A 144,179-nucleotide genomic window follows, 5' to 3' on the forward strand; every position below is an offset into this window, starting at 1 on the left:
GCTTTTATTTCCCATACCACCGGGAAGAATTACAATATTCCACAATTTATTTCCTCCAATAGTAGATATGTTGTCTATTTACTAGTGTCCGTGCCACAAACAATATGTGGGCAGAACAACCTGTAGATTAAAGGGACAGGCTCAGACAGCATATTTATGACATCAAGAGAGGCTATAAGGAGCACTTTTTGTCAAGGCACTATAGGCACTTTCATAATAGGGACCCCTCTTCCCTGAAATTTGTGGGAATAGATATGATTAAACATCACTGGAGAGGAGTAAATAGACGCAGAGCAGTTTCACCGTTAGAAACTAAGTGGATCTATGAGATTAAATCATGCAAACCACGCAGGTTAAACATAGACCTGGTTATCAATGGTTTCATAGATAATAGTTAACTATGTTTCATTATAATATATGTCCACAACCCTATTATTTACATAACAATTAAATACCCTGGTGATTCATTTTTCATGACACAGTGACATGGTATTATATGTCCTGGGTGGACTCATGCTTTAGGTTTGGAGGTATGATCAGCCATAAATATGCTATAATGAGTTACACTTAAACGCTTACAATTTTTCTTTCATATAATCTATTATTGTGTTTAATTTTTTTTTTTAGAGATATTTTATACGTATCCTTTAGAAGCTGATTTTATTTTCTGTATATGCTACAGGTGTATGATTATCTATTGTGACATGACTACGCTTATTAATTCCTTGAGAGGGTTTTTTCGCTTTTTTGGAATAACCAAAAATATTTTTCCAAAAGATATGTATATTTTAATTTTATTTTCTTAAGCTTAGGTGGTATTTTTTATATAAGTATATATTATACTATTTTTATAGATTTTTACCAATTTCTGATAGTTATGGATTATGTTAATATGCTTAACTGACTATTCAAGTTATTTATTATTTATATATATTTTTATTTTTCTAAATTAGTAATCTTTTCATATATATTTAATATATTCTTAGCGGATATTTAATCATACCACCTCTCTCTTTGGTTATCTATATGTATGTCAGGTCGCAATGAATAGTCTTTAATCGGTAAAGTTTCATTCAATTTTGTTTATAATTTGACCCCCACTCTATTAATGTGTTATATTCTAAGTGCACATTTGGTCAGCAGGAGCCTTTTTTACCGTTGAATTAATTCCTCAAGTCCAGTTGCAGGACATAAGCTGATTCACGATCAGCTGTGGGTCAGTCCTGGGCTGCAGGATAGTCCACGCATGCGGCTTTACTCATTTGTGTCTGCTATGCTTCGACAAAATGGCGTCCACGTACTATATAAATAGACTGCTATGCTAAGTCCAACGATAGGCACACCCGTTTTAACAACGTGCTATTGCACAAAACGCATTGAGGAGCCCTAAAGTCGTGACGTCACACCGCCAGAGCCGTATAGAGGTCCGGCGGCCATCTTGGACAGTGGCTGACACAGCCACATTGAGTGATGATTTTGCCAGTGCACTGGAATAATTTATGTTTTAAAGATTTACCATTGATATATTTATTTTTCTGGAGATATTGGATATTAAGCTACAATAAATTAAAATTTTAAAAGTACTACACAAATTTTTTCATGGCTTGGCTTTGAGCAAATTGCTCTTGGAGACCCCCAGAGGAACCAGAGCTGCACAAGGAGACAGGTGTCCATACAAAGGATCCTTACTCCTGGCTGGCTAGCTGATCCACAAAGGGGACCTCACGGATTTGGATGGTTTAATGCTCATATTCCATTTGCTTCTGGTGAGTGCGCATTTTATAAATAGATGCACAGAGTCACATCACAAGGATTAATACTATCTATGAAGTTGGAATTCACTGCTAGAGATTGCTGACCTTCCAGAGTCAAGCCTGCACATTATCTCACGCCTATTAAGACTGCATATTCGTATTGATTTTGGGTGCAATATAGTAGCACCGTGTATACTTGATTTTTAGTAACTATTTGTTTTTAAGTATTGCTCATCTCTTAGCGCTGCACTTGTTTATTTATATGATTTTGAATGTGATTGCTTAATTCTGAACACAGCTACATCCCCAACTATAAGAGGGTGTGCACACTTATGCAACCACATTATTTTAGTTTTTTTATGTTTACTCCCCCCCCCCCCCAAAAAAAAAAAAGAAAAAAAAAAAAAAAAAGGATTTCAGTTTGTTTTTCAATTGAGTGGCACAGTTTATAAGTCACATTAAAAGGTGGAAAAAGTTCTGAAATTATCTGTGTCTCGTTTTTTTTACATTACAGAAACCAGACAATTTAACATGGGTGTGTAGACTTTTTATATCCACTGGACATTTAATTTGTCCTAAGCCTCTTGTATTGAACTGTATTGTCTCCTGTTATATTGTAAAGTGCTGAGCAAACTGTTGCCATTATATAAATCCTGTATAAGAAATACCATAGGTACTGTAGAAGAATTTATATTTATTGCACCCATTTATGATTTGGAACCTATTTATAACATTTAAAAAGGGACAGCACACCATTTTTATGGCTAGGTATTTGGGACTGGGATTCCCATATAACAGGCACCTGCCAAGCCATACAATTTACCTTGACCTTGAGGCTGTCAGGACTCAGGTATGTTGTCTTCTACATAATCTGTTAACGCTCAAACACAGCAATGAAAATAACATGATAGAACTGAAGATGGGAATGCAGAGGCATAAAATGTGTTCTAATAATGCCCCTTCCTCCAACAAGAGTACACAATTAGGAGTTCTAATTCCAGACATCAGGGAAGGGGAACTGAACACCAGTTTGGGCTCAGAATTTGCAGAAGACACTACAGACATGCAACCATTATTTATACTTGTGCATAATACATCAATCTTTATTTTTATGGATAACAAGGCATTCATATAAACTCACAGTATAACAGAGCTATGTTCATACAAAGACACAGATTTAAAGCAGTGTAAGGCAAGGGGAAAAAAACAAACAAAACAAAAATACAGAACAGTTCAAAGATGGTCCCTCGATTGTGCAGCATAAATGAAGCAGTCCATTCTGTCCCAATGCACGTTGAAGGATCTTAAATTGACCTTACAGTGCTATTAAATAGAACCCTTGGTCAAATGCTTCTTTGAAATTTGACCATTTTATTGTACAAAAGCTGACCACAGTAACCACTATATTGAAAACAAAATTGACCGCATTTTGTAAAGGTGACCAAGTTGTGTTGAGTTACTTATGACTGTGTACTACTTCAGAAAAAGGTAGATTGTAACCATCAGGTTTTTTCCATGGCTCCTTATGTGTCTGTTCTGTCTCCTAGCTAGAAACAAAATGTGGGAAAGTGGTTGTAAACCTCAGGCATGAAATATGAACAAAGCATATCTCTCTATAGTGTGTACTTGTCTCAATTAAGAGCACTAAATGTCATTTGTCTGCTGCCTTGTTCCTCTGCTATCAGCATGAATTACTTCTGACAAGTTTTCCTGACACCAAGAAAAAAAAAAAAGGTGACTGGGAGGGATCTCCAGCTGATTGACAGCCTCAACTTTGTTCCTGTGTGCTCTGTGAAGGGGTGTGTCCCTTCCCTCCAATCAGCTCTCAGATCTCTCCTCACTGAGCTCCTCACACCTTTATTCTGAATTCTCAGACAAGCTTTATAAATTCCACACTTTGAGCGGCAGTAGAGAAGAGAAAACTACAAACAGGTACAACTTCTGTAGGAGGATTTGTTTAATCTCTATGTATCCTCTGAGGCCAGTCACGTTACTGGGTATATGTAAGGGTTTACAACCAATTTAAGAGAAATGTCACTTTTGATCACCTTTTGAGAATACTAGCTGCTTAGTACATCTCAGGTTTCAACACTTGTTACTGGCCTGGAACAAGGATGCTGCAAGTGAAGCCACTACACCAGATCTGCATACTTGTTCTAGGTCAGTGACCAAAAGTATTAATACTGCTGGATCTGCCTGACAGGCAGGCAACTTTACAGTTGAAGGGGGTCAGTAGAAGTTTCCTTTAAACAATTCTGGATTTTTCCCCTTCTCTACAGAAATGAAATTGAAGCTCAGCAGTGTAGGAACGGTAAAAACATGAACAATACTACAGACAGCAGCAGTGAAGTACTTGCCTTGACATAGCAAATAAATGTGTCAGAGGCAGAATATGACAGTTAAGGATCCCAATACCATTTAGAAATGACCAGGGCAGTGGTAACAGGACAGATATCAGCATTATGTATAATACCTGCAAAATGTTTAAGTTAGGTTACTAGCTTCTTCCAAAATGCCCAGTCTGCAATAAATATTGTTTTTTACCAGCTTTATTAGCACCTTAGTGTAACAGGTTCCCAATAAACTGACGGGACACATTTACATAATGGCTGCTTCCGCTTTACATTAGGAAGTTGTATCTGATGAGCAGCAACAAAGTTCACAAAATCAAAGCCATGTGCGGCTGCTTTGCTTCACCATGACATTTTATGCCAGGGGAGGGATAAGGGATCAGATCTGTAATCAGTGAAGGGATCAGAAAAACTCCTTCGGATGTAATATTGATAGACTTTAGCAGAGGAGTAATATTATATGAACAGTATTCCCAGAGAGGTCTTTTCATTTACCCAGTGAAAAAAAATGAAAGAGAAACAGTGCCTGCTGAGAGCAGATTCCCTTGCTACCTCTTCCAAAATTATTTGTGGTGCATTTTACTTTTTGATAGGACTACAATTAGAAGAAAGCTATACGATGTGCTTCCATAGTTTACAATGAATTTCAAGTGCACCTGTCTCTGATGCAATGGGGTAGATTTACTAAAACTCGAGCACTCTGAATCTAGGGCAGCTGTGCATGGCAGCCAATCAGCTTCTAACTTCAGTTTGTTCAATTAAAGGATAAGTTCACCGTTTGACCAAAAATAATGCACATTTTTATTGCAGGTGAAAAAAATGTGCATTTATTATTTTTGGTTGCAGGAGCCTGGAAAACATTGCACCAGTGATCAGCAGATGTATAGGCAAAGCAGATATTCTGACAGAAAGATTCAATGAACTACCATGGCACTCCATAGCACCATGGTTGTTCATTGGGAACTACAAGGTGACAGCCGCTAAGGCTGCCGGGACTTGTAGTACATTAAGTCACAGAACACTGTGAATGAATGACACGGCAATGTGAGTGGAGCCCCGCACAGCTTCTCTCTTTTTAAAAAGTGACAGCTAGTATGGAGACCTTCTCCCCGTACTTCTGCAACAGGGAGGGGGGCAGTGGCTGCAGCATTGGGAATATGTTACATGATCCATCCTAAAAACAGATGGAACGTGTAACATGTTCCCAAAGGTGAACTTATCCTTTAAGCTTTGACGTTAAAAAAAACAATAAAATAAAAAAATAAAAAAAGGAAGCTGATTGGTTTCTATGGACAGCTGCACCAGATTTTGCCCTCCCCAGTTTTAGTAAATCCACCCAAAAGGGTCTATCTTATGCCATACTGATATGTCCTGTGTAACAGGTATACTGCTAAGGCATACAAAAGTATTCTGTTCAACTGACATACTAACCTGGGAAAAATCAGCTCATGTACTGACTTTTCGGACTCTCGTGTTAGGAAGCTGACCCTGCAACAATATCCGCTCACCAATATGTTTGGTATGGTAACAGCTCATACTCACAAACCCATATCTCAGAAGCTCTGAGAGCTACTGTGTCTGCCATATAAACAGCTATAGGAGTTCACTGTCAATGGCAACCTGCTCAGAATTGCCTAGGAGGTTGCACTTTTATCATTTTCACATGTCCTGCGCTAAGGTCTGGTTCACACCAATGCGATTTTTTTGTGCTTTTTGCAGAAACGTACTACAGTATATTTACCATGGTTTCCTATGGAACACGTTCACATCTATGCTGTTTTGACCTGCTGTGTTTTTGGAAAGAGTCAGGGACTTTTTTAAATGCAAAAAAGCAGAGTTCAATGGAGATGCTGCTGAAACGCATGTAGGGCACTTTTGCCGCGTTTTGATTGTGCCCAGCAACAGAAACATTTCCCCTTTAACAAAAAAAAAATAATAAAAAACTGGACAAAGAAAAACAAAAACACAAAAAAGATAAAAAAAACCCAAACAAACGCATTAATACACAAAACGCATTGCAAAAAGCACTACAAAATGGACAAAATGCACACTGCATTGGTGTGAACCAGGCCTAAGAACAAATCATGAGTACTAACACTCTTGTGCAACATGGAGATGCAAGGCCCTGTTTGCACCTGTGTTTTAGTTGCTGTACAGTATAAAAAACAAAAAATGGAAAAAAAAAGAAAAAACACCTGCGTACTGCATCTTTGATGCACTTTCATCAAATCATGCATTCTATGGAGTTCCATTTTAGTGCGCCTAAAATGAAATGCACAGATGTGAACCAGTGTTGTTGTTGTTGTTGTTGTGGACATTTTCATACTGCAACCCGAGGCTCCATGCTTCAGGCTTCCAAGTACAATGCCGGAGCAACTGTGTACTCACATTTATTTTTAACCACTTGGCCTCCTGAGGATTTAACCCCCCCCCCCCCCTTAATGACCAGGCCTCTTTTTGCTATACAGCGCTGCACTATTTAAACTGGTAATTGCACGGTCATGCAATGCTGCACCCAAACAAAATTTATGTCCTTTTTTTTCACACAAATAGAGCTTTCTTTTGGTGATATTTGATCACTTGTGCGCTTTTTATTTTTCATGCTATAAACAAAAAAAAGACCAAAAAATTTGAAAAAAAACAAAAAAAGTTTTTTTTTTTTTACTTTTGGCTATACAAAAAATATAGTAAACTCAGTAATAAATTTAGGCCAAAATGTATTCTACTACATGTTTTTGGTAAAAAAAATCCCAATAAGTGTATATTGATTGCTTTGTGTGACAGTTATAGCGTCTACAAACTATGGTATAGATACCGCAATTTACGCCATTTTTTGCTATACAGCGCTGCACTAGTTTAACTGACAATTGCGCGATCATGCAATAATGTACATAAATTATGTCCTTTTTTCACACAAATAGAGCTTTCTTTTGGTGGTATTTGATCACCTGTGAGTTTTTTATTTTTCACGCTATAAACAAAAAAAGACCGAAAATTTTGAAAAAAAAAAAAGTTATTTTTGCATTTCTGTCATAAAAAATATCCAAAAAAACCCTCAAATTTTGTTATAAATTTAGGCCAAAATGTATTCTGGTACGTTTTTTTTTGTCAAATAAAATTCCAATAAGTGTATATTGGTTGTTTTGTGTGAAAGTTATAGCGTCTACAAACTATGGTATATACAGTATATTGGAATTTACACAGCTTTTACTTTGACTGCCTATCACATTTCTTGAGGTGCTAAAATACCAGGATAGAACACCCCCAAATGACCCCTTTTGGGAAAGTAGACACCCTAAGCTATCTGCTGAGAGGCATATTGAGTCCATGGAAGATTTTTTTTTTCACAAGTCCTTGGAAAATGACAAAAAATTTTTTCTTTTTTCGTTTTTTTTTTTTACACCACAAAGCTGTCACTTACATGATATATTGCTAACATAAGCCATGGGTATATGTGGAATTACACTCAAATACATTCTGCTACTTCTACCGAGTATGGGGACACCACATGTGTGAGACTTTTTGGGAGCCTAGCCACATACAGAAGCCTGAAATCCAATGACCACTTTGAAAGCCTGAAGGTGCGCAACATCCTCATTTCACTTTCTCGCTACCTATCACAGTTTCGGAGGCCATGAGATGCCAGGATAGCACCAAACCCCCCCCCCCCCCCATAACCCCCTTTTTGGAAAGTAAACACCGCAAGGAATTTAAAAAGAGGCATGGTGAGTATTTTGCAGATCTCATTTAATCTCAAAAGGTTTTGAAATATAAAAAAAGAAAAATGTTTTGTTTTCGCTCCATTTTCCAAGAACTTGTGGCAACAAACAAGATCTGCAAAATACTCACCATGCTTCTTATCAAATTTCCTTGGGGTTTCTACTTTCCAAAAAGGGGTCATTTGGGGGGTTAGGTGCTGTCCTGGCATTTCAGGGCCTCCAAACTGTGATAGGTAGTCAGGAAGTTGTAAGCCTGAAGGTGTACTTGGCTAGACTGCCAAAAAGCCTCTCACATGTGGTATCCCCATACCCAGGAGAAGTAGCAGACTGTATTTTGGGGAGTAATTCCACATATACTCATGGCATGTGTGAGCAATAAATCATTTAAGTGACAATTTTGTGTTAAAAAAAAAATATTTTTTTTTTGTCATTTTCCAAAAACTTGTGGCAAAAAAATAAATTCTTCTGTTGACTCGACATGCCTCTCAGCAAATAGTTTGGGGTAAATAATTAATGCAATAAATAATTTGCGCTAGTGAATATATCCATTAAAAATATATATATATATGAATAATAAAAAAAAATTATTAAAAAGAAAAAGTTCAAATAATAAGTCCAAAATTTTAAATACCAATACCACAAAAAAAAGCGCTCCGTGAGGACGGCGATGACGAAACGCGTAGGGTGGAGCTTGATTGATGTGACGTCATTACGTTTGTCTACGAGCTACTGCGCATGTGCTGAGTAGCTAGGTTCGTTTTATGTGATTGCTGCTATGCTGTTGATGCTGGTGTCGGCTGGGACACCTCCTGAGTAAGTGCAATGAGTACCTAATAAAGGAAATTGGTTTTTATAATACTGCACTATGAAGTTCCTTTGTTTCTCTCGAGTGCCTGGCATCTTCTTCCTTGGATACGATTGAAGGTGGTTTTTCTTTTGGAGAAGTGGATTTCCGGGATAAATTGAAAAGTTTCTTTCATTTTGATATTGGTCTATGTGGATCGATGTTCTGCAGAATTTCGTTTCCTGAAGATATACCTATGGATGACTTGCCATCATATTATTAAGGTTTTTGGTGGTGTTTTGTCACATTTAGACACTTTTTTTGCACATTTTTTTGCACTTTTTTTGTGGTATTGGTATTTAAAATTTTGGACTTATTATTTGAACTTTTTCTTTTTAATAATAATTTTTTATTATATATATATATATATATATATATATATATATTTTATGGATATATTCACTAGCGCAAATTATTTATTGCATTAATTGTTACACTTTATTTATTTATGGTGATTTTTTGCAGCTGGTACACTATAAGTGATTTATATATAATTTTTTTGCCATAGGCGCTATTATATATTTTCTTTATAAATAGTTTGGGGTGTCTACTTTCCACAAAAGGGTCATTTTGGGGGGTGGGGGAATTTTATGTCCAGCATTAGACGTTTATGCCACACATCATTCACTCTTCTAACCACCTGAAGACCAAGCCTTTTCGGACACTTTTTTCACATGAAAAAAAAAAACTCAGTATTTTTTGCTAGGAAATTACTTTGAACCCCCAAAGATTATATATTTTTTTTAACCGCTTGCCGCCCTGCCACTGTGTATATACGTGTGCAGGGCGGCAGTGGAGCGCAAAACCACGTTTTAAAACGGGTTCCGCGCTCCCGACACTTTCGCCGGCAGGGGGCTCGCGCGCACGCTCCCGCCGACCCGCAGGTGACACGATTTGATCCAGGAGGGATCAATCATTAGATTTCAGCCAGTGATTTCTGGCTGAAATCACATGATCGGTCCCTGTCCTATCCTGTCCTGTGTTGACAAATACACAGGGCAGGATATGATGTCATTCTTCTCTGCCTGGACACATTCCGTTCCAGACAGAGAAGAAGACATCCAAAAAGTGAGTACACAAGCACTACACTACAGTTAGAACACTCTAGGACACATTTAACCCCCTGATCGCCCCCCCCCCCCGCCAGTACACCAGTAATCCCGTTTAACCCCTTGATCGCCCCCCCCCCCCTCCAGTTAACCCCTTCACTGCCCTGTCACCAGTGTCACTAATCAGTGAACCAATTTTTACTGATCACTGTATCAGTGTCGCTGGCGACTTCCGATAGAGTTAGCGCCCCTCCCAGATAGCGCCAGTTTGCCCGCCAGTACACCAGTAATCCCGTTTAACCCCTTGATCCCCCCCCCCCAGTTAACCCCTTCACTGCCCTGTCACCAGTGTCACTGATCAGTGAACCAATTTTTACCGATCACTGTATCAGTGTCGCTGGCGACGTCTGTTAGTGTTAGCACCCCTCCCAGATAGCGCCAGATTGCCCGCTAATACACCAATAATCCTGTCTAACCCCTTGATCGCCCCCCCCCCGAGTTGACCCCTTCACTGCCCTGTCACCAGTGTCATTGATCAGTGAACAGATTTTTACTGATCACTGTATCAGTGTTGTTGGCGACTTCCGATAGTGTTAGCGCCCCTCCCAGATAGCGCGTTTGCCCGCTAGTGCACCAGAAATCCCATTTAACCCCTTGATCGCCCCCCTCCCCCCCCCCCCGTTAACCCCTTCACTGCCCTGTCACCAGTGTCATTGATTACAGTGAACAGATTTTTACTGATCACTGTATTAGTGTCACTGGTGACTTCCGATAGTGTTAGCGCCCCTCCTAGATAGTGCCAGTTTGCCCGCTAATGCACGGGATTTTTTTTTACCAAAAACATGTAGCAGAATACATTTTGGCTTAAATTTATGACTAACTTTGAGTTTACGATATATTTTTTATAGCTGAAAGTAGAAAATATTGTTTTTTTTTTAATTTTTCGTGGTTTTTTTGTTTATAGCGCAAAAAATAAAAAGCGCACAGGTGATCAAATACCACCAAAAGAAAGCTCTATTTGTGTGAAAAAAGGACGTAAATTTCGTTTGGGTACAGCATTGCATGACCGCGCAATTATCATTTGAATTAGTGCAGCGCCAAACAGCAAAAAAAGGCCGGGTCATTAAGGGGGGTAAATCCTCTGGGGCTCAAGTGGTTAAAGCAGACATCCTAGTGAATAAAATGGTGGGTGCTGCAATTTTTCAAATGCATATTTTTGGAAAAAATACACTTTTTTTACTTTTAATGCACAAAAACACAATATATTGGCCAATTATTTGGTAAAATATAAAAGATGATGGTATGCCGAGTAAATAGATACCAAACATGACATGCTTTAAAAAAACTGCACATGCCCCGTGCAATGGCGACAAACTGCATACATTTTTAATATCCATAGGCAACGCTTTAAAAGCCTTTACAAGATATAATTTTTGATTTACAGAGGAGGTCTAGTGCTAGAGTTACTGCCCATGACCTGATGTTCACGGAGATACCTCACATGCATACCGGCACAGGGTCAACACTTGCACACGCAGGTGCGCGGGGGGGAGTTTTTTTTTTTTTTTCACACTGTCCCTTTCATTTTTTTGCTCTTTTTTGATCACTTTTAATGCTCTCACAGGGAATGCAAATATACCCTATAACTTCAATGGGCATTGTCATATATTATTTTTAGAGAAATCTGGGTTCTATCAGACTCTAGATATCTCCTCTGCCCTTACATTATCTAATCTCACCAAGATCGGTGTATTCAGATGCTTTCCCAATTTACAAATGGCGCTGTTTATATTCTGTATAACTGAAGTGATGAAATGCTCGTAGCTTCCAATTTCTTAGACTATAGAGATGATTGGCACCACTCTGGTCTCCAATCAGCTCTACGATCAGCTGGCAGAAACACCGGCTGCATTCTCAGGTTCCCCCGATGGCACGGGGCTGCCCAACAAAGCCGTGGAAGGCAGCGAGGGAGGGGAGACATCTTCTCCCGCTGCTTGTAAAAGCAACCCTGCAGCTTATTAGCCTCTAGGATTGCTTTTACATGAAAGCCAATCGCCGGCTGAAAAAAAAAAAAAAAACACGACACTAGGATGATGCCTGAAGCTGCAGGCATCATCCTGGTATAACCACTCAAAGTCCAGTGATATACCAGTATGTCACTGGTCCTTGTTGGGTGTATATGCTATGTTTTTTTTTGTATGCAGTCTGTGGGCTGAATGGAAAAAAAAAAAAAAAAAAAAAAAAGGACAACCTCTGCCAGAAAAAGTGTGGATACAAAAGGACCGTAAAGATCTCTTCCTGGAATTTCAGGAAGGATCCACTTTGTCCAGTTGCTTTGTAAAATTACAAAAGCGTTATATAGAGCAAACTGAAATATATAGAGCAAACTGAAATAGACACCTTTTTGTACGACCTTCCAGGGAAACTACAGTATGTACGGATTCATCATTTGGTCGTTGAAGTCCACCCCTCCCATGTTAAGGTTATAGCCGTGGACATGGGGGGGGGGGGGGGGGGCGGTTCTCAACAACGCCAGATGCTGTGTTAATTTGGACTGTCGCGTCTTCGTGAATGAAAAACAGGACAAAAACATCCCGTTTGTCCTTCCACTTCACTGCGAGCAATTCATCATTCCTCAAGGAGGCTTTCTCCCCCCTAAGTCTGGTATTTACAAGCCCCTGGGGGAATCCCCGACGATTAGGTCGCACCGTGCCACATGAGCCAATTCCAAGATTGTACAAATGTCTAAATAGTGGCACGCTTGTATACAAATTGTCCATGTATAAATGGTACCACTTACGGAACAAACAACACTAAATTCCAAACTATCTTGCCACTGCTCTCCATGTAGTCTGGGCAGTCAGGTGGCTCTACTTCACCGTCTCTTCCTTCATAAACCCTAAATTTGTACATATAGCCTGTGGCCCTCTCACAGAGCTTATACAATTTGACACCATATCTGGCACGCTTGCTGGGATCTACTGTTTGAATGGTAGGCGGCCAGTAAAGTGAATGAGGGACTCATCCATGCAGATGTTTTGCTGGGGAGTAGAGACATCTGCAAATTTCTCAGTGAGGTGGTTTATGAGGGGCTGAATTTTGTAGAGCCTGTCAGATTCAGGGTCACCCTGAGGATGACAGATTGTGTTATCCCTGAAATGCATGAAGCGCATTATCGTCTCATATCTATGCCTGGTCATGGCAGCAGAGAACACAGGCATATGATGAATCGGGGCTATGGACCAATACGACCGCAACTCAATTCTTTTTTGTAATGCCCATGTTAAGGGTTAGGCCCAAAAAAGTTTTAAAAATTTGGAACCGTTATTGGTTTCCATGCGAATGGTCTGGCAAGGTTTGAATTTGGGTTTGCAGCGATATATTGTTGAGCATATAAATTGCTTTGGCTCGCAATCAAATTGTACAAATCTTCTGTGAAAAACAGCTCCATAAAATCAAGGGGAGTATTTAAATTTGCTCTTTCCACCTGAAGTCTGGGTTGGACAGTGAATGGGGGAAGTACGGGTGCTGCGGAATCTGTGAGCTGCCAATCAGGATTTGCAAGCACGTCCGAAGGACACTAGGGGCTCTACGGGCCTGTGTGCGAATTCTTGGTGGCTGCGGGACACTACTTGAGCGCCACCGCACCAACTTGTACTGCACTTATGGGATTCGCCACACCACCAAGTGATACTGCAGTGCTGGTATGTGAAAGACCAGGATGTACTAGGCTGCTGGTGCTCGCCAGTTCACCAAAAGGTAATGCGGCACTAGTACTGGCAATCTGCTGCATAGGAGACAAGTCATGCGATCCTAGCACTTCAGCTTCGTGGGAAGTGTGCCGTTTTTACTTACGTGTGATGTCTTTCTTCTCAATCTGGAACCAAATGGCTCCAGAGAGAGAAGAACCAACTAGATCCTGTGCCTGTATTTACAAATACAGGCACAGCTCTGCATCTCCATTCACTGTAGATTGGCAGAGTCCCGGCCAAAATCACTGGCTGAGACCTGCTGACATACACCTCCTACAACGAATGACAGCAGGGGGACGCACTCATGCATGCTCTAAACCCGCTTTGCCTGCAGCTACCGCCTGTCCGCAGTACATTGCGGGCGAGCGGGAAGTGGTTAAAACAATAGGGGACAATTCCCTAGCTACTTACAGCATAATAAAGTAAATCGGTGATCTACTAATCTTGTCCAGAAAACACTAACAAAAAAGTAACCAAAACTCAGTGATTACAGAGGATCTCCGACGGGGATGAGAACTGTTTTGTTTACTAACAGTTCTCCTCCTTTTCAGCACAGGCACACTGCTTTGGATGGCTGTGCACAGCACAGCCATCCAAACCAGTGTGCTTATAGTGAAGCATACAGACACTGCCCCCTAGTGAAACACACCCAGCACACAGTTAACCCTTTGATCGCCCCTCATGTTAACCCCTTCCTGCCCAGTGCCTATAGTACAGTGTCAGTGTTTTTTTGTTTTTTTTTTAGCACTGATCACTGTATTGGTGTCACTGGGGATGTCAGTGACACCAAGTCAGTTCACCCCAGTGTCAGAATGTCCGCTGCAGCCGCCGCCTTTACTAGTGGAAAAAAAAAAAGATCCCAGTATATATACCATTTGTAAACGCTATAACTTTCACAAAAACCAATTATTTTACACATACTGGGATTTTTTTTTTTTTTAGCAAAGACATGTAGCAGAATACATGTTGAGAAAAAGGAGAGACGCGCCTCTAAGTGCAATAAGTCTTAATTCAAGTCTAAATTAAAAGACTTATTGAATTAAAAGACTTATTGCACTTAGAGGCGCTTCTCTTCTTTTTCTCATCTACAGAAGTTGCTACAGCTTATTTGGAAGCCTTGCCCTCAGTGCCACGTGGAATCCTACACTCTTCATACAGTAGCCACTAATACCACGATCACCCCATACTACAATTTCCCAGGACTTTGCAGTGTTTGCGCTGTTACAACCCTTCCTCATTTTTTCTGAAGCAGAATACATGTTGGCCTAAGTTTATGAGGAAATTTGATTTTTTAAATTTTTTTTACTGGACATGTGTAATAGAAAGTCAAACATTTTGCTCAAAATTGTCAGGTTTTTTTTTCATAGCGTAAAAAATAAAAACCTCACAGGCGCTCAAATACCACTGAAAGAAAGCTTAATTTGTGGGGAAAAAAAAGAAGTAAATTTAATTTTGGTGCAGTGTTGCATGACCGCGCAATTGTCAGTCAAAGTAACGCAGCACCGTAACACAAAAAATAGCCTGGTCAGGAAGGGGGGTAAATCCTCAAGAGGGCAAGTGGTTAACCTTGGATACATGTTTTCAGTTGTTAGTGGGCTGTACTTAGTCACGCAAACATCTGAATGTAACCAATCAAGTTCCAGGTAGCTATTTTATCAGTTTTTTCTTACAGGTTAAAAGTAAATATACATGGAGTCACTATAGGCACATATCTTTTCTTTTGCTCTCATCTTTGTAGCAACCATTGTAAACAATGCATAGCATACAATACTGAAGAGATGTTCAAGACAGTTAAAGCTGAATGCCAGGCCCCCCCCCCCCAAAAAAAATCAACTTTGCAGTAGGTAGAAAATCCTTAATACTTACTGTTCGTATACATACCCTATATAATCAAAAGTTTGTGGACACCTGACCATCACACCTACAATAGACGAGTTTCTTAAATATGCCATTCCAAAACCATGAGCATTGATACACAACTGAACAACACTTTGGGGCTAAAACAGGTTCCACTGGAAAGCGTGTCTGTGGGAATTTGGCCCACTTAGTAAAAAGAGCATTTGTGAGGTCTAGTACTGATGTTGAACAAAAAGGTCTGACACGCAATAGTCATCTGAGTATATCCCAAAGATTTTCAATAGGGTTGAGATCAAGACTCTGAAGGCACCACAGGTTCCTCCACACCAAGCTCATCAAACCATAATTTTGGACGTGACTTTTGGGCACAGTTATGTCCTAAAACTGAACACAAGGTTGAACGCACACAGTTGTTTAATATTTCTTCGTATGCTGTAACATTAACAAGAACCTTCATTGAAAACACCTGCACTCAATTACTGTAGGAGGGGGTGTCGCATCATTTTTGCCATATAGTATGTGAGATTATCAGGTGTTTAAAAACATTTGATTGTATAGTGTATTTGAATTCTGAGTTTATATCACCGTAATTTCTCATGTACTACAGCATGCAAACTGGGAAAGAGAAAGTTAGCACTAATAGTCCACCAGGACTCTCTTGCTTTGCACAATTCTGTCCATGTAAAGTAGCCCATATAAATGAGAGGATTGTTGCTTGGTCTGGCTGTTTTCTGCTGAACTGAGCAATGACCTCAGGTATACAGTTGCATCAGACATGCAGGTTGGAAAACCTGTCCTGGGTGATCAGTTATCTTCTCATCTGAGATATACTGTGCAGGCAGACCTTGCCAGTACCATTTAGGATCTCCTCCTCCTGCATTTACATGTATAAAAAAGCAATGTCACCCATGTACAGTGTTCAGCATAAATGAGTACACCCCTTTTGAAAAGTAAGATTTTAAATCAATCTCTCAATGAACACAAGAACCAGTTCCAAAATTTTGACAAAACTGAGTTTTATAGAACATTTGTTTAGCTCATGACATAAAAGGAAGGTAGGAATATAACTTTGATTACAAAATATTCAGTTTTACTTAAATTAGTTGATGCAAAAATTAATACACCCCACAACAAAATCTACTCCATCTAGTATTTTGTATGACCTCCATGATTTGTAAGGACAGCACCAAGTCTTCTAGGCATGGAATGAACAAGTTGGTGACAAACTGCAACATCCATCTTTTTCCATTCTTCAAGGACAACCTCTTTTAGAGCCTGGATGCTGGATGGAGAGTGATGCTCAACTTGTCTCTTCAGAACTCCCCATAGGTGTTTGGGTTCAGATCAGGAGACATACTTTGCCAATAAATCACTTTCACCCTGTTCTTCAGAATAGCCTTAGATGTGTGTTTTGGATCATTGCCATGTTTGAAAAGTGCATGACGACCAAGGGCATGGAGTAATGGTAGCATCTTCTCTTTCAATATAGAGCAGTACGTCTGTGAATTCATGATACCATCAATAAAATGCAGCTCCCTGACACCAACAGCACTCATGCAGCCCCACAGGAGGACATTGCCACCACCATGTTTCACTGTAGGCACCATGCATTTTGCTTTATACTCTTCACTTTTGCTATGCCAGTTTTGAAGCCAGCAGCTCCAAAAACATTTATCTTGGTCTCGTCACTCCAGAGTACAGAGTCTTTTTCCAGCATGGGCCCTGGCAAATTCTAGGCGGGATTTTTTGTGCATGGGCTTTAGAAGAGGCTTCCTTCGTGGACGACACCCATGCATGCCATTCCTCTGCAGTGCATGACGTATTGTGTCATGGGAAACCATCAACCCAGTTAGGCTTTCTACTTCTTCAGCCAACTGCAGTGAACTTGCATGGTGATTTTCTTCAAACCTTCTCTTCAGAAGACGCTCCTGTAGCGGTGTTAACTTCTGTGGACGGCCTGGACGTCTCTGTGTGATGGTAGCAATAAGATCTTTGTATCACTTTTGCTACAGTATTCTGACTGATAAGTATAGATTTGCTGATCTTCTTGTAGCCTTCACCTTTCTTATGTAAAAAAATGATTTTCCTTCTCAGGCCTTGTGACATTTCTCTTCCATGTGGTGCCATTGCTGACCGCATGAAATGGGAAAGGGTTTTCTTTGTTAAGTAATGCCCTTTTATAATCAACGGTCTGATGGACACCTGTTTAATGAATAATTAGACTCACCTGTAGTTGAATTCTTATTAGGATATTGTCTAAAATTTAGCTTTGCTCCTAAGACTTTCATTGGGGTGTATTCATTTTTGCAACATGGTCTTGAATAAATTTGTTAGGAAAAATACTTTGTGTGTGAAAATTAACAAATCTTGTTTGTAATCAATGGATCGCATTTGTGGGAGTATTTTGTAGTATGGTGTCCAATAGAAAATGTTGATTCGGAAAGGAAAGGTTTTCTGACAAATCTGTTGGGGTGCACTCATTTATGCTAAGCACTGTAAAACATATGCAGTACTTGGGAGAATTCTTGGGCCTTCACACAGGCAGACTGATCAAGTCCACCTGTCAGTTTTTTAGGCGGACCCTCCATTCTCCTCTATGGAGTGGTGGGTGTACATGAACATGTGTGTGTTTACACCTCCCTACATCCAATCCAACCTGATCCATTAAAAACAGATGCATAGGTATCAGTTCCCCTTCCATCTAGCAGATAGGATGGCAGTCAAATGTAAATGGAAAAGCCGTTCATTTACATCAGACAGCTCATAAAGGTGAGCGACAGGATAAAAGATTTACACTGTAAGGATAGGCTGCCAGGGTCCTCAGATATTCGTGATTGATCAGTGCTTTTGCGAACTGGCATGAACAGCTGTGGCTTCGGACTATATGTTGGAGTGTACACACAGCTGTCAATCCTAGGAAAAGCAAATCAGTAAAATCTCGTTGATTGAATTTGGACCATAGCTAAAAATCAGTGCGAATGTAACCTTACAAAGCAGAGTGAACAGATCAGTGTCCTGCTTCTCCTTCACTGTCCAATCAGAGTGGGCAGATTAGTGTGCTGTTTCTGATTGTCCAATCCTACGCTAGGGGCACAAAGTGACCTAAGTTATCCCTTACTTCAGAGAGTCAGATAATCAAGCTAGGTCTGCTTTCTGGCTGAGCTATGTAAATCTTAAAACTGGATGGACACAAAATATAAAATGCTTTAACCACTTGCCCTCCAGAGGATTTACCCCCCCTTCCTGACCAGGCCATTTTTTGTGATATTGCGCTGCATCACTAACTGGACAATTGCGCAGTCATGCAAAGCTGTACATAAATGACATTTATGTTCTTTTCCCCACAAATAGAGCTTTCTTTCGGTGGTATTTGATCACCTCTGAGTTTTTTATTTTTTACACTATAAACAAAAAGACTGACAATTTTGAGAAAAAAAAAAATGATTTATATTTTACTTTTTGCTATAAAACATATCCAAGGAAATTTTTAAAAAAAAAAATCAAATTGCGTCATAAATTTTAGGCCAAAATGTACTCTGCTACGTGCATTTGCTTAAAAAAAAAATCCCAATATGTGTAAATTAATTGGTTTACGTGAAAGTTAGTGTCTACAAATGGCGGTCTATATACTGGAATTTTTATTTTATACTAGTAATGACGGCGATCAGCGACTTATAGCAGGGCTGCGGCGGGCATTCTGACACCGGGTGGGAACTGACTGCCACTGACATTAGTGACACTAATACAGTGACCAGTGCTAATAAAAAGCACTGACACTGCACTAATGACACTGGGCATGAAGGGGTTAACATCTGCAGCGATCAAAAGGTTAACGGTGTGCTGAGTGTGTTTTATTATGTGTGCGGTTTTACTAGGGAGGCATGCTGCTTTGTATTTCTCTTACAAAACAGCATGTCCAGGCTGACAGGGGAGAGATCTGTGTTGTTTACACACAGGTGTCTCTCCGTCAGCTTTACACAGCGATTGCTGAGTGACAGCTGGGAATCGCCAGCCAAGACCTGGTGATTGACATCCCTAGCAGCCAATAGCGGCATGGATAGGATGGCGCACACGTGGCCCCTACCTGGAAATGCAAATCACGTATATATACACACGTGATTTTGCACAGCCCTGCCGCCCTGTAGCAGTACTTCTATAATAGGGTGGCAGGCAAGTGGTGGAAAGTCACCTCCCATATACGTGAATCAACTGTATGCGTAGATTTCAGCTTTATTCTGCGTGGCCGGCATTTCAATATTATTGAAACATAGCTGCCAACAGTCCTGGGTGAATTCATTTGATCCTCTCCTCCGTGTGTTTTTCCCCCTAAGTCATCCTCCAGCACCTATTACTGTACCAGGAAGATGAAAACTATTGGCAAATCAGGTGGATAACATCACCTACTTATAGGCTATATGCATATTCTTCTACAACTCACACTTGGTCCCAGAAATGTGCACATTCTTGTTTGTCTCATCTTTGTCACCAATAACATAGCTGAAGATTTCGAATGTCTGTGCTGCAGGAAAACCGAAGGAAACCAATACATACCCATAGCAACCAATCATGCTTGTTTTCATTTTCCAATCTGCAGTAAACTTTATCTTTTCCTAACATGTGGCAATCATGAACATACTTAGTTGCAGTCTATGGTTAGTTCCTCCCTTGTGCCCTTTGATGTTCAAATTTAATACTAATATGGCAGCTTCCATAAAGAAAAAAAAAAAAGAAAAAAAAAAAAAAAACAAAGCTGCAAGTTTCAGCTCAATGAAAACCAGAGCAGGTGCACCTTATGTTTACAACCTCAAAAGGCTCTGTTTGATTATAACACACTAATCCAACTTTGGCAATTGCAAAGCATTAGGAAGAAAAGCTGGAGCACTGCTCAGTCACTTGTATCCGAGATAGTTCCGGGAAATAATGAAGCAATTAAAAAGGCAAGATGGGTGTTTGTTTTTGTTATGGCAAGTAAACTCTCTGGGTAAAGGTTTGTCAGTATGCGTGGAATGAATAAGGGCTCCACTTGTCCTGTAAACAGAAAACTAAGCATTCCTGTCAGGTGAGGGGACCTCAAAGTGCAGAGACTTGTATGGCAGGACACATGCCTTCCAGAACATCCCCACACTGACTCACCTAGTCTAGACACCTCGTAGAGGGTGGTAAACATACATGAATGTGGCTTTTTGCACTAGTCCTAAGGCAGTGGTGCCACCGAGCTTGTGGAACCCCTTGCAGTTCATGGTGGAGGAATGAAATGGCGTTCCATAGCAGTTTCCAGCTGAAACAGTTATTTGTCTATCAGTCCGCCTTCCTTCAGCTTGAAGTAGAAGAATTTTTCCAGGGTATTGGCACACTTGCAGTACTCACTGTCGGGTGGGTTGTATTCTCGGCAGTTGGTGATAATCCTCTGCAGGTCAGCAATGAAGATCTTCTTGGTCACGTAATATCTGTTCTTCAGACGTTCTGTCATGGTTTTCAGATCTTAAGTGAAAAAAGTGAACATCAGCACAGTATTTTAATTTAGTAGAAGATATAAACTTTGTTTACAATAAACAGCAGAAGTCTTTATGGTGCCCACCAAGCACACATAATTGATCTGTATAATTATGAGGCCCAAGATGATCATTTTAAATGTGCAGTACTATGACAGCTACAGTGGCTAAATCATATTTAGTTTCCAATGGTTTTTATTAAGTAATTTTTACAACAAGTAGTACAAGCAAACAGTGTATCAACATATAGTGTAAAAACCACTCCTTCTCATTCAGTTATCTAAATCCCAATGACTCAGTGTAACACCTTCCACCCCAGAAAGGCAAGTACAAACAGTGATAATGAACCACATAAATATTACTTAAAAAAAACAAAAAACAAAAAAAAATAAAATAAAATGATGCATGCAAAAACCCAAATTGTGATCTGAAAATAAATCTTCTAAATAAATCCAAAAAATATTTTTCTTATGTAGTGAACTGTCCAAAGATATGCGTAGTCATACACAGTTCTTCCTTGTTCCCATATTCCCTCAAAATAAAGAAATAAACATAGTGCATTATCCTTATAACTTAATATGCCTACAAAACACCTCAGTGTACCCATTTGGGAAAAAATATACAAATAACTCAAAACACTATGTGCTACCAGCACTAAGTGACTGCAAATGTGAAAATCTATCACAGCAAGAAAAAGTGAAAGTGAATGCACAAACAAAACAAAAACCCAAACACAAGATCTCCTGTCAATCGATGTACCTTACCAAACTGACAAAAGAAATCAAGTACAAAACATGCTGCAAATCCTCCCTTCAATTATAACAAAATGGATGATGTGATCTCATACACTCAAATAATAGTGAAAAAGGTGTCTTCTGTGATCCAAAACCTGCCATCCAGTACACCTTACCAGAGGACAGGTAAACAGGGCTTATAATAGACCACCAGCTATCCCCGATCCTGTCTTCATATGCTCCGCACAATAATGATGGTACCACAAAAGAAAAAAATAAAGCAATAGTGCAAGACCTCCAAAGAACTTAAAGGCATTTTAATAGAACTGCTTATATTTAAAATTGCAGAGTTAGCACAGCTAAAAACATCCAGCAGCAAAAGTATAAAGCGCACTATCTCCCAGATGGATAAACCACTTCCAAGATGGCAGATTCAGAACTTCCAGCTACATCGTCTGACATCACTTCCTGACATTTTTCGTCATTCCGACGAAACGTGTACGGGTACACTGAGGTGTTTTGTAGGCATATTAAAATTATAAGGATAATGCATTATGTTTATTTCTTTATTTTGAGGTAATATGGGAACAAGGAAGAACTGTGTATGACTACGCATATCTTTGGACAGTTCACTACATAAGAAAAAGTTTTTTGGACACTAGATGATTTTTAGTGACCTTTTGGATTTATTTAGAAGATTCATTTTCAGATCACAATTTGGGTTTCTGCACACATAAATTTTACTTTTTTTTTTTTCGTTTTTATTAATATTTATGTGGCTCATTATCACTGAGTGTACCATCATACATACAAACATAAGACACTAAGAACAGCAAGGTGTACCATGAACAAACTGTTTAAGGCAAAACGCTTAGTGCAACCATAACTAGAGCAGGTGTCTTTCGCCTCATCAATATATAAAAAAACAATACATAACAGAGGAAAGGAAAAGAGAAAGCAAAGAAAAGAGTGGAAAATAGGGTCGAGATGGAAGATATTAAGGCACAGAGATGTATTGAATCCAGGGGTTCCATACGCTATCAAATTTCTTCGAAGTATTGTGCAGGATACAGGTGAGCTTGTCATTAACCATAAACCAATTTAGTTTCTTTTTAACATAATCAAGTGAAATAGCCAATTTCTTCCAATGTCTAGCTATGGTGATTCTCACTGCCAGAAACATGTAAGAGATCAGCTTATGGAATTTCTTGGGAACATTATCAGTAAATTTATGAAAGAACGCTGTTGTCTCCGGGGATCTGCGCATATTTACTCCCGTCACTGAATGTACCAAGTTAAACAAGCAAATCCAAAATCTAATTGCAAGTGGACACTGCCACCAGATGTGATACATAGACCCCACCTGGCCACAGCGCCTAAACAACACAGAAGCAGATGGATGAATACTCGTAATCCAAGTAGGAACCAAATACCATCTCAACAAAGTTTTATAATTTACTTCAATTAGGGTAGTATTAATAGAAACTTTTGATTTGCAAAAGCAATATCTTGCCAATCCGATAAGTCCTAATTGACAGCTAAATCACTTTCCCAGTGCTCCATATAAGGAAGTTTATAACGCGGATCAGTGAGGAGTGCATATATTACCGAAATGTGGCCTTTTGGAGAATCCCTGTTCTGGCAAGAAAGTTCAAAGGCAGTAAGCAAAGGCGATTCAACAAATAAAGCAAGCTGCTTTGAGTGGAGAAATGAGACAATCAGGTTATATCTGAAAATTTCAGGAGACGGGCATATGCAATGTGTCCTTAAAATGTATGCAAGAACCATTAACAGTCTCCAATCCGCAACAAGCCTTTATTGATCCACCATTGAAAAGGGGCTGGCTTTAAACTAAGCATATATTCAGGGTTACAAAAAAAAACGGACCTACAGGCGTATATGGAGATGCCAATGATTTACGATGGCGTACCCTGTCCCAAACTGCACAGGCTGCGGCCCTGTCACCAGGCCATGACTCCCAGGCTTCTTTCCTGCTAGACAGGGAAATGACCGACAATCACCAGCTAAATTAGCAGTCATGATTCAGTTCCTGACGGTTCTGCGGACTCTCCTGCTTATCCATCTGTGTCCCCGCACTACTCAGGGACTCCGTTCTTATTGCTCGTTTTGCTGATTTACTTCAGAGAGAACTGGAAAAAGCTACCATTAAACTGGCCTCTGATCTAAAGCAGGATTTCAGGGAGATCAGAAATTGCCTGGAAAACATTGAATCTAAAGTCCATGATACAGTTCACAGAGTGTCTTAGAATTCTAACAGGATTGCTGACCTACAAGACCGCCTGGACGAAGCTTATTCGAAAATAGATGATCTTGAGAACCGCACCCGCCGGTACAATTTCCGGATTAGAGACCTACCGGAAACAGTATAAGGGAATGGGCAACTGAGGCAATATCTTTGACCAACAGCAGTGCCAGATGCCGACGAAAGCCACACGGAAACAGGTCATATCCATAGAGCTCTGGTCCCCTTAAAACCAGATGGGGGCCCCCTCGGGATGTTATCGTTAAACCGAATTTTTTCAGAATTAAGGAGGCGGTGATGCGATACGCCAGGGAATATCCAGATTTTAAAATCGATGGGTACGAGATTCAAGTCAAGTCTTTGCAGATATTTTTCAAGCTACTATACAAAAAAGGAGGGCGTTCAAACCGTTGCTTTCACCTTTAATTCAACGGGACATTTGTTATCAATGAAATTATCTGTTTCGCTTACAATGGCAAATCCTACACCTTTTCTACATTCTCTGAAGGAGAAAAACTTTTGTTGAGCTTGGGCTTCATTTCCCTTAGCCCCTCCCCAAGGAACCAATCCAAAGCTGATGGCCCTCCTCCCCCGCTGCAGAGGGTAAACTCGGGCACCCCGGACGTAGTCTCCTATCCGCGTGTTCTATCCCAGATTGACAGTCTGGGATAGAACACGCCATCGGAAATCATTAGCCTCCTCGCATACTCCTTTAGCCCCTGTTTTTTGTAACCCTGAATTTGTACCTGGTCTAGTTCTGGCCCCATTCCAGTGGTGGATCAACAAGGGGTACTGCAGATAGGAGACTACCTCCGGGGTGCCCGAGTTTACCCTCTGCAGCACTTTAAAGAGAAACTGCCGATGCCTCCCACTGAAATCTTTAGATATAATCAAATCGCCTCTTTTATCCACTCAAATTATTTTACTAGATGGACCAATAATTCTTACCAATTTCGAAGTCTCCTGTCTGAATACAAATCTCTCTAAAGGCTGTATTTCTATGGAGTATGCCCTATATTTAACCTTATCTACATGGTGACGGGGGTGAATGTTCGTAGGGCCCCAGAGATGGCTCTCTTCCATAAATTTCCACTTACTATAACAAAAAAAAAAAAAAACCCTTAAAATACTTACTTATATGCGGTTAGCAGCGAGAATCACTACTGCTAAATATTGGAAGAGATCAATTATTCTGCTTGACATTGGCGTAAGGCCAATGTGGTGCCAATATTTAAAAAGGGGTCAGAATCTTTACCAAGTAATTATAGACCTGTCAGTTTAACTTCTATAGTTGGGAAGATACTGGAGAGTTTAATAAAAGACCACAGAGGAGTACCCCAAGGTTCAGTGTTGGGACCCTTACTTTTTAATATATTTATAAACAATATAGGGTCTGGGATTAAAAATCCCATTTCAGTGTTTGCAGATGACATCAAGCTGTGCAGTGGAATAACGTCCTTACAGGATGTCTTCAACTTACAAGCCGACCTCAATGCTCTGTTTAATTAGGCAACTATGTGGCAAATGAGGTTTAATATTGATAAATGTAAGGTTATGCACTTGGGGGCTAAGAATATGCATGCATCATACCTACTAGGGAGGGTACAAATCGGGGGAATCAATGGTGAAGGATCTGGGAGTTCTGGTAGATCACAAGCTTAATAATGGCATGCAACGCCAAGCTGCGGTTTCTAAAGTGAGCAAAATCCTCTCTTGTATTAAAAGAGGTATAGACTGCAGAGAGAGAGAGATATATTACCCTGCTACAAATCATGAGTAAGGCCTCATCTGCAATATGCAGTTCAGTTTTGGGCACCAATTCATAAAAAGAACATTGGGGAACTGGAGAAAGTACAGAGAAGGGCAACCAAACTGATAAGAGGCATGGAGGAGATCAGCTATGAAGAAAAATTAGAGGAACTGAATTTATTCTCTCTTGAGAAGAGGAAATTAAGGGCGGATATGATCAACATGAATAAATACATTAGTGGTTCATATAGTGAACTCGGTGTAGAGCTATTCACTCTGAAGTCATCACAGAGGACAAGGGGGCACTCTTTATGTCTGGAGGAAAAGAAATGTAATCTCCAATCATGGAAAGGTTTCTTCACAGTGAGAGCTGTGAAAATATTGAATAGACTCCCTCAAGAGTTGGTTCTGGCCAGCTCAGTGGATTGCTTTAATAAAGGCCTGGATTCTCTCTTGGATACACAGAATATAACTGGATACTAACATTTATAGGTAAAGTTGATCCAGGGAATATCAGATTGCCTCTCGGGGGATCAGGAAGGAATTTTTTCCTCTGCAGGAGCAAATTGGTTCATGCTTTGGTTTTTTTGCCTTCCTCTGGATCAACTGTGGGTATAGGATTATACCTTTTTTTTTTAATGATTGAACTGAACAGACTTTTTTCTTTTTTCAGCCAGACTAACTATAACTATGTTAAGCACAAATTAAATTGGATCATGATTAATGACAGACTCACCTGTGTTCTACACAATAATACTAACAAATTTGATAAAACGTGGGACCCGGGGATTCAATACATTTCCATGCCTTGATACTTCCCGATTTGACCCTCTTTTTCGTCTCTCGTTCCTCTTACTTTTTACTGTCTTTTTTGTCGGTTTTCTGGTGCTAGCTGAATTTATTTTTTATTCGTTCTACAATATTAGTCATGTTTTCTACAATGCTTGTTCTGTGCATGTGTTTCCTACTACTGCTTCCCCTGTACATGTTGGATTTATTGCTGGGAACTTTCTGTTTGATCTACCCAGTTGTTATTGCACAGATTTTCTGGTTTCCTATGGTATGTCTGTTTGTTCAACCAATTGTTCTTTGGTAATGTTTGACACCTTCTTTTATAACATGACATTTGTCTTTTGCACTATTTGTAACTCAAAATATTTCAATAAAAACTATTGGAAAATAAAAATTATGATTTAAATAGTCTTTTCACTAGTGATTTAAATCAAATCCACCCTGCTCGAGGACCACAGATAAGTGTTTTCCGCCCCAGCACCTAGGGGAAGTAGAGAAGAGGGGCGGTGATGCCACAATCTTCACCTTTTGCACATTGAAAAAATACAAGGTGTTCTGTGAATGGTGGCAGTGCCGAAAAAGTGACCCCCTGTGTTATATATGTCATGTGACAGATAACTCTGGCAATTGCTGTAGTAGCGGCGACTATTATAGTCATTGTCAGCTTCCCCAGCAGGGAGTTAAGTATGAGTTATGAATACTTACACAGGTGCAAGCGGGGTCAATACAATAATGCAATTAAGCTCATAACTGGAGACCAGCTTTACCTGTCCATTATCTTCCAGGCACTAAAATATCAGTTCTGGGTGAATTGGCCCGCTAAGTTGCAAGATATTGCTACAAGATTGCCTTCTATGATTTTTGTGCATTGAATCCTGCCAGTTTCAAACTAATACTCTGAGCTAACTGACTTTAGTATTCTTCAGGCCAGGAGATGCCAAAGAGTAATTTTAGTTTTGTAGCCAAGTTTACTGAGCCAAAGCCAGACAGACAGGGACCAAAAGCAAGGGGAGGGAATTAAAAAGTCACACCTACAGCACAGCGAGAGGTCCCATATTTCACTAGGCTCAATAGTTAAGCAAGAACTGCTTGCACACAACAGGGGAGAAGGAAGTACAGGATCTGTCATATTACGACTCAGACAACATTTAAGTGAGTATTTACAGACGTGTCCTAGATAAAAACAGTCAATGTTACAGACAAGGATGGAGGGACCTTACCAATTGGGAATCGAATAACTTCATAGTAATCTGGGGCTTCTGACTTTTTCACTGGTTCCATGAACGGCCAAGCGCTTGGGTGTGCCTGATTAAAAAAAAAAAAAAAAAAAATGCATCACACCAATAAGTTTAGCCTAATTCCACACAATCAATTTTTGCTGCATCTCAGTCAAAAATAGCCTTTTGTGTAACACATATATGCTTTGCAAATGGGTACAATAGGCTTTTTGTATTCACAGTAAAATTATTTTCTCAGAGTCCCCAGAAATTTTTAAAGCAGTAGCAAACCTCATAAAAAAATAATTTAAAAAAGCCACAAGGTGGCCCCCGCACAGGCTCATGTCATGATGTGCTAGTATGCACCTCATACTAGCACATTATGACAGACTTGCCTAAAAAAAAATAGAAAAATAAAAAAATATCCATCCAGTGGCACACAGTAACCAGGGAGTCCATCTTCACCCGGTCTTCCTTCCAGGTTCGCAAGCTCCAGTCGTTTGTATGGCTGAGCAGCGATGACATGCTGAAAATTGGTTCTTGAACGTGCTCCATCATTTGACCTGAACTGTATCCAGGATTAGACCCAGCTACTCTACAGTGTTCCTGTCACAGGATAAATTTTAGAGACTCTGGTCTTAGATTTGAACTCTCTCCAACCCAGGAGTGATCTTTTTCTGCTATTGCATCAGAGTCTCAGGCTTTAAGATAATCTCCTTTATGAGGCAGTTTTCTATGCTTTTTAGATACATGCTTCGTTTGTATGTTTTTATTATTTTTTACTCTTTACAATAAACCTTGGATGATGCACTAGGTGTGTGCGCCACCGGTTTTCTCTTTACACATCTGATTGCACCTACTGTTCCCTCGCTGGGACACTGTTCAGCTATCCCACAATGGGGATGCCACAAAAGCACAGGAGGGGAAATACTGGGGTCAATGCTCTGGTGACTAGCCAAGGTGCAGACTAGAGGCTAAAGGGCGCAGGGACGCTAACTGGTAGTGCAGGGGCCCCACAGCACAAAGTAAACATTGTGCACAAGCATTGTGTGAGACCTTCATACAACAATAAAAACATATACATTTTAATATTAATTAAAAAAAAAATAAAAAATCTGGAACTCAAAATGTCCTTTATACACTCACTATATCACATGACCACTTCCTGCCCATCTGCCAGCAATGTATTGCAGACAGTGTAGGCACAGAGATGTACCTGTACGTCGCTACCCACTTCTGGGTTTAGGGCGTGTGAATGCATGCCCCCTGGCTAGCACCCGCTGTGATTGTATACAGCAAGAGCCTGTCAGCAAATGGGGATGCCACAAAAGCACAGGAGGGGGGGAATACCGGGGTCAATGCCCTGGTGACTAGCCAAGGTGCAGACTAGAGGCTAAAGGGCGCAGGGACGCTAACTGGTAGTGCAGGGGCCCCACAGCACAAAGTAAACATTGTGCACAAGCATTGTGTGAGACCTTCATACAACAATAAAAACATATACATTTTAATATTAGTTAAAAAATAAATAAAAAAATCTGGAACTCAAAATGTCCTTTATACACTCACTATATCACATGACCACTTCCTGCCCATCTGCCAACAATGTATTGCAGACGGTGTAGGCACAGAGATGTACCTGTACGTCGCTACCCACTTCTGGGTTTAGGGCGTGTGAATGCATGCCCCCTGGCTAGCACCCACTGTGATTGTATACAGCAAGAGCCTGTCAGCAAATCCTGGCCAGTGATTCACGGCTGGGACCTGCTGATCAGGGATGAGAAACTAAAAAATCCATTAGTAAAAGCACCACACTTTACACACACTACACATAGTTAGGGACACATATAATTCCCAGATCACCCTGGATGTAAACCCCTTCCCAGCCAGTGTCATTAGTACAGTGAGTGTATATTATGATCACAGATAACTGTATAAACCAGTTTATGGCCGCCGCATAGCAGATTTACTGCTACAGCACAGCCTTCCTGTGCAGAATCACGTATATAAATGGGATTCTGCACTTCCTGGTGTAGTGGGCGCGTGTGCACCCCCAGCGCGTCGCTTCTGCTGTGATTTGTCACAGCAGAGGCCTATCAACAGGTGCTGGCCAATGGATCAGCGCCGACACCCTTTGATTGCCAAGAAGACTAACAGGACATATACTATACTGTCAAAAGTAATGGGACACCCCTCCAAATAACTGGATTCAGGTGTTCCAATAACCTCAATGGCCACAGGTGTATAAAATTAAGCACCTTTCATTTGTGAAAGAATGGGTTGCTCTCAGCTCAGTGAATTCAAGCGTGGTAGCGTGATAAGTTGCCACCTGTGCAATACGTCCATCCATGACATTTCCTTGCTACTAAATATCCACGGTCAACTGGTAGTGGTAATATAACAAAGTGGAAGCAACTGGGAACAACAGCAACTCAGCCACAAAATGGTAGGCCACATAAAATGACAGAGTGGGGTCAGCGCATGCTGAAGCAAACAGTGTGCAGAAGTTGCCAACTGTCTGCAGAGTCAATAGCTAAAAGACCTTCAAACTTCATGTGGCCTTCAGATTAGCACAACAGTGTGTAGATAGCTTCACGGAATGCATTTCCATGGCTGAGCATCTGCACCCAAGCCTTACATCACCAAATGCAGTGCAAAGAGTCGGATGCAGTGGTGTAAAGCATAACGCCACTGGACTCTAGAGCAGTGGAGACGTGTTTTTTGGAGTGACGAATTACGCTTCTGTCTGGCAATCCGATGGGCGTACCTGGGTCTGATGGTTGCCAGGAGAACGGTACTTGCCTGACTGCATTGTGCCAAGTGTAAAGATTGGTGGAGGGGGGATTATGGTGTGGGGTTGTTTTTCAGGGTTGGGCATGGCCCCTTAGTTCCAGTGAAGAGAACTCTTGAGGTGTCAGCATACCAAGACATTTTGGACAAATTTCATGCTCCCAACTTGTGTGGGGAACTGTGTCAAATGCTTTTGAAAAATGCAAGTATACCACATCCATCGCCACCCCTCTGTCCAAGATTTTGCTCACCTTCTCATAAAAAGAAATCAGATTCGTTTGACAACTTCTGTCTTTCATAAATCCATGCTGTTTGTTGCTTAAAATATTTTTTTCTAACAAGAACTCATACTTATTTAGGGTGGCGTGGAACTGGTTAATGTCACTGGTGATGTCAGTCAGTTCCCCCAGTGGCAGATTGCCCACCGTACTATCACAGTCCCATTATAAATCGCTGATTACCGCCATTGGTAGTATAAAAATAAATAAATATACACTTATTGGAATTTTATTTATCAAATACATGCAGCAGAATACATTTTGGCTAAAATGTATGAAGAAATTAAATTTTTTTTCTATTTTTTTTTACTGGATATGTAAAGTCTTCACAGGACTGAAATTGAGCCCTGCAGTCACTTTTGCAGCAGATGTTTCCTTATGCCAGGTCACAATCCTGCGCAATGTCTTTTTGTCTCTGTCAGTTGACTATGTAGACCGCTCTTATGCTTATCAGACGATGTTTTCCTGGAAACTGTATATGCGGTCATAATATTTGATACAGCACCTCGTCACATGGCAAATAAATTGGCAACTTCAGTCACAGAGGCACCAGCTTAGCGAACACCAACAATTTGCCTTCTTTGAAGCTCAGTAAGCTCTGGTATGAATGTATTACTAGCAGCACACGCAGTGAATGACGAAAGTGAGGCTTCCTACCAGTTAGCTAGGGGTCTCATCACACAGTAGAAGCAAAAGAATGTTACATCACTTCCACTTTCAACACGAAACCATGTTGTCACTTTCACATCTGCAAATCATGTAGTGTTTCCATTTTTTGTCTAACCCCTGTATTTCATCTTTATAGCAGGTAAAATAAGTATTGAGCACGTCACCATTTTTCCCAGTAAATATTTCCTCAAAGGTACTATTGACATAAAATTTTCACGTCGGTACCAACCCATGCAATCCATACATACAAAGAAACCAAAACAAATAAGTTCAGAAATTACGTTGTGTGCAATAAAATGGAATGATACAGGGAAAGTATTAAACACAGAAAGGGAGGCGCAAAAAAGGCATGGAAAGCCAAGACACCAGCTGAAATCTATCAGTAATTAGAAAGCAATCCTGCCCCTTGTCACTGAAAATTAATATCAGCTGGTTCAGTCTCAACTGATGGCCTATAAAAAAAGGTGTCTCATTACCAAGGTGTCACACAAGAAACATCTCATGATGGGTAAAAGCAAAGAGCTCTCTCAAGACATGTATTGTTGCAAAACATACTGATGGAATTGGTTACAGCAATTTCTAAACTTCTGACTGTTCCAGTGAGCGCTGCTTGGGGCCATAATCCAAAAGTACAAAACATAATTTCACCATAAACCAGTCATGACCAGGTGCTCCTCACAAGATTTTTGACAGAGTGATGAGAATTATCAGAAGAGTTGGCCAAATCCAAGGACCACTTGTGGAAATTTTTCAAAAGAAAACAAGTAATGCACTCAACCGTCATGGCCTGTATGTACGCACGCTCACCACGCAAGACTCCATTGCTGAAGAAAAAGCATGTTGAAGCTCGTTTAAAGTTTGCTGCACAACATTTAGACAAGCCTGTGAAATACTGAAAGAATATAGTCTGGTCAGATGAGAGGAAAATTGAACGCTTTGGATGCCATAATGCACACCATGTTTGGAGGACAAATGGTATGGTTTTTTTGGGGTGATGTGCAGTGCCAACAGTGAAGTTTGGAGGTGGGAACATCATGGTGTGTGGCTGTTTCATCATACGGTACTGGCAAACTTCATGTTATTGAAGGAAGAATAAATGGAAAAATGTACCAAGACATTCTTGATAAAAATCTGCTACCATCTACCGGGATGAAGATGAAATGAGGGTGGACATTTCAGCAAGACAATGATCTCAAAACACAAAGCCAAGGAAACTCACTTGGTTTCAAACAAAGAAAATAAAGCTGCTAGAATGGCCCAGCCAATCACCTGACTTGAACTAAAGTTCAGAGTTCAGAGAAAAGGCCTATGGAACCTTCAAGATTTGAAGACTGCGAAAGAATGGGAAAAATTACACCTGAGCAATGCATGTGACTAGTTTCTCTATACAGGAGGCGTTCTGAAGCTGTCATTACCAACAAAGGATTTTGTACTAAGTATTAAAAAATTTCAGTTAGCGTGTTCAATACTTTTTCCCTGTGTCATTCCATTTTATTACACATAACTTGAACTGATTTCTTTTAGTTTCTTTGTATATACACCATGTTCCAAATTATTATGCAAATGATATTTTTCTCATTTACCTAAATAATTGATGTAAATAACAATTCTCATGTTATCAACTATTAAGAGTACAAATCACATTTTATTGAACAAACCTCCTAATGATAACAGTGTTTTTTTTTAAACATAAAACACTTCCAATGCACTGTTCCAAATTATTATGCACAGTAAATTTCAAAACACTTTATAGGTTGTAAAGAACTGAAAATTGTCTTTTGTTGTGTTTGTAGCATATTTACTGAAATCAAAAGCGATTTCAATCAAACTTTTAACAACATTTTAAATTTTTAAACATTTTAACAGGTCATGTTACATTTTAACATAGGACCCCTTATTTGATAGCAGCTTCACAAGTCTTGCATCCATTGAACTTGTGAGTTTTTGGACAGCTTCTGCTTGAATTTGTTTGCAAGATGTCAGAATAGCCTCCCAGAGCTGCCGTTTGGATGTAAACTGCCTCCCACCCTCATAGATCTTTTGCTTGAGGATGCTCCAAAGGTTCTCAATAGGATTGAGGTCAGGGGAGGATGGAGGTCACACCATGACTTTCCCTCCTTTTATCACCATAGCAGCCATTGATGCAGAGGTATTATTTGCAGCATGAGATGGTGCATTGTCATGCATGAAGATGATTTTATCACGGAAAGCATAGTTCTTCCTTCTGTACCAGGGAAGAAAGTGGTCAGTCATAAAGTCCTCATACTTTGCAGAGGTCATCTTTACACCGTCAGGGCCCCTAAAGGGGCTGACCAGCTCTGTTCCCATGATTCCGGCACAAAACATCACCGCCTTGCTGACATCGCAGCCTTGTTGGAACAGGGCGGCTGTCCACCAACCATCCACTACTCTATCCATCTGGACCATCCAGGGTTGCACGGCACTCATCAGTGAACAGGACTGTTTGAAAATTAGACTTCATGTATTTTTCTACCCAATGAAGCAGTTTCTGCTTGTGAGCATTGGTTATTGGTGGCCGAATAGAAGGTTTATGCACAGTTGCAAGACTCTGGAGTCCCACGGACATCAAGGTGTAGAGTCCTCCAGAGGCACCAGCAGCTTCAAATATCTGTTTGCTGCCATGTAATGGTATTTTAGCAGCTGCTCTCTTGATCCAATGCATGGATCTGGCAGAAATCTTCCTCAATGTGCCTTTATCTGCACGAACCCATCTGTGCTCTGAATAAGCCACAAATCTCTTAATAGTGCAATGATCATGCTTAAGTTTTCGTGAAATATCTAATGTTTTCATACCTCGTCCAAGGCTTTAAACTATTTCACTCTTTTCGGCAGCAGAGAGATCCTTTTTCTTCCCCATATTGCTTGAAAATGGTGCTCTGCTTAATAATGTGGAACACCCTCATTTAGTAGTTTTTCCTTAAATTGGGCTCACCGGCCAATCTAATTATCACAGGGGTCCGAGATTGTTTTCAGTGATCAAAAGAGCCCTGACACACAATGCCATCCATGACTTAAACTGAAAAACAAAATATTTCATCTTTGTGACGCTTAAATATAATTTGCATAATAATTTGGAACACTGTGTATGGATTGCATGGGTTGTTACCAACATGTGGTGAAAATGTCATGTCAATAGTAACTTTATATTTAAATATTTTGTATATTTAGCCGTTTGCTTGGAGTTTCACTTTAAGATTATGGGGAAGCATGCTGCATCTATACCCAATTTCAGGGCAGGGCATAGCAAGAATGTAGAGTGCCACAACATATTTGGGCATATTGCTTTGTTACGATGATGTTGGTCTCAGTCAATTATTGTACAATCAACACTGCTGTACGATGTCTAAGTCTTTTGTTTTGGTTTCTATGATTGTCACTGCCACATTTTTCAATAAACCTTTAATTCTTTATTTAGAAAAAAAAAAAAAAAGGAATCAGAAAGTGGAGAGGATGCATTTTCTTTTCTTTTATATTTTTCTTCTTTGTTTGACTGTTACAATCATGGAAAGCCCATAAGCCTTAAAGATTTTTCTTTCAAAAGAAAAGGTAGCTTTCACATGGTAGATTTAGGTGTAGAATACATTTTACTGGAGCTTTCATTTGAATTACACATAAAGCACTGTTACCTTAATCTGTGCCAACAGGTTCTTCAGGATATTGTATAACTGGTCTGGATCCTTAATTTCCTTCCTGTAAAGATAATATCGATCATAATTTGAGTATAACAAAGCATTAAAATAGTATTTGCTGGTGCAAGATTTCAAAAACTGTTTCTATGCCAGTTTTGTGAAGGTGCCAAGGATTGAATCTCTCATCAGTCTTTAACTTTTGGGATTCTGAATGACTGAGCAATCTCTGCACCTAAATGCCAATTCTGCTCATTGCCCACATTCATTAAAGGATAAGTTCACCTTTGGAACATGTAACATGTTGCAGTTCTTGCCTCCTCTCTCCCTCAATTCCCCCTTCCCTGTTACAGCAGGTGAGGGATCTTCTCCCTGCACCCACTGTCACAATTTGAAAACAGCACAGCCGGGCAGGGCTCTGCCCACATTGCCATGTCATTCATTCACAGTTTCCTGTTAATGAATGCCAAAAAGTACAGCTTATAGTTCTAAATGAACTGCAGGGGCGCTGGTGTGCCATTATGAGGACTGAACAATATTAAATGAATGGTTTTAAATTTAATAATACTAGGTAAAAGAGCTGGGATATCAGTTATGTGCCTCCTTTTTACACTGGAAAAAAAAAATCCTGCAATGACACAAATAAAGTTGGACCTCAAACCAGCAGATAAAAAAGAGGCTATTCTAAAAGAACAGTGGCAGATCAATGCCTGTCCTAAAAGTTCAGGACAGGCAAACCAGCCTTGCAATTAGTACTTTGGAGATTCTGTCCATTCTTTAACCACCTCCCGCCCGCCATATAGTACAATAACGGGCGCAAGGCGGTTCTCTCGTTCTGGGAGGACGTCCTATAACGTCCTCCCATTCTAACCGTGCATGCGCAGCTCCAGGAGTGCGCAGTGCGGTGATCAGCGGTGCGCTGTGTCCCTCGGAAATAGCGGATTACTGTTTAACAAAAAGAGCCAAAGATTTCCGCTCGGTCATGCGATCAGCTGTGTCCAATCACAGCTGATCACATGTAAATACGGAAATGCCGGTTATCGGCATTTCTCTCCTCACGACCTGTCACGCTGACAGCTCGAGAGGAGAGCCGGTAATCGGCATTCCGCAGAGGGGACATGTACACTTATCATCAGGGCACTGATGATCAGTGTGCCCTGATGATCTGTGTAGCCCCAGCAGTGCCACCTGTCAGTGCCCATCAGTGCCAGCTGTCAGTGTTCATCCATGCCACCTGCCAGTGCCCATCAGTGCACATCAATGCCACATATCAGTGCCCATCTGAACTGCCTTTCAGTGCCATATATGAGTGCTGTCTTTCAGTGCCCATCAGTGCAGCATATCATTGCCCATCACTGCAGCCTCATTAGCACACATCAGTGAAGGAGAAAAATCACTTATTTACAAAATTTTACAACAAAAACTAAGAAAAATTTTCAAAATGTTCAGTGGTTTTTGGTTTAAGAAAAAATAAAAAACCCAGAGGTGATTAAATACCACCAAAATAAAGCTCTGTCACAAAAAAAATGATACAAACTTAATATGGGTACAGTGTTGCATGACCGCGTAATTGTCATTCAAAGTGCAACAGCGCTGAAAGCTGGAAATTGGCCTGGGCAGGAAGGGGGTATAAGTGCCCTAGGCTAGTGGTTAAAACTCCTTGCACTTCAAGTGATCACCGTAAGTAATAAAAAGGAACATCTGGATGGTGGCATTCAGAAATGGTGTTCTAGCTTTTTAAACTGAAACTATGTATCAGAAAGCTCTGTGGGCCCAAGATTAGAAAGAAGTGGATAACCCCCAAACATGGATTCAAAATACTTTAGATCATTTAAGAGCCTAAGCACACCTTTCATGACAAAGTCCCCACTGAATGACTGGGAAAGCATAGGCTAGTGATCAAAGGAGCTGCTGGAATGACATGTTCAGGTCACATTGAAATGACTTCTACCTCGTCATGGAATCAGAGTAAAATAATACATACCCCTTTTCCTTGCAAGATGGTTTCCACCCAGTTTCTCCTGAAAATAAATAGATGAATAAAATATCAGTGCTGCCACTAGACCTCTTACAGAAACACATCCTTTAGCGTGCTATTCATATGTTTTCAAACTTACTTATGCCTGGGATACATTCTACTGGGATCTGTCGTACACCCTCCTTAAAACATGTCAAGCCAGGATAGACTTTGCGGATCTGCGCCTGTCTGCGTTCAATCAATTTCTTAATGATCTGGATTAGAGAGACAGCAATATTTATAAATCATCCAGAGAGCCATGCAAATTAAAATCTCAGAAGCTGGGATCCTTTGGCATAGGAAGCACTATTTAACCACTTGCCGTCCGCCTGCTGTTTTTAAACGGCAGGATGGTGGCACTCCAGGGGCGTGTTGCCGTTCATAAACGGCACCCGCTACTTCTAGTTGTGTGCGCTCCCTGGGAGCGCGCAGCACCGCGATCCGCTGCCCGCTGTGCCCTCCGAACACAGTGAAACACTGATCGTCGGACGGGACCTCTGTACGAGGTCCCGATCATGTGATCACTGATTGGCCAATCAGTGATCACATGCAAAGTAGTAAGCAAGATGTCACTTCTTACATCATTGCTTACTACGTGTGAAATCTGTGAATGATCACAGAGGTCACATGGTACAAGGCTATTCACAACAGCCTTGTACCATGTGCCAAGCTCTGACCAATCACAACTCACACAGTATTTCTCAATGGCTGCAAGAATGCAGACAGAGAGAAAGAGAAATGATTGCTTTTACATCCTATATGGGTGTAAAAGCAATCACTGTAAAAAAAAATAAAAAATCTTCCCATCACCCCCCACAAGTAGTACAGTGTCACCATGGTGACACTGTACTGCCAGGGTGATGGTATGTAAAAAAAAAAAATATAAAAAAATTAAATAAAAATGTAAATAAAAAATGTTTAAAAATTATAATTTTTGGTTATAAACTAATTTGGCTTTTTTTTTTTTTTTTTTTTACTAAAAAAGATAAACGGAATAAATTTTGGCCAAGATTTATGATGAAATATTTGCAAAATTTTATAAGAAAAACAAACACTTTTTTCTAAATTTTTGGACTTTTTCATTTATATAGCCAAAAAAATAAAAAATCCCAGCGGTGAATAAATACCACCAAAATAAAGCTTTATCTGTCTCAAAAAAATGGTAAAAAATTAATATGGGTACAGTGTTGCATGACCGCGCAATTGTCATTCAAAGTGTGATAGCGCTGAAAGCTGAAAATTGCCCTGGTCAGGAAGGGGGTGAAAGTGTCCGGATAGGAAGTGGTTAGACAGGATGGGCGCACGCTTACCATAGCACCACACCCACAGTTGCTATTAAAGGAAAGCCCAGATCCAGCCAAAACCTTTTTTTGGGAACAGCAGGGAATGGTTAGAATGTGCAGGTTTTTTTTACTGTCTGTGTCTCTATTTAGGATATTTCCCCTTCACTACCTGTCAGAGCAGGAAAGGATGAAAATTCCTTCATCATAGGCACAGAAGAAAAAAAAAATTTTTTTAGTAATGTGAGGAAGAATTAAAATGTCTTAAATGCCTTTCTGTCCTAGTGACAACCACATCCCATGCTTCTCTGGGCGTCAAAGGGACACAAAACAATTAAAAATGTCCCCAGTGGGGTCACAGACAGAAATAAAAACCTGATACAGATTTTAACTTTTTCTCACTCTATCCATAACTCATAATATCATTTTATCTGGAGCAAAGTTTTATGACAGTCAGCATAAATGAAAGGTGCTTGCCTATTGATTGCTATGGGCTACTGTACTTTTACTCTGCTCTTTGACTTAAAGTAAACCATTGTGTAGAAAAAAATAATACACATGTAGGCAGCGACTTTACTACTTTGAGTCACTGACCTAAAAACAGGTATGCATTAGGTGAAGCCAGAAAGCAGCCAGAGCTCCTAATTTGTACACTTGTTTAGGGTCTATCATGCTAAATATATGGAAGCCATTTTTTCAGAATGGAAGGCAGTTTTTGAAAGCAGAGGCAGCCATAGGCAGCCTATGCATTTCATTACACTATGAAGAAGTGACAGCGGCATAGAAAGGCTTGGAGCACACACCTCCTTCTGCTTCTTTATGATGTGGGAGAGCTCAGTGTATGGGATGCGAGGATTTAGTTCGCATTCCATCAGAGTGGCACCTTCGTAATCCTTGATATAACCCAGGTAGCGACTTTTGGGGACTTTGATGTCTTTGGAAAAACCCTACAAAAGGAAACAAAATAAAAATATTACATTCGGTGGAAAGATAAAACACAATGAAAGCAGAGGAACTAAAAATCTTATAAGCACAGCATTTCTGAAGACACCTCCTTGTTTTGTGAATAAAGAATATAAAACACAACCCATTCCTATGTGTTATGGACACAGACAATGCCATTCAATTTAACAATAGACTTGTCTTCCTATGAAATACACAATAAGAGCCTACGAAAAATCTGCACATGCTGATTTACAACCTTTAATGTAGGTACTTCAGAACTTTTCAAGAAAAGGCACATTGACATTATGCAAGTTGACTGGTGATTTTATCTTGCCTGTGCTTTTCCTTTAGGAAAAAAGAGAAAGATTATATTTGGCCATGAAGGTGGTTACATTGCAAAGGACTTTATCCAAACACACAGAGAAGCAAACGTCACACGCAACAGCAGCAGTTCCTGCCCTCTCTCAAACTACAGACTGCGGATGGGCAGGGCTATTCTTCTCAGAGAATAAGTGCAGGTACACTTCCACCCTCCACAGAGTCACACCTTGTCTCCGCCCAATACCCACCTCCAAGCACCATCCTTTGTCGCCACCCCCTACCCAACTACAAGTACTGCCCCCTCTAAAGAATCTACAATCAAGTAATTTGTGATGCTAAATAAATTGTGTGGAATTTGTTATTGATAACAAAAAAGGCAGTAAAATAGATTTCCCACAACAATAGACCTCCCCAGCAACAACCCACAACAATAGACCTCCCCAGCAACAACCCACAACAATAGACCTCCCCAGCAACAACCCACAACAATAGACCTCCCCTCAGCAACTATTGCCCCTCTATCAGCAACAATAAATCCCCCCGCAGCCAGCAACAGAAGATCCCCCACTCTACAAAATAAGACCCCTCTACAACACTAGACCACCACCTCCCCGGGTGACAATAGATCTTCCATTAGCCAGCATCACTAGACTCTCCAGCACACCCCAACACCCCTTACACATACAGTGCTGGAGGTATCAGAACTGCATACCACTGCATTCCAACTGAAAAGAAGCCATGGCAATGTGTTACTTAAAAATATATACTGCCGAAGTCATATCATTTTGCTTAAATAAAGCCAAGTTAAATATTAATTCACATAATTAAAATTGATGTATTGACTATCACATCCCATCAGGGATCACAGTCACTAATCAAGGCTTTCCAAAATTTTACAAATGTATAGATCTCATCCCATGAAAACCACTGTATATAACCTGTCAAATTAATTCTCTTATAGTAGAAATCCAGCAGTAGACTCAATCTGACATTGTACTCCACACAAGCTGTCAGCTAAGAAAACTGGGCGAGAATGTAAACATCGAGCAAAACAGGTTTAGAGCCAGTGTAAAAGAAGTGTTAAACTAGTATCAACAGGTACGCATTTCATTAACCATTTGCCGCCCACCCTATGGCCCAATGGCGGGCGGCAAAGGTCATCAGCGTTCCGGGTGGACGCCACCCCCTACCCAACTACAAGTACTGCCCCCTCTAAAGAATCTATTGCCCCTCTATCAGCAACAATAAATCCCCCAGCAGCCAGCAACAACAGAAGATCCCCCACTCTACAAAATAAGACCCCTCTACAACACCATATGGCGTCCTCCCGCACATGCGCAGATTGTGCTCCTGCAGAGCGGTGCAATCTGTCACCGGCCGTGTACCTCGGACACGGCCGATGACAGATCTGAGTATCGGCCCCGTTGCCGGTACCATGTGACCAATCACAGCAGGTCACATGACAGTTGTATACAATGGATGGCTTCATTCATGCCATCCATTGTATACTAGTGTCTAGCTTTGAATGGTCACAGCTAATCACATGCACATGTCATGTGATTAGCTGTGGCCAAATCACAGCTAAGCACAAAAAAAAAAAAAACCCAAAAAAACCCTGAATCAATGTCATTCAGGTAAATGCTTGCTTATAGCAAAGTAATTCTTTGCTATAAGCAAATTGTGTAAAAAAAAAAAAAAAAAAATACTGATCACTTCCCCAAAGTAGTACAATGTTACTATGGTAACATTGTACTACTTTGGTCATAGTGAAATATGAAAACAAATCTTAAAAAAAAATTATTTATATATATATATATATATATATATATATATATATATATATATATATATATATATATATATATATATATATATTTTTTTTTTTTTCCCCATACTGTCACCAGTCAGTGTCCCTGATCACCGCCATGCCAGTTATATGATGACGCTGTACTGCACTGGTGACAATATGTAAAAAAAAAATAGTGAAACTAATTTTTTTAATTTTTTCATTGTCCGAAAAATGACAAAAAAAATACAACTTCAAAAAACTCAACATGCCTCTTGTGAAGTACGTTGGACTGTCTACTTTGCAAAAAGGGATAATTTGGGGGATATCTGTACTGTTCTGACATTCTTGGACCTCAAGAAATTAGATTGGCTGTCAGTACTTCGGGATTGATCAATATTCAGATCGATACCATAGTTTGAGAACTCTATAACTTTCCTACAAACTAAAAAATACATCCTAATTTGGGTTATTTTCACCAAAGACATGTAGTAGAATACATCTGTCTAAATTTATGAAGAACAATTATTTATTTACAAACTTTTATAACAGAAACAAAGAAAAACTTTTTTTTTTTTCAAAATTTTTGGTCTTGTTAATTTAGCAAAAAATAAAAACCCCAGTGGTGATTAAATACCACCAAAAGAAAGCTCTAGTTGTGTGAAGAAAATGATAAAATTTTAGTTTGGGTACAATGTTGTATGACCGCGCAATTGTCAAAGTGTGAGCGCTAAAACCTGAAAACTGGCCTGGGCAGGAAGGTGTAAAATTGCTCGGTATTGAATTGGTTAAAAGTGACACAAAAGACACTAAGCTGAACCTCTTAGTACTGACATTTATCCAGGATAATAAAAAAAAAAGGAAAAAAAAAGGAAAAAAAAAAGTGCAATGGCAAATTTAAGGGCAAAGAAAAAGAAAGCATTCAATACCAATTCAGTCAAGTCTCCAACAGAAACCTTTTTACTGAACTGCTCTTTTGTTATTTAAAATTACCCAGCAGATACCCACCTGCTTTTTGAAATAGCCAATAGCATATTCATCTGCATATGTGAGGAAGTAAAGGATGTTGTGTTTAATATGGTACTCCTTTAAATGGTTCATCAAATGTGTGCCATATCCCTGAAAATTAAATAAAAAAATCAAATGATTACAAAAAAAAAGGCAGAAAACGCTATGCTTAAAATCTAGGACCATGGACATGAATAGATGGCACAATCCATAGCTTTATGGGATGGATCAAATTCAATGTTAATGTCTATGGCAAACATATTTCCCTTTTTCTGTGATATACATAGAAAATGCAAACGAGTATTTAGTTAAAGGATAGGTTCACCTTTTAGACAAAAATACATGCACATTTCTTTTCAGGTAAAAAAAAAATGTGCATTTATTATTTTTGTCTACAGGAGCCTGGAAAGCATTTCACCAGTGATCAGTAGATGCAGACCTGTCAGATTATCTGCTTGCTGTACAGGATGTACGAACAAGCAGATATTCTGACAGGAAGCTTCAATGAAATGGGCTGTGGAGCACCGTGGTAGTTCATTGAAGACTACAAGCCAACAGCCGCTAAGGCTGCCAGGACTTGTAGTTCATTCACAGAAGTCCGTGTTTTCAAATTTGACAGATAGTACGGGGAGACTGCTCCCCGTACTGTCAAAGGCAGGGAGGGGGGGCAGTGGGCAGCAGCTGCTGCGGCTAGGGGAACATGTTACATGTTCTACCCTAAAAACATGTTCCCAAAGGTGAACTTATCCTTTAAATAAATGTGCATCATTAGTGGAATTAAACCTTTGTGAGAAAAAAAAAAAAAAAAAAAGGCTTTATTAAATCATAATGTACTAGTATGCACAGCATATTAACACATTATGGAAGACTTACCTTGGAAGTACTCCCCTCCAGCACTGCAGTATCAGTGCTCCTGAGGATCATGAATGCTTCCATCTTCTTGTGGTCTTCCTTTTGAGTTTTAACTTTTTGGCCACTTCATTGGCCAGGATGACATCACTCCCATGCATGCTAATGGAAGAAACATCTCGGCTCAAAGGCTTACTGCAGGGCTATCTTTAACATGGGGCAAAAGGGGCACCTACCAAAGGCCCTATCGTTGTGGGGCCCAAAGCAGCTGCCCCTTGAGCCCGCGCTGCCCGCCAGGGTTTTTCTTTGCAGCCAGAGTTTGCTGGCGCTGGTCACTTGCAGGCTGCACACTACTGTCACTTGTAAATACAGATGCAGCTCTTCTGTATTTACAAGTGATAGTGCTCTTCTTCCGATGGCCGTTCAGGACCCTCCCTGCTCTACACATCGATCACTATATGAGAGCAGTGAAAGCAGAGAGAGCAGAGGAAGGAGGAGGCAAGGGCTCTACACAGGAGGAAGCTCCTCTTGAAATCAGCAGCCTGCACGGACTTGCAGTAAGTTGTAGCTGCTCTTCTGCAGCCCCACTGTCTGAAGTTTTCTAGGTGGTGGGAGAGGATTTGGGGTGGGAAGAAAGCGCTCTAAGCGACCCTCAAACCCGGCCCTCCGCACACGGCGCGACCCCTCAAACCCGGCCCTCCGCACACGGCGCGACCCCTCAAACCCGGCCCTCCGCACACGGCGCGACCCCTCAAACCCGGCCCTCCGCACACGGCGCGACCCCTCAAACCCGGCCCTCCGCACACGGCGCAACCCCTCAAACCCGGCCTTCCGCACACGGCGCGACCCCTCAAACCCGGCCCTCCGCACACAGCGCGACCCCTCAACTCTGCACTCCATACAAAGCCCCCCACTCAAACCCTGCACTCCATACAGTGATCGGTAAGTATACTCTGTAACTTCTGGCAACCAGTCGCAATCGCTGCCTGATCTTCTGCAGTAAACTAATTTTGCGTCTAGCTTCCATTTATTGTGTCTCAGAGTGGGGGGCGCTTTGGGAGGGGATGGGGGCGAGCAAATTAAAAAGTTTGCCCATGGTCCAATTAATATTAAAGACAGCCCTACCTTGCTGTAGATGTATTCTGAACTGCACAGGGCAGGGAGAAGCAATTATGACAGGAGAGGCCAAAATGGTCTCCTATGTCATACAGGTCCTGTCAGACATTTTGTCCAACTTTTAAGTTAATTCTGAATTAACAGATCTAAGCACAGCAGTCAAGCAAAAAGACACAATGTGTTATAAAGAACATAAAAAAAGGTATGCAAAATAAAAATCTACAAACCTTGACTTGTTCATTGGACGTAACAGCACAAAACACAATCTCTGTGAAACCTTGAGTGGGGAACATGCGAAAGCAGATGCCACCAATAACCCGGCCATCTTTAATAAGTGCAAGAGTCTTGTGTTTCCTACATAATAAAGAAAAGGAGTGCTGGGCAAACAATCAATGATCAATGTATTGTGTAGATTCAGATTTAAACAAAAAAAAAAAAAAGTAAAAATATAAAATTATGTTAATCAAACTGAGCATATGATGAAAAATGTTTGGTAGGTTATCAGCTGCTTGTCACCAGTCATACTGCTTGTTTTGACACTTTTTCACCATCTTTTGTTTTGTTTTACGTAAAACCAAGGCTGTGCAGGTGCCAACTATAGTAGTAGTCAGAAATGTATAACATAACCATTGGCTAAGGGGAAAAGGACATATATAGACTGCACACAACTGGCAGGATGGAGTAGGGGGTGAAGGTATAATTGACAGTTTTTATGAATTTATTACATTTTTAAATAGTAGCATCTAAAATACAGCATTTGAACAATTAAACATCTGTAGATTGTGTCTTCATCATGTTGATTCTTTTTGTGGAGATTGACACTAGCTCTCCTATTTTGGAAAATATTCTTCAGTAGCAATCCTGGTTCCTCTGCTTAAGATCCGTTGGAAGCTACTTGTGATAAGTAAGCATCAATTGTTTTTAAATTCAACCACCTTACCCATATGCAGTAGAAAGCATGTGTATCATTTGACAGATGGATCAACTTCATTGAATAAAGCAGTATTAAACCCAAACCATTATATTGCAGCATGCCAATTCTTCGATGTGATGGCCGCATTAGTTTTCTTTTTTAGGCTCTTTCCTTTATATTCACCTGGTGATCCATTATATTCACCTGGTGATCCAAACAGTAGGTCTGCTTTTCAAAAGAAAAATCTGTTCTGCAGATATAGCAGTTACAGGGATGATACAAACCATTTAACACTGACAGGGGTGCTCACAATGCTCAGCATTTATGTAAAACCTTTACCAAAAAGAAAAAAAAATAGTTTGCGGTTACTGCTTATAAAGTGTTAGCTGGTGTTTGGCTTCAGTTTGTTTGTGTATTTAAATCTGCAAGTGCATCCAACACTGCCTTCCACCCAGACTGACAATGCTCATGTCCAATGGTGCCCCTGTGCTCCATCTAGAGTGGAGGCACTCTAATACAGGAGGTTACTGGCTAGATCACCAGGTGAAAACAGAGGGATAAAGACCTAAAAGAAGAAAACTAATGAAGCCACCACATCTAAGGATAGGTAAGCTGTAATTTTCATACATTTTTTTTTATTGGTGTAATACTAACCTTTCAGTGTCAATGAGCAAGAAAGGTATTAATAGATTTTTTTTAGTTTATATCATACTGATATATATGGACTTTATTCATTTCCACTTTACATGTTGCACTTGACTGTTCCACATTCATTGAATGTTTTTTTGATGCTTATATGTTTTCACTTTATGTGTTGCACTTGATTGTTCCATTTATTATTTACCTTATCGCTGTACCTCAGATCAGCAATGCACTTGATTACCTCACATTATTATTTATTTAATCTTAGCGCTGCTCTTTTACACCATATTTAAAATGAGTTGTTACCTTTACCTTTGTGCTAGCCGCTTTATATGTCCAGCGCTCGCCCATGCACGATACTTATATTTGTCAGTACAATACAAATGCATGACTGGATATCACCAACATATGGAGCTACTGTTCCTACCAAGTTACAGTCCCTGCAGCACTTTTTCAAAACAGGAAAGACTGCATGCAGTTTCTGAGTAATGTTTTAACACTAACTTGAAAACTGGTTCCTAAGTTTTAGAGTCAAAGGAGGATATATACGTTTAAATTCTAGATTTTTGTTCCTTGAATAAAAGGTCTTTAGATTCCCCCAATTCTTATATTATCTATAGTTATGCGTGTCTGAGGCAACCATCTTGTTTGGGAACCTAGGAGATCATTGGAATACAAAAACTTGTGCGTACAATCACTAAATTAGTAGACACTCAACTGCCTGGCGGCTTATTGGATATAAATCATCAAAAGGCTGGATTCACACTGTTGCAGTGCATTAACCTTGATGCATTAAGATAGCCCATTTATTCTAGTGACTATTTAGCCGCTTTAAGTCCGCCCTGTAGCAGCAATACTGCTACAGCGCGGAGACTGCGCAAAATCATGTATATATACACGTGATCCGCGCTCCCGCTGTGATCGCAAGCCGGGGGGGGGAGCACACACCAGCCAACCCTGCAGTGCCGTGATTCGGTGCCCAAGAGATCCATCAATAGATTCAGGCCAGTGATGTTCGGCCTGGATCTGCTGATTGATCCCTTCCCTATTAGAGATCTTCCTGTACCTGGGTTTACATTTACACAGGTACAGGAAATGATGCAATCTTCTCTCCCTGCGTACATTCTGTCCCAGAGAAAGAAGAAATCAGATCCACGTGAGTAAAAAAAAACAACAACATTTTTACAGTATAATCACAGCTAGGTCACATTTAACCCCCTGATTGCCCCCCAGTTAACCCCTTCACTGCCCTGTCACCAGCGTCATTAGTACAGTGTACAATTTTTTTTTTTGCTGATCACTGTATTAGTGTCACTGGCAACTTCAGATAGTGTTAGCGTCCCTCCCAGATAGCATCAGATTGCCCACCACTACATCAGTCATCACATTTGACCCCTTGATTGCCAGGAACACGTGGCACCGTGCGACCTAACTGCTGGGGCTTCCCCCAACGGCTTGTAAATACCCTTCTGAGAAAGAGGGAAAAGCCTGCTTGACATATGATGAATTGCTCGCAGTGAAATGGAAGGAAAAATGGGATGTTTTTGTCCTGTCGTCCATTCACGCAGACACAACCATCCCAATTTCCTCGGCAGCTGGTGTTATTGAGAAGCCCTTCTGTGTCCACGACTATAACCTTAACATGGGAGGGGTGGACTTCAACGACCAGATGATGAAGCCGTACTTAGGTTTTCTGAAAAGCCAGACGCTGGTACAAAAAAAATGTCTATTTATTTCAATTGGCTCTATATAACGCATTTGTGCTTTACAAAACAACTGGACATAGTGGATCCTTCCTAAAATTCCAGGAAAAGATCATCACGGCCCTTTTGTATCCAGAAGGTGCTATGGCCCCAACCCACATGCAGTTAGTCGGCTGCATGAGAGGCATTTTCCCAATGCCATTCCTGGTATCCCCAACCCAAAGGACACCCCAAAAAAATATATCTGTAGCAGATATTGAATTATACGCGACACCTGCTTTTTTTTGTCCCTCCTGTCCTGGCCAACCTGGTCTCTGCCTCAAGGACTGCTTCCGTTGCTACCACACAATAGTGGAGTATTAGTATAGGGTACAGCACAGTCTAGGGCACATATATACACAGGGTCTTGAAAGATGTTAGGTAGTCAGGAAACTGGCTATCCCATTTTGAGAGGCCCTACCATCTGGTTAAAAGTTTAAAAAAATGTAAAAAAAAACCAAATAATTACATTAAAACAAAAATAGTCACTTTATTTTTGTCAAGTTACTGTTTTACTATTACTGTTTTATTGTTAACCACTTCAATACCTGGCACTTTTACCCCCTTCCTGCCCAGGCCAATTTTCACCTTTCAGCATTCTCACACTTTGAATGACAATTGCGCGGTCATGCAACACTGTACCCAAACTAAAATTTTATCATTTTGTTCATACAACTAGAGCTTTCTTTTGGTGGTATTTAATCACCACTGGGGTTTTTATTTTTTGCTACGTTAACAAAAAAAAAAAAACGCAAAAAATTTTGAACAAAACAAAACACGTTTGTTTCGGTTATAAAAGGTTTGCAAATAAATAATTGTTCTTCATAAATTTAGGCCAAGATGTATTCTGCTACATTTCTTTGGTGAAAATAATCCAAATAGGTATTTATGATTTAATCAGTAGAAAAGTTATAGAGTTCACAAACTATGGTATATCTGAAAATTAATCAATCCTGCAGTACTGACAGCCAATCTAATTTCTTGAGGCCCAAAAAATGTCAGAACAGTATAGATATCCCCTAAATGACCCCTTTTTGCAAAGTAGACAGTCCGACATTTTATAAGAGGCATGGCAAGTTTTTTGAAGTTGTAATTTTATGGAAAATTAAGAAATTAAAAAAATTTATTTTCACAATTTTTTTTTTTTTTTAACTTACTGTCACCAGTGCAGCATCATCATGTAACTGGTGTGGCGGTGATCAGGGACACTGACTGGTGACGGTACGGAAAAAAAAAAATATATATTTTTTTTATTTCTTTTATTTTTCATATTACACTACGACCAAAGTAGTATAATGTTATCATAGTAACAGTGTACTACTTTGGGGAAGTGATCAGTTTTTGTTTTTTACACAATTTTATTGTTTATAGCAAAGAATTTATTTGCTATAAGCAAGCATTTAACTGAATTAAATTGATTAATTCAGGTTTTTTTGTTGTGATTCGCCACGGCTAATCACATGACAGAGATTGGCTGTGATTGGCACAGCCTGTGCATGTGATCACTGTAACCATTCACAGCTAGACACACTTGTATACAATGGATGGCAAGAAAGGAAGTCATCCATTGCATACAACTGTCATGTGACCTGCTGTGATTGGTCACATGGTACTGGCAACGAAGCCGGTACACAGATCTGTCGTCAACCAAGTCCAAGGTACACAGCCGGTGACAGATCTCAGCACAGAGCGGCCCTGCGGGCACGCGCAAAGCGTGATCCGGGATGGATGTCATATGACGCCCTACTGGAGGGACGAGAGGCTCACCCGGCTGTCATTTTACTATAGGCCAGACGGGAAATAGTTAACCATTGCTGTTCTCTTTGCAGGATATGCCATTCAGCTGCCGCATCGACTTGTTTATTCTGACAGCAACAGGGGGGTCTTGCTCTCAGAATATACGCAAGTGTGTGCAGTGCTGTTGGATGAGATTTTCAGCCTCAGTTAAAAAAAAGAGCATTATATGCCCAAGCATGGATGCCTGGGGTAGCCAGTGGGTGGATGGCCCCTATGCGTCGGTATATATTAATAGTTTGTCACCATTGCACGGGGCATGCACAGTTTTAAAGCATGTCATGTTTGGTATCTATTTACTCGACATACCATCATTTTGTATACTTTACTAAACAATTGACCAATATATTGTGTTATTGTGCATTAAAAGTAAAAAAGTGGGGCTTTTTTTAAAAAAGATTTGCGTTTGAAAAATCACTGCGCAAGTACTATGTAACATCAAAAATTGCAGCACAAACCATTTTATTCACTAGGGTGTCTGCTTTAAAAAAAATATATAATGTTTGGGGTTCCAAGTAATTTCTTCACAAAAAAATACTGATTTTTCCATGTGAAGAGAAAGTGTCAGAAAAGGATTGGTCTTCAGGTTGTTAGAAGAGTGAGTGATGTGTGGCATAAACTTCTAATGCTGGGCATAAAATGCCCCCCTCCCCCAAATGACCCCTTTTTGGAAGGTAGATACCCCAAAGTATTCCATACTTTGTAGACGCTATAATTTACACACAAACCAATCAATATGCAGTTATTGGGATTTTTTTTTAGCAAAGACATAGCAAATTACATTTTGGCCTAAAATTTTTACAAAATTTGAGTTTATTGGATATTTTTTATGACAGAAATGAGAAAATATATTTTTTCCAAACTTTTTCGGTCTTTGTTTGTTTATTGCGCAAAAAAAAAAAATTCGATCACCCAGGGGTGATCGAATACCACCAAAATAAAGCTCCATTTGTGTGAAAAAAAGGACATAAATTTAATTTATGTACCATATTTCATGACCGCGCAATTGTCAGTTAAACTAGCGCAGCGCTGTATAACAAAAAAACTGTAAATTCCAGTATCTATACCATAGTTTGTAGACTCTATAACTTTCACACTAAGGAATTACCGTATTTTTCGCTCCATAAGACGCACCTAGGTTTTAGAGGCGAAAAACAAGAAAAAAAAATATTCTGAACCAATGGACTGCGGACATAGTACAGGGGATGACCAGAGACTGCGGACACAATACAGGAGATGACCAGAGACTGCGGACACATTACAGGGAATGACCAGAGACTGCGGACACAGTACAGGGAATGACCAGAGACTGCGGACATAGTACAGGGAATGACCAGAGACTGCAGACAGTACAGGGAATGACCAGAGACTGCAGACAGTACAGGGAATGACCAGAGACTGCAGACAGTACAGGGAATGACCAGAGACTGCAGACAGTACAGGGAATGACCAGAGACTGCAGACAGTACAGCGGATGACCAGAGACTGCAGACAGTACAGGGGATGACCAGAGACTGCAGACAGTACAGGGGATGACCAGAGACTGCAGACAGTACAGGGGATGACCAGAGACTGCTGACCTTTGGGGAGGGAGGGGGAGCAGGTACCTGAATTTGACAGGTACCCGCTCCCACTTCCGCGGAGTTGTCCTTCCCTCTTCTTCCCGGGCCGGCTTCTGTGACAGCCGGGTGCCCACTGCGCATGCGCGAGAAGCGCTGCGCTTTGTGAATGGCCCGGCGCCTTCTGGGACCTGTCGTGTCCCAGAAGACACCGGATCATTCACAAAGCGCAGCACATGCGCAGTGGGCACCCGGCTGTCACAGAAGCCAGCGCGGGAAGACTGTGCAGCGCTGGAGCGAGGAACAGGTAAGGCCCTGCAGGAGAGAACAGCTGAGCGGCCGGCCCGGTGTTCTGACATGGTGGCGGCAGAAATACCGGACTGGCCACTTTACATTCGCTCCATAAGACGCACTGACATTTCCCCCCCTTTTTTGGGGGGAAAAAAGTATGGAGCAAAAAATACGGTAATATACACTTATTGGGATTTTTTTTACCAAAGACATGTAGGCAGAATACATTTTGGCCTAAATTTATTACTAACTTTGAGTTTACAATATATTTTTTCTAACTGAAACAAAATTTTTGGCCAATTTGTTTATAGCGCAAAAAATAAAAAACCCAGAGGCGATCAAATACCACCAAAAGAAAGTTGTATTTGTGTGAAAAAAAGGACATAAATTACGTTTGGATACAACATTGCATGACAGTGCAATTACCAGTTGAAATAGCGCAGCGCCATAACACAAAAAATGGCCTGGTCAGGAAAGGGGGGGGGGGGGGGGAGGGGGTAAATCCTCTGGAGGGCAAGTGGTTAATGCACCAAAAAAGGTGCATGTACTATTTTTAAAATACAGCACACCAGTACCACTCCCAACCTGCCCACCCTCTGTCCCTAGCTCATCATTCCATAGTTTCCTGTTGGCCACAAGCCAAGGATGCTGCAAGTTGAATTACATCAGCGATCCCCAAGTGGTTCCTGAAGCAAGTGAGTCCTCTTCAAAATGCTAGTTAGTGACAATTTCATAACATTTCAGAATTATGCCCAGACCACCGCTTTATTATTTACATTAATTCTTTAAAACAGAGAAGTGAGTTGAGTTAGAGCTAGCATTGAGTACAAGAACAAAGGTAGAAGAACTTGCTATACCACTTCAGTGCTTTGTATACAAACGCCTCACACTATTTCTGTGTGCAGGCTAAAGTACATAAGTGAGATAAACTAACAATTCAAAGTAGGAGGTACTGTGAAAAGAGAAAGGGAGGTATGAGGGCAAAGAAATGGTATGTCCAGAGATCAGCTTTTAAATGCTCACAAAAATCCAAAAGAAATGCAGGTAAGTTATTGGCTCCTGTCTAAATTGGCCCTAGTATGTGTATGAATGTGAGTTAGGGACCTTAGATGATTGTAAGCTCCTTGAATAACAGAGACTGATATGAATGTAGAAGTATGTGTAAAGCGCTGTGTAAAAATTGTGGGCGCTATATAAATATCTGCAATAAATAAAGCAAATGAGTGATAGCAAACTTATCCTTGAAATGCCAAAGACCTAACATTTTGTGACTACAAAATTACTTGGAACGCTCAAACATTATATATTTTCTGAGAGCAAAGGCCCTGGCGAATAAAATTGTGGCTGTTGCATTTTTTCTGTTTGATTTGTTGACTGTTGTAATTTTTTTTTAATCTCACACATTTGGGCAGCCCTTTATCAAAATATACATTTTCTAAGCCCTGCAAAAGTGATCAGGAGGCTGTAAAGGTGCTCAAAAAATATTTTCTCCTCAAAACACCCTTCAGCTAACAGTCTCAAAAATGTCTTAACGGAAGCCCAAGTTAAGATGATGTAGTAAGCGTATCACATCATAATAATGAAGTACATGGTTGGATTTTAATTAAGAATATCACAGCATGATAATATGGGGTATGAGAATGCCCCCCCCCCCCAAAATAATAATAAGAAAAAAAAAAGAAAAAAAAACAACACACGGTTATGGCTTTTAGACTGACTGCCAATTTGGAAAGTGAATATATATCCATGTCCATGGAAACACATTAACCACTTGCCCTCCAGAGGATTTACCCCCCCCCCCCCCTTCCTGACCAGGCCATTTTTTGCGTTACGGCGCTGCATTACTTTAGCTGACAATTCCACTGCACCCAAAGTAAATTTACGTCCTTTTTTTCCCCCACAAATAGAGTTCTTTCGGTGGTATTTGATCGCCTTTGCGGTTTTTATTTTTTGCACTACAAAAAAAAATACATTTTTGAGAAAAAAAATAATATTTTTGACTTTTTGCTACTAAACATGTCCAGTAAAATTTAAAAAAAGAAGAAATCAAATTTAGTCATAAATTTAGGCCAAAAGGTATTCTGCTCCATGTCCTTGCTAAAAAAAAAAAATCCCAATACATGTAAAGGAATTGGTTTACGTGAAATTTATAGTGTTTAAAATGGCAGTATATATACTAGGAATTTTTTTTTTAATTTTTACTAGTAATGGTGGCGATCAGCAACTTATAGCAGGACTGTGGCGGGCATTCTGACACTGGGGGGAACGGACTTGGTGTCACTGACATCCCCAGTGATGCCAATACAGTGATCAGTGCAATTATAAAAGCACTGACACTGTACTAATGGCAATGGGCAGGAAGGGGTTACCATGTGGGGCAATCAAAGGGTTAACTGCTGTTTTACTGGTGTTTCCCTGTAAGCACACTGCTTTGCATGGCTCTGCAAAACAGTGTGCAGGAGCTGACAGGAGAGAGAACTGTATTGTTTACATACAGTTCTCTCCCTCCGTCAGTAATGCTCCTCGATCACTGGGTGACGGCAAGAAATCACCAGTCGAGACCCGATGATTGACAGCCGAGGCTGCGAATAGCAGCGCGGGTAGGACGCACGCCCCCCTACCCGGAAATGCAAAATCACGTATATATACACGTGCTTTTGCACACCAGTGTCGCCCTGTAGCAGTATATCTGCTATAGGGCGGCGGGAAAGCAGTTAATTTCGGGCTTTGTAACAAAGCTACATGGTATGTGCTTCAATGTAAACTTGCTAATCCATGTATTCAGGCATAGAAAAAAAGAAATGGATTTCATTTACAGGTGATATTAAAATCAAATCTAAGTGCCAAAGTCATGCTGCTGACTTACGGGTCAAAGACGAGCCGTGTGATATATTCCTTGGGCATTCGTGGAAGTTGATGTGAAAAGACATTCTGCAAGCCAACAAGCCACATGAGAATCTTCTTGTTAGACTTCTGAGACAAAGAATTTCCAATTACATGAAACTCAATAATCCCCCTGCGCTCCTCCAGGCGTGCTGTCTCGTCTCGTGCGGCATTAGCAGATAGTAAACTTGTCTGATACAAAAAAAAAAAGTTAAAACACAATGAAGCTGGAGTATTCTGAATGCATCCAAAGGTGTCAAGATAGGATGAGTGACGCAGCTTTTGCACAGGCATTTATCACTCTATTCATATAATTTATCATCCTAACAATTCATATATAAACATTACTAAATTAAAAAAAACAAAAAACACCACAATGTAACATTAAAATATTCTGCATTAGCAAGTCTTACATCTGGACCCAGCATAGCAGCAGGGTCAGTGATGGTCAGCATAACTTCATTCACCAGTTCCATAGGAATATCACCCATAACCCGGATTCTCTTTGCATCCTCTATGGTTAGGCTGTCTGACAGTTTCCTTTTCTCTCCTGTGTGAAATAAAAAGGTTATTCAGCAGGTAATAAAAAAATGTAAATGTGTGACACGACAAAAAAACCTTGAAGTAAACCCTAACACCAACATTTTTATTTTTATTATTTATTTTTTTAAGTTTTGGATAGAATGGGAAAGGGTTAGAATCCCTGTCAGGTTTTACTGCCATCCTGGGCTCTATAAGGGTCCCCATACATGTTACAACCTGACAATACAAGTTTTGTACTATCAACTTTAGATTTACCAAAACTATGTAATATGAGGACCTACGTAATCTAACCAATTAGCCACTTGCCGCCTGCCCACAGTAAATTTATTGCGGGCTGGCACCAGCTACAGGCTAAGTGATTTACTGTACGTCGCTCAGCACATGTGCACTTCCGCAAATGTGCCTGGTGGACACAGTGCATCACAGTGCTCGCTACTTGGCCACTATAAGCGGTATCATGTGATCACCATGACCAATAAGAGTGATCAAATAATTACATGGAAGCAAACTTGCTTACTATTGTGATTGGCCCACAGATGACACATGGCACCCTGTACCATGTGAGCATGTGACCATGTGAGCAGCTGTAGCCAATCACAGCATCACAAACGTAAGCAAGCTGTCATGAATGAAAGCTACTCATGACAGTTAAAACTATTACTTGTAACAGTGATCAACACTGTTATAAGCAATAAAACAGTGATAAAAAATATAAATATACAGACACACATTGCCAACAGTATTGGGACACACCTCCAAATCACTGGATTCAGGTGTTGCAATCACCTCCATGGCCACAGGTGTATAAAATCAAGCCCCTAGGCATGCAGACTGCTTCTACAAACATTTGTGAAAGAATGGGTCACTCTCAGGAGCTCAGTGAATTAAAGTGTGGTAACGTGATAGGTTTCCACCTGTGCAATAAGTCCATTCTTGAAATGTCCTTGCTACTAAATATTGCATGGTCAACTGACAGTGGTATTATAACAAAGTGGAAGCAACTGGGAACAACAGCAACTCGGTCACGAAGTCGCCAAGCGTCTTCAGAGTCAGTAGCTAAAGACCACCAAACTTCGAGTGGCCTTCAGATTAGCACAACAATGCATAGAGAGCTTCATGGAATGGGTTTCCATGGCCGAGCAGCTGCATTCAAGCCTTACATCACCAAGTGCAATGCAAAGCATCAGATGCAGTGGTGTAAAGCACGCAGCCACCAGACTCTAGAGCAGGGGAGACGTGTTCTCCGAAGTGACGAAACACACTTCTCTGTCTGGCAATCTGATGGGCGTGTCTGGATTTGGCGGTTGCCAGGAGAACAGTACTTGTCTGATGGCATAGTGCCAAGTGTAAAGTTTGGAGGAGGGGGGATTACGGTGTGGGGTTGTTTTACAAGGGGTTGGGCTTGGCCCCTTAGTTCCAATGAAAGGAACTCTTTTTGGACAAATTTCATGCTCCCATGTTTGTGGGATCAGTTTGGGAATGGCTCCTTCCTGTTCTGCACACCAGTGCACAAAGCAAAGACATGGATGAGCGAGTTTGGGGTGGAGGAACTTGACTGGCCTGCACAGAGTCCTGACCTCAACCCGACAGAACATCTTTGCGATGAATTAGAGCGGAGACTGTGAGCCAGGCCTTCTCATCCAACATCAGTGCCTGACTTCACAAATGCACTTCTAGAACAATGGTCAAGTATTCCCAATTCCTAAATCTAGTGGACAGCCTTCCCAGAAGAGTTTAAGTTGTTATAGCTGAAAAGGGTGGGCCAACTCAATATTGAACCCTACGGACTAAGACTGGGATGCAATTAAAGTTCACGGGCGTTTGAAAACACATCAGGTCTCAATGCGGAAAAATCTCATGCCGAATATCTATACTGATATGGACTGGGTATTGTGTTAGGAATGTATGGATGCCACATTGTTTGAATTCAGTCCTCTGTAGGTTGATAATTTTCATTGCCATCAAAGACACCCAGAAAATCAAAGTGAAAAAAATGATGCAGCAGGCTAGTCCATTTTGCTGAGATTTCATTGTAGCAACTCAAAATGGTACTCAGTAGATTGTATGGCCCCCATGTGCTTGTATGCATGCCTAACAACGTCGGTGCATGCTCCTAATGAGATGATGGATGGTGTCCTGAGTATTTCCACCAATATCTGGACCAGGGTATCACTGAACTGCTGGACGGTCTGAGGTGCAACCTGGCGTCGTCGGATGGACTGAAACATACCACTGAGGTCTTCTATTGGATGTAGGTCAGGAGAGCATGGGGGGGGGGGGGGGGGGCATTCATTGGTATCCATTCCTTCATCCTCCGGGAACTGCCTGCCTACCCTCGCCACATGAGGCCAGGCATTGTCGTGCACCAGGAGGAACTCAGAACCCACTGCACCAGCGTAGGGTCTGACAATAAGTCCAAGGATTTCATCCCAATACCTAATGGCAGTCATGTGCCATTGTCTAGCTTGTAGAGGTCTGTGCGGCCCTCCATGGATATGCCTCCCCAGACCATCACTGACCCACCACCAAAACGGTCACGCTGAACAATGTTACAGGCAGCATAACATTCTCCACAGCTTCTCCAGACCCTTTCACATCTGTCACATGTGCTCAAGGTGAATCTGCTCTTATCTGTGAAAAGCACAGGGTGCCAGTGGAGGACCTGCCAATTCTGGTGTTCAATGGCAAATGCCAATCGAGCTCTATAGTGTTGGCACTGAGCCCACTAGAGGACGTCGGGCCCTCAGGCCACCCTCATGAAGCCTGTTTCTGGTTGTTGTTTGGTCAGAGACATTCACACCAGTGGCCTGCTGGAGGTCATTTTGTAGGGCTTTGGTAGGGCTCATCCTGTTCCTCCTTGCACAAAGGAGCAGATACCGGTCCTGCTGATGGGTTAAGGATCTTTTACAGCCCTGTCCAGCTCTCCTAGAGTAACTGCCTATCTCCTGGAATCTCCTCCATGGACATCAAAGGAAAAGGACATCAAAAGGGCCTTTTGTTAACGTGCTAGTGCACAAAACATGTTAGGGAGGAGCCAGGGTGTGACGTCACGCAGCTCGGGCCACACGTTTTATGCCGGCGGCCATCTTTGATGTCCTTTTCCTTACTGTGAGTGCTCAATGCTTGCTTGTTTGGATCTATTTATATGTGGCAATTTTATAATAAAATACTACACTATCAAGAAATTTCTGTTTTGGCTCGTTTGATTGCGAGCCCCCCTTCAAGGTGGATTTTGCTGCTGCTTTGTACCTGCCTTTGAGAGAGGTCCCCCTGGTGGCTATGTATGATACCATGGTACAATGAGTGTGATCCCCCTTGTGGATGGCTGAGTGATTCCTGATCCCTGGAGGCTGATGATCCTTCAACTACTTGTCCTTCTGCTGGTTGGCCAGTTGAGCTGTGGATGTTCATCCTTCTGTTACCAGAGGACCAGGAGTGATTTAAATACTCAAGTGTGCATTTGTTTGCGCTATCTGGTTAGTGCAATCTACATCTATATATTCATCACCAGAGTCCCGATTTGTACCTATATATGGATTTGGGGACTTATGTGCTTGTTTATAACACTCTAATGTTGGAATTCACTACCTGCACATTATAACGTCCTTTAGACGCTCATTGCACTTGATTTCTATTTTAGCGCTTTTATAACATTTCTATTATTTGTGTGTTCTATATTTTTTATTTGATTTTAGGAAGGTTTAGAGGATTTTGCCTTTATGACAGCTGCTTATTCCCTGCACTACCTAGAGCTCGTATACCTTTGCTATTGTTCATGATTTTCAGATACTTGTAAAAAAAAAAAAAAATTTAAAACTAAATTTTCCTTCCACTTCACAATTATGTGCCATTTTGTGTTGGTCTATCACATAAAATACATTTACGTTTTTGGTTACAAAGGTGTAAATTTTCAAGGGGTATGAATACTTTTTCAAGGCACTGTAACAGAATACATTTTGCACCAAATTTATCAAGAAAAATTAATTCTTTGCAACATTTTATACCAGAAACTAAGAAAAACTTGTTTTGTTTTTTTTTTTCAAAATTTTCTGTCCTTTTCTGTTTATATAGCAAAAAATACAACACCTAGTGGCGATTAAATACCACCAAAATAAAGCTTTATAAGTGTAAAAAAAAAAAGAAAAAGTGATATAAAATTGGCAGTTAAAGTAGCACAGTGCTGTATAGCAAAAATATCCTGGTCATAAAAGGGGTAAAGCCTTTCAGAGGTCAACTTGCTAATCTGTATCCAATCAGGCAATCCCTGCTCTAGATAGCTGTTGGCAACTTTAAAGCTTACCCCACACTTTGCAATCTGATTGTACAATCTCCTTTACAGCCACTTAACCTCCCTGGCGGTATGATTATTTCAGATTTTTGGTGCTGAAAGCGGTACAATTATTTTGCATGGAAATATATTTTTTTTTTATTTTAGGGCTGTAATTTTTAGTAATAACTCACTGAAATCTGTCCGAACAAGACTCTAGTAAACATCCCGGGTATGATAAAATTTGAAACACTAAATCATAAATTATAATTTAATAAATAATCATAAAAATAATAATATAATAATAAATTTAATTTAATAATATAATCAAACCAAAAACACTGAAATTTGAAATATAGCGCCAAGTTCGCACATCACTGAGCAAAGTCGCAAAATCGTTTTCACTGTTTGATGACGAATTTCCCCACAAATCATTATCACTCAATTCTGCAAGTGGTTCTGATTTACTATCGCTGTTCTCTAGCTGGTCTAAAACCGCTTTTGACCTAAAGTGACGCTTTTTGGACACCATGGACATTTCTCAGTTTCCAGGCAATAAGAACAGTAAAAATGCAGGCAGGGCACAGGACAAAGCACTCGGGACAAAATGTATGTGAAATGGTTTGATACAGTAATGGAATACTATGTGATTTTAGTGATTTTAGTGAATGTCACTTTTTGTCATTTTTGAATTTCCCGCCGTTCCTTCCCCCGTACGTCCCGACGCTCACAGGGGATGGAACCCAGATGACAGATGCTGGCATCCGCCGGATTACATTGTCGGGGACACTGCAGGAGGGACATCGTGGGAGCGCAGGACAAGGTAAGTGATACAGGGATCGTGGAGCAGCGCCGCATGGTATTCCCGAGTGTAGCTCGGGGTTACCGCTTGTGGTACTGAAACCTTACCCCGAGCTACACTCGGGAATACCGCCAGGGAGGTTAAGTATGTAGTGCAAGGACCTGCCTGACTGGACGATAATTGATTGGCTAGTTTAGGTAGGCCCTCATATTATATATTTGGTAAAACTAAAGTTGACTGTACAAGGATTGTACAGTTAGGCTGTAATGTGTAAGGTTACCTTTGGAAAAATTTCCCGTTTTAGGGATGACCTTTTAACAAAACAGGAAGTGGGGAAAAATCTGCAAAAGGGAAACAGAAAGCAATAAAGTCGGCTATAAACACACTTTATGTCAAGGGCAAATTCAATGGATGTAAAATTTTGTAAGTCAACAGGTAGGTTGCATGCCACTATGCAGCAAAGTGTTCCTTATCTAAACTCTGGGGACCACTGCCCATTTAGGCTGATGTCACAGTATTAGGGCAAATAAAACTGAAAATGTGCCTGTGTTGGTAACCAACCAAAGTATGATGGTGCCTACACTAATGGAAATATACCACCAGGATCCCAGGACTACAGGCTGAGAGGTGGGCTATTATACAGCAAGGTACTATTAAAATTCATCTGGCCAGCGTAGCAGGGTCTATAGAGGAGTGGTAAAACCATCATCTCAGAATTCAGATGGGTGATATTTAACTACTTGCCTACCAGGCCAACCAATACTGACATTTCTCTCATATGATGTAAAAATCTGTTTTTTTTGCTAGAAAATTACTTAGAGCTCACAAACATTATATATTTTCCTGAATGCAAAGGCCCTGGAAAATAAAAAGGCACTTGTTGCAATTTTTATGTCACAATATTTGATTATCAAAATGCTAATTTTTTCAGGGGAAAAAAAAAATCAAAAACAAATGAATTTTATTGCAAACAAACACAATAAAATACTAAATTTTTTGGCAAAATATAATAGATGTCACACAGAGGAAATAGACACCCAACATGTCAAATTTAAAAATAACGCATGCCCATGGAATGGCAACAATCTATGGTACATTAAATTATCCATAGGTGAGGACTTAAAATTTAGAGTTAAACAGGAGGTCTGGCACTAAAAGTATTGCTCTCACTCTGACGTTCGTGGCGTTACTTCTGGTGTGAAGCCATCACCATTTATGTAAGTGAGTGAGACCTATGTGCACATTTGTATGTGTGTGAGAGCACGGGTGCACTTTTTGAAAAAATTATTTTTAATTTCATGTTTTTCTTTACACAATCTCTTTAATTTTAGCAACTTTATTACCAGCACAAGGGATGAACACCATCCCTTGTGAAAGCACGGGCAGCAACTGGTACTCTTTAATGCAAGATCTGGGGTCTCTTAGACCCCCAGATCTCTCCTTTCCCCTCAGAAGTATCTGATCAACCTGAGATTGGTTTGCAAGCCAGTAACACAAACTGAAACCAAAGTGACAAAATCCTTGTTTCTTCCAGTTTCATTCCTCACAGAGAAGGGGCAGGTATGGATGTACCTTCTCCTCTGTGCTTAGTCGGCCAGGCAGCGTGCAGTGCTCCTGGACTCCCCGAACAAAACAAAGCCTGGGAACAGTGGCAGGGGGCCTTTAGCGCCCTGTAGATGTGCCTGGGTGGCTACAGAACTGCTCTGATCAAGTCTACAGAAAAGCCCGTCACCGGCTGCAAATTTTGATACCAGGATCACGAAGCTGCTGATCCTGGATTCACTGCTTCCCAATGAGGACACACACACGGCAGTAGAGAAACAAGTAGAGCAGTCAGTTCCCTTTTTACTTATTATTTACCTTCAGAACATCATTAGAAAAAATATAACAGAATATTTTATGTATTACCAGGTAGAGGTTCTGAAATCCCAGCATCTCCATTGGATGTTAGAGTTGAGTTGTTGTTCAGGCTGTTGCTGAAGAGTGGAGCACTGGGGGCAGCAGTAGTGTTTACAGCAGCTAATAAGAAACAATTAAAGAAGTCAGCTTTGTAAACAAAAAGTACATACTATCCTGAAGACTGGTACACACTGGCTGAATATCAGCTGGTTCAACACAAACCAGCTGACATTCGCCAGTGTGTACAGCAGCCTGTCCAGCTTCTGTCGAACAGGCTGCTGGAAAACCAGCAGCTGACCGGCATCTGATTATCACTCACAGCCAATGGCTACAAGCGCTGAATAGTGTGTTCTGGCAGGCAGGGAGATCGCTGTACTAACTATGCAATGTTAGCACGGGAATCTACCTACTGAGCTGTTGTGTTCTAACAGGGGGATCGTTTTTTTTTTTTTTCTTTTACCCCGCTGAGTTGAACAGGAAAAAAAATAAATAAAAAGTATCAGGCTTTACTCCAGATGAGAGTTAAATGTCAGCTAAATTGCTAGATACCTCTGTAAATTTTCATATGCATATTCTATAATCAATCCTGAGATTTCCACCTAGCACAGCCAAAAAGGTGCATATTTCCTTAAGAAAGTGGAACTGGAAGTTCTATTTCCAAAATAAGTCAGTACTACATCAGTACCATCTCAGAGAGCAGAAAAGCAAAACTCGGCTAGGGAAAAAATGGTCTACATCACCTTGGCACTACAAAATCCTCATAGTGGTGTCTCACAGATGTCAACAATGCAAGCTGTGGAGCACTTCACAGGTAGCTACAAATACAGCTGTTTCACAGGACCTGCTACAGGGTTTTAAGACAAACAATGAGGTAGTTTGCAGTTAAAGCAGAATTAAACTATTTTTCTTTTTTTTTTAAATACAAGGGACCCCAGGAGGTTTATGCCATAATGTGCCAGTATGTACTGCATAGAACGTCAGCACATTATGGTAGACTACATGTCAAACGAGTCCCTCCAGCGATGTGCTATCAGTGCTTAAGCTCGTCAGGGGCACGCCTATCTTCCCCCAGTCTTCCTTCCTGGTTCATTCTGTTTGTCCAATTAAATGACTATGCAAGGAGGAGGGCAGGCGCATGGAGTCACATCATGGTGCCATAAATGTACATTGAGCTGCATGTACGCTGTTCAGTGTACATTACCAATGACAGGCAGGTAAAGGGTTTATGACAGGAGAGACCAAAAGGTCTCTTCTGTCATAAAATCCCTACCTGTCAGAGATTTAAAAAAAAAAAAAAAATTGGTGTCAGCGTGTTTTAGGGGGAAAAAAAAAGACAAAAACAAAATGTGCACTATTGTTTCTGGGCTGTAATACAGGTACAAACAACAAATACACACATTTGGTATCGCTGCGATCGTCAAGAGCTGGAGAATTTATTTTGGGTTGTTGTTTGGTGGTAGGTTATGGTAGTAACAAAAAAACACACAACTAATTAAAAAAAAAAAAAAAAGGTTTTTTTTTTTTTTTACTATTTCGGGTCAGTTTTCCTTTGATAAAAAGAAAAAAATCAGGGAGATATCCGTTACCATTTACCACCAAATGAAAGCCCAAATTGTCCTGAAAAAAAAAAACAAGGTATAATACACCTGGATGTACAAAGTATTTGTGATGATATATACAGTTTTACTAACACATGTCAACGTTGCAAAATTGTGCTTAGGCATTTAGATTTGTTTTACCTGTGAAGGGGTTAAACATTTTTGAATTTAGAAAGATTCTAAAGGCTCAAGACTTATTACCTTCATACCAAATGTGTGTTATTTGTTGTTTGTACCTGTATTACAGCCCAGAAACAATAGTGCACATTTTGTTTTTGTCTTTTTTTTCCCCCTAAAACACGTTGACACCAATTTTTTTTTTTTTTTTTTAAATCTGACAGGTAGAGATTTTATGACAGAAGAGACCTTTTGGTCTCTCCTGTCATAAACCCTTCACCTGCCTGTCATTGGTAATGTACACTGAACTGCATACATGCAGCTCAATGTACATTTATGGCACCATGATGTGACTCCGTGCGCCTGCCCTCCTCCTTGCATAGTCATTTAATTGGACAAGCAGAATGAACCAGGAAGGAAGACTGAGGGAAGATAGGCGTGCCCCTGACGAGCTTAAGCACTGATGGCGCATCGCTGGAGGGATTCGTTTGACATGTAGTCTACCATAATGTGCTGACGTTATATGCAGTACATACTGGCACATTATGGCATAAACCTCCTGGGGTCCCTTGTATTTAAAAAAAAAAAGAAAAATAGTTTAATTCTGTTTTAACTGCAAACTACCTCATTGTTTGTCTTAAAACCCTGTAGCAGGTCCAGTGAAACAGCTGTGTGTTAAATGCATGAAGGTAAAAAAACCTTCTGTGTGCACCAGCTCCCCAAGCCCCAATACTTTGAGCCCCATCTCAATCCAGCAATGTGAATGAGAGCAGCGGCTTTGCTGGGTCTCTCCCTCCTCATTGGCTAGATAGCAGCAGAAGCAAATGAGGAGAGAGCAGGTATGAGCAGCAATTTCTGTGTGAATGGATACAAAGCAGTGGCTTAGGAGTGAGCATGTTTGAGGGCTGACATAGCAAGCATTTTGCTATGGGGCCACTGAGCAGACGGATGGGGCCAGAAGTGCCGGTGGGGGACCCAAAGAGGACGAGGGCTGCTCTGAGGAAAACCATTACACAGAGCAGGTAAGTATAACATGTTTGTTATTTAAAAAGAAAAAAAATACAAGCCCTTATTATCACTTTATTTCTGCTTTAAATAATTCACAGTCCTACTTCAGTAATGACTCTTTCTATGTCACCTCACCGCTTCCAGCCTCTTCACTGGAAAGGAAACCAGCATCATCACAGCTGTACTAGGAGCATCAGCAAGCATTAGTATCTGAAGCCGAAGGCTGCCATCATAGACCTTTACTGCAAATGCCAGTGCCCCGATTACCATGCTCCTTCAAAAGCTTTACCACTTCCTTAGGCATGGTCTCAGACCATCTATACAGATTGGAGCCAACTTCACCAACTTTCTGATCTGCATGATTATTCTGGGCCAATGACCTAAAAGTATTGAAGCCAGTGAGCAGCATTCTTTTGAGGCTGCCAACAATGGTTGCCCTTGTATTTCTCCAACTATAGGTGTTCTTTAGACTTTCCAGTTAAAGAACAGAAAGCAGTGGATCTACCCAATGTCAGGCAACCATCTAAAATCAGGGCTCGACAAATCCCAGGCGCCCTGGGCAGCTGTCCACTGAGCTCCTCACCTTCTCTCATCCATTGGCTGCGTATTACATTCCTACATTGCATGGGGGAGAGATGATTGGGCAGCCTGTCAGCCTCTCCCCTCTGCACTGACCAGAGCTTCCCGCCCCCTTTTGACTCTCCCCCAACCAGGAGCTGGGGACGATGACTTCTCTGATTGGCTGGCCAGGAAGATTGAGAGGAAGGCACACAAAGGAGCCTACAATCAGCCTCAGCTCTGCTTGATGGCCGAGAGGGACTTGGTCGAACCCTGCAGGAAGGGCAGCCCCAAGTGGGGGGCCCAGGAGCTGGCCGAACTCTACTCCCCAGGTGAGAGAAGTCACCCCAGGGGCCCCACCAACAGGAAGGGGGGACAGTGAATGTTTCCTGTATCCTCCATGTGTTTATACCTTTATATTGGTGTTATTGGATGTCTGCACCAATCACAGCAGTTATCTGATCTGTGAAGTAAATGTGATTATTAGTCGGGTGAAGTCATATCATCTGCTTCTAGTACATCGGGGGGAGGGGCACTGATATAAGGGGACTGTGAACTAATGGGTGTCTCTAAGGGAGAGTGCTGACTGCTGCTGATCAAAAGTCAACCCCCCCCCCCCCTTAGATCAGACTCCTCCTATATTAGCATCACCTATTTAGAGATATCCCGATATATCAGAATCACCTTATATCAGCACCCCCCCCTTACAGACCCCCATTAGAGCCCTTTTATATTAGGGCCCCCCTAAGAGTCTCCCCCATTAGAGTCCCCTTTTATCAGCGACCCCCTTTACAGATCAATGGTTGGCCATCTCTGGCACTGAAGACAAAGCCCTGACAGTCAAAAAAAATAAAAAGGCTTTTAACTTTTCTAGCTGGCTCCTAGATTCAAAGAACATTTGTCAAGCCCTGTTCTAAATTCCATGGGAATTTTTGGGAAAAGTGTTATCCAGCTTTTAAAAAAGGCACAGGTAAAAACAAATCCCTGGCCACACTGCAGAGAACATACTGAATGTCTGTCCCATCAAATCCACATGATGAAATTGGGAAAATAAAAAAATCATATACACGAGCAATGATTGTTTTTTTATGGCCTTGTAGTAGTGTACACATATTACAAACACTTATTAACTAAAATAAACAAAAGGCCCAAAAGCTGGGCTTGGTAAAAGAAACTAAACAGATTTTTTTTTTGCAAGTGTAAAGAGTTGCTTAAAAAAGTGCATCCAACAAATCTGGTTTGTTTGCTGTGATAATGTCAGAGGTGGACACTTTGGGGTAGATTTACTAACACTGGAATACTCAGAATCTGGTGCTGCTGTGCATGGTAGTCAATCAGCTTCTAACTTCAGTTTGGTCAGTCCAGCTTTGGCAATAAAGCCTGGAAGCTCATGGAAGGTGTTTATGCAAAGTTAAGCCAGATTTTGCACTCTTGAGTTTTAGTAAATAAAACCCTTTGTGTCTTTTAATAAATAGGTACCTGGCTGCTATGCACAAATAAGTAACCAATTTGTGCTACTGATGTTTGAGCATCTGCTTTTTTGGACAAAATTTCAGGCAGTTGTTTTGCACGTATTCCCGTGTATTCGTGTGCACAATATACTCTTAGGGAAAATTCATTATGATCAAATGCACGCGCATTTGTATGCATTTGCACGCAAATGCGCAAACGCAGTGTAAATTTCTGACCAAAGATGCAGACTTTCCTATTTTTTTTTTGTCTTTTTAATGAAGAATACACGGTGCTTCTTTACACTTTACCTCAGTAAAAAAAAAAAAAATGCTGTACTGAGCTTTTTCAAGCTGCAGTGTGCAAGAATCCTTATTGTGATATAAAACCTTGTGTGGCCCCTATTTTTTATATCAATGTCAAGTACAATTTCAAAGCATATATGCACATAACTAGAAACAGCAAGATGCTGAATAGGACAGCCAGAAAAATGATTCTACCTGGACGGGACACTAGCTGAGGAACTTCAGTGTTGGGAACCGTGAAATCTGCCTCCCAGATTGGAGAGTTCTCACCATATATTTCTTCTTCCAACATGGAGAGGAACCTGAAATGTAAAAATATGAGCATAAATATTTACATAGCTAGACACGCAATAGCCAGAACAACATAAAATTCTAGCAAATCTGAGAAATAAGGTACAAAATTTTGTTTGTAGGGGCTTGTTATATTTTGTGAAAAAGCTTACAAGAAAGAAAAGAAAATAGAGGAAAGGAATTACCAAACATATCTGTAAAAAAACAAAAAACACCCCACTTTCATGGAAAAATAAAATCATATTTTCGTATTACACAATCTGGTTTTATACGGTCTGTAAAAGGGTTTTATTTGTTTTATGAGTTTGAAGAAAAAAAAACAAAAACACATTGCTCACAGTGGTACATTAACTTGCGCTAGCTTGTAAAATATTAATCAGCTTTCTCATACTTCCAGATGCTTTATTGTGCATTTGGACTAAGAAAACAATCTCCAATATACTCATGAGATTTTTTTTCTTTCTTTTTTTTAAATCTTCAGAGATTTCTCAGTCTCCATCATCACTATGACAACTATAACAACTAAGAGCCACATTTACTTTATGGAATTTTATGGCAAAAAGTTGACACATTCCAATTTTACTGGCTTCCACACAAGGTTGCTCACTGGGCAATACATTTCTCAATGAATGCAAAGCGTCCTCTGGTTGAACAAGGTGGAAAGGCAGGGCAATGATGTCAATTTCTGCCTTGTTCAACCAAAGAAAGCTTTGCATTGAGAAAATGCAAAGCATCCCCTTAATGGCAACAGTGCAGAGCGGGTGACCTCCTGTGTTTAGTAAGCAGGAGGGCAGTCTCTCGGCACTGGACCCAGCAGTTAGCAGCAATCATTGCAGCAGTGGTGCCCACTACAGTGAATTCCAGCTCCGACAAGGGCCCCCACAGGTATAGCACATATATACTTATCCACTTGACAACCAGCGACTTAGCTGTACATTGCTGGACTTCAAGTGGTTATACGGGAATGATGCCCCTTGCAGCAGCTATTTTTTATTTTAGAGCAGTCAGTCAGCTAATTAGCAACTGGATTGCTTTAATCACTTCCTGACCGGCCGTTGTATATAAACAGGCGGACAGTGGCACTGCAGGGTTCGGTGGTCGTTTATAAATGGCCTCCCCGCACCCTGCTTGTGCGCGCTCCCCGGGAGCGCGCAGCACCGCGATCTGGTGCCCGCTGTGTCCTCTGGACACAGCGAAACACTGATCGTCGGATGGGACCTCTGTACGATATCCTGATCATGTGATCACTGATTGGCCAATCAGTGATCACATGCAAAGTAGTAAGCAAGATGTCACTTCTGACATCATTGCTTACTACGTGTGAAATTTGTGAATGATCACAGAGGTCACATGGTACAAGGCTATTCACAACAGCCTTGTACCATGTGACAAGCTGTGACCAATCACAGCTCACTCAGTAGTTTTCAATGGCTGCAAGAATGCAGACAGAGAAAGAGAAAATGATTGCTTTTACATCCTATATGGGTGTAAAAGCAATCAGTGTAAAAAAAAAAAAAAAAAAAAAAATCTCTATCACCCCCCCCCCAAAACCATGGTGACACTGAACTGCTAAGGTGACAGTATTTAAAAAAATAAATAAATAATATAAAAAAAAAAAAAAAAAAAATGTAAAAAAAAAGTTTAAAAATTATAAATTTTTGGTTATAAACTAACTTGGCTTTTTTTTTTACTAAAAAGATAACGGAATAAATTTTGGCCAAGATTTATGATAAAATATTATTTATTTACAAAATTTTATAAGAAAAACACTTTTCAAAATTTTTGCACATTTTCATTTACATAGAAAAAAAAATCCCAGCGGTGAATAAATACCACCAAAATAAAGTTTTATCGGTCTCAAAAAAAGGGTAAAAAATTCATATGGGTACAGTGTTGCATGACCACGCAATTGTCATTCAAAGTGTGATACCGCTGAAAGCTGAAAATTGCCCTGGTCAGGAAGGGGGTAAAAGTGTCTGGACTGGAAGTGGTTAAAAAGCAGCAGGAGGGTAAAATGAAAAATATAAGTACCCCCCTCCCGCATGTGCGCTTTGATCGTCCCACACATGAGGAATCACCACGAATGTCAGATCGAGGCCAGTAATTCGGGCACCAGAACATCTGTGTAAATCTAAAGTGGTAACCTGTAAAGGCTTTTAAAGCGACGCGTATGGATGGCAAAATTTATGTCATTTGTTGCCGTTGCACGGGATTGCGCAATTTTAACGAGTGACATATTTGGTAGCAATTTACTGCCATCACATCATCTTTTAAATTTTACCAAACAAATGGGTATTATATTGTGTTTTTGTCCATTAAAATTGAAAAAAAAAAATTGCATCTGAAGAACCGCTGCAAAAAAGACCATGTGGCATGAAAAAAATTGCAACAGTCACCCTTTTATTCTCTAGGGTCTCTACTTTAAAAATTATATAATGTTTGGGGTTCTAAGTAATTTTCTAGCAAAAAATAGATTTTTACATGTAAACAAAAAGTGTTAGAAAAGATTTGGTTTTAAAGCGAGAGTAAACTCCCTTGGTTGATTTCTACCCATAGGTAAGCCTATAATAAGGTGGTGTAAACATCTTTTACACATGCACCGTTTAGGAGATACTTACTTTAGAAGTAGCCAGTGATGTCACCGATGCATGCGCTCTGAAAAAATGGCATTGCCGTACCGTTCCTTCAGAGTCCGGTGTCCCTCTCATGCGCAGGAGTGATCATCGCAGCTTGGTGATAACTGCTGTGATCGGCCCATGGCACCGCGCCCCTGGAGGGCTTAGTTTTCAGATAGGTCCATTATAATGTGCTAGTATGCGATGCATACTAGCACACTGACAAACTACCCAGGGTCCATTTTTTTGTTGATGCGGTTTAACACCTCTTTAAAGTGGTTGTATTGGTTCACAAAAGCAAACCCTTACATTGGTTTCAACCTGCTTGTCTATGCGGTGTAAATTTAGTGTGTAATAGTAAGTCTAGTAAAGTCAACTTTTGGGGCAGTAAATCAAATGGGTGCAAAAAAGATAAGGAGGGGTGGTGAGAGATGTCTAGGTCCAGGGTTTGCAGTGAGCACTTAACAAAACAGGAATACCACTGCCCCAGCAGATGCAGGCCAACCAAACAAAACATAAAACCATTGTCATTACTTCCTAGCACACTGTCCTATAACTGGACAATGAATTTTCAGACTAGCCAAAATATTTTGGATTCCAAATTATGCTCACTTGGGGAAGTGAGTAAGAATAAGTGTCCTCTTCTCTGGAACCAGTTTATCCTTCTCCACTCTAAATTTCTCCAGCAGCTGTCTGCGTGTAACTGTGAAGATGGACCGTAGAAGACTCCGCCCAAACACATGGGTAGTTTCATATCGTGGTAAGCTATCACAGCTTTGAGGAACATGACAGTAACAAAGCCACCTGCAACAAAGAAATAAAATTCAGAGAGATGGGTCAGTCGTAGACAGCATGTTTTTGCACAAGTTTTTTTTAGCAGTTTAACTAAACCAGGATAACTAAAGCAGTATAAACATAGAAGAACTTTGCTCCACTCTCGAAAGACTGCAAGCAAGCCAACATTTTGTAATTTCTTATGAAGTCTTATTCCCACTCACTTCCCTCTACCCTTCTTCACATTGGTGTCCTCTGTCCTCAGATTGTCTTTACTTTACCCCTCCTGTCCACCCCACAGCATAAATATACATATACATCCTGCTTTCATCTCACTTTCCTCATCCTCCTTTGCAATCTCTGGGGACTTTTATCCCAAGCTTGGCCCTCCATTTTCTAACTGCAGCCCCCATATTGGTCATCCTTCCTCCTCTGGCAACAGGCACAACCCACTCAGGTTAATTTCTATCTCCTGCTTCCAAAAACCAGTCCCCCCCCCCCCCCCCAATTTCATGTGCCCTCTGGAATGCCTTCTCTGTCTGTAACAAGCTCACCTCTGTGTATTACCTTTTTTTTCCTCTAACATACTTGCCAGTACTGAAACCTAGTTTCAGGATTCTGACTCAGCTTCTTCTTCTGCCCTCTCCAATGGTGGTCTCCACTGAACTCACTCAACTAGACCCAGTGGACGTAAAGGAGTTGGATTCCTTCTATCCCCACTGAACATCTTTTAAGTCCTTCACTTTTCGAGATTGCAGTGATTTATTGGCCTCCTGGACCAGTATCACGCTTTTTTTTTTTTTTAAAGATTTCTCTGCCTGGCTTCCATCATTCTTGGTGACTTTAACATTTCTGTTAATGTTACCAGTTCAGCAGGGACCAGCCGAGATTCAATCTATCTATGGTAGGCTGATTGTACCCAAGTCGACTGATTTACTCGGGTACAACCAGCCTGTTGGATTTTTAGCATGCGATTACTGCCCATGGCTATAGCCAATAGCAGTAATCATTGCGTTCTACTGGCCAGGAAGGCTTCCTGCGCCCCCCGCTGGAAGAACACAATAGCACTTCAGGAGGCATTCCCCCATCATCAGTGAATCGAGCAATTTTCGGGTGTAAGGAAAGAAAGCAGAATCATCTATGGCTTGCCTAAACCTCATCTTTTGACCTACTTCAAAATGGACACACATCCTTCCACTCCATCCAATGGTGATACCCTTGACCTTGAATAATCCCATCTTTGCACTCCTGGCAACCGCGTCAACACCCTCTTTCCCCTCTCTGATCACAATGTCATCAGTTTCACAGTACACTAGTCTTCAACCACCTAACCCTTCAAGCAAACAATTACTTGTGGAAATCGTCGCCACTTTAACCCTTCTCTTCTCTCTTCTGCTACTGACCACCTCTATGACAAAATCTCTCCTGTGTCCTGTCCTTCCCCAGCCATTTCTGTCTACAACAGTTCACTCTCATGCTCATTGGATGCACTTGCTTCTCTAAAGTACATACAGAATCAGGACCCAACTGTTACAATCCTGGCAATCTCAAAAGACATAGCTGTGCTCTTGAGCGACTGTGGCGTAAAACCAAATCTCTGCAGGACTTCACCCTATACAAATCTACACTCCTAAACCACAATTCGTGCCTCCACGCTGCAAAGCAAACCTACTTTGTCAATCTTAATAATACCTTGTCATCCAGTCGTTATCCACTCTTGTCTTTTAACTCTGCTTTGTCCCCCACCCCTCCACCAAATCACTCACTCACTGCCCAACAAAGATTGCCAAACAGTTCGAAAAACAAGATTTATGCAATTCGCAAGGACACCTCCACTGCACAGATATCTTCCCCACCAGGGGCGGACTGACCATTTGGAAACTCGGGCACTGCCCGAGGGCCCAAGGTCAGTAGTGGGCCCCATGAGATGACCCTGGTACCTTTTTCATAGGCTTTTTTGAGTTTGGGCACAGGGGCCCCATGATCCCCTATTGCCCTGGGGTCCCATGAGTTGTCAGTCCGCCCCTGTTCCCCACTTAACATACCTTGTCTAATAGCATATTCAATGCTTTCTTCTGTCGGACTGGCTATTACCGACCCATGTGCCAACCTAACCAATTGCCCCCTTGATCCTGTTCCCTCAAACCTTCCCCTCTCCTCTAAAGCAAGCACAGATCACCCCCGTACCCAACAAGCCCTCACTGGACCCCACCAACCAGAACAACTAAGACCTCACATTGCTCCCATTAACATATAAAACTTGTAAACATTTAAAATGCTTAGTCTACAACCATCTGAGCTCCTACCTCACTGGAAAGAACCTTGTTGACCCCTTACAGTCTGGCTTTCACTATCAGCACTGCACAGAAACTGCCTTTTGAAAACTCTCTAACAATTTGCTAACTGCTAAAACCAACTGCCACTACTCCATACTCTTACTATTAGACCTCCACTCCCTTGGCCTACAAGATTCTGCTCTTTCCAGGTTCTCTACCTATCTAGAGCAGCGTTCCTTCAGCGTTACCTATAACTCGGTCTCCTCTACACTTCTTTCTGTAGGTATCCCCCAAGGCTCTGTTCTTGGACCCCTTCTCTTATCTATCTACAGCTCAACTCTTAGTTTCTTGATAACCTCCCACAGCTTCCAGTAACACCTCTATGCTGATGACACCCAAATCTCTCTACTCCTCACCTCATTCCTTCAGTCTCCTCTCACATTAACTTATTTATATATCAACATGAATGTCACACCACTTCCTTCAATTAAATCTCTCTAAAACCAAGATAATATTGCCCTGCTCGCTTGTGCCCTCCTTCATGATTTTTCCATCAAGATCAATAATACAGTTTTCAGTCCCTCCCCTCATGCCAGGATACTAGGTATAATCCTAGACTTTGATCTGTCCTTTTGCCCCAAATCCAAACACTGTCAAAAGTTTGTATCCTTCACCCAGATTTAACTAATGAAACCACTAAGCTACTCACTCTTATTCTCTCACCTTGACTATTGCAGCTCTCTTCTCATAGGTCTACCTCTCCATAGGCTATCCCCTCTTCAGTCTAAAATGAATGCTGCTGCTAGACTCATCTACTTTACCAACTGCTCAGCTGCCACCCCTCTCTGCCAATCCCTCCACTGGCTTCTGAATGGCCAGTGAATTAAATTCAAAATACGATCATCAACTTACAGAGCCATTCACAACTCTGCCCTGAGCTACATCGCCAATCTGGTCTCCAGATATCACCTGAATTGCCCTCTCTGCTCTTCTCAAGACCTCCTGCTCTCTAGTCCCCTCCTCCCATGCTCATCTCCAGGACTTCTCTAGAGCCTCCTGTGAAACTCTCTGGCCCCATTCACATCTAGCAATTCAGGATAGCGGGCGGAATCACAGCAAATTCTGCCTGTGATCCCAAATCACACTACAATGCTGGCAAAACACAGCACATGTGTTTAGGTGCCATTCGTTTTCAATGGCACCTAAAGGTGGTGTGGTTTTGCCACAATAAATCACGCTGCAATTGCAGCTGACTGCATCGAGCAAAGCTTGTTGCTGAAAAATGAGTAGGAGCCTCTGATCAAAGCATCTTACCCCTCAACTCTCAAAATTACATCCACATTTTGAAGCAGTGAGGAAGAACCTAATTATTGTCCCTTAACATAACTAATGACCCAGAACTAGTAGATTTATGAAGAGGAGAATGCTATCTTCGGCCTGACGCTTCTAAGGCAGGTGTTTTGATTCATGACATTGGTGTTAATTCGCTAAAGGTTACTGCATGTGATAACACTGTCACGTGACTCATTTGCATATATTATTGCATGAGATAAAAGTCAATTCATCAATGTAAAATATCGAATGTGAGGTAAATACCGCACATTTGGTAAAATAGTGAGATAAATACTGCAAAAAAAACATGAGATAAATCATTAATTATAAGTCAATTAATTAAAAAACAACACACACATTCGTTATTTATCACCAGGTGTTTGCTGGCAGTATTTTAGAAATGTACAAAATAACAATTAGAGGAACTCTGCACTGGCCAGAAAGTGAAAAGTATACAACGTATCAGTGTAAACATGTTCTCCTCCGAGTTTAGGAATGAAAATAAATTGTTACATTTCATGAGGGAGATCATTTTGTGACAGAAAGCACACTACAAGGTTTTCATAGTTTCACAGTATAGATGTGTGCATTTTGGTGCAATGTGGGCCTGCAAACTAAAAAAAACAAAAACATAAAACAAAAAAAAGAAATTGTGAAAAAAAAACCCATCAAAAATAAAAACACAAAATTTAAGTGCTAAATATTGCAAAACATAAATATTTAAACACATTCTGTAAATAACGCATTATTTTTTAGTGAATTGACTACTTTTTAAATAAATACCGCATGAGTTATGTTAACTCAAAAATCCATGCGGTATTTATCTCTTAGTAAATTGACCCCAAATTCTTCAAAAACTGGATACGATAGTTAATGTAATCCACTTAAGCAGCCAAAGATAGCTTACCTTGTGTAGTTAACCTTATAGTTTGCAACATCCTCATTCTGAGACCTCTGTCGGAACTGTGAGGGGGTCTCAAGCTTCCAGTAATTTAAACAAAGTAAAAACATTTTGGAGAGTTCATACATTGTCTGACGCTCTTTTGGTTGCAGGTGGCTGAATTTGTATTGCACAAAATTTAGTACTCCCTGAGGTAAAAAAAAAAAACAAAAAGCCATAATTTTAGGTTTTTGAAATATACAAATTAAGTTGATGATAGGGTGGTCATAATCGTATTCTCTGTTTCAGTGGTTTAAAATTTGTTAATTGACCCTGTCAATAGGATATGGCTTCCTAAATATACAAGAGGCACATATGTAATAACTGGATACCATACGGGGATGCCAACAATTTTAACAGTAATCTCAAATTACCAAAAGAAAATATATGAATTAGTTGGGTTGGATGCATTGTCCTGATGCCCTTGCATAAATACATTAACCATATAGACACACAGTAATATTTTATATAAATAAACCAGGTGACATTGTCAGACCTCACATATTAATATCCTTTATTAAACACCTAACATGTAAAAGTCTATCACTATTTTCAGGTGTCATTCATGCTCTGTTGGCCTAAACTATCAACAGATTTTCCCAGAGATTCCACATAATCAGACTGCTGAGGGCAACAGACACACAACCACAATTACTAGATGAACACTGGACATCCGATCACAAACTATTAACACGAAAACATACTGAACTACCTGTAATTATGAAAAAAATTACACAACCAATCATTTAACTGGTGATCATCTTGTTAAAATTACCTGTTCAATATTTGGCTTTTCAAATGGCGGACTTCCCAAGGACCCTTCTACCACCGGTCGGATCATTTGCAGAATACATTTTCTAAGGAGCTACAAAAAATTTAAAATATTGATTTCAAATCAAGTTTAATAGAACGTCACAGATTAAAAAAATCTCTAGTTCGGAACTTACCTTAAACAGGTAAAAATAGACCTGTTTGGTATCAGTATCCTCCTCCTTGTGAACAGACATAAAGAGGTTCTCCACATCCACCACCATACCCAACAACCGATTGATTTCATCTTCTGAAACATTTTCTAGATGCGACACATGGTCAGCTGTAGTTTGAAACAAATGTTAAAGTCATTAATCTCTCCATGGCATGTACAGACTATGTATTCATCTATTGCGATATATTCTAAAAGGACAGCAAGTAATGAATAGATTTACCGTATATACTCGAGTATAAGCCGACCCGAATATAAGCCGAGGTACCTAATTTTACCACAAAAAACTGGGAAAAACTATTGACTCGAGTATAAGCCCCATCATTAGTATCAGTGGGAGGAATAGTGCCCCATCATTGGTGTCAGTGGGAGGAATAGTGCCCCATCATTGGTGTCAGTGGGAGGAATAGTGCCCCATCATTGGTGTCAGTGGGAGGAATAGTGCCCCATCATTGGTGTCAGTGGGAGGAATAGTGCCCCATCATTGGTGTCAGTGGGAGGAATAGTGCCCCATCATTGGTGTCAGTGGGAGGAATAGTGCCCCATCATTGGTGTCAGTGGGAGGAATAGTGCCCCATCATTGGTGTCAGTGGGAGGAATAGTGCCCCATCATTGGTGTCAGTGGGAGGAATAGTGCCCCATCATTGGTGTCAGTGGGAGGAATAGTGCCCCATCATTGGTGTCAGTGGGAGGAATAGTGCCCCATCATTGGTGTCAGTGGGAGGAATAGTGCCCCATCATTGGTGTCAGTGGGAGGAATAGTGCCCCATCATTGGTGTCAGTGGGAGGAATAGTGCCCCATCATTGGTGTCAGTGGGAGGAATAGTGCCCCATCATTGGTGTCAGTGGGAGGAATAGTGCCCCATCATTGGTGTCAGTGGGAGGAATAGTGCCCCATCATTGGTGTCAGTGGGAGGAATAGTGCCCCATCATTGGTGTCAGTGGGAGGAATAGTGCCCCATCATTGGTGTCAGTGGGAGGAATAGTGCCCCATCATTGGTGTCAGTGGGAGGAATAGTGCCCCATCATTGGTATCACTGGGAGGAATAATGCCCCATCATTAGTATCAGTGACACCAATGATGCGGCACTATTCCTCCCACTGACACTTGCTGACCCCTGTTGCAGTATGGTGCTGCTGCAGCCAGCATATGTGGTTGCAGCAGCACCTCTGCACTGCACACTTACCGGCTTTTCCCTCACTCGATGTTTTCGGGTCCGCTCGGCTCCGCCTCCTCGCCCATGATTGGCCGCCTGTGTACCTTTCCTGAGCTACAGTTCTGGCGGCCAATCACCGGTGAGGAGGCGGAGCCGAGCGGCAGGAGTGAGGGAGTGGCCGGAGTGACGGAAGAAGCAGCGCTTCCTGGATGGATCATCGTGGGAGCCAGGTAAGAGACAGCAGCCCTCTGCCCACCCCTGTACGGGCCCCCCTTGACGGAGCCTCGCGCACCCCCTGACATCTGCAGACGTTGACTCGAGTATAAGCCGAGGGGGCCGTTTTTCAGCACAAAAAATGTGCTGAAAAACTCGGCTTATACTCGAGTATATACGGTATTCAACAAAGACAATCATTTGCTTTTTAAGTGCACAAGTGTAGCTTGCCTGCAGCAATGCTATGAAACATTTCATTTACTAAAATTACCAATTTACAAATACAGATGTTTCATAATTACACATTAAAGCAGTATTAAACCCAAAATGAAAGTGTATTATATTGCAGCTTACCAATTCTTAGATTTGGTGGTTGCATTTATTTTAATTTATAAGACTTTTTCCTTTATTTTTACCTGGTGATCTGTCCAGAAAATCTGTTATTTTCAACTCCTTACATGATGGAAGGTAAAACAAATTTGAAAACATTAAATGCACTTCTCCTGTTTGCTCCTTTGAGCGGACCTATCAGATTCAACCTCCCTTTCCAGAGATCCATCCTTAACCTGACTAGAGCCCTGTAGACAGTCAGCCACTTTTCAGTGTGTGGGCTCCCCCACTTAAGAGAAGTCGATTGTTTAGTCAACTTCTCTTGACTAACCTAAGACAGGAAATGTGTCATTGGCTGGATCACCAGGTGATCCCCCGACAGCCTCACCCCAATACTTATCTGAGCACAATCTCAATCCAGCGATGTGCACAAGAGCCTTGGCTCTCCCGGGTCTCTCTTTTCTCATTAGCGGAGACACAGCAAAAGGCTCACACTACTGTCAATCACAGCCAGTGTCTTATAGACATAGAACGAGGGCCTGGAAGAAAGCAAGCACAAGTGCCCCCAAAGCAAGTAGCTTGCTCTGGGGGCAGTCAGCAGGGGGGAGGGGCCAGGAGCGCCACTGGGGGACCCAAGAAGAGTTGGATCGAGACTGCTTTGTGCAAAACCATTACACAGAGCAGGTAAGTATGACAGGTTTGTTTTTTTTTTTGTTTTTTTTCTTTAGACAATCCTTTAAACAGCTTCCTGACCGCCGGCCCGCCCGCCCACCCACCATGTACTGGCTACAGGCAAAGCATTGTACCCATATGTTGATATGCCTGTACTAGGGCAGGAGTAAAAGCATTACATTTTACACACACACGTTAGATTAGCACATTTAACCCTTTGAACGCCACGTCACCCAGCCAGTGCCATTAGTACAGTGTCAGTATATAAACTTTTTCACTGATCACTGCATTCCTGCCACTAGTGAAATCAGATAACATTAAGGTCCGTAAGCATCCCACCCAGCAAGGGTCAGCTAGCGTTAGATTGCCCGCACACTATCACACTCACGCTATAGGTCGTCATTACTAGTATAGTGTTTGTAGAGATCAATATAATGGTCATGAACAGAACTATACTAGTGCCTACTTTGTATAGTGCCCCCAATAATGCAGAGTTAGCAGGATCAGCCCCATTCACTGCCAGCACTAGCGTTTAGCCACTTCACTGTTTTTCACTGAATATTTGTACCAATTGATTGTGGGCCAATGCAATTTATATGCACAATAATACATCGCTGCCCACCCAAATTCAGCTCTTGCCAGACAATTCGCATGGAGACCTATCACGGTTTCTGAATTTAAAACTTTTTGGGCCTAACCCTCAACATGGGCATTACAAAAAAGAATGAATAGCGGTCATATTGATCCATAGAGCCAATTCATCGTATGCCCGTGTTCTCTGCTGTTACATATATGCCCAACATGGACCAGCACGTCGCTGGAATTGGAGTAGTTATACCGGGATGATGCCTGCAGCTACAGGAATCATCCTGGTATCGTTTTTTTTTCAGCTGGCGGTTGGCTTTCATGTAAAAGCACTCCTAGTGGCCAATTAGCTGCTGAATTCTTTGTACGGGCAGTGGGATGGGACACCCCCCTCCTGTCGCCTTCCACAGTTTTCTTGGGCTCTCTGTCCCACAGGGGAATCTGGGAAGGCAGCCGGCAGATCCGCTGGCTGACCACAAAGCTGATCAGAGACCAGAAAGGCTCTAATCATCTCTATAGTCTAAGAAATCGGAAGCTGCGAGCATTTCATCACTTCAGTTTTCGCAGGATATAAACTGGGAAAGCATCTGATCAAACCGATCTTGATGAGATCAGATGATGTAAGGGCAGAGGATTTCTCAAAAAAGAATACTTGTCAATGCCTATTGCAATCAGAGGGGTAATTTACATTCCCTGCAATAGCAATAAAGGCGATTTAAAAAAAAAAAAAAAAAAAAAAAGCACCCTTGACCCCCCCCCCCCCCACGTGTGCAAGCTTTGACCCCATGGCGGTATGTAAACAGGGGTTGCACCATGCATGTGAGGTATCACCGCGAACACCAAATCGAAGGCAGTAATTCTAGCACTAGACCTCCTGTGTAAATATAAATTGGTGACCTGTAAAGGCTTTTAAAGCATCGCCTATCGATAATTAAAAATGTATGTACTTTGTTGCAATTGCACGGGCATGCGCAATTTTAAAGCATGTCATGTTTGGTATCAATTTACTAGGTGTAACATCATCTTTTATATGTTATCAAACAATTGGGCAATATATTGTGTTTTTGTGCATTAAAATTCTAAAATAGTGCATTTTTCCCAAAGGATTTGCGTTTGAAAAATCGCTAATATACTGTGTGACGTAAAAATTTTAAAACACCCACAATTTTATGCTCTAGGGCCTCTGCTTTAACAAAATATAGAATGTGTGGGGGTTCAAAGTAATTTTCTAGCAAAAAAACAATTTTTTCATGTGAACAAAAAGTGTCAGTAAAGGCTTGGTCTTCAAGAGTGGGTGATGTGTGGCATAAGCTTCTAATGTTGGCCCTGAAATGCCAGGAGAGTAGAAGCAATTCCTCCAAATGACCCCTTTTTGGAAAGTAGAAAGAAAACAAAAATAGATTTTTTTTTTTTTCAAAATCCTGTGCCAAAAATGATATCTGTAAAATACTCACCATACTTTCCAAAAAGGGGTCATTGGGGGGGGGGGGGGTGTGTTTGTACTATCCTGGCATTTTAGGGCCTCCGAAACTGTGATAAATAGTGGGGAAGTAATATGAGGAAATATGCCCTTTGAAAGCCTGGAAGGTGGTCATTGGATTTTGAGGGCCTGCATGTAGCTAGGCTGCCAAAAGGTCTCTCACATGTGGTATCCCCACACTCAGGAGAAGTAGAAGAATGTGTTTTGGGGTGTTATTCCACATATACCCATGGCATTCATGAGCATTATATCATTAAAGTGACAACTTTAAGAAGAAAAAAAAAAAAAAGTAATTTTCAAAAAATTTGTGGCAAAAAATAAAAAATATCCCTTGGACTCAATATGCCTCTCTGCAAATCCTTGGGGTGTCTACTTTCCAAAAAGGGGCCATTGGGGGGGGGGGGGGATTTGTACTGCTGTGGCACTTTAGCACCTCAGGAAATGTGATATAGAGATTATACACACACACACACACACACACACACACACACACAGTTTGTAGACGCTATAACTTTCACATAAACCAATTAATATACATGTATTGAGATTTTTTTTTTTTTTTCACCAAAGACATGTAGCAGAATAAATGTTGGCCTAAATTTATGACTAGCTTTGAGTTTATTGGATATATTTTTTAAATTTTCGTTCTTTTTTTGTTTAAAGTGCAAAAAGTAAAAAAGAGGTGATCAAATACCAAAGTAAAGCTCAATTTGTGTGAAAAATGGACATAAATTTTGTTTGGGTACACCATTGCACGACCGTGCAATTAGCAGTTGAAATAGCGCAGTGCCAAATAGCAAAAAATGGCCTGGTCATGAAGGGGGGGGGAGGGGGGGTAAATCCTCTGGAGGGCAAGTGGTTAATATCACTAACAGCAGCTGCCTGATTCTGATAACTGTTTGTACACAATTATTTCAAAAATTTCCAATTGTATAGCACAGCAGGACAGTGAATCGACAGCATCACAACATCCTCTGTTTTACTGTGAATTCCTAAACAGGGTCAATTTGTTTATTTTGGGGTTTATTTGCAGACTAGATGCTAAGTGTGTTGTGCATTGCTCCTCCATGTGCACCTTACTGCAAAAGGCTAGTTATAGGTTGTGAGGGTTGACGCTTCTTTTTGGGAAGTACCCAATCTGTGAATTTCTGAGGGATCTCACTGGCTCAATTCCAGAAAGTATCAAGAGAAGAGCTGGACCGGATCACATGTAGCATGTCTCCATGTCCACATCTCCGGCAGGTCTTCGATAATGTGGGATATATAAAGTGCAGGACAGAGGTATGATTCCAATGGGTGACTATACTGTACCCCAGTTCCTGTTATTTGTTACATATGAAAAATCTAAAGAACATAGTGAGAATTTTTGTACAAGCTTTTGACGACCGAGTAATCCCCAAATCTTCCTCCCAGCGGTCTAAGAGGTGTGGTGAAGTTTTAGAAGCCTTCATAACGAGTCACTTATAAGTCATAGAGTGAAAGTCACTGATCGGGCCCTCAGCCTGACACTTATGTTCAAATGGCATCAGTTTGTGAGAAAACGTTTCGGGCTGGGCAAAGAATTTAAAAGGTGTGTAAGATGCAGTATCTGTACAGTGCCCAGTGAGAAGAACACGTGGATGTTGCAAGTTGAGTAATGGACAGCCAGATGGAACCACATAAAAAATACCTCACGCACCATTTTTTTTTACCCTGATTGAACTATCTGTCCTGTGTACCTGGAGAGAAGTCAAAATGGTCTAGGAAGGGGAGCAGGGAGCAAAAGCAATGGAGCTATCCTGCACAAGTCAAAAGCTATATGGCACGCTTTCCAGGTTGCTTCTATAGTAGGATGATTATGAAGTTCCAACATAGGCAATTTGGGGGACCAAAGGAGTGCTTAAAAAAAGGTGTAGCTGAGGCTTCCTGTTCGAACAACACCCACGGTTTTAAGAATTGATGTCCGGATCAATCTAACACCCTTGTTAAATGGGTGGCATGAAAGCACAGAAGTATGTCAGGCAGCACCCCCCCCCCCCCCAGTTTCCTTCATCCATTGGAGAATGGAATATTTCTGACATGCTAGTTTGTGCACGTTATGTACATCATTACTACTACAGAGGCTAAAATGCAAAGAGAAAATGAAGCCACCCAGCAGTGAAAATAAAGTGCACCGCCAGACACTGAAGGGGTACTTCTGCTTCTATACTAAACTAAGTATATTTCCATCTTATCACAGCAGGGAGGTATGCTAGCCCCACGATGACCAAAATAATTCCAGCAGCCATAAAAAAACTTTCTGGTAGAAATACTCAAGCCAGACTAGCTGAAGGGAAGGAAATAAAGTATGTCTTCTAGAAAAGGACAAGGGGAGCTCTTTAGAAGCAGCTGAACACACTGGGGGAAATTAATAAAAAGTGTCTAAAAGAAATTTTGTCTCAAATGGACCTCAGCCAATCAACTTTAACATTTTTATTATCTAAGCTGTGTGGAAAAATTAAAGACAGAAACTCATTGGTTGCTATTGGCAACAGTTGAGATAGAACTTGTTTGTGGAATTTTTATTAATTTCTCCCACCAAGCAGAAATGACAAGGGAAAGATACAGAGCAAATAGATTGACACCATTTTCATGAAATGTGAGTTCAGCGAGTAGACTGATACCTAGAAGAAACTAATCAATATTATGACATGCTGGATATACACTGCTCACAAAATTCAAGGAAAACTTTGAAAACACATCAGATCTCAATGGGGAAAAATATCATGCTGGATATCTATACTGACATGGACTGGGTAATGTGTTAGGAACGTAAGGATGCCCCATCGTTTGATTTTCAGGGTGTCTTTGAATTAAGTCCTCTGTAGGTTGATAATTTTCATTTCCATCAAAGTGCTAGGCTAGTCCATTTTGCTGAAATTTAATTGCTGCAAATCAAAATGGTACTAAGTAGATTGTATGGCTCCCGGGAGCTTGCATGCATGTCTGACAACGTCGGGGCATGCTCCTAATGAGACGACAGATGGTGTCCTGGGGTATTTCCTCCCAGATCTGGACCAGGGCATCACTGAGCTCCTGGACAGTCTGAGGTGCAACCTGGTGGTGTGAGATGGACCAAAACATGATATCCCAGAGGTTTTCTACTGGACTTAGGTTAGAGGAGCGTGGGGGCCATTCAAAGGTATCAATTCCTTCATCCTCCTGGAACTGCCTGCATACTCCCGCCACATGAGGCCAGGCATTGTCGTGCACCGGGAGGAACACAGTACCCACTTCACCAGCGTTGAGTTTCACCCCGATAGCTAATGGCAGTCAGGGTGCCATTGTCTAGCCTGTAGAGGTCTGTGCGTCCCTCCATGGATATGTCTTCCCAGACCATCACTGACCCACCACCAAAACGGTCATGCTGAACGATGTTACAGGCAGCATAACATTCTTTACGGCTTCTCCAGACCCTTTCACGTCTGTCACATGTGCTCAGGGTGAACCTGCTCTCATCTGTGAAAAGCACAGGGCGCCAGTGCCGGACCTGCCAATTATGGTGTGCAATGGCAAATGCCAATCGAGCTCTATGGTGCCAGGCAGTGAGCACAGGACCCACTAGAGGACGTCAGGTCCTCAGGCCACTCTCATGAAGTCCGTTTCTGATTATTTGGTCAGAGACATTCACACCAGTAGCCTGCTGGAGGTCATTTTGTAGGGCTCTGGCAGTGCTCATCCTATTCCTCACTGCACAAAGGAGCAGATACCGGTCCTGCTGATGGGTTAAGGATCTTCTATAGCCCTGTCCAGCTCTCCTTGGGTAACTGCCTGTCTCCTGGAATCTCCTCCATGCTCTTGAGACTGTCCTGGGAGACACAGCAAACCTTCTGGCAATGGAACATTTTGATGTGACATCCTGGAGGAGTTGGACTGTCTGTGCATCCTCTGTAGGTGTCCAGGTATCGCCTCATGCTACCAGTAGTGACACTGACCCTAGCCAAATGTAAAACTAGTAAAAAACAGTCAGAAAAGATGAGTAGGGAAAAAAATGTCAGTGGCCTCCACCTGTAAAATCATTGCAGTTTTTTTTTTTTTGGGGGGGGGGGGGGTCATCTCATTGTTGCCTATCTAGTGCACCTGTTGAATTAATTAACACCAAAAGCAGCTGAAACTGATTAACAATCTCCTCTGCTACTTAACTGACCAGATCAATATCCCAGAAGTTTAATTGACTTGATGCTATACTCGGATAAAAAAGCGTTCCTTTAATTTTTTTGAGTAGTGTATTTGCTATTCAGTAAAGTTAGGATCATTAAAATGGCGTTAGAAAAACAGAAACCCATAATATTCTTTGGCTGTGGCTACAGAATCATGAAAACAAAACCTGGAAGCAGACTGGCCGAAGATGTCATTGGCCGCTGAGGAGCTCCAGGACTTAAAGAGAAGCTTCAGCCTCCAGAAAAAATAAAAGTTAGGAGCTACAAATACTGTAGCTGCTGACTTTTAATAAAAAGACACTTACCTGTCCAGGGATCCAACGGTGTCCTCACCCAGGCCAGTTCTTTTTTTGGTGTTCAGGTTCCTGACGCTGGTATGTTTAGCCTGGTTAGCTAGCCACGACTCCTTTTGGCTTCACAGTTAACTTCCCACTGTGCATGCGTGAGCTGTGCTGTGCTTTGTGAATGGTTCTGAAGCCTCAAGACCTGTGATGTATCCTAAGAGGTTGAGGACATGGGGGGGTACCTGCCAAATCTAAGTCTGGCTCCACCCTCAGCCCCCTGAAAAAAAAAAAAAACCTTCAATGTTATAGGAGGGGGAGTGTATCCTTGAAAGTGGAACTTCCTGTTCCACTTTAAGGACTAAGGTTGGGAAACACGGTTATAAACGGTTGTTAGATTTGCTGAGTGCCAATTCACACGTGTGTTCCAGATTTCAAGGTCCAGTTTCAGTGTGGAATCTACTTGTTCAGTGGTTCAGGACCGGTTTTTGTGACAACTGTGGATTGTACTGCAATCCTTTTCACAACTGATGACATATGCGGTGTAGAAGCAGTTCACATAGAAGTCAATAGCCTGTAACCTGCACTTGAACCGGACCGTACTGCTCAGAAATCAGAAAGGACTCTCAATCGGCACTGCCAGTGCACCGGACATACACTATATTGCCAAAAGTATTGGGACACCCCTTCAAATCATTGGATTCAGGTGTACCAATCACCTACATGGCCACAAGTGTATAAAATCAAGCAGCTAGACATGCAGACTGCTTCTACAAACATTTGTGAAAGAATGGGTCGCTCTCAGGAGCTCGGTGAATTCAAGCGTGGTACCGTGATAGGTTGCCACCTGTGCAATTTCCTTGCTACTAAATATTCCACATTCAACTGTTAGTGATATTATAACAAAGTGGAAGTAACTGGGAACAACAGCAACTCTGCCACGGAGGCCACATAAAATGACAGATTGAGGTCAGCACATGCTGAAGCGCAAAAGTGCACAGAATTCTGCAACTGTCTGCAGAGTCAATAGCTAAAGACCTCCAAATTTCATGTGGCCTTTCAAGCATGAAGGTCTGGGCTGGAACTGATCATTATCACCAAATTATGAGTAAAAAATTGAAAACCACATTAAATCCTAATGGATAGGATTAGAAGCCATATAACACGAAGAATAAAGTTTATGTACCAAGGGAATGCCCACAACTTCGGCATGGCTCACTCAGGCTGGCTGCAGGCTGCTGGAGGTCCATTCTTGGTGCTGTCTGTGGGTTTGGGTTTTTCCATCCATTGCACTTACACACGTCATTCGCCTAGAAAGAAAAGAAGAGTTATGTATGGAATACTGAAAATTAAAGCAGAACTTTACTCTCTCAATCAAAATTGGGGCTGTCTCTGCTGAGCACACCCTCATGCATGCCTGAGCTAAGGGCAGATGGATTCCTGCAAGTAAATGATATATGAATCATCTGCCCTTACTCAAAATTGCTACCAGAAATGCTGGGGGTGGGTGGGGGGGCTTTTCAAAGTGATTTTTCAGCAAAATACAGCATGGGGACATGGATGGGGGGAGTTTGCTTTAATATTAAAAATGAATTAACCCCTTGACGCTGACGTCACACAAATATGCGGCCTCACAGAACTGAGCTTTTTTGTGGGGCTGCATATTTGCGTATTTGTCTTTGTGCTGGGGGCGCCCTCCCAGCACAAAGATCGCGGTGTCACTGAGAGCCCCGGGTACCGTTCTGACAATCGGGACTCCCGATTCCGGGTCACATGATCGTTGTTATAGCCTCTGATTGGCTATCACAGTGATCAGTCACTGTACAGCCCGGCCCCCTCGCTTTTTTTCTCTCTCTATGAATGGAGAAGAGAGATACAAGGTTTGATCTAGTTCAGTGCCAGAGATAGTGTTTGGGTCAAAGGCCAGGATCTTAAAAAAAAAAAAAAAAAATTGGTGTCAGTGTGTTTTAGGTAAAAAAAAAAAAAAAAAAAAGACAAAAACAAAATGCGCACTATTGTTTCTGGGCTGTACTACGGGTACAAACAACAAATAATATACACATATACAGGTGAAACTCGAAAAATTTGAATATCGTGCAAAAGTTCATTTATTTCAGTAATGCAACTTAAAAGGTGAAACTAATATATGAGATAGACTCATTACATGCAAAGCAAGATAGTTCAAGCCGTGATTTGTCATAATTGTGATGATTATGGCTTACAGCTCATGAAAACCCCAAATCCACAATCTCAGAAAATTAGAATATTGTGAAAAGGTGCAATATTCTAGGCTCAAAGTGTCCCACTCTAATCAGCTAATTAAGCTATAACACCTGCAAAGGGTTCCTGAGCCTTTAAATGGTCTCTCAGTCTGGTTCAGTAGGAATCACAATCATGGGAAAGACTGCTGACCTGACAGTTGTGCAGAAAACCATCATTGACACCCTCCATAAGGAGGGAAAGCCTTAAAAGGTAATTGCTAAAGAAGTTGGATGTTCCCAAAGTGCTGTATCAAAGCACATTAATAGAAAGTTATGTGGAAGGAAAAAGTGTGGAAGAAAAAGGTGCACAAGCAGCAGGGATGACCGCAGCCTGGAGAGGATTGTCAGGAAAAGGCCATTCAAAAGTGTTGGGGACTTTCACAAGGAGTGGACTGAGGCTGGAGTCAGTGCATCAAGAGCCACCACACACAGACAGATCCTGGACATGGGCTTCAAATGTCATATTCCTCTTGTCAAGCCGCTCCTGAACAAACAAAGTCAGAAGCGTCTTACCTGGGCTAAAGAAAAACAGACCTGGTCTGTTGCTCAGTGGTCCAAAGTTCTCTTTTCTGATGAGAGCAACTTTTGCATCTCATTTGGAAACCAAGGACCCCGAGTATGGAGGAAGAATGGAGAGGCACACACTACAAGATGCTTGAAGTCCAGTGTGAAGTTTCCAGTCTGTGTTGATTTGGGGAGCCATGTCATCTGCTGGTGTTGGTCCACTGTGCTTCATTAAGTCCAGGGTCAATGCAGACTTCTACCAGGAGATTTTGGAGCACTTCATGCTTCCTTCCGCAGACAAGCTTTATGGGGATGCTGACTTCATTTTCCAGCAGGAGTTGGCACCTACCCACACTGCCAAAAGTACCAAAACCTGGTTCAACGACCGCGGGATTACTGTGCTTGATTGGGCAGCAAACTCGCCTGACCTGAACCCCATAGAGAATCTATGGGGCATTGCCAAGAGAAAGATGAGAGACATGAGACCGAACAATGCAGAAGAGCTGAAGGCCGCTATTGAAGCATCCTGGTCTTCCATAACACCTCAGCAGTGCCACAGGCTAATAGCTTCCATGCCACGCCGCATTGAGGCAGTAATTGCTGCAAAAGGGGCCCAAACCAAGTACCGAGTACATATGAATGCTTATACTTTTCAGAAGTCCGATATTGTTCTATGTACAATCCTTGTTTTATTGATTGCATGTAATATTCTAGTTTTCTGAGATTGTGGATTTGGGGTTTTCATGAGCCGTAAGCCATAATCATCACAATTATGACAAATCACGGCTTGAACTATCTTGCTTTGCATGTAATGAGTCTATCTCATATATTAGTTTCACCTTTTAAGTTGCATTACTGAAATAAATGACTTTTTGCATGATATTCTAATTTTTCGAGTTTCACCTGTATGGTATTGCTGGAGAATTTATTTTGGGTTGTTCTTTGGTGGTAGGTTATGGTAGTAACAAGAAACACAGCTAAATAAGAAAAAATGATTTTTTTTTTTTTTTACTATTTTGGGCCAGATTTCTTTTGATAAAAAAAAATCAAGAGCTATCCTTTACCATTTACTGCCAAATGAAAGCCTAATTTCTCCTGAAAAAATCAAGGTATAATACACTTGGATGTACAAAGAAGTTGTGGTGATATGTACGGTTTTACTAACACATGTCAATGTTGCAGAATTGTGCTTAGGCGTTTAGATTTGTTTTACCGTTAGGCGTGAAGGGGTTAAACAGCGTTTTCTGTTCGTGGTGTTCATATGCAGAGTAATTCTGCTTTAATATTATAAACCATGTACATACCATAGGTTTACTTTATATCCAACAGTCACAGGTACAATGAATCCCTACTAAAACCATTCTATTCAGACATTTCACCAAACTATAACACAGAAGGTACCATACAGATTTTAATGCTTGGTAGCCATGCTGATCCAATGTCTGGAGCACTGAACCAGAACAGGCATAGAGATGAGGAAATCTGACACTTCCTTTCATTTGCTGCATTTTTGTTCCAAGCTTGCCACTCAAAATTCCTGAAGACACAGTTAACCAACTAGTTTGTTCATACTGTAGATGAGAGAGCAGTGCCGGCCTTTATATCCTTCATGCTTGTATTTGTATTCATTGTTAACCACTTGAAGACCGTACTACATATATTTATGTTGCGGCTTTCAAGTGGTTATACTGGAATGATGCCTGCAACTACAGCTTGGGGACACTACTTTGGATGGCTGTGCACAGCACAGCCATCCAAAGCAGTGTGCTTACAATGAAGCACACTGGCACAGCCCCCTAGTAAAACACTTCCAGCACAGTTAACCCTTTGATCGCCCCACATGTTAACCCCCTTCCTGCCCAGTGCCATTAGTACAGTGACAGTGCATTTTCTTTCTTTTAGCACTAATCACTGTATTGGTGTCACTGGGAATGTCAATGACACCAAGTCAGTTCCCCACCCCCCGTCAGAATCCTCGCCGCAGTCCTTCTATAAGTCGCTGATTGCCGCCATTACTAGTAAAAAAAAAAAAAAAAAATTCCAGTATCTATACAGCCATTTGTAAACGCTATAACTTTCATGTAAACTAATTAATTTACACGTATTGGGATTTTTTTTTGTAGCAAAGACATGTCGCAGAAGACATTTTGGCCTAAATTTATGCTGAAAATTTGATTTTTACATTTTTTTTACTGGACATGTTTAACCATTTGGCAACCGCGCTATAGCCGAATGACAGCTACAGTGAGGTTGTCCAGTTCTGGGAGGGTGTCATATGACATAAATACAGTTGCCGGTTATCGGCTGCACTTTCCTCACGCTGTCACAGAGTGAGGAAAGTACTACCGATAACCGACAATTGGCAGAGAACAGATCAGTGCCCTGATGAACAGTGCCCAGCATTGCCGCCCTTCAGTGAAGGAGAAAAATTACCCATTTGCAAAATTCTATAATAGAAACAAAGAAAATGTTTGCTTTTCTCTTTTTTTTTGTTTATAGTGCAAAAAATAAAAACACCCAGCGGCAGTGAAATACCACCAAAAGAAAGCTCCATTTGTGTGAAAAAATCTGTCTCAAAAAAAATGCTAAAAATGTCATATGGGTACAGTGTTGCATGATGGTGCAATGGTCATTCAAAGTGTGACAATGCTGAAAGCTGAAAATTGGCCTGGGCAGGAAGGGGGTATAAGTGCTCAGTAGGCAAGTGGTTAATATAAAAAAGTCCAAAATATTGTTTATTTTTCTTAAAATTGTCGACTTTTTTTTAATAGCGAAAAATATAAAAATCGTACAAGCGATTAAATACCACCAAAAGTTCAATTTGTGGGGAAAAAAAAGACGTACATTTCTTTTGGGTGCAGCATTGCATGACCGTGCAATTGTCAGTTAAAGTAATACAGCACAGTAATGCAAAATGGCCTGGTCAGGAAGGGGGGGGGGGGGTAAACCCTCTGGAGGGCAAGTGGTTAATGCATCATATGCCATGCTCTGTGTGTGTGAATGAATAATGTCCATTTACAGAAGCATGGACTGGGAGTGAGCATGCTTGAGTGCCCCCATAGCAAGGCTTGCTATTGGGGGCAATCGGCAGGGGGGGAGGAGCCAAAACTGCTGGCGGGGGGCCCAAAAAGAAGAGCAGGCAAGTATAACGTTTGTTTTTTTATATTACAACCTTTAGGGCCCGTTCACACCATAGAAATGCAGTCCGGATGCGTTCCTGTATGTGCGTTTTTGACGAGTTCTGGTTAATTTTTTCCCCTCTTTTTCTTCAACCTAAATAAGGACGCGTTCCGGTGCATTTTGTATGCGTTTAGGGGCCAGTTCACATCACATGCAGTCGTGTTTTTTTTCTGTATCAAAAACGCACTGATAGCAGGTCACATGGTTTCCAATGGCATAGTTCCCACCAGTGCAGTCAGTTCCAGAAAAAAAAAAGAAAAACTAGAACATGCTGCATTTTTTTCTGCACTGAACTGTACAGGAATGCAGTAAAACGCATCTTGAAGAAGAGGAGGGGGGGGGGAAATGAACCGAAATGCATCAAATACATGCATACAGAAACACATCTGGACTGCCTTTCTATGGAGGAACTTGAGTTCCCCACACTGGGGGGGTCCCTAAACATAAAAGATAAAGAACAATGTTGCTGATTTTTTCCATAGGGGGAGGGGAGAGTTGCCATGGGCACCCTTCAGTCTTGGTTCAGGTAACAAACTACTAAGAGCTCCCAACAAACCAACCTTGGCTGTCTGTTGGTGCCTTGTGTCTCCTGTGTACATAGCAGTCCGCTCTGCCTGCAGAAATCAGTGCAGCCTCGGGCGGAAGTTATACTGCCAGTGTGGGAGCACAGCTGAGTGCAGGGGACGGGGTGACTGGGAAGGAAGCCTTGTACAGTGGCAGACATTGCTATTGAATGCAGTGCACGGTGTGTGGAAGCCGAGCTCTGTCCTAGCAGCAGGCAGTCCAGCTATGTGAATACAGGCAGGAGCCCGGACACCATCAGGAGGAAGTGTGGAGGAGGGGCCGAGCCCTCTATTTACCTTACATGCCGAGAACACGCCGAGCTTCTCCAGCTTCTTGGCCCGGGGAAGGGCCCGCACCTGAGCTTTCCTCTGGCTGGCTCTCTGCTGCTGGCTCAGCCCGGGCCTAGCCGGGTCGCTGCTGCCCGAACTGCTCCCTGCCGCCGTGGAAGTAGCGCTCTGTCCGCCGGCTGGAGACTGCAGGCTGCTTCGGGACTGTGAGGCCTGCACCAGCTCAGCCATAGCAACGATGCACACCGCGCCTTCTACCAATAAAGCTGCCCTGTTCAATGGAGCGCAGGACGCTGACACCGCGCATGTGTTGGGAGAAGGGATGCTGGGAAATGTAGTCTGAGGGAGAGGAGCCCCTCGGGCAGTAAATGAGTTCAGTGACGGTGTGTGTATTGGAAATACGAGCTCGGCTTCAACTAGTGCATATGTTAGGTCACAAAGACTGACAAACATCACATTCCTGTTCAGTTTATCCACTTACACTGAAGAGGCATTTTTCCGTTTACCACCTTCATGACCAGGACAGGTTTTTGCTATTCAGCACTGCACTACTTTAATTGGTAATTGCTCAGTCATGCAACACTGTACACAAATGAAATTTATATCATTTTTTTCACACAAATAGAGCTTTTGTTGGTGGTCTTGTTTTATTTCTTAACCACTTCCAGTCTGGACACTTTTACCCCCTTCCTGTCCAGGCCAATTTTCAGCTTTCAGTGCTATCACAATTTGAATGACAATTGCGCGGTCATGCAACACTGTACCCATATGATTTTTTACCATTTTTTTGAGACAGATAAAGCTTTATTTGGTGGTATTTATTCACCACTGGGATTTTTATTTTTTTTGCTATGTAAATGAAAAAGTCCAAACATTTTGAAAAAAAGTGTTTTTCTTATAGCATTTTGCAAATAAATTGTATTTCATCATAAATATTGGCCAAAATTTATTCCGTTATATTTTTAGTAAAAAAATAACCCAAATTAGTTTATAACCAAAAATTATAATTTTTAAACATTTTATTTTACTTTTTTTTTATATTTATTATTTATTTTTACATACTGTCACCCTAGCAGTACAGTGTCACCATGGTGACACTGTACTACTTGGGGGGGATGAAGATTTTTTTTTTTACACTGATTGCTTTTACACCCATAAAGGATGTAACAGCAATCATTTCTCCTTCTCTCTAGCTGTATTCTTGCAGCCATTGAGAACTACTGAGTGAGCTGTGATTGGTCACAGCTTGTCACATGGTACAAGGCTGTTGTGAATAGCCTTGTACCATGTGACCTCTGTGATCAATCACACGTAGTAAGTGATGATGTCACAAGTGGGCAATCAGCGATCACATGATTAGGACCTCGTACAGAGGTCCCGTCCGACAATCAGTGTTCCACTGTGTCCGGAGGACACAGCGGGCACCGGATCGCGGTGCCACCCGACCCTGCACTGCCACCGTCCGGCCGTTTATATACAATGGCCGGACAGGAGGTGGTTAATAAATGGAAAAAGAAAATTCTGAAAAAAAAATATAATCTTCCTTTATGAGGCCACGGTGTATTCTGCTACATTGCTTTGCTGAAAATAACCCAAATCACTGTTTATTATTTAGTCTGTAGGAAAGTTAACGGTAGGGATGCCCTGAAATGTCAGCAGTAGTGTTGTTGGCATTTTGCCAATAGGAAAAGGTGCCGATACTGGCCCGCCAAAAATGTCTGATTTTACCCACAATTTTGCACCAATTTTACCTGCAATTGTTACTGCGTTCTTACCGTGTTTATGGTGCTTTTTTCATAGGTCATGTGACTCCAAAAAACACGTCAAAAAGCAACACGTGTACGTTTTTTATGGGTTTTCAATGCATTTCAGGCCTGGTTCGCACCAATGCAGTTTGCGTTTTGCAGTGCATTTTGAGTTTTTGCATGCACATTTTTGATGTGTTTTACGTTTTTTTTAATGTTTTTTTTTTTTGGGCCCAACTTGTTGGGCAGATCAAAAACGCAACACGTATTCATTTTTTATGCATTTGTATGTGTTTTCAATGCATTTCAGGCCTGCTTCACATCAAGCAGTTTGCACTTTGTCCATTTTTCAGTGCCTTTTGTGTTTTTGCACGCACAATTTTTGATGCGTTTTTTGAATGTTTTTTTTTTTGTGGCCAACTTGTTGCAGGGCAGATTCAAAACGCATCAGCAACACAACACATGCCTTTTTGGATACGTTTTTGCAGCATTTTCAATGCATTTCAATTGGGAGGTGCGTTTTTTTTTAACTTGCCAAATATGCACCAAAAATGTGGCAAGCATTATTTTTAACACTGCAAGGGAAGCACTAAGGACCAGTGTGAAGACATACATTGAATTTAAAGGATGCATTTTTCTTGACCTTCTCTTGTGCCTTTTTTAATGCAGTGTGAAAGCAGCCTATTAGCCAAAGGGCGCTGAAAATAAATTCATATTCATTTAAATTATTGATATTAATTCAAAAGTCAAATGTAGTGCAATTATATATAAAAAAATATATTTTAAAAAAAAACTGTCCGTTTCGATTTTCAGCCAAATGCATCCTGAATTTTTGGTTTTGGTCCAAGAATTTTCATTTTGGTGCACCACTAGTGAAAATCGATAATACTGATGTACTGACAGCCTATCTCATTTCGTGATGCCCTAAAACACCAGGACAGTACAAATATCCCCCAAATGCTCCTAGTAGACAGTCTAAGGTGAGTTTTTGGAAGTTGTAATTTTTTGGCACAATGTTTTGGGAAAATGAAGAAATTAAATAAAAACAATTTTTTTACATCCCGTCACCGGTGCAGTGCAGCATCATCACATGACTGGTGTCGCAGTGATCAGGGATACTGCCTGGTAACAGTATAAAAAAATGAAATAATTTATTAAAATTTTTTAAACTTTGTTTTACTATTTTTGACATACTGTCATCAGAGTAGTTCAGTGTCACTATAGGGACACTGTACTATGGGGGGTGATCAGGTTTTTTTACACTATTATTGCTTATAACAGCAATGATTACTGTTATAAGCAATAGTTTTAACTCATGAATGGCTTCCATTTATGACAGCTTGCTTACTATTGTGATGCTGTGGTTGGCTACAGCTAACACATTGTACAGGGTGCCTTGCACCATGTGATAGCTGTGGACCAATCACACCATCGCAATAGTAAGCAAGCTGTCATGAATGGAAGGCATTCATGACAGTTTTGGTTACACTGTAATCGTGATATACTTACCTGCTTTTTGCAACAATATTGCACAGAATGGCCACTTACTTCCTCTTCTGGAGTCCTCCGCCAATGCTTCTCCACTCCTGAGCTGGGCTGTGTGCATTCACAGACAAACACAGCACATCTCAGCCACACCCCCTGTTTTGACTGACAGCAGCAAGAGCAACGGCAGTGCAGATGGGACAGCACTGGATTATAAAAGTACCTGGGTAAGTGTTTAGTGAGGGGGGTGGTCAGAACAAGTAGTGGGATGTCTCCTATCTTAATGCAGGGAATGCATTAAAGAAAAAAAAAATGTTTTAACTTTAGAACCACTTCAGTTATGGATAATTAGGGGTAAGAAGGGGTTAACAAGGGACTAAACTAGAACCATTAAAACCATATATGATGCAGTCTGTTAGAAAAACAAAGTTAATGCTACTGAGTCCCTGATAATATGTTGATCTTGCTATTAGATCTGCTACTTTCCACTTTTTTAATCACAGTGAAACCACACAGCAGCGTTGTCACCCTGTCTTAGATGGTTTAAAAAGACTAAGTGAGTGAGAAACAAATTAAAGTGGACCCTTACTGAAGAGTCTGTGCCCAAATCATGCAAGAGGGTGGAATGGGCTAGTCACCAGTATTGCTTGTAGGCTCCCTGCAGCTGATCTTCTCACAGGATGATTTATCATACCTTCGTATGCAGTGTGTCTGTATGTGGAGGGAGGTATCTTGAGTAGAACTTCAATTCCTCATTTCAAATCTACCTCATGACGAGATCTGATTGTTCTTGGAGTAATGATCAAAAAACAGCAGGAGAGGTAAAAGAAGCACAGATCTGCAGAATCAAAGAAGCAGAAGTAGGGTGATCTTTGCAGTGCAGGGCCTAAAATGTGGGGAAAGCAGTAGGGGAAGAGAGGTGCAACAAGAGGGAGGGAGGAGGGGTAGAGGTGAGCTGTGGCATTAGAAGGGTGCACAGATGTGGAATGGTAGAAGAGTGGTATAGAGGTGAAGAATGGTAAAAGGGGATTACAGGTGAGGAGGGGTGCAGAGGTGAGAAGCATCAGAAGAGGGGTGCAGTGGTGAGGTGTAGGGTGCAGATACAAGGAATGATAAAACAGGAGTGTAGAGAAGCAGTGGAAGAGGGTTGCAGAGGTAGCGAGTGGTGAAAGGGGTGCAGTGGTGAGGGGTACAGGGGTGAGAAGTACTAGAAGAGGGTTACAGAGATGAGGAGTAGTAGAAGAGGGTGGCAGTGGTGAGGGGTGAGGAATGGTAGAAGAGGGATACAGGGGTGAAGAGTGATAGAAAAGGGTTGTAGAGGTGAGGAGTGGTTGAAGAGGGTTGCAGTGGTGAGAGGTACAGGAGTGAGGAGTAGTAGAAGAGGGTTTCAGAGGTGAGGAGTGGCAGAAAAGGGTTACAGTGAGGAGTTGTAGAAGTAAGGGGTGGTGGAAGAGGGTTGCAGTGGTGAGGGGTACAAGAGTGAGGAGTGGTAGAAGAAGGTTAAAGAGGTGAGGAGTGGTGGAAGGGGATTGCTGTGCTGAGGGGTACAGGGGTGAGGAGTGGTAGAAGAGGGTTGTAGAAGTGAGGAGTGGTGGAAGAGGGGTGCAGTGGTAAAGGGTACAAGGGTGAAGAATGGTAGAAGAGGGTTGTAGAGGTGAGGAGTGGTGGAAGAGGGTTGCAGAGTTGAGTAGTGGTACAAGAGGGTTGTAGGGGTGAGGAGTGGCAGAAGAGGGTTGCAGTGGCGAGGGGTACAGGGGTGAGAAGTGTTAGAAGAGGGTTGTAGAAGAGAAGAGTGGTGGAAGAGGGGTGCAGTGGTGAAGGGTACAGGGGTGAAGAGTGGTAGAAGAGGTGAGGAGTGGTGGAAGAGGGTTTCAGTGGTGAGGGGCACAAGGGTGAGGAGCGGTAGAAGAAGGTTGCAGAGGTGAGGAGTGGTGGAAAAGGGTTGTAGTGGTGAGGGGTACAGGGGTGAGGAGTGGTAGAAGAGGGTTGCAGAGGTGAGCAGTAGTAGAAGAGGGTTGAGATGTGAGGAGTGGTAGAAGAGGGTTTTAGAGGTGAGGAGTAGTGGAAGAGGGTTGCAGTGGCAAGGGGTACATGGGTGATGAGTGGTAGAAGAGAGTTGTAGAGGTGAGGAGTGGTGGAAAAGGGTTGCAGCGGTGAGGGGTACATGGGTGAGGAGTAGTAGAAGAGGGTTGCAGAGGTGAGCAGTAGTAGAAGAGGGTTGCAATGTGAGGCGTGGTAGAAGAGGTTTGTAGAGGTGAGGAGTGGTGGAAGAGGGTTGCAGTGGTGAGGGGTACATGGGTGAGGAGTAGTATAAGAGGGTTGCGATGTGAGGAGTGGTAGAAGAGGGTTGCGATGTGAGGAGTGGTAGAAGAGGGTTGCAATGTGAGGAGTGGTAGAAGAGGGTTGCGATGTGAGGAGTGGTAGAAGAGGGTTGCGATGTGAGGAGTGGTAGAAGAGGGTTGCGATGTGAGGAATAGTAGAAGAGGGTTGCGATGTGAGGAGTGGTAGAAGAGGGTTGCGATGTGAGTAGGAGTAGTAGAAGAGGGTTCCGATGTGAGGAGTGGTAGAAGAGGGTTCTGATGTGAGGAGTGGTAGAAGAGAGTTGCGATGTGAGGAGTGGTAGAAGAGGGTTGCGATGTGAGGAGTGGTAGAAGAAATGCACAGAGGTGAAGAATGATGAAAGAGGGTTGCAGAGGTAAGGCGTGTGGGAAGTGAGGTGCAGAGATGTTCAGTGGTGGATAAGGCATTGCAGAGGTGAATGGTAGAGAAGAGGTACGGGATGGATGATGGCTTGAGGAGTTGCTTTTGGAGGAAATTTTTGCTGAGGGTGTTTTAAGGTATGGAGGTTTGCTTTTTTTGGGAGATTTGTACTTGAGGTTGATTGTCACCTGCACTCCAAAACTCTTTGCCATGTGTTACGCATGCCTGGCTGCTGCACTCAGAGTTGTGGGAGATGTGCAGCACAGCCATCAGAGTGTAACATGTCATGACATACTCTGTGTGCTGAATGGTACACACTCACACTGGTCTCTTGGTCTCTACATTACATGACTGTTGGACTTGCAGAATCCCCGAAGCTAATACTTACCTACCCCCCTTAAAAACACCACCACCCCTTCAAAACCTTTCCACCCAAATAAACACGCAACTCTCTTTTTGGTGTAAAACCGGCCATAGCAGCCATTTATTTAACATAACTCAAACATAAATTTCTTACAGTAACTCAATTGATACCTGACAGTAAAATACCACCTGGGTCCAAGGTCTCTGAAGGCACCATTACTCCCATCACCAACTTGGCTGTATCTGATACCCAATGAAAGGCCCCCAGCCGCTACTACACCGCCTCGGGGACAATACTACCGTTACTTAACCCGGATACAGCCAAATGAACTCCCACATTACCAACATGACCTTTTATTGGGAAGGGACACCCATACCTACGATGGGCCCAACCCATAATTCCTCAACTTGTCACTCCACCACCGCCTTCAAAGACCCATCGACCCCTGCCGGCTGCCATGACAAACGAACAAACACTTCGGGACACAACAGCTGTCCTGAACCCTGAACAAACGCCATGAACCCACATAAAACAAACACCACGAACAACCCACCAAACAGCAAAACAACACCGGAACAAACACAATGACAAAACTATAACCAACACAACAAAAAGAATACAAACCAACTTCAGGGCGGGAGGGCGGAGAAACCACCTCCGTGATGGCACAAGCTCCGACTGACTCCGACAAGACCCAACCCCCCATTTCAAATCCTGCAAGACCACCCACAATGCTGCGTACACCAATCAAGTAAGTAACCACCCCCCATCCCCTTTTTCCTTGCCTATACTCTACCCAAATTACACTCTCCGCCTCGTCTGCACGCCCCAGTCATGCTGGCCCTCCCTTATACTTCGCTCAGTCCAGGCCTTGACTTGACTGTTGGACTTGCAGAATCCCGTTGACCATTGCACTCTGTACTTGTATTTATGAACACTGCACCCTATTTGTGAATAGTAATTATGTAATTATTTCAACAATTTCTGGTTGCTAAGTTGTCCCTATTTTAGTGAAGTTCTTCTTTAACCAACTCAGTACAATTCTACGCCCCCTTTCTTACCAGGCCATTTTTCAGGGCTGTGATATTTTGACTGAGAATTACTTGGTCATTTACTACTGTATCCAAATTAATTATATATAAATGTTTTGGGACAGATATAACTGTTTATTGGTGGTATTTAAAGTGTTACTAAACCCACAACAGTAAAATCAGTCTGTATATGCAGTAAAACATGCTTTTGATACTCACTGTTGAACCTAAGGGGTTAATCCTCTGCATTGTGTAAAAAGGCTGTTTGATCCTGACTTCTCTAATCCTCCCCTTCTTCCAGTGTCCCTTCTGCTGATAAGACATATAGTGTAGAGACACTCTGCACATGCACAGTTTAGTGTGTTTTGCTAGAGAGCTTTTTTGGGGGAAGAGTGCATGTGATCAGCACAGGGCCAATCTGCACTGTCCAGACAGAGGGTCAGGGGTCCTGCATCCTCCTAGAAAAAACTCCTCCTACAAGCTTACCTCCTCCTACCAATGCTCGGCTGAACACTAAAAGAAGTCACAAGACTCCTCTAACTGCTGATGAGAAAAGGTATTTAGCAGTTTATATTTACTAAAATAATTGCATTTCCATGTTGTGTGTACTGTAGGAGACCAGATATAGTGAATGCAGGGGTCCGGGGGGTAAAGTAAAAATATTTGAAAAGAAAACCTGTTTCCTCTACTTCCTATTATAAAACATCTTCGCTAACTAACCTTTCTTCAAAAATATAGATCCAAATGTACTCTGCTACATTTGTTTTTTAGAAAATAACCCAAATCAGTGTATATTATTTTGACCAGGGCTGTTTTTCGTCTGGAACATGGTGGGACGTCATTCCGCCACCCCTCTCCTCTCCAGACTGTCACACAACATACAAGCCGGTAGAGGAGTTTTCTATACCATTCACTTCCTCCACTGGCCTCTGTGTGCTAGATCCGGCTAGCAATGCCCGCATGCTGTAGTACCTCTGACCGGCTGCCTGTCAGATGTGTGTGGCACCGAGTCGAGTGAAGCGCTCTGAATCCCCTCCTGGGCTCTGTGCCGCACACATCTGACAGGAGGAGCTGCAATAGATGGAGGGGGGGGAAGGCCACTCTGCCTAATAAATGGAGTCGACTTTACTTCTCTAAGGACTCGTTCACACTTGACTTGACTATTTCTAACTCTTGCCAAACGCCCCTATAGCGTTTGACAGGCTTTAGACAGGCATTTGGGAAGCATTTTTAACGCTCCTCAAACGCCCTATGCGCGGTTTTGAGGCAGTTGATAGGCGTTTGCCAAGCATTAAAACTGCACCACAAACGCCTATAATGACGTTAAATGGTATTAACGCTCCGCAAACGCATCGCAAATGCCTTCCAGGCGTTTGAGGAGCGACACCATAGACTTGAATGGGAGGCTTCAACTCCTCCTGACTTGACATGAGGCATCTGTTTTGCCGCGACACGATGCTAACGCTTCAGTGTGAACAGCACTGTGTGCTGCCATGTGCAGTATTTCATAGGCACTTGAGAAGCATGAAAAACGCTTCCCAAAGGCCTGTCTGACACCTGCTGACAAAGCTAGTGTGAACATAGCCTAAATTAGAGCCTCCTAAGCAACTGAAGGCGAGAGAGTTGCTGGGGTTAAGGGGGGGGGGCTTGTTGTGCAGAGAGACTGTGGAGAGAGACTTGTGGATGTTCTGCAGAGGTCAGAGCTGGGAGAAGGGGGGAGTTATAGGTTGTGCAAAGTGAGAGCTGTGGGGGGGGATTTGTACAGAGTTAGGAGAGCTGTGGGGAGGCTGGGGGTGCAGAAGTTAAGAGCTGTGGGTGGGGGTCAGCTGTAGATAGGGGTGCGGCAGTGAAATGTGGATGGGGAGAGATAGGCTGTGGGTGGGGGTGCAGAGGTGATTATGGACTGGGGGTGTAAGCTGTGGAGGGGGGGGTATGCAGAGATGACATGTTGACAAGATTGTAAAAAGGGGAGTGCTTCAGTAAATAGTGGAATGTGGGGGGGGGGCAGGAGGTGAGCTGTGGATGGGGGAGAGGGTGTGCTGTGGACGAGGGGGAGCTGTGGACAGAGGGGGAAAGGGTGGGCTGTGGATGGGGGGAAGGGTGGGCTGTGGATGGAGGAGAGAGGTTGAGCTGTGGATAATGGGGGGGGAGGTGAACTGTGGATAGGGGGCAGAGAAGGTGACCTGTGGATGGGGTGGTGAGAGTGGGCTGTGTATGGGGAAAGAAGGTGGGCTGTGGACAGGAGAGAGAAGGTGAGCGTTGACCACACCCATTATTTCTCTTTCCCCAGGAATGGTGGGATTGAGGGTGGAGAGTTTACTGGGGAGAATGGGCTCCTGGGCTTATTCTCTGAGAAAAAAGCTCTGATTTTGAATGTATGAGAGTTATAAAATCTACAAACTATGGTGTATATATTTGAAACTTAGCAATCCTGATGTTCTGCCTGCCTTTCCCATTCTTGAGGCCAGGAAAAACTTATCCCCTTTTGGATAGTAGACACCCTAAGGTATTTAGTAAGAGGCATGATGAGTTTTTTTGAAAATCTCATTTGTTACTATTTTTTTTGGAAAATGTAAAAGTAAATGAAGTTTGATTTTTTTTGTTTTGCATATTTTTCACAAGTAATTTCTCACACACAGCACACACAGAACAACACCCCAACTCCTCCTCAGTATGGGGATACCATGTGTGAGACTTTTTCACTGTCTATCCCCATAATGGGGCCTGAAATCCAAGGAGCACCTTCAGGCTTTCAAAGGGCATAAATTATGCATCTAATTTCCTGACTACCTATCACAATTTTGGAAGCCCTGGAGCACTAGGACAATAAAAACAGTAACATAATTACCACATTTTGCAAAGCAGATGCCCCAAGGTATTTTCTAAGAGGCATGCTGAGTCTTTTGAAGCTTTAATTTCCTGCTACAAGTTTTTAAAAATTGAAGAAAGAAAATTATTATTATACAGGATTTATATAGCGCCAACAGTTTGCTCAGCGCTTTACAATACAAAGGGAGACAATACAGCAACAATACAGCTCAATACAAGAGGGTTAGGAGAGCCTGATCCTGGGAGCTTACAATCTAAGAGATAAATAAAAAATATATTATTTTTTCACAATGTTGCCAATGTAACCAGTTATTTCTCACAGAATATTAGGGGAACAAAAGCAAAAAACTAGAAAGGTGTCCCCATGGGATTGTTAGCCCTGTCACCCATTTGAATTTAAATTACTTATACACTTTATAGAGGACTATGATGATTTTAGTGTACAAGTCCCTTTGGGGCAGTTTTGCTGATTTTGTGTTGTGTTTCAGGTTACAAGCTGCCTGCTGTTTCTATGAGATTTACCTCAGATGCCTTGCAGACCTTCAGTCAGCTGAGTGCCAGACTGGTGACGGATCGTTTGGTGGAAAAACATTTGGCCAATGAGTGTAACCTTTTACTTTAATATTTGTCGTCACTTGGTTAGGTCAGCACTAGACATGTGCGTTTCATTTCGTTCTGATTTGTTTTTTGGACAAAAATTTGATTTTCAGAAATTCAGATGTATCTGAATTTCCAAAAAGACGTAGTAACGAATGTCAATAAATCTCATTTAATTTGTTACTAGCTGGTTGTTAAGGGCAGGTGGCCACTGCATCCTTAACTGCCATGACTCATCTGCTGTCACCAGTATTCCCCAATGACAGCAGATTGCAAACAAAACAAGTAGTGTTAAAATTTTTTACAAAAGAACAGGTTGGGGTCCCCCCCATCATTACCAGGGCCTTTGGGTCTGGAATGGATCTTTAACCTCTTGCCCTTCGGAGGATTTACCCCCCTTAATGACCAGGCCTCTTTTTGCTACTCGGCGCTGCACTAATTCAACTGGTAATTGCGCTGTCATGCAATGCTGTACCCAAACGAAATTTACGTCCTTTTTTTCACACAAATGGAGCTTTCTTTCGGTGGTATTTTATCACCTGTGCGATTTAATTTTTCGCGCTATAAACAAAAAAATACCGAAAATTTTGAAGAAAAACTATATTTTTCACTTTCGGCTATAAAAAATATATAGTAAACTCAAAGTTAGTTATAAATTTAAGCCAAAATGTATTATGCTCCATGTTTTTGGTAAAATAAAATCCCAATAAGTGTATATTTATTGCTTTGTGTGAAAGTTATAGCGTCTACAAACTATGGTATAGATAATGGAATTTACACAGCTTTTACTTTCTGACTGCCCATCACATTTCTTGAGGTGCTAAAATACCAGGATAGTACAAACACCCCCAAATTACCCCTTTTTGGAAAGTAGACACCCTAAGCTATCTGCTGAGAGGTATATTGAGTCCATGGAAGATTTATCTTTTTTCCACAAGTTTCTGGAAAATGACAATTTTTTTTTTTTTACACAAAGTTGTCATTTAAATTATATATTTCTTTCACAAGCCATGGGTATATGTGGAATTACACCCCAAAATACATTCTGCTATTTCCACAGAGTATGGGGATACCACATATGTGATACTTTTTGGGAGCCTAGCCACATACAGGAGCCTGAAATCCAATGACCACTTTGAAAGCCTGAAGGTGCATAACTTCCTCATTCACTTCCTCACTACCTATCACAGTTTCGGAGGCCCTGAAATGTCAGGATAGCACCAAACCCCCTCCAAATGACCCCTTTTTGGAAAGTAGACACCCCAAGGAATTTAAAAAGAGGCATAGTGAGTATTTTGCATTTTTGTTTTGAAATATAAAAAAAGAAAAGAGAAAATATGTTTTTGTTTTTTTTCCTCATGTTCGAAACACTTATGGCAACAAATGAGATCTGCAAAATACTCACCATGCTTATCAAATTCCTTGGTGTGTCTGCGTTCCAAAAAGGGGTCATTTGGAGGGGGTTGGTGCTATCCTGGCATTTCAGGGCCTCTGAATCTGTGATAGGTTGTCAGGAAGTGTAATGAGGAAATAAAGCCCTTTAAAAGCCTGAAGGTGCTTATTGGATTTTGGGGTCCTGTACTTGGCTAGACTACCAAAAAGTCTCTCACATGTGGTACCCCCATACTCGGGAGAAGTAGCAGAATGTATTTAGGGGAGTAATTCCACATATACCCATGACATGTGTGAGCAAGAAATCATTTAAGTGACAATTTTGTGTAAAAAAAACCAAACATTTTTTTTTTGTAATTTTCCAAAAACGTGTGGTAAAAAAATAAATTCTTCTATTGATTCAACATCTCTCAGCAACTAGTTTGGGGTGTCTACTTTCCAAAAAGGGGTCATTTGGGGGGTGGGGGCATTTTATGCCCAGCATTAGACGTTTCAGTATTTTTTGCTAGAAAATTAAATAAAACCCCCAAACATTATATATTTTTATAAAGCAAACTCCCTAGTGAATAAAATGGTGGGAGCTGCAATTTTTTATGTCACATAGTACTTGCGCAGCGATTTTTCAAACGTAATTTAAAAAAAAAATACACTTGTTTATTTTTAATGCACAAAAACACAATACAAATCTTTACAAGCTACCATGTTAGATTTACAGAGGAGGTCTAGTGTTAGAATGACTGCCCTTAATCTGACGTTCACGGCGATACCTCACATGCATGGTGCAACCGCTGTTTACATAACGGCACAGGGTCAACGTTTGCGCACACAGGTGTGCGTGCGCAGGGGGGGGGCGAGGGTGCTTTTTTTTTTAAAGTTATTTTGATTTTTTAAATTATTTTTACACTGTCCGTTTCATTTTTTTTTTAATCACTTTGAATGCTATCACAGGGATTGCAAATAACCTCTATAACTTCAATGGGAATTATCATATTTTCTTTTTTGAGAAATCTGGGGTCTATCAGACTCTAGATCTCTCCTCCAAGATCTCAATCCAAGATCGGTGTGATCAGATGCTTTCCCAATTTACAAATGGTGCTGTTTATATCCTGTGAAACTGAAGTGATGAAATGCTCAAGGCTTCCGATTTCTTAGACTATAGAGATGATTCTGGTCTTCAATCAGCTCTATGGTCAGCTGGCAGAAATACCAGCTGCATTCTCAGGTTCCCCCGATGGCATGGGACTGCCCGAGAAGGCCGTGGAAGGCAGTGGGGGAGGGGGTTATCATCTCCTGCTGCTTGTAAAAGCAATCCTGCAGCTAATTAGCCACTAGGATTGCTTTTACATGAAAGCCGATCGCTGGCTGAAAACAACTGTACCAGGATGATGCCTGCAGCTGTAGGCATCATCCTGGTATAACCATTCAAAGTCCAGTGATGTACCAGTACATCGCTGGTCCTTGTTGGGTATATATGCTTTGTCCTTTTTTTTTTTTTGTATGCAGCCTGTGGGAGTTTATCAAGTGACCAAGGGAGGAGGTGTAGATGGAGAAGGGTAGGGGTCCAAGGACAGAACCTTGAGGGACCCCTACAGAAAGAGGAAGTGGAGAGGAGGAGACAGAATTATACGTAACGCTGAAGGAGTGCTGAAATAGGTAGGAGAACCAGAGAGGTCAAGTAGTAAGAGTACGGAGTTGTGGCCATTGGTTTTAGCAGTTAATAGATCCTTAGTGAGTTTTAGTAGGGCAGTTTCAGTGGAGTGTAGTGAGCGAAAGCCAGACTGTAAAGGGTCAAGAAGGTTGTTGTCAGTGAGGTAAGAGCTCAGGCTATTGTAGACTAAGCATTCTAAGAGTTTAGAGGTAAACGGGAGAAGAGAGATGAGTCTTAAATTGTTCAGGTTGGTGGGGTCCAGCGAGGGTTTTTTTTAAGTATGGGAGTGATGTGTGCATGCTTTAGAGGGGTGGAAAAGGCACCATTAGAGAGGGAGAGATTGAAGATGTGAGTGAGGGATTATAGGATAGAAGAAGAGGGTAACCGTAGTAGTTGAGAGGTGAGAGGGGACAGGATTCAGGGGTCAGATGGTGAGACAGGCTTCTGAGAAAACTTTAGTGACCTCTTCAGTAGTAGCAATTTAAAAAAGAGAATATGGGGGTCCCCCCAAAATCCATACCAGATCCTTATCTGAGCATGCAGCAAGCATCCATGCTTGCCTACCATTCGATGAGTGTCCCGTCGAGAGACTCTAGCCTAATGGCAGGTAAACACAAGGGAGGAGTCACCAGGTGACCCCGTCCCCATGTTTACCTCTCAACGAGTGTCTCTGAACGGGACCGGTTGTGTTCCGCAGGTCAGCCGTCATTGTGAATGATGCTGGATTTACATCGTCCTTATGTAATTTTTTTTCTAAGACTTATCAAAAACTGTCTTAGTGTTTTTATTTACGTTTGACATTTTTTTGTGAATGAGTAGGAGTACTTTGTATCCCAAAATCATTCACATAGAGGGGGACCAGGATTTGGGTGCCCCCTTGTCAAATGAGGCTTCTCGATTCCAATAAGTCACCCCCACAAGCACCGGGCTATTGTCCTCATCAACATGAGGACAAGGTGCTTTGAGGGCTTCCCCCAAAGCACCCCCCCCCCAAGTTGAGGGCACATGGCCTGGTATGGTTCAAGAGGAGAGGGGTACTCACCCGCCCCCCCCTTTCATGGCCTGCCGGGCTGCATTCTTGGATAAGGGTCTGGTATAGACCAGAGACCGGCCACAGTCATAAAAAGAGTGCAACTAGAGAGTGGAGACGCTCTAATAGAGGAGGAGTGTTATTGACCAGATCTCCGAGTGAAAACAGAGGAAAAAAGCCTAAAAAAGAAAGCTAATGCAGCCACCACATCTAATGATTGACTCTTTATGAGTCCATCCATCCACAGTATTCTTCATTAAGGAGAGAGTGTAGCTGCTGTTACCCAGGAGCCATCCAGGGAAGAATCCACATCGGACGGCAGAGGCCCGATTAATGAGAGATTATCTTCTCAAAATACGCTATAACTTTGCACATCTGGTGAGTGCACAATTTATTATTTAATATCACCAGAAGATTTTGGGAAACATATCACCTTTGCATTAGATACCTCTTCACCAGACTTCACGTCTGACTGTTTCTTTGGACTTTTATTGTTGCATTTTTATTGTTGCATTTATTATGAACTCTTATGTGTGGTATTCTCATTAGATTACTCTAATACTTCACCATTTGAACATATTAGTGCTGCATCTTTCATTTTATTTGATAAATAAGAACTCCTTGCAGCGATGAGACACAGGGATCACTGGACAGTAGGGAGCTCACTTCAAGCTGACATGCATGGAAACACACAGACACTTGGAACAGACAACTAGGAGTAGGTAGCAAAGCAAGCAAACAGGAGTCTCTAAGAGCAGATATAGATGCACGGTGACACCGAGCAGGAAACAGGATTGAAATACACTTGGGGACACACAGGCAGGCTGCTAGGAACACTAGGGTGAAAAGCCTATGGTAATGAGACAAGCTTGAAAAGAGATGGGGGTTTAGCAAATTGAGTTAACAGCAGGAGGATAAGCAGCATTAAACATAAGTCTTGTGGGACAATAGGCAACAGAAGAACCTTTTAATTTAAAGTCATGGAACTACATGTACCAGCATACCTGCTGCTCTTTGGAAATAGAGGAGACAGATCTGAAGCAAAGCTGAAGACCCCGACATAGATTTAATTTAAAATCTTGACAATATCCAACTAATCTTAACCCCTTGACGCCGACGTAACACAAATATGCGGCCTCATGGACCTGGGCATTTTTCCATGGGGCCGCATATTTGCATACCCGTCTTTGTGCTGGGAGCGCGCCGCTCGCTCCCAAGACCAAGACCGCACCAAGACCGCGGTGTCACTGAGAGCCCCGGGTCCCGTTCTAACGATCGGGACCCGGGACTCCCGATTCCGGGTCACGTGATCGCTGTGATAGCCTCTGATTGGCTATCACAGTGATCACTCACTGTGCAGCCCGGCCCCCTTGTTTTCTCTCTCTCTATGAATGGAGAAGAGAGATACATTGTATCTCTCGAACTCCTGACATAGAGAGATAAAAAAAAAGTTTGTAAAAAAAAAAAAAAGATAAATAAATATTAAAAAATAAAAGAAAAAATAAAGAAAAATACCTAGATCAAGGTTTGATCTAGTTCAGTACCAGGGTTAGTGTTTGGGTCAAGGTCAGGGTCAAAGGTCAGGGTCAAGGGCAAAGGTCAGGGTCAAAGGTCAGTATTTAAAAAAAAATTGGTATCAGTGTCAGTTAGTGTTAATGTCAATGTCAGTGACAGTGTGTTTTATATTAAAAAAAAGACAAAAACAAAATGCGCACTGTTGTTTCTGGACTGTACTACGGGTACAAACAACAAATAACATACACATATATGGTATCGCTGCGCTCGTCAAGAACTGGAGAATGTATTTTGGGTTGTTCTTTGGTGGTAGGTTATGGTCGTAACAAGAAACACACAGTTATATTTTAAAAAAATGATTTTTTTTACTATTTTGGCCCAGTTTTCCTTTAATAAAAAAAAAATTAGGAGCTATCCATGACCATTTACCACCAAATGAAAGCCCAATTTGTCCTGTAAAAAACAAGGTATAATCCACCTGGATGTACAAAGTAGTTGTGACGATATGTACGGTTTTACTAACACATCAACGTTGCAGAATTGTGCTTAGGCATTTAGATTTGTTTTACCCTTAGGCGTGAAGGGGTTAACAATCAATATAGTAACAATAACATACATTCATTATATTTCTCAGGATATTATAGGTGTTAAAACAGAGAAACAATTATTCAACTCAATCTTAGTCAAACTTTCATCTCACAATAATATAAAAACTTTATAAGATAGAAAATACTTAGTTCTATTGTCACTGGTAATAGGGGATTTCTGGCTTTATCTAGTTGGTTTGGGGACCTCTCTTGGAGTGTCAAACTCGTTATTACCAGAGCCCATACATGTTAGATCAGAACACACAACAAAGAAGATCTAACACCCAATGAATAGGCAACTAGGAACTACTAAAGTAGGTACAAACTCAAACAAATGCACCAATATCAGCTAATGGGGGTGAAACCCTTAAGTATTTATATAAGAAAACAGACTAATAAAACAAGTAAGAAAACAATTTGGAACAATACTTCCATTGGTTGATTCTTTTATGAAGGCTGCGATCTTCTGTTCTGCAAGCCAGGAAGAAGTCAAACCAGGGCATTGATCTAATCTGAGGAATTAGCATCAATTACATTTAGTAACAAACATTCCACTTTCCTCCTAACAATAAACCAATGATTAAAGACCTAACACCAACAAAGCATACAGAACATATTTTTAACATTTTCTCTCTTAGTTCTAACAGTGCACTTTTCTAATACCATAAATTGTTGACTTCAAATTAATTATTACCACGTGGATTTTGTTTATGGTATACCATTAAAAAAATTATTTTTATTCACCATGGTTAAAAATGAGCAGCTCAATGTAAACCTTTTAGTAAGCTACCATTTGTCTGCATGAGAGTTATACTTCACCATACTGAACACATTGGAAACTCTTCCAAAACTGTATCTTCTAGAAAAAACAAACACAATATAGTGAATACACATAACAATTCATTATTCACAGCTAATTTCCTTTTAAAGTTCACTTGGCTCAGTAAATTTGCATGACCATACAGATTTTCTCATTCACAAACCATGCAACTAACCTGTGTTAAAGATAAGGGGGGTCAGCACTCTGTGGGCTGTCAGCACCTCCTGATTTTTAAACTTTAAACAAGATCAGTAAAAATGTTTTTTACATGTCACTAATTCTTTTATTTATTTATTATACATTTCACTTGACTTTTTATTTTTCAATTTTAATAACTGCAATGGGTGTGGCTTCAATGTCCACATCAATAGTTACCCCAGCAAGCGTTTCACAATTTTCAATTTACAATTTTCTTAGATTTACTTTTTTTCAGAATGAGCAATATATTTTAAATTTTTTTCTACATTAAATTTACCATGTTCCTAAATTGGAAAGTGCAAAACGTCTGCATATTGCACTTATGATTTTACGATTTTAAGTGATTAGTTACCCCAATCATATGGCTCAATTTGTTTAAACTTCTAAAAATCAAAAATCAAAATTTAGTCATTTTAAGGTCAAAATTTGTTCAGCTTCTAGCTGTTGCCATGATCAACATGGCAGTGACTCGTTACCTTTACTTGCAACATCACATCACTGTAAAATATAAGTAACAAACACAAACAAATCATTATGCCAGTGATATTGAATCAGTATTGTAAAATATTTTGCAGACACAGCACTTTAGGCACATTAATACAGTCAATCTAAACAACACAATTTACAATCCATGGATCTCACACGTCTTAACACAGCAACATACTCTCACAATTAGCTTGCTTAAATTCTAGACAAAAAATATTAGCACATTTCTCTAATAAGGCTGCACTCTCTCTTTTTTCTGGACTGTACCTTAAACCTTTATATAGTTCAGTATAGGTCTCATTTTTTCCTTTTTTTTATCTGGTGTTCACACTTACAGTAGGCTCTAACCCATGCCTCTAGTTAGGTCATTGTAAGTAGGCAGGGTGGTAGTATAAGGTATCATGTGCTTACAGTTATTTGGCAATATTATCAGGTTAATGTTCTTATATAGGACTATAAGTCTCTTTTATTTCCTTTTTCAACAATTTTGTTCACATTGTTCACTCACATTTGTTCAATTGTCTTAGCTTCGAAAGTATCTGAGAAGTACTTTTTACATTCTTTCAAGAGCTTAAGGTGATATTTCCCTTCTAGGGGTACAAAACTCCTGTGTGCCTTGGTTCCATTCCTTGAGGGATTCGGCCACTCCTGTTCCAAAGTTATATAATCTTTGGCAATCCAGGAGGAGCTCCGAGTGGGATCACACAGACACCTATTCGGGGTGTACACGGTGGTACAATTCCCTATCTCACACGGTGGTGAGACTTCCTCAAGAATGAATCTATTACTAAGCCCCCACGATCAAATGCAAAGATACGATATACTTAATGTCAGAGTTCATCTATTACTAAGCCCCCACGATCAAATGCAAAGATACGATATACTTAATGTCAGAGTTCATCTATTACTAAGCCCCCACGATCAAATGCAAAGATACGATATACTTAATGTCAGAGTTCATCTATTACTAAGCCCCCACAATCAAATGTAAAGATACAATATACTTAGATAATGTCAGAATTCATTTATTACTAAGCCCCCACGATCAAATGCAAAGATATGATATACTTAATGTCAGAGTTCATCTATTACTAAGCCCCCATGATCAAATGTAAAGATACGATATACTTAGATAATGTCAGAATTCATCTATTACTAAGCCCCCACGATCAAATGCAAAGATAGGATATACTTAGATAATAGCAGGAACTGTATATCTGGCCCCCAATCCTGGCCAAGGATATATACCAGACTATACTATTCATAAATCAGCCACACAGACTGAACAGGCAACAAATTGAACAGGGACACCTCAGTCACATAGGCTGAGGGGATTATATATATACATTATACAGATTAAAACAATTCAGGAATGTAAAAAGTACTTCTTTCTAAAAAGAGACAATCCACTTATATGTACAACATAGATTTAGATTTCAGCTTTTAGCTGTGGTTACCATTAGAGGAACTTATTTACCGCACCTAAATGCAGACAATGTATCCCTAAGGCTCCATTCACACACTGCATTTAGCAACGTTTTCATAACATGCAGTTTTATGCGTTTAGGAAAAATAAAGTTGACAGCGTCCAGGAGAGATGTACTGCAGCTATCTGTTCATAAACGCAGTTAATCTCAGTACAAAGAAAGAATAAGTAAACTGTTGCTACATAAAAGGCAGGAATTTACTACTGCAGCTAAACGCAGCCGCATGTAAATGCACGTAATCACAGATAATTGAAATGGACAAACACAAGTGATCTCTGTACCAGGAGTGTTGGAATGTAAAAAGAAAAAAAAACATGCATTTACAAGCGGCAGAAGAGGCCTAATTGTACAATCTGCTTTGAATTTACCAACAGCTGTGTAGTACAAGGGCCTACCTGATTGGATAAAAAATGAATGTGTTGTTTTGGTAGGTCCTTGCACTAGGTAACTTCAAAACAGACGGTACCAATGAGATTGTGCATATAATATTGTAACAAACGTGTCAAGAGATATAAGGAATAAGGGGTCTATGTATAAAGTGTTTGTTGTGTGAATGGGACAAACATTTGCACAATCCTGGTGAAAATTGCTGTACTTCCTCTATGATGTGTGAGTCCTATATCATCAATGCCATCTGGTGGCCACAACTTTTTTTTTCTGATTGTGGTATTTCTTGAAAAAAAACAAAACAAACTGACCATTAGGTGGCGCCGACGATGTAGAACTCACACATAATGGAAATACTGCCATTTTTGCCCATATCATATTTTCCGAATGTTTGTCTCGTGACCAGCGAACGTTTTATACATAGACCCCCATGTGTCCACATCAAAACACCAGTATTATATGAACCAGATATACAGTAGGATATGCCATTGCCATGCAGTCGCAGAAATATGTTTTTTTTTCCTGATTGAGGTGTTTATGAAAAAAAAAAACACATTATGAGCACTAGGTTGCTCTGATGATGCAGGAATCGCACATAACTACGGCAATTTTCACCCTGATTGTGCAAATTTTATACATAGACCCCCATGTGTTTAATTAATAACACCAGCATCAAATGAACCTGATATAAAATAGGAATTGCTATTGTATATTTTAGCAGTAAAAAGTAAGATGTAAACACATTCCAAGCATATAAATGCTACACAATATGAGTATACTATAAAGACTAATTTATTCTTTTTTTTAATATCATCCAGTAACAGGAATTCTTACATCTCTATAAAAGTCAAAATCTCTATGATTGAATATAAAAATCCTTGATGTGTTAATAAGTGTCTATCAGACTGTCCATATTAAGATCTTGATTCCTTGGTGCACTTGGAGCTCTAGACTTTGCACTGAGAAACCGCTGCTGGAAGCTGTATGGGCACAGTCCTCTCTTGCACGCTTGGCACAGGTACACATGAAGCTTGTATCTGCAGGTGCCCATTGCTGGTTATTGTACAGGTGATATCTTCAGCTTTCACATCCTGGGGGATATCTGCCTCTTTCCTGAAGATCTGGCACTTGTAGGAGAAGGATCCTTTCCCATCATCCATCTTGGATTCCTTGGCCCCGCTCACGAGCAGTTTGTTTCCAAGCAGTTTGACTGTCAGCTCTTGGGGGGAGAAGTCTTGAATGTCCAAGGTTAGGATGAAGTCATCCTTGGTGGTCTTTGTGTCAGTGCTGCTCATTACAGGTAGAGTCTTGTTCTCTTGAAGTGTCATTTCCTGCAGCAGCTGGTGGTGAAACTGGTCCATGAGTGTCATACTGGCTCTAATCTCTCCTACAGTACGAATCATATCCTGCTCCAAGCTGCTGAAGATGTCTCTGGACAAGGGCCACAGAGGCCTCAGGAAAGGAACAAGAGGGCTATGGGAGCCACCCCTAGCCAGCTGAAGGCTCAACATGATGTCTTGGAACTTCTTTGAGGAGATATCAATCTAATGTAGCTTCTAGTGTGATGTGGGGGATTATGGTCCCAAGAACTCTTTTATACTTGTTGCTTGAACTTCCAGACTTTTCTTGTGTCCCAAAGTCCTGGCCAACATGACGCACATATTATTCAATGTTCTCATCATATGCCCTGTGACTCAGACACAGAGCCTTCTGTCTCTCAATAACATGCTAAAAACAGCTCACGGAACCAGTGTCTGTGTACCCAAAATAGCACGGTGACTTAAGACCGTGTTACCCAATAGCTTCTAAATAAGGCATTGCTTAGTGGCGTCAAAGAGACGGCAGAGATTTAACTTCCTTTTCCACAATTGCCCCCTTTCCCCATTTGTATGTGTGCACAATTACAGAGTACATATTCTTAATTTACTGATATATTGATCACAGATAGGACCACCAGTGCACTACTGGGGCTAAATTAGCATGGTGGCACAAGAGTAATTATATTTACAGTAATTCATAGAAATCCAATGAAATTTGGTCTTCATCAGCTGAAAAAACAGAAAAATTAAAGCTGGCTGATTTTTGGTTAACATTACAGGGCACCTAAGACAACTAATTTATCAGGGCCGTAGATAATGTTTTTTTCCTGAGGGGAAGGGGGGGGGGGGGTTCAGCTCTCTCAAATTCTATGGCTTCTTTTACACTTGAGCTGGGGGTCAATAAAAATATGTGGCAGCAAAATGTATACTCCTGTCGCGTTCAGCAGGCACTACTACCTGCTGAACTCAACCCATTCAACTGAATAGCACTGACACTGTACTAATGACACTGGGCAGGAAGGGGTTAACACGAGGGGCAATCAAAGGGTTAACTGTGTGCTGGGAGTGTTTTACTGCGGGGGATGTGTGTTGGTACTTCACTGTAATCACACTGCTTTGGATAGCTGTGCTGTGAACAGCCATCCAGAGCACTGTGACCGAGCTGACAGAGGAGAACTGTTAGTAAACAAAGCAGTCCTCCTCCCCATCGGAGATGCTTGATAATCACTGGGCAGCGGTGGGGAATCACCGGCCGGGACCCAGTGATTGACAGCCGCGGACACGAATGGAGGCGTGGATAGGGCATGCGTGCCCCCTACCCGGAGATACAAAATCACATATACAGTACATACACATACATGCATACACACACATACACACACGTGTGATTTTGTGCACCCCTGCTGCCCTGTAGCAGAATATCTGCTATATGGCAGTCGGGATGTGGTTAACACTATAAGGCTCCATGCACACTAGTGTTTTTTTAAGCTCAAAAAAGCTGGAAAAAACACTGGATGAAAAATTCAAGCAATAGCGTTTTTTTGCAGTGTCTTAGTAGCGTTTTGTGTGTTAGCATTTTATTTGCATTTTTACAGTACATGTATGGAAAAAAAGCTACGAAAAAGCTGTTAGGAGCGTTTTAGTAGTGTTTAGGAGCATTCAGCTTTAAAAAGCCTCTTCTCATTGAAATAAATAGAAAACGCCTCAAAAAACTTCTGAAAAGTGACTCAAAACCACCTCATCTCATTTAAATCATTGGAGAATGGCTAAGAAACGCCTGAAAAGCGACTCAAAAATGCCTCTTCTCATTGCAGTAAATGGAAAATGCTAGAAAAACACCAGATAAGTGCCTAAAAAACACCTCTTCTCATTGAAATCAATAGAAAACGCCCCCCAAAAAGCCTGAAAAGCGACTCAAAAATGCCTAAAAAATGCCTCTTCTCATTGAAGTAAATGGAAAACGCCTCAAAAAACACCTGAAAAGCGACTCAAAAATGCCTCTTCTCATTGAAATTAATAGAAAACGCCTCAAAAGATGCCTGAAAAGCGACCCAAAAATGCCTTTTGTCATTGAAGTCAATGAAAAATGCCTGAAAAACACCTCAAAAGTGCCTCAGAAATGCCTTTGGGAAGCACTTTTTGGTGCAGTTTTTAAGTCACGTATCCTATAAGAAACGCTCAGAAAGTGCAGCAAAAGCACAATAAAAATATCTATGTGTTTTTGCAGAAGATTAATGAGAACTCTAAAGAGTTTTTGAAACTGTCAAGAGAACCAGAGAGCACACAGAGACAGATTGCACGGAACTCGACATGACATACGGGCGTTTATTGGGGAGGATTTAAGGCACAGACAACAGTTCCTTTAGTCCACAGATCCACACCAGACACAGCAACACAGTAAAGTTCTCTGGAAGGCAATATGGAACAACAGGGGCTGGTAATCCACGGGGTTCAGTAAGACAAGGCCGGGGTGGTTTTGTGAGACTTTGGGTTCCTGGGGAGAATTGGGCTCAGTCTTTTGGGCAGCACAGGGTTAGTCCACTTACTGGATGCGGGGAGCCGGACACAGAGGGCTACAGTCCACACCGGCAGCACAGGGTCAATCCACACAGGCAGCTCCAGGCAGGGAAGGGTTAAGTTTGTCTGGCTCACGGGCAACAAAGAGTTAAATCCAGGCAGGGAAGGTGTCCAGTTAGTAAAAGATAAATTTTAAGAGGTTTAGATATAAATTACTGTATTACCCAATATATGGCTTCCATCCAGTAGCCAAAAAACATGCAGGCCAAAAAGGGATTTGTGAAAAGAGATTTACAGGAAAGCGGCTACATTATGAACAGAATGCGATACTCAGAAAAATTTCCAAAAATTATGCTTTATTACACTTAAATGATTGACACACGGGCAATCGCCCTGGTTTACCATCACCTCAGTATGAGACAATACACACAGACCTAACACCATTAAAATCACACCAAGACCGGTCTGGATAAATGTGCTGCAAAGGCTGTGACCACCATAGTCTAAAGCATTTGCAGCACTGCACATTGGTTACACTCCCTGTAGGAGGTGTATACAAAAAATTATAACATAGGTATGTAATATCACATGCTATATAAATAAGAGCATATATTGTTACCACATAGGTTATACTCCCTGAAGGAGATTTTTCCAAAAATTATACCATAGGTATATTATCACATGCAAGCAAAAAAGACAAATACAGTTGCCATCTGGAGAGAAGCATAACCCTAAGCCTATATAAAAGGCAATATGGGTAAAACATAAACTAGAAATGGGGAACTGACCCCAATAATGTAGTATAAGATACATGCAGTACAACCCTATGAAGGCACAAGTGGTTGGGGCCCATTTATCCAAAATAAACGTGAATAGTTGCAAGGATTCTTGTAGGTGAAAGAGTCCCTGTAGTTGTCTTGATGGAGAAATAGATGCAATTAGCAGAGGCCTGCTTTGTATGGTTTCTTCACCACGACATGTGGACTGCCAACCACTTTGATATTTAAGACAAGATAAGGCCAAATAGGTCTTCCGCCTGTTGCAATATATGTAGTATGCCTTGTTTCTATATAAAGCACCATAATGTCCCCATCCTGTAATAAGACAAACGATATAAGGATAGTCACTTTGAGAGCTCCAGCAGGGATCCAGCAGCATCGGGGCAGTCAGGTCAGCCAGGGAGAGGAGAAGGGGGCTGGGGGATGGTCGTCCGAGAGAAGCTGGCACTGCAGCACAGTCTTCTCTCACACATGCAGCCAAGAGAACACGAGGGGGGTTTGTCCTGCTCTCTCTTAAGTACAGAGCTGGGCGCCTTGCTGCTGCCGTGGTAACCCGAGACTTCCTGTCGGGTTACCATGGCAACGGACCCTGTCCCCCAGGTTTCTGGACCCGTCCAGGGAATAAGGCCTTTGTCCCTGTCTGGCATGGAGCCCAGGAAGATGTGCACTAGGGGGAAGGGAGGGGGGTGGGGGCCTGTTTGTGGATTCCCTCAGCAGGGGGTCAGACTGCAGGCGACGGGAGTGAGGGGCTGCTGGGGGCTGCCTGTGTCAGGGACACGGAGGACTAGAAGTCCCAGCATGGATGGGACAGAAGAGTGAGGGGTGGGGGGTGGCAGGCAGCAAGCCTAGAGGATGGGGGGGAAAGGGCCAGCTCCGTCACAGAAATGTTTTTGCTTTAAAAAAAAGCACCTGAAAAGCTCCAGAAAAAATGTCTCCCTATGTATGTGAATGTATATCTATGTATGTTTTCACACTCAGGCATTGTGCTTGCGGTGCGGTGTAAATACTCCTGCTTACAGCATCTTTGGGGCAATTTGATGAGTTAAAGAAAAGCCCCAAAAACACCTCTTACCATTGAAACGAACAGAAAACGCCAGAAAAGCTCAAAAAAGCCGCTTCTCAGTGAAATCAATAGAAAATGCCTCAAAAAACGCCTCAAAAGTGAATCCAAAACGCCTCTTCTCATTGAAATAAATAGAAAACGCCTCAAAAAACTCCTGAAAAGCGACACAAAATCGCCTCTTCTCATTGCAGTCAATGGAAAACGCCAGAAAAACACCTGAAAAGCACTGGGAAAGTACCTAATAAATGCCTCTTCTCATTGAAATCAATAGAAAACGCCTGAAAAAACGCCAGAAAAGCGACTCAAACATTCCTTTTCTCATTGAAATCAATGGAAAATGACTGAAAAGTGCCTCAAAAACGCCTCTTCTCATTGAAATCAATGGAACATGCTTAAAAAAATGCCTGAAAAGTGACTCAAAAATGCCTCTTCTCATTGAAATCAATGGAAAACGCCTCAAAAGATGCCTGAAAAGCGACTCAAAAACACCTTTTATCATTGAAGTCAATGAAAAATGCCTGAAAAGTGCCTCAGAAATGCCTCAGGGAAGCACTTTTGGTGCAGTTTTTAAGTCACATATCCTATAAAAAACGCTCAGAAAGTGCAGCAAAAGCACGGTGCCTGAAAAGTGACTCAAAAACTCCTCTTTTCATTGAAATCACTGGAAAACGCCTCAGAAATGCCATTTCTTATTGTAATCAATAGAAAATGCCCAAAAAAGCCTTGAAAAGTGACTCAAAAACTCCTCAAAAATGCCTCTTCTCATTGAAATCAATAGAAACCACCCAGAAAACGCTTGAAAATTGACTCAAAAACGCTTCTCATTGAAATCAACAAAAAAGGCCTCAAAAAACACCTGGAAAGCGACTCAAAAATGCCTCTTGTCATTGAAATCAATATAAAATGCCCCAAAAGATGCCTAAAAAGTGACTCAAAAACGCCTCTTCTCATTGAAATCAATGGAACATGCTTAAAAAAATGCCTGAAAAGTGACTCAAAAATGCCTCTTCTCATTGAAATCAATAGAAACCACCCAGAAAACGCTTGAAAATTGACTCAAAAACGCTTCTCATTGAAATCAACAAAAAAGGCCTCAAAAAACACCTGGAAAGCGACTCAAAAATGCCTCTTGTCATTGAAATCAATATAAAATGCCTCAAAAGATGCCTAAAAAGTGACTCAAAAACGCCTCTTCTCATTGAAGTCAATGGAAAATGACTGAAAAATGCCTGAAAAGCGACTCAAAATGCCTCTTCTCATTGCAATCAATGGAAAACGCCTCAAAAGATGTCTGTAAAGTGACTCAAAAACTGCTTTGTCATTAAAGTCAATGGAAAATGCCTGAAAAATGCCTGAAAAAACCTCAGAAATGCCTCTGGGAAGCACTTTTGGTGCAGTTTTTAAGTCACATATCCTATAAAAAAACGCTCAGTGCAGCAAAAGCGTGGTAAAAATGCCTATGCGTTTTTGCAGTGTTTTTGCAGCGTTTTTGCAGCAGATTAATGTGAACACTAAAGAGTTTTTGAAACGTTTTTGCGTTAAAAAAAGCACCTGAAAAGCTCCAGAAGAATGCCTCCCTATGTATGTGAATGTATATCTATGTATGTTTTCACACTCAGGCATTGCGCTTGTGGTGCGGTGTAAAAACTCCTGCTTGCAGCATCTTTGGGGAATTTTCATGAGTTAAAGAAAAGCCCCAAAAACGCCTCTTACCATAGAAATAAATGGAAAACTCCTGAAAAGTGCCTCAAAAACGCCTTTTCTCATTGAAATCAATGGAAAACTCCTGAAAAGCTCCTCAAAAATATATCATCTCTATGAAATCAACAGAAAATGCCTCAAAAGTGAATCCAAAACGCCTCTTCTCATTGCAATCAACAGAAAATGCCTCAAAAAATGCTTGAAAATCTACTTTAAAAAGGCCTCTTCTCATTGTAATCAATAGAAAACGCCCCAAAAAAGCCTTGAAAAGCGACTCAAAAACTCACACTCAGGCATTGTGCTTGCGGTGCGGTGTAAATACTCCTGCTTACAGCATCTTTGGGGCAATTTGATGAGTTAAAGAAAAGCCCCAAAAACACCTCTTACCATTGAAACGAACAGAAAACGCCAGAAAAGCTCAAAAAAGCCGCTTCTCAGTGAAATCAATAGAAAATGCCTCAAAAAACGCCTCAAAAGTGAATCCAAAACGCCTCTTCTCATTGAAATAAATAGAAAACGCCTCAAAAAACTCCTGAAAAGCGACACAAAATCGCCTCTTCTCATTGCAGTCAATGGAAAACGCCAGAAAAACACCTGAAAAGCACTGGGAAAGTACCTAATAAATGCCTCTTCTCATTGAAATCAATAGAAAACGCCTGAAAAAACGCCAGAAAAGCGACTCAAACATTCCTTTTCTCATTGAAATCAATGGAAAATGACTGAAAAGTGCCTCAAAAACGCCTCTTCTCATTGAAATCAATGGAACATGCTTAAAAAAATGCCTGAAAAGTGACTCAAAAATGCCTCTTCTCATTGAAATCAATGGAAAACGCCTCAAAAGATGCCTGAAAAGCGACTCAAAAACACCTTTTATCATTGAAGTCAATGAAAAACTCAAAAAGACTCAAAAACTCAACAACACCCCTTTTCTTTGAAATCAATAGAAACCGCCTCAAAAAATGCTTGAAAATAAGGCTGTGTATTTGCAGATATTGGTAAGTCCAACCTGTTACATTTTCTTCCAACAGAGGTCAGAACCGCATTTTTTTCAGCCCTCTCCTACTGTATATCACATTCCCTATACTTCAGTGTCCTCAGCACCCCCTTCCCCCCCCCACCACACTGTCCCCAACTTCACATCAGTTTCACCTTCACAGTAGTGTTCTCAGGGCACTGCACATCACCCCCACAAACCCCTTTACAGTACACCCCCATTATTTTCAGCAGTCCTCAACTCCCCTTCAGTTCATCACCCTCGCCACACACTACTGTCCTCTGCCCCTTCACATCTCTTCCCACACTACTGTCCTTTGTCCCCTTCACATCTCTCCCCCACACTACTGTCCTCTGCCCCTTCACATCTCTCCCCCACACTACTGTCCTCTGCCCCTTCACATCTCTCCCCCACACTACTGTCCTCTTCCCCTTCACATCTCTCCCCCACACTACTGTCCTCTGCCCCTTCACATCTCTCCTCACACTACTGTCCTCTGCCCCTTCACATCTCTCCTCACACTACTGTCCCCTGCCCCTTCACATCTCTCCTCACACTACTGTCCTCTGCCCCTTCACATCTCTCCTCACACTACTGTCCCCTGCCCCTTCACATCTCTCCTCACACTACTGTCCTCTGCCCCTTCACATCTCTCCTCACACTACTGTCCTCTGCCCCTTCACATCTCTCCTCACACTACTGTCCTCTGCCCCTTCACATCTCTCCTCACACTACTGTCCTCTGCCCCTTCACATCTCTCCTCACACTACTGTCCTCTGCCCCCTTCACATCTCTCCCCACAACACTGCCCTCTGCCTCTTCACATCTCTCCCCCACACTACAGTCCACTGCCTCTTCACATCTCTCCCCCACACTACTGCCCTCTGCCTCTTCACATCTCTCCCCCACACTACTGCCCTCTGCCTCTTCACATCTCTCCCCCACACTACTGCCCTCTGCCTCTTCACATCTCTCCCCCACACTACTGCCCTCTGCCTCTTCACATCTCTCCCCCACACTACTGTCCTCTGCCCCTTCACATCTCTCCCCCATACTACTGTCCTCTGCCCCTTCATGTCTCTCCCCCATACTACTGTCCTCTGTCCCTTCACATCTCTCCCCCACACTACTGTGCTCTGCCCCTTCACGTCTCTCCCCCACACTACTGTACTCTGCCCCTTCACATCTCTCCCCCACACTACTGTCCTCTGCCCCTTCACATCTCTCCCCCACACTACTGTGCTCTGCCCCTTCACATCTCTCCCCCACACTACAGTCCTCTGCCTCTTCACATCTCTCCCCCACACTACTGTCCTCTGCCCCTTCACATCTCTCCCCCACACTACTGTCCTCTGTCCTTTCACATCTCTCCTCACTCTACTGTCCCCTGCCCCCTTCACATCTCTCCCCCACACTACTGTCCTCTTCCCCTTCACATCTCTCCCCCACACTACTGTCCTCTGCCTCTTCACATCTCTCCCCCACACTACTGTCCTCTGCCTCTTCACATCTTTCCCCCACACTACAGTCCTCTGCCTCTTCACATCTCTCCCCCACACTACTGTCCTCTGCCCCTTCACATCTCTCCCCCACACTACTGTCCTCTGCCCCTTCACATCTCTCCCCCACACTACTGTCCTCTGTCCTTTCACATCTCTCCTCACTCTACTGTCCCCTGCCCCCTTCACATCTCTCCCCCACACTACTGTCCTCTTCCCCTTCACATCTCTCCCCCACACTACTGTCCTCTGCCCCTTCACATCTCTCCCCCACACTACAGTCCTCTGCCTCTTCACATCTTTCCCCCACACTACAGTCCTCTGCCTCTTCACATCTCTCCCCCACACTACTGTCCTCTGCCCCTTCACATCTCTCCCCCACACTACTGTCCTCTGTCCTTTCACATCTCTCCTCACTCTACTGTCCCCTGCCCCCTTCACATCTCTCCCCCACACTACTGTCCTCTTCCCCTTCACATCTCTCCCCCACACTACAGTCCTCTGCCTCTTCACATCTCTCCCCCACACTACTGTCCTCTGCCCCTTCACATCTCTCCCCCACACTACTGTGCTCTGCCCCTTCACATCTCTCCCCCACACTACTGTCCTCTGCCCCTTCACATCTCTCCCCACACTACTGTCCTCTGCCCCTTCACAACTCTTCCCACACTACTGTGCTCTGCCCCTTCACATCTCTTCCCACACTACTGTCCTCTGCCCCTTCATGTCTCTCCCCCACACTGCTGTCCTCTGCCCCTTCACATCTCTCCCCCACACTACTGTCCTCTGCCCCTTCACATCTCTCCCCCACACTACTGTCCTCTGCCCCCTTCACATCTCTCCCCCACACTACTGTCCTCTGCCCCTTCACATCTCTCCCCACAACACTGCCCCCACCCTTTACATCTCCCTCCCCACAGGATTGCCCCCCACATCTCTCACAACAGCACAGCCCCACCCCTTCACATCACAAATCCCCCCCCCCTCAATAGTAGTGTTCTCTGCCCTTTTCACATCAATCCCCCTCCCCCACACACACAGCACTTCATACGCCACCCCAGTAGTATAGTCTGCCCTCCTCACATCAACCAACCCCACCTCCCCCACTTCATATCCCTACCCCACAGTACTGTCCTCTGCCCCTTCACATTTCCAGACCACAACACTGCCCCCCCCCTTTACATCTCCCCCTCTACAGCAATGCCCCCTCCTCACATCACAAATCCCCCCCTTTAGATCACCCCTTCACAGCACTACCCCCTTTACATCACCACCCCATGCACATAGCACTGCCCCCTTTACATCACCACCACATGCACACACCATTGCCCCTCTTCACATTTTGCCCCCCTTTACATCACACACACAGCCAGAGTAGTGTCCCTGCCCCCCCCTTTAACTCTCCTACCTTAGAGCGGAGAGCAGAAGGCGGAGCATTTCTGGATCGGGTGTGGGAAGCACAGCCCTCATTGAACAGGGCCACTTCTTTACCCCCATCCTCCGCCACTGTTATAACAGCAGAGCAGACACAGGAGACTGAACATTTCTGGAGTGTCAGCAGGACCGGTATCTACTCCTTTGTGCAAGGAGGAACAGGATGAGCACTGCCAGAGCCCTACAAAACGACCTCCAGCAGGCCACTGGTGTGAATGTCTCTGACCAAACAATCAGAAACAGACTTCATGAGGGTGGCCTGAAGGCCTGACGTCCTCTAGTGGGCCCTGTGCTTACTGCCTGGCACCATACAGCTCAATTGGCATTTGCCATTGAACACAAGAATTGGCAGGTCCAGCACTGGTGCCCTGTGCTTTTCACAGAAGAGAGCAGGTTCACCCTGAGCACATATGACGGATGTGAAATTGTCTGGAGAAGCCGCCGAGAACGTTATGCTGCCTGTAACATCGTTCAGCATGACCATTTTGGTGGTGGGTCAGTGATGGTCTAGGGAGGCATATCCATGGAGGGACACACAGACCTCTACAGGCTAAACAATGGCACCCTGACAGCCATTAGGTATCAAGATGAAATCCTTGGACTCATTGTCAGACCCTACACTGGTGCAGTGTATCCTGGGTTCCTCCTGGTGCACAACAATGCCCGGCCTCATGTGGCCAGAGTATGCAGGCAGTTCCTGGAGGATAAAGAATTGATACCATTGAAAGGCCCCCACGCTCCCCTGTCCTAAATCCAATGGAACACCTCTGGGATATCATGTTTCTGTCCATCCAACATGTCCAGCTTGCACCTCAGACTGTCCAGGAGCTCAGTGATGCCCTAGTTCAGATCTGGGAGGAAATACCCCAGGACACCATCCGTCGTCTCATTAGGAGTATGTCACGACGTTGTCAGACAAGCATACAAGCACGTGGGGGGCATACAAACTACTGAGAACCATTTTGAGTTGCTGCAATGAAATTTCAGCAAAATGGACTAGCCTGCTGCATCATTTATTCACTTTGATTTTTGGGGTGTCTTTGAATTCAGTCCTCTGTAGGTTGATAATTTTCATTTCCATCAAACGATGGGGCATCCTTACATTCCTAACACATTACCCAGTCCATGTCAGTATAGATATCCAGCAGGAGATTTTTCCCCATTGAGATCTGATGTGTTTTCAAAGTGCTCCTTTCATTTTTTTGAGCAGTATATTTTTATTTTTTTAGGGTTTTTTTCCTGCTGGTTAAATTTCTTCTATAGCTAACACGGGTTTTTATTAAAGAATATATCAATGGTCACTTATAGTATTTTTCTGCAAAAGCTGTCCAACACTTTCCTTTCAATCTTCAGCTGGAAAGAAACAGGGAATAAAAATACAGATACACTCATCATAACACATGGGAGGTGAGAATAGGAGTTTCTGGGGTGAATGAAATCATTTTCACTCTTGGTAACATGAACACTTTTTCAGAGATAAGCAGTAGATGATCCTGTGTTTTTAATCTTCTGCACAACTAATCATGTGACATAAGCACAGGTTCACTTTGCCAGAAGTGAAAATTACTTCTTTGATTATTCAGTCTTCTTCTGTTTGTTAAAACTCAACTTTTGGCGAATGCTGGCCATATGCAATTACTTTCCTTCATTCAGCCAGTGAACAGATTCTTTCATCTACACACACAAGGTGGATGGAGGAATCCCCCCACCATGATATTGTATTCTGACAGCAGGACGTGCTGCAACCAATCAGCTGATTAATGGAAAATTTTCCAACATGTCCCTTCAGCAGAAGTCAATTAAGCAATTGACATCCATTGAGCATGGACTGCCACATGCTGATGGAGATTCAGTTGGGCCCTGCTGGACCAACCAAATTGTGATCAATGTATGGCCAGCTTGAGCCCGAGTTCACATACATGTGGTGCGGTATATTGCATGTGATTCGCATAGGAACCACACCGCATTCCCGTGCAAATCAAATGCGATTTGTGTGCGGTGCAATTGGAGCCATTCTGACACTGGGGGGAACTAACGTGGTGTCACTGTCATCCCCAGTGACACCAATACAGTGATCAGTGCTAAAAAAAAACACTGACACTGTACTAATGGCACTGGGCAGGAAGGGGTTAATGTGAGGGGCGATCAAAGGGTTAACTGTGTGCTTGGAGTGTTTTACTAGAGGGCAGGGGTGTGTTTTCTTCACTGTAAGTACACTGATCGGGATGTCTGTACTGTGCACAGCAATCCCGAGCAGTGTGCTTGAGCTGACAGGGAGGAAGATTGTTTGTAAACAAAACAATCTTCCTCCCCGTCAGAGATGCTTGATAATCACCCGGCGCTGGCAGGTAATTACCAGCCAGGACCCAGTGATTGACATCCGCAGCCGCGAATAGTGTGGGTAGGGCGCGCACCCCCTACCCGGAAATGCGAAATTAATTTGCGCTCTCACTCTCTGTGTTTCTCTCACTCTACATCCTTAGCCAAGCACCTGGCTACAGGTGGACTCTGATGTAAGAGCAGAGTATTTTAAGTTTTACAGAAATCCACTACAGTCCATTTAACATGATTTCCTATAGGTCACATTCACATCTGTGTATTTGTTTGGAAAGGGTCGTGGACTTTTTTGCATACACCAGGTTACATTTCTGGTTCCATAGGCTTCATTGAAAATGAAGTGAAAATGCATCAAAAACACAAAGCTTGCGTTTTATATGTGTTTCCACTGCATTTTTGCTGGTTTCTTCCTCATGACAACAGACATGTATAAAAACGTGTGTGAAAAAAATGCAAAGGGCATCGAGGAAAATGCATCAATCACAACCTGCATAGGCTAAGAGAAGATTCCTGATGTAAGTGGTGACTCTGATGTAAGGGAGGGCTCTTTTGTGAGAGGGGATTCTAATGTGAGAGGGGACTCTGATCTAAAAGGAAACTCCTGATGTAAGTGGCAACTAATGTAAATAATGTAAATAGGGACTCTGATGTAAGGAGAGAATTCTGATGGAAGAGGGGACTCTGATGGAAGAGAGGACTCTGATGTAATGAGAAGACTTTGATATGAGGAAACCCCTGAGGTGGACTGGAGGGGGCTCCTGATTTAAAGGTTGCTAAGTTGTCACTATATTTTTGTTCAATGATTTTTATAGTTTTGGAAAAATAGCAGGTACAGTGCCTTGAATTGTTCAACATTTTGTCATGTTACACCCAAAAATGTAAATGTATTTTATTGGGATTTTATGTGATAGACCAACACAAAGTGGCACATAATTGTGAAGTGGAAGGAAAATCATAAATGGTTTTCAAAATGTTTTACAAATATCTGAAAAGTGTGGCATGGATTTATATTCAGCCCCCTTTACTCTGACACCCCTTGTGGGAACTCGCTTCAACTGGTAGAGCTTTTCTTGTTTAAGCACACAGCAACTCGCTTCTTTAAGGGCTTTTTTGCCCACTTTTATTTAAAGAAAGTTCAAATAACACAAATGCTTCCCACGCAGGGGTATCCACCATCAAGAAATACCAACAAAGATTCAGCCTCCTGGCTTGTACACAGTTCACTGTCTGTCTCCTGCAGACTCTTCCCAAATTATGGCCACTAGCACACAGCTAGTCTGGCTTTCACCTGACTCCAAGGCAGAGACCTCCTGTCTGCCAGGGTGGAGCCCTCCTGACTCCGTCTGCCGGGGTGGAGCCCTGCTTACTCCTAGCTGCCGGGGTGGAGCCCAGAACTAGGTCAGGACTCTATAAAAAGGCCTGCACACACCTGTGCAATCAGTGTGCTGGGGGTTCTCAAAACACGGACCCCGGATTGGAGATTTCATCCCTCCCAGATCTCTTTGAAATCTCCAGGCTCCAGATCCCAAAACAGACTTAATGAATATATGAGGAAACTGAAAAGCCAGTTTCCTCTGCAATATATCAACTCTCTGGAGCCCCTCAACCTGCCTGGTTAAGAATCCAGGGTTTTCAGCTTTATTTTGACCGTGGCAGGACACTGCACTGCCACATATCCCCCCCTTTGTTTTGACCCCGTAGGGGGCGGAACACACAAACCTAAAACCCTTGCTTTAGACCTTCTGTGTGGGCTATCACTTGTAAAGGTCCAATCCTGGCTGACTTCATTTTCATCAAAGGGAGACACTACTCCCTGCCCCAAGAGATGACTTCCCTTGTCTCCTCTTGCTACCCTTACTTGGGCTCTATGACATCCCCATGCCTTTTTACGAGTGTGCTTCCAAAAGCGCGGCCTTTCTAATTTCCTTAAGACTATGCTAGTCCTTTTACCACTAGGGGGTTTACAAAACTCAGTACCCTTTGTATCCCGGGGTTGACGCCTAAGCTTTAAGTGCCTGGTACCTGTAATATTACAACGTGCTACCTCAACTTCCTCTAGACCATCCCTTTTTGCTTTATTTAATTTTGATGGGGTTATATTTTTAGACCCTTTAGTAATAGAGGTGGGCTCTTTTATTTGGGAATCAAACACTTTTAACATCCCCTTGTTAAGCCTTGGGCCAGTTCCCTTAGACCTTTCATTCTTACAACTTGGGCGTTTACTGGACCTTTGGAAAACTTTTCCAGAGTGACCTTCCTGAACATGTAGGGGGCCTACTACTATACTCTTAACCTCTCTTGTGTCTGTTAAGCACTCATTACCTTTTTCAGGATGACCAGCTACCATGTCAACTTGACCAGGTCTACCATTCTTTTTGTTATCACACATAGTAATCAGACAATCCAAATTCATTAACACATTTCCCTTTTTATCATTAGCCAAAAGACTCTTGTCAGAACTCAGTTCACTAGTAATTGGCAGGGCAGTTTCTGGAGAGGAATTACACACAGCGGAGTGGGTGTCTCCCATGGAAACGTCACTACCCATTGACTTCGCTGTCACAAAAGACTCTGCCAGCAACTGTCCTGATGCCAAACCATCCTTACATAATTCTGCATTTGGGTAGACGACCCCAACCACATCACATATACATGTGTCTTCTGGCACTTCTGCCAAAACCTCTGTCCTGTCCAACAGTACTCTGGTGTGCCTCTCATACAGATTACTGCTATGAAGCAACCCAGCAATGCACTGAAAGACAACTTTCACCATTACTAACAAGGATGGTATCACAGAATTCCTATATTGACCATCTTTGTTTTGTATAGCCTGTAATACAAAGCTCTGATTAGCGGGACTCCACTGTACCAGTTCTCCCGAACATGGAAGAGACAGCAAGGTATACACCGGCTGTACACTCCAGAAGGCTAACATTTCCTTCAGCAGGTCTGTTATAAAAAGACAGCCTGATTCCACACATAAGTCCTTCCTGGAGACACTCATTTACTGATGCCTCAGAGGTGGTGCTTCTTAAAGAGGCTTCCTCTCGGCTGGAGGTACCCAATACAATAACCTGGGGCTCTCCCAGAGCGTAACCAGGTGTGGGATTCACCCAAATACTCTGAGGCTCAGTGTCAATGAGCTCTTCCACGGCTTCTCTATGGATATCAGTTTGGTATACCACACCATTAACTCCTTTATGAGCTGTGGGCAAAACTTCTGCTGAGCGTTTATCCTCAATGGTCCCTCTTACCAGCGGTGGGTTAATTTTGGCAGCGACAGGTGCGCCCTGGACTAATAGCTGCTCCACAGTCCCTCTATTCAGCACAGCAGAAACCATGTCCACCCCATTGTTACACACAGAGGCATCTTTTATTAATGCCAACAAGCTTGTTGCCCATCTGTCCCAGTCCATCATCCCTGTGATCCCATCAGAGGTACTACGCAGTACCACTCCAGCCGCTGAAGGAGACACAGAGGGACAGAGTGGCTCGGTATCAGACCCATTACCTATATCTTCATTATCCATATCACACTGGGAGACTCCTTTTCTAGGCACAGCAGGTTGCAATTTCCTACTCTCACCACCGTGACCTAGTGGCGTGTCATTCACTACAAAAACTTTTGCATTAGTGGATTGCATTAACCCATCATTATGAATATGTTCATACCTTTTAGATTCACCATTGCCACACTGAAATAACAAATTCTCACTCAATTCAGATACACTCTGGTCCACCCGAGCAACACCATAGTTATCCTGGGTTACCTTAACCACCGTTGCTAGGGGAGATAACACATCCTGCTTAGTGGTCACCCCTACTACATTTAATTCACCATTCTGTTTATATGACATTGGTGCAACCCCAATATCAGTACTCTTCACATTTTTAACTGTTGCCTCCCCACTAAAAGCATTATACAGAGGCAATTCTTTCTCACAATCACCAGCAGTGGGTTTCCCAACTGGGTATATCCCAAATTTATAGCAGAGAGTCTCAAAGTCAGTCTCAATCAGTGCATTAGTATCTCTCACATTTATCTCAAAAGTACCAGTCTTACCCACCACTGTAACAGGCTTCACCTTCACTTGAGTGCGTGGGATCTGCATCCTTTCGGTCATCTCCTCTGCTTGGCTTTGGCCAGCCAGTTCATCCATGCAGCTATAGGATGATACTGTGGCAGGCACTTCTGACTCCTTGGCACCCCCTGCAGGCACAACAGGTACTTCACTGTTGCTAGAGGTGGCTGCCAACATTAAACATGAATCTGGGCTTGCAGATGAAGACTTTTGCCCAGTAGCACCTTCATCAGTGGTATTCCATAATCTGGGGCAGGTAAAGATACCATGCCCAAACTGACCACATTCCAGGCAGGGTATGGTTCCACAGATAACCTTCTTGGGATAAGGAACCACATCTCCCTTGTAGCCCCTTCTCCTAGTTGGCAGGCTTTCTCCTGTTGCTATGGGAGATGGCACTCTCCCAGTTGAACTTTGTGGGTTCCTCCAGATGCGCTGAACTCTTATCTCTGCGTTGCCACAATCCTCTGCAGACGAAACTTCTCTCACAGGGTCCGCAGGTCTGAAGTCACATGTGTTTCTATGGGCAACCACATTCTTCTGAAATGTTTGGGCAACCTGCTGCTCCTTCCTGGAACTCCAAGCAGGCTTCCCAATTGTATACCCAGACCTTTGTCTGGTTGTGTCACCTTGCACTGGAAGCTGGGATAAAGGGCACTTGGAGACAGTGTGCCCCCATTCACTGCACCGCAAACAGCGCTCTTGCGGCAGTATCTTGGCCGGACTTCCAACACTGCATCCTCTTTCAGGCTTAGTACTCTGCACACAGAAAACTGGTTTCCTTTCACCAGCATTGCCAGGGACAACAGCATGCACTTCCCACTGTGGCAAACTCTGTGCAGCCATGTATGGGGCTTGTTCTGGTGGTAACAACCCCTCCAGCCACAGGGCTCTGTCTCTCATTTCAGAAAATCTTGCTTCTTTTTTGAGTTTTGACCGCCCCATCTTTGCAATCACTCCACAACACTTTTGCACAGTCCAGCAACACAATGGAGCACTGTCTCTTTAAGGCAAGTTCCTCTTCTCTTGCAGGATCTCCTCACCTGCACACACAGATAGTGCAGTCATGCACCAAACACAGTTCAACACATGAACTTACTTCATTGCTGGGATCTCTAGTTCTGCCCGCATCCTCCACCATATGTGGGAACTCGCTTCAACTGGTAGAGCTTTTCTTGTTTAAGCACACAGCAACTCGCTTCTTTAAGGGCTTTTTTGCCCACTTTTATTTAAGGAAAGTTCAAATAACACAAATGCTTCCCACGCAGGGGTATCCACCATCAAGAAATACCAACAAAGATTCAGCCTCCTGGCTTGTACACAGTTCACTGTCTGTCTCCTGCAGACTCTTCCCAAATTATGGCCACTAGCACACAGCTAGTCTGGCTTTCACCTGACTCCAAGGCAGAGACCTCCTGTCTGCCGGGGTGGAGCCCTCCTGACTCCGTCTGCCGGGGTGGAGCCCTGCTTACTCCTAGCTGCCGGGGTGGAGCCCAGAACTAGGTCAGGACTCTATAAAAAGGCCTGCACACACCTGTGCAATCAGTGTGCTGGGGGTTCTCAAAACACGGACCCCGGATTGGAGATTTCATCCCTCCCAGATCTCTTTGAAATCTCCAGGCTCCAGATCCCAAAACAGACTTAATGAATATATGAGGAAACTGAAAAGCCAGTTTCCTCTGCAATATATCAACTCTCTGGAGCCCCTCAACCTGCCTGGTTAAGAATCCAGGGTTTTCAGCTTTATTTTGACCGTGGCAGGACACTGCACTGCCACACCCTATTTAAAATCTAGTTGAACCAATTGCCTTCAAAAGTCACCAAATTAGTAAACAGAGTCCACCTGTGTGTAACTGAAATGTCTAATATAAATACAGCTGTTCTGTGAAGCCCTCAGAGGTTTGTTAGAGAACATTAGTGAACAAACAGCATCATGAAGGCCAAGGAACACACCAGACAGGCCAGGGGTAAAGTTGTGGAGAGGTTTAAAGCAGGATTAGGTTATAAAAAAAAATCCCAAGCTTTGAACATCTCACAGACCACTGTCCAATCCATCATCCGAAATTGGAAAGAGTATGGCTCAACTGCAGACCTACCAAGACATGGCCGTCCACCTAAACTGACAGGCCGGGCAAGGAGAGCATTAATCAGAGAAGCCGTCAAGAGGCCCATGGTAACTCTGGAGGAGCTGCAGAGATTCACAGCTGAGGTGGGCGAATCTGTCCACAGGACAACTATTAGTCGGGCACTCCACAAATCTGGCCTTTATGGAAGAGTAACAAGAAGAAAGCCATTGTTGAAAGAAAGCCATAAGAAGTCCCATTTGCAGTTTGCAAGAAGCCTTGTGGGGGACACAGCAAACATGTGGAAGAAGGTGCTCTGGTCAGATGAGACCAAAATTGAACATTTTGGCCTAAAAGAAAAACACTGTGTGGCAGAAAACTAACACTGCACATCACCCTGAACACACCGTCCCCACCGTGAAACATGGTGGTGGTAGCATCATGTTGGGGGGATGCTTTTCTTCAGCAAGGACAGGGAAGCTGGCCAGAGTTGATGGGAAGATGGACGATGCCAAATACAAGGCAATCCTAGAAGAAAACCTGTTAGAGTCCTCAAAAGACTTGAGACTGGAGCGGAGGTTCACCTTCCAGCAGGACAATGACCCAAAACATACAGCCAGAGCTACAACAGAATGGTTTCAATCAGGGGTCCTCAAACTTTTTAAACAGGGGGGCAGTTCACTGTCCCTCAGACCGTTGGAGGGCCGGACTATAGTTTTAAAAAAAAAAAAAAACTATGAACAAATGCGGACACAGTCCAGGAGATGACCAGAGACTGCGGACACAGTACAGGAGATGACCAGGGACTGCGGACATACAACGGCGGCGGGAATACTGGGCCGGCCGCTCCATAAGATGCACAGACATTTCCCCCCAAGTGTGTCTTATGGAGCGGAATAGTGCCCCATCATTGGTGTCAGTGGGAGGAATAGTGTCCCATCATTGGTATCAGGGGGAGGAATAGTGCCCTATCATTGGTATCAGTGGGAGGAATAGTGCCCCATCATTGGTATCAGGGGGAGGAATAGTGTCCCATCATTGGTGTCAGTGGGAAGCATAGTGCCTCATCATTGGTATCAGTGGGAGGAATAGTGCCCCATCATTGGTATCAGGGGGAGGAATAGTGCCCCATCATTAGTGTCAGTGGGGGGAGGAATAGTGCCCCATTGTTGGTGTCAGTGGGGGGAGGAATAGTGCCCCATCATTGGTGTCAGTTCGAGGAATAGTGCCCCATCATTAGTGTCAGTGGGGGGAGGAATAGTGCCCCATTGTTGGTGTCAGTGGGGGGAGGAATAGTGTCCCATCGTTGGTGTCAGTGTGGGGGGGGAATAGTGCCCCGTCATTGGTGTCAGTGGGGGAAGGGGATAGTGTCCCAACATTGGTGTCAGTGGGAGGAATAGTGTCCCATCATTGGTGTCAGTGGGAAGAATAGTGCCCCATCATTGGTGTCAGTGGGAGGAATAGTACATCATTGGTGTCAGTGAGGGGGAATAGTGCTCCGTCACTGGTGTCAGTGGGAGGAATAGTACGTCATTGGTGTCAGTAGGGGGGAATAATGCCCCATCATTGGTGTCAGTGGGAGGAATAGTGTCCCATCATTGGTGTCAGTGGGAAGCATAGTGCCTCATCTTTGGTGTCAGTGGGAGGAATAGTACGTCATTGTGTCAGTGGAGGGGAATAGTGCCTCGTCATTGGTGTCAGTGGGGGGGATAGTGTCCCAACATTGGTGTCAGTGGGGGAAGGTATAGTGTTCTATCGTTGGTGTCAGTGGGGGGTGGAATAGTGCCCCATCGTTGGTGTCAGTGGGAGGTGGAATAGTGCCCCATCGTTGGTGTCAGTGGGGGGGAGGAATAGTGCCCCATCATTGGAGTCAGTGGGGGGGAGGAATAGTGCCCCATGGTTGGTGTCAGTGGGGGGTGGAATAGTGCCCCATCGTTGGTGTCAGTGGGGGGAGGAATAGTGTCCCATCATTAATGTCAGTGGGGGGGAGGAATAGTGCCCCATCATTGGAGTCAGTGGGGGGGAGGAATAGTGCCCCATGGTTGGTGTCAGTGGGGGGTGGAATAGTGCCCCATGGTTGGTGTCAGTGGGTGGAGGAATAGTGTCCCATCATTGGTGTCAGTGGAGGAATAGTGTCCCATCATTGGTGTCAGTGGAGGAACAGTGCCCCATCATTGGTGTCAGTGGGAGGAGTAATGCCCCATCATTAGTATCAGTGACACCAATGATGGGGCACTATTCCTCCCACTGACACCAATGACACGTAACTTGCTGACCCCTGCTCCAGCCTAGGTGCTACTGCAGCTAGCATACCTGGTTGCAGCAGCACGGCACACTTACCTGTCAGCTGTCCTTCTTCACTCCGGCCAACTCTCACTCGATGTTCGCGGGGCCACTCGGCTCTGCCTCCTCGCAGGTGATTAGCCGCCTGTGTGCCTTTCCTGAGCTACAGTTCTGGCGCCCAATCACCGGTGAGGAGGCAGAGCCGAGCGGCAGGAGTGAGGGAGCGGCTGAAGTGAATGAAGGAGCAGCGCTTCTTGGCCTGGATCGTCGTGGGACTGGAGCCAGGTAAGGTACAGCAGCCCCCTGTACTTAGTGTCCCTTCTTGTCCCTCCCCTGCCGGCGGGCCGAATAAATGGCCCCGGCGGGCCACATGTGGCCCGCGGACCGTAGTTTGAGGACCCCTGGTTTAGATCAAAGCATATTCATGTGTTAGAATGGCCCAGTCAAAGTCCAGACCTAAATCCAATGGAGAATCTGTAGCAAAACTTGAAAATTAATAAAAACAAATAAACTTGGGAGCCACTGAGGTATACTTGGAAAATATGAGTATTAGGTCGCTGGTTAATATGCCCACTCTCATATGATGTGCTTTTATCAACAAAATATTTAAATAATTACCGCGCTCTAATACAATCAAAAAGTGCAAAGTGCTTAAGAAATAATATGAAAATAATTAATATAAAGTGACCGATGTGAATAAATAAATGAAAAAGGTATAAAAAAAAATAAAAAAATAAAATAAATTAATACAATGATATCATATTGTCAAATCACTATATGTGCAATCCTCATATAAATGTGCAAATATTCCATCTGTAAACCGCAAGAGAATTAATATAAAATAAAAAGTCTACTGTGAAGAAAGCAGCAATACTGTCCCAAATGTAACTGTGCCAATGAGTATCCAGCCAAGACAGATATGCTCTCCTTCAGTATGAAGATCAGGTCTTTGCAATAATGTTGTAAACCTGTGTGACTGCAGGGCTGTGAGGGATACTCCCTCCTCTGATCCACTCCTTAATCCTCTGCCTTTGTGTTCCTCGTATATCTCATACAAAAGAGAAATAAAGAATATGGTGTCTTATCCCAGAGGTAAAAACAGCTTTAATGTGCTTCCATAATGCACTCACATGTCATATAATACAATAGCGCTTTAAGATATATCAAAATCCGCAGCTTGCAGCTAAAACAGAGCGGTGGGTGTGTGTCCACACACCTTCAGTACTCGCCATATAGTAGATAGAGTGCGCGGTGACGTCACTGCCCCTCCCCAACGCGTTTCGCTACAGGGATTTCGTAGCTTCGTCATCCCCCCGACGAAGCTATGACACATCATCCCCCGGACGAAGCTACGAAATCCCTGTAGCGCAATGCGTTGGGGAGGGGCAGCGACGTCACCGTGCACTCTATCTACTATATGGCGAGTACTGAAGGTGTGTGGACACACACCCACCACTCTGTTTTAGCTGCAAGCTGCGGATTTTGATATATCCTAAAGCGCTATTGTATTATATGACATGTGAGTGCATTATGGAAGCACATTAAAGCTGTTTTTACCTCTGGGATAAGACACCATATTCTTTATTTCTCTTTTGTATGAGATATACGAGGAACACAAAGGCAGAGGATTAAGGAGTGGATCAGAGGAGGGAGTATCCCTCACAGCCCTGCAGTCACACAGGTTTACAACATTATTGCAAAGACCTGATCTTCATACTGAAGGAGAGCGTATCTGTCTTGGCTGGATACTCATTGGCACAGTTACATTTGGGACAGTATTGCTGCTTTCTTCACAGTAGACTTTTTATTTTATATTAATTCTCTTGCGGTTTACAGATGGAATATTTGCACATTTATATGAGGATTACACATATAGTGATTTGACAATATGATATCATTGTATTAATTTATTTTATTTTTTTATTTTTATACCTTTTTTATTTATTTATTCACATCAGTCACTTTATATTAATTATTTTCATATTATTTCATAAGCACTTTGCACTTTTTGATGGTATTAGAGTGCGGTAATTATTTAAAAAACTTGAAAATTGCTGTTCACAGACACTCTCCATCCAATCTGACAGAGCTTGAGCTATTTTGCAAAGGAGAATGGGAAAAATGTAACTCTCTAGATGTGCAAAGCTGGTAGAGACCTCCCCAAAAAGACTTGCAGCTGTAATTGCTTCATTTCCTTCCCTCAGATAAATTCTATTTCTTATAAATAACAGACATAAGATGTGTGCTAGTGAAAAGTGACTGTGATTTGTGCAGCAACATCACTTCATGAACAATTTATTGTGAGTTCATATCCAGTCCCACTTCATGAACAATTTATTGTGAGCTCATATACAGTCCACATGGGTGACAATTCATTCACTGAATAGGAACTTCTGTGTTAAAGATGAATCAAAATCTTAGTGGAAAAGAACCTCTTCCCAAAACGCCACCTCCAAATGTGCAGTCTAGAAATACGCCCCCCTGAACAGGGACCTCTTAGTCCCAGTAGGTCTGCAAGAACTTAATGAGGAGCCCTCTCTCCACACTTGGGAATGGTTCCATTTGGCTGGTCTCCAGCACTTCATACAGTTTTCAAACACACCATGGTATCTCCATACAGGGCCGTGAATAAGGGGATACCACCAGTCCTCCTGTACAGGGCCCAGGCAGTTGGGTGAATCAGATGTAGGCAGAGAGGGTGATGGACACAGTGTTGGCAATTACTGGAACCAATCCCCTGTACAGCTCTCTCTGCAGCAGCTGAAAGTTGGCTTCTTCTCCTCTCCCTCCTGCTGGCAGCTGTTGAAGAAAGAGAGCCATACAGGGGATCGGTTCCAGTAATTGCCCGCACCACACCCATCACCCTCCTTTTGCACCATACGTTTCCCCCTGTTGTCCAGGCCCCCCTGTGTGCCCCACCCCCAGAGTGTTGCCAACTTTCCTCCTTTCCTTTCCACCGGCAGCTGCAAACACACAATAGGATCCTTGAGGATGTAGAGTGGGGGAAGGGTCTAGTAAATATGTCACATTTACCAGCCCCTTTGTTTCCTTAACAAACACAATGAGTGATCGGTGCTGATCACTCATTGTGTTCATAACTGAAGGATAGTAAACTTTTTTATGAGTGGAGGGGGTCTGTCGGGTTGGCTATATGGGGCCCTTGTGGTTTGTAACAGCAGCCCTGTCTCCATCATAGAAGCCACCTAGTGCTCACTGTCACTCAAAGAGTAGAATTTTCTAAGACTAGAGCAGATTGGTTACTATGCACAGCTGCATCAGATTCTGTCTGCTCCAGTTTTAGTAAATCCCTCCAAAACATTTTATTAAAAGTAAGCAGTAAACATACTCACAATGGAATAGATGAAAGTTCAGCATGAAATAGTTAAAACCACAGCCACAGAGACACTGACATGTAACACTTGGTTCTGATTCCGGCTAGTAACAATCCACACACATAGACACATCCACCTTATGTGTTCTGTAATGAGTTGCATTGCTGATGAAGTGTTGTTGGTAGACATTTGCATGCCAGAAATGTTAGTTTCATTTCAGATGCATTGGTTCATTGAAGAATTTCGTATCGTCATATTTGTGATGTCGGGCCAATTCATTTTTCGGAATTTGTTTCGTATATTTGTTGGCCCGGGTGAATTTCAAAGTTTTTGCCATTTTTTCAGAAGATTGCTATATATTTCATGTGGATTCGATATTTATATATTGAAACTATTTGGAAGGATTTGATACAGTATTTTTTCACGCAATGGGATCAATAATGCCAAATTCAGCGGCCCTTAAATTTTTTTAAACCTAAGAACTGTATGGACTGTGGAACTGAACTGACTGACTGTGACAATTACAAATTCAATTTAAATCACAAATTGACTTGAATCCAAATTTTTGAACAAATAAGTTAATTTCATTATAACTTTTTTCAGATTTGTTGACATTTGTTACTATGTCCAGTGGAAGATTTGCATACATCCGAATCTCCAAAAATCACATTTTCAGTTGAAAAATCGATTTGCTATAAAATTAAACACACATGTCTAGTTCTTGGTGCACAGTCACATACAGTAGGTTAATTTTCACTAAACTAAAAGTGCACCTATTATGTTTTTTATTTATAAGGTATACAGTTTTTTGGAGGAAGGAAATGAAAGTGTTACTAAACCCACAACAGTAAAATCAATCTGTATATGCAGTAAAGCATGCTTGATATACTCACTGTGGAACCTAAGAGGTTAATCCTCTGCATTGTGTAAAAAGGCTGTTTGATCCTGTCTTCTCTGATCCTCCCCTTCTTCTACTGTCCCCAGTCCATCTGCTAATAGTACAGAGCTCTAGGAGTCACTCTTCACATGCTCAGTTTGATGTTTATTGCTAGGGATTTTTTTTTCCTTTGGGAGGGTGCATGTGATCAGCACAGGGCCAATCAGCATTGTCCAGACAGAGGTCAGGGGATATGCAGTCTTAAAGGACAGTCAGAGCAGAAAGAAAACTCCTCCTACAAGCTTTAACCAGTGCTCTGCTGAAGTCACAAGACCGCTCTAACTGCTGATGAGAAAAGGTATTTAGCAGTTTATATTTACTAAACTAATTGCATTTCCATGTTCTGAGTACTGTGGGAGACCAGATATAGTGAATGCAGGGTCCGGGGTTTAGTAACACTTTAAGCATATTTATTTTGAGGGAGAATTCACGCTATAAGGAGAGATTCACAAAGATCCCTCCTTTTTTCTTTTGTTTTGTATGAGCTTTATTTGAAGTGTACAAAACATACACTTCATTTACTGCAATGTTGGGCAGCACAATGCACTGCACTTAGGGTTGCCACCTCATCACTTTAAAACCGAACACATATTAAGTGAGTTTGATCAACCATAGAACCTGTGTAAATAATATGTATTCGGGTTTAAAGGGATGAGGTGAAGATTACACAAAACATGATATATTTTCTGAAATCAGCGACCCTAGAGAATAAAATAGTGGTAGTTCCAATTTTTTATGTCACATGATATTACCGCTAAAGTCTAGGAAACGCAAAATTTCAGTAAAAACTACACAAAATTAATTTTAGGGCACAAAAAAGCAATAAATTACCCTATTTTCTGGTAAAATATAAAAGATGCGGTGCCACCGAGTAAATAGATATCCAACATGTCAAACCTTAAATTTGCATGCGCTCTTGAAATGGCAACAAACTTTAGTACCCTATATTTTTTATAGGCTACCCTTTTAAAGACCCTTCTAGGTCATCAGTTTAGTGTTATGGAGGAGGTGTGGTGCTAGAATTATTGCTCTCATTCTGGCGTGCGTGGAGATATGTAACATGTGTATTGCAATTAGAGATGAGCGAATTATTCAAAAATTCGATTCGGCTGATTCGGCGAATTCGCGGAATAAATTCGATTCGAGTCGAATATATTCGCTGCGAATTTAACTTATAAAAAGGGTGTTTCTAGGCTTCAGAGAGCCTTTATATTAGTGCAGAACACTGTACCTTTAATTTAAATGCCCTTGGAGTCTGCTGGGGAAGAGAAATAATACTGTCAGTCAGTATGACATGCAGATGAGTGCCGTCGATCTTAGAATCACCGCACACTTCACTCATTTGGGCAGTCCCGGGGCCAAAACCAGAGTGTGGAGCCACAGTGTGGCGGTGGAGGCAGCAGCCATGGGAGGCCATACAGCACCCTATGAAAAAATGGAACCCACCAGCAGTGTGAGGAGACCTGAAAGTGGCACATGGCAGAGTGTGGCGATGGAGACAGCAGCAATGGGAGGCCGTACAGGGACCCATGACACACTCTGGACCTGGCAGCAGCATGAGGAGGCGGTACAGGGGCCCATGACAGATTACGGGCCTGGCAGCAGCATGAGGAGTCGGTACGGGGGCCCATGGCAGATTACGGGCCTGGCAGCAGCAATGGGAGGCCATACAGCACCCTATGACAAAATGGAACCCACCAGCAGTGTGAGGAGACCTGAAAGTGGCACATGGCAGAGTGTGGCGATGGAGACAGCAGCAATGGGAGGCCGTACAGGGACCCATGACACACTCTGGACCTGGCAGCAGCATGAGGAGGCGGTACAGGGGCCCATGACAGATTACGGGCCTGGCAGCAGCATGAGGAGTCAGTACGGGGGCCCATGGCAGATTACGGGCCTGGCAGATGACGACGAGGCTGCCAAGTGCGATCAGCCTCATCATCATCAATTAGGGTCTCCGCCTCACTACTAGCCCCCTCGGCTGCGTGTGGGTCAGGAGACAGACCTGTCTCTAGACCGGCTACCGAGCCACTCTCCTCGCCAGTACTTCTTCGCCTGGCTGCTGAAGAGGCGGATGTCTCCCCCCATTCCTGACCGCCCTCTGTTAGCTCTTCCTCACTGTACAGTGGGGCTGAGCCCACAGCATGCGATACTTCGCTTGGTGAGGGAACACCAAAGGACAGGGGCAGGTAGAGGACACGTGATTTCAGTGGGCTTGCTCCCGGGCCATGCCAACTAACGGTTGTGTCTGACGTACCCACCGACCGTTGGCTGTAGGTGTCAGAGGTGACCTGGGAAGAGGAAGACGACCGAGCCAACCAATCAATGACGGCAGGGTTGTCGGTGGAGACACTACCGGTGGATGACACCGGGAGCACTGGCCTCTGGCTGCGACTAGTGCTGCCTCGACCCCTTCCTCTGCTGCCATGTCTGCTCGCTCCTGAAACATTGCCTCCTCTGCCACTCCTCTGCGTGTTGTCTGACATACTCTTTAATTCAACGATTCTGTGTCCCTGAGTAACGATTCTGTGTCCCTGAGTAACAATTCTGTGTCCCTGAGTAACGATTCTGTGTCCCTCAGTAACGATTCTGTGTCCCTCAGTAACGATTCTGTGTCCCTGAGTAACAATTCTGTGTCCCTGAGTAACGATTCTGTGTCCCTGAGTAACGATTCTGTGTCCCTCAGTAACGATTCTGTGTCCCTGAGTAACGATTCTGTGTCCCTGAGTAACGATTCTGTGTCCCTCAGTAACGATTCTGTGTCCCTGAGTAACGATTCTGTGTCCCTGAGTAACGATTCTGTGTCCCTGAGTAACGATTCTGTGTCCCTGAGTAACGATTCTGTGTCCCTCAGTAACGATTCTGTGTCCCTCAGTAACGATTCTGTGTCCCTGAGTAACGATTCTGTGTCCCTGAGTAACGATTCTGTGTCCCTGAGTAACGATTCTGTGTCCCTGAGTAACAATTCTGTGTCTGTCCCTGAGTAACAATTCTGTGTCCCTGAGTAACAATTCTGTGTCCCTCAGTAACGATTCTGTGTCCCTGAGTAACAATTCTGTGTCCCTGAGTAACAATTCTGTGTCCCTGAGTAACGATTCTGTGTCCCTCAGTAACGATTCTGTGTCCCTCAGTAACGATTCTGTGTCCCTGAGTAACGATTCTGTGTCCCTGAGTAACGATTCTGTGTCCCTGAGTAACGATTCTGTGTCCCTGAGTAACGATTCTGTGTCCCTCAGTAACAATTCTGTGTCCCTGAGTAACAATTCTGTGTCCCTGAGTAACAATTCTGTGTCCCTGAGTAACGATTCTGTGTCCCTGAGTAACAATTCTGTGTCTGTCCCTGAGTAACAATTCTGTGTCCCTGAGTAACAATTCTGTGTCCCTGAGTAACAATTCTGTGTCCCTGAGTAACGATTCTGTGTCCCTCAGTAACGATTCTGTGTCCCTCAGTAACGATTCTGTGTCCCTGAGTAACAAATCTGTGTCCCTGAGTAACGATTCTGTGTCCCTCAGTAACGATTCTGTGTCCCTGAGTAACGATTCTGTGTCCCTGAGTAACAATTCTGTGTCCCTGAGTAACGATTCTGTGTCCCTCAGTAACAATTCTGTGTCCCTGAGTAACAATTCTGTGTCTGTCCCTGAGTAACGAATCTTTGTCCCTGAGTAACAATTCTGTGTCCCTGAGTAACAATTCTGTGTCCCTGAGTAACGATTCTGTGTCCCTAAGTAACGATTCTGTGTCCCTAAGTAACGATTCTGTGGCCCTAAAGTCTCTCTGGCCCTAACTCTGTCCCTAATACAGACAGGTCTGTCTCTCTTGAATGACAGGAGCCTAATGGAGAATTGTAAGATGGCCGCAATTTATAGCTCCACCATTACACAGTGCTGGCTGGCTGGCTGCTGATTGGCTAATACGATCACATGTCATGAATGAATGCATTATGGGTCAGCGCGCCTTGTCTGCGCGCCTTCCCAGAGATCCCCGCTCCGTCGCCACACATGTCGCCGCCATTTTTGGGAAAATTCGATTCGTGCATCCGAAGTTTGCTAATTTTCGGATTCGGCGCGAATCGAATTTTTCCTGATCTTCGAAACGAATTCCACTTTGCCATGTTCGACTCGCTCATCTCTAATTGCAATCGATGTTTACATGCGTAGGCGCCCCGGCGTGTGCTTTTATGTTTGTATGTGCGTATATGTGGGGGTGGGGGGGTCCTCAAATTTTGTTTTCAGGGGATGTTATGTGCTTGGGTGTAACTTTGATTTTTTTTACTATTATTATATATTGCTCCCCTGAATGTAATGCTGTATACATCACACTACATTACATTCTTTCTGGGAATCTGTGAATGGGGACCTGGAAGTGATGTCAAATGTAACTTCCAGGTCAGAACAAGAAGGGGAGGGGAGCGGACGTGTTTTCTCTCCTCCCTCCCCTCTAGATGCTGGCGCACACTGAGCCAGTCCCGGCCCCGCAGATGGGCAAGCAGAGCCCAGGAGACTTGGCGAGCAAGGTTGAAAAAAGCTAACTGCCCGGCACCTGGAACTACATGTCCCGGGTGTCGGGCAATACAAATTCAACATCCCTGATGTGGTAAAATGTCTGCTACTGCACATTGTGTGAATTGGCCCTTAGCGCTGCATATGTGTTCATTTATTTAGATTTAAAGTAATTTTGCATGTATATGGAATGTCAGTGAGCACTATGGGTGTGTAGAAAGGTATAAGCTGCTGGCACTAAAGGACCGCCCTTGGTATCCTCACTAATGAATGAAATATAAAAGGTGCAGCGCTAAATTAATGAATGAATGAAATGCGAATAGCAGCAATATTAAAAGGCAGACACAGTGAGGCACTCTGATCAGCGCTACTAGTCTAAAGTGTGAGAATTCATGAGTTATTAATATAGCAATAATTAATATATTGATAAGTGTGGTGATGGTATCCATGACACCGAGTGGTCAGCATTGGGTGATATAAAATGAATAGTGACTGATAGGGAACATATATCAAATGACACAATTGCGATAAACAATAGTTATAAAAAAGTACAGAAAATAAATCTGTGAACAGGTGACATCCAGTGCTGGTGAATCCGTGAATAGTATTCCTTTATATGCACTCACCAGAAGCACATATAAAATGCACATGATCAGCTGGTTTCTTCCCCAGTTAAGTGAGGCAGCACATCCATCAGTCATAGGACCATAAAGGCTAGGATGATCTCAGACAGGAATGATGACACCAAGCAGCATGCAAACCGCGATGAGAAATCCTGAGGAGTTAGCTCACAAAAGAGCCAGAGAAAATCGGCTAATAGTGTAGTACTTTATTAAAGGTACAGAGTGTCCACAACGAAAGTACAAAAAAACAGTATAAAACAACTCACTAAGATGGCCGATCTTTGTGTGGGCCCGGCGGCGTGACGTCAATGCGCAGGCTCCTTCACTGACGCGTTTCGTGCGCGCGCACGCACGTTTTCAAAGGGATATGCCTTTGTGGATAACACTTTGTGCTAGCTTGCGTAAAGTAACTAGGTGAGGTTTTCTTTCCCGTGCAGTGACAATTACATTTTTTTTGGTGCGATGTTGACCCATTTAGAGTGCACCTTCCCATTGCACCTATGTTGCAACACACTGTCATGTATGCTAACACAATACTATATATTGCATGGCACTGTACTCAATAAAATGCTGCATACACAATGATTGGTCTGTTGATATGTTAGGTGGCCCATTCAAATGGAAGGAGCAGCCTTAAAGTGATACTAAACCCAGGAGCCTGCATTTGCTCTATCTGGTCTCCCACAGCACACACAACATGGAAATGCTATTATTTTAGCAAATATAAACTGCTAAATACCTTTTCTTATCATCAGTTAGAGCAGTCTTGTGACTTCTATCAGTGTCCAGCAGAGCACTGGTTAAGGCTTGTAGGAGGAGTTTTCTTTCTGCTCTAGGAGAATACAAATCCCCTGACCTCTGTCTGGG

The 144,179-nt window shown here is 42.2% G+C and overlaps 1 protein-coding gene and 1 pseudogene across 1 annotated transcript; both read right to left on the bottom strand.

Moving 5' to 3' along the window:
- Window positions 1–15,106: 15,106 nt before the first annotated feature.
- Window positions 15,107–91,808, bottom strand: KAT2A (lysine acetyltransferase 2A). The gene is made up of 18 exons (XM_089690629.1): window positions 91,558–91,808; window positions 85,939–86,062; window positions 75,822–75,967; window positions 75,650–75,739; window positions 74,842–75,023; window positions 70,165–70,356; window positions 66,842–66,948; window positions 61,621–61,731; window positions 54,514–54,650; window positions 54,084–54,292; window positions 44,504–44,630; window positions 42,312–42,422; window positions 39,055–39,198; window positions 37,072–37,186; window positions 36,939–36,975; window positions 34,955–35,018; window positions 27,577–27,661; window positions 15,107–20,807 (listed from the first exon to the last, which is right to left on the bottom strand). Exons 1-18 carry the CDS (start codon window positions 91,777–91,779, stop codon window positions 20,614–20,616), a joined length of 2,397 nt encoding a protein of 798 aa, XP_089546755.1. The 5' UTR covers window positions 91,780–91,808; the 3' UTR covers window positions 15,107–20,613.
- Window positions 91,809–112,623: 20,815 nt separating this feature from the next.
- On the bottom strand, window positions 112,624–113,541 carry LOC149451446 (heat shock protein beta-11-like; annotated as a pseudogene).
- Between the last annotated feature and the right edge of the window lie 30,638 nt (window positions 113,542–144,179).

Source organism: Staurois parvus, unplaced genomic scaffold (assembly GCF_062004578.1).
Source record: "Staurois parvus isolate SC_StPar_1 unplaced genomic scaffold, SC_StPar_1.0 ptg000538l, whole genome shotgun sequence".
Classification (NCBI taxonomy): Eukaryota; Metazoa; Chordata; class Amphibia; order Anura; family Ranidae; genus Staurois; species Staurois parvus.

Bases quoted from the DNA above. Each gene is read 5' to 3' on its own strand.
- KAT2A (XM_089690629.1), bottom strand. From the start codon at position 91,779: ATGGCTGAGCTGGTGCAGGCCTCACAGTCCCGAAGCAGCCTGCAGTCT. The intron at 66,949-70,164 runs GTGAGCATAATT...TTTACATTTCAG, and splicing joins ATTCTTACTCACTTCCCCAA to GTTCCTCTCCATGTTGGAAG. The intron at 39,199-42,311 runs GTGGGTATCTGC...TTCCTTTTGTAG, and splicing joins TTGGCTATTTCAAAAAGCAG to GGTTTTTCCAAAGACATCAA.